This window comes from Hemiscyllium ocellatum, chromosome 33, assembly GCF_020745735.1.
Source record: "Hemiscyllium ocellatum isolate sHemOce1 chromosome 33, sHemOce1.pat.X.cur, whole genome shotgun sequence".
NCBI classification, from domain to species: domain Eukaryota; kingdom Metazoa; phylum Chordata; class Chondrichthyes; order Orectolobiformes; family Hemiscylliidae; genus Hemiscyllium; species Hemiscyllium ocellatum.
Window position 1 is genome coordinate 8,194,106 of NC_083433.1, and position 144,179 is coordinate 8,338,284.

At 43.6% G+C, this 144,179-nt stretch overlaps 3 protein-coding genes across 3 annotated transcripts in view; 1 reads left to right on the forward strand and 2 right to left on the reverse strand.

Annotated features, from left to right (window-relative positions):
- Positions 1-21,288: 21,288 nt before the first annotated feature.
- Positions 21,289-116,328, reverse strand: LOC132831198 (vesicular glutamate transporter 1-like). The gene is made up of 14 exons (XM_060849211.1): positions 116,241-116,328; positions 70,466-70,489; positions 68,365-68,395; positions 62,998-63,250; positions 61,696-61,814; positions 45,617-45,731; positions 38,390-38,477; positions 35,954-36,040; positions 30,685-30,827; positions 29,489-29,638; positions 28,266-28,398; positions 25,195-25,305; positions 24,874-25,001; positions 21,289-21,612 (listed from the first exon to the last, which is right to left on the reverse strand). The coding sequence occupies exons 1-14, from the start codon at positions 116,326-116,328 to the stop codon at positions 21,289-21,291; spliced, it is 1,794 nt and encodes a 597-aa protein (XP_060705194.1).
- Positions 116,329-125,403: 9,075 nt separating this feature from the next.
- LOC132831199 (prolactin-like) lies at positions 125,404-133,061 on the forward strand. The gene is made up of 4 exons (XM_060849212.1): positions 125,404-125,532; positions 128,965-129,072; positions 130,407-130,586; positions 132,879-133,061. The coding sequence occupies exons 1-4, from the start codon at positions 125,404-125,406 to the stop codon at positions 133,059-133,061; spliced, it is 600 nt and encodes a 199-aa protein (XP_060705195.1).
- Positions 133,062-140,483: 7,422 nt separating this feature from the next.
- The window catches only part of pih1d1 (PIH1 domain containing 1), a 22,855-nt gene continuing 19,159 nt past the window's right edge, over positions 140,484-144,179 (reverse strand). The window contains exons 10-11 of the mRNA XM_060849385.1: positions 142,152-142,295; positions 140,484-141,688 (exon numbers count right to left, since the gene is read on the reverse strand). Coding sequence (XP_060705368.1) covers positions 141,653-141,688; positions 142,152-142,295 — 180 coding nt within the window. The 3' untranslated portion in view covers positions 140,484-141,652. The remainder of the gene's footprint in view (positions 141,689-142,151; positions 142,296-144,179) is intronic.

A 144,179-nucleotide genomic window follows, 5' to 3' on the forward strand; every position in this document is an offset into this window, starting at 1 on the left:
ACTCACAAATATCGCAAATAAAGAAAAAAAATGAAGTCCTTGATTGGGGTTGTTAACCTGACCCATCAGGAAAGGATACGTCAGAGGATCTCCTCATGGATCTGCTCCTGGGCCTGTCCAAACTGGCCATAAACAGGTCCAGGCAGCGGGCCGCTATGGACGGTTGCCTGCCCCGCTTCCATGGCTATGTCCAAGCCCGGGTGTCTCTGGAGAAGGAGCACGTGGTGTCCACCAACGACCGCGAGATTTTCAGGGAGAGGAGTGCTTTATTTCCCCCTCCAACTCTATTTTGATCTAATCCCTGCCCTCCCCTTCTTTGTTTGATCACCCTGCTGGTGGAATATACATAAAGATTTCCACACTTGTTGTTCTTCACCATCTCCTCCACCTGCACACACACGACATGGGTGCTGGGGGATAAATAAGCATTACCGCTGGTTGGGTAGTAGTGTGTGGGTTAATGAAAAAAATGTAACCAGGAGATGAGAGTCTCCTCGGCGGAGGACTAACTCAGAGCTGGCTGGTCATAGCCAATGTATTGGGCACTAGTAAAGAAAAGGTGACTTGGTGATGGGGTAACAGCCTCTGTGCAGTTATTGCAGTAACTAAGGAATGGGCAATAAATGCCAGTCTTGCCAGTGACACCCACAGCCCACCCAATAGCAATACACAAAAAAAAAATCAGGTTCTAAGTGAGAGCAGCTCATGACCTTTTTGCAAACGTGGACTGGGTGTTGTGTGTCTGAGTGAATCTGGGGTAGAAATGGTACGGGTGGTGATGTGGAGGGAACTTAACGCACAATCATTTCTGCAGACATGCGTTGCCAGAATTGCGTCAGTGTTCTCGTCTCCAGCAGTGAGGAGCAGAGCCTGACCAACCATCTCTTCTCAGCTTTATAAATATATGCAAAACAAAACCCCTGTTTCTGCCGAGACAGATTTCAAAGGATATCCAAATGAACCTCTGCTGAAAGTTGTGAATGAACAATTAGTAGTTGGGAAGACTTGGATAGGAGGTTGGAACAAGATTCCCTACAGTGTGGAAACAGGCCCTTCAGCCCAACCAGTTCACACTGACTCTCTGCAGAGTAACCCACCCAGACCCATTTCCCTCTGGCTAATGCACCTAACACTATGAACAACCTACCATGGCCAAACCACATGACCTGCACATCTGTGGGAGGAAACCCACACAGGCACAGGGAGAATGTGCAAACTCCACATGGACAGTCACCCGAGGCTAGAATCGAACCTGGGAGCCTGGTGCTGTGAGGCGGCAGAGCTAACCACAGAGCCACTGAGCCACCATACCACAGGCTAACTTCAAACAGTGATGTCTACTGCAAGGTAACCATGTGTATAACGTATATAAATACATTGAAGGTCTAGTCTGAACAAAGACATATCAAAACACTTTTTTTATGAAAAGGACACATTGTGATCCCCTCCCCACCCTTCCCTGTCCTCTTCCCTCATGGATACTCCCCTTTCTCTCTTTCCTTCTAGATTATGTTGAAGAGATGATGGCAGATCTACTGAATTGTCCTGCCGGACTTGCACAATGACTGGTGAGCGAGAGAGAGGCTTTGCGTGCTTTCAGTCGAACAGAAAGCCAGCTCTCGCTTCCTCCTGTCGAGGCACAGATGGTCTTCCGTCAGCAGATTATCCTGCCAGAGCTGTCAGGGGCAGCAGGCTTGTGTCAGAGTCTGGCCTGGGGAAGTGGGAGAGGGGGTTGGAGGGTGGTTAGAGATGTGGTGGTGGGAGGCAGGGGGGTGGTGTGTTGGGAAGTGCAATGTTGACTCACGACTCTCGTGACGTCAGGGCCCAGCTGTTCCCTACCTCTCTTTAGACTCTAAGAGAATGGTAAGCCCTGTTCAAACAGAAGGGAGGCTTAAGGCAGGGCTTACACCAAAGAAAAATCAAAACGACTGACCGTTTTAAAAACGATTTCAACAACATAATTAGAACTTCGGTTACCTCAGTTTTGAGAATTTTGTATGTTTTTGTTTCAGTTTTGCTGAAAAACTATTTTCACCACTTGGCAGATCAAAGGAGACAGACCCTTCAGCCTAACTCACCCATGCTGACCTGGTTTCCTGAACTGAACTAGCCCCATTTGTCTGCAAATGGATCATGTCTCTCCAAATCTTTCCTGTTCATGTACCCGTCCAAATGCCTTTTAAATGTGAGCCATTGGGTTGCAAAGGAGCTTGAAATCCCTATTGTCACCCATACTCCACATAGAATGGACAGCATAGAAACTGGCCATTCAGCCTATCTAGTCAGTGCTGGTGCTTGTACCCTGCATGAGCCTTCTCGAACTCCACTCCCTTGTTTTAAAGTCGCAGGTGACTTTGAACCATCCATGTTAACCCTTTGCTTACTGAAAGCAGAGGTGGGTGTTATAATGTCTTTAACAATAGTGGTCATTACGATTGGCCTTGTTAAGATAATGGGACATTTCTTCAACCTGGTCAGACATGTTCTGAAGCAGGTGGGACTTGAACTTAGGCCTCCTGGCTTGGACATAGAGACACTACCCCTGTGCCACAAGAGTCCCCACAGAAATTAGGAGCATGATGAGAGGTCATTTGACCTCTCCAACCTGAGCTACTATTCAGTCGGATCATGGTTGTTCTGTCTGTGGGTTCAACTCCACTTTCCTCCTCATGTGCCCAAGTGTCTTAACTCTCTTGTGGATCAAAAATCTGTCTAACCTAACCTTGAATATATTCAATGATTGGGGAAGAGAATTTCACAGACTAATGACCTACTAGAAATAAAATGTTTCTTCTTGTCTCAGTCATAAGCGGGAGGCTCCTAATGTTTAAATGGGGTTTCCCTAGTTCTACGTTCACCCATGACACGACCCCCCTCAAGATCTTACATGTTCAATTAACGTAATGTCCCATTCTTTTCAACACTGACGAATATAGGCCCAACCTGTTCAACCTTTCCTCAGAAACTAAAATCCTTTAGCACAGGAGTCAGTCAAGTGAACCTCCTCTGAATGCAATTATGTCCGTTCTTTAGTAAGGAGATTGCAATTCTATGGGGTACTGTAGATTTAGTCTCACTAAGGTCTGTTCATCTGGAGCAGCACATTTTAAAATTCATTTGTGGGCATCACTGGTCCAACATTAATTGCCCTTCCCTACTTGTCCCTTGAGAAGGTGGTGGTGAGCTGCCTTCTTGAACTGCTGCAGTCCATGGGTTGGCTCACAGTGATGTTAGGGAGGGAATTTATAACTTCATACTCAACACCCCTTGTAATAGTTTTTTTGTTATTACTTATTCATGGGCTATAGGTGTTGCTGATGGGCCAATATTTATTGCCCATCTCTAACTATCATTACTGGAGATGGACTGTTCAGAGTCATCCACATTGCTATGGGTCTGGAGTCACGTGTAGGCCAGTCCAAGTTGGGATTATGGATTTCTAACTCTCAAACAGCACTAGTGATGAGTTTTTGTAACATCTAATAATGGTTACATTGTCACCATTAGATTATCTTTCTAATTCTAGATGTTGACTGAATTCAAATTTTGTCATCTACCATGGTGAGACTTGAACCTACATCGCTCGAATAATGGCCTAGGTTTCTGGATGCCTGGTCCTGTGGTACTGTCAATACACTGCCAACTCTCACAATGCCAACATTCACTTTCATTTATCAGCCAGAGGGCATCATTTATATATTTCTGGGATTTGAACCTTGAGAACTCTGGATGTTATTGTATAACATCCAGGGTGCAGGGTGAGAGACATCAGTTATGATTAGATTACTTACAGTGTGGAAACAGGCCTTTCGGCCCAACAAGTTTCCACAACGACCCTCCGAAGAGCAACTCACCCAGACCCATTCCACTATATTTACCCCTTCACCTAACACTACGGGCAATTTGGCACCTAACTTGCACATTTTTTTTGGACTGTGGGAGGAAACCAGAGCACCCGGAGGAAACCCACGCTGACACGGGGAGAATGTGCAAACTCCACACAGACAGTTGCCTGAGGCGGGAATTGAACCCGGATCTCTGGCGCTGTGAGCCAGCAGTGCTAACCACTGTGCCACCGTACCACCCGTGGACAGATTGGAGAAGCTGATGATGTTCTTCTCAGAGGAGATGAGGTTAAGAGGAATTATAGAATCCCTAGAACATGGGAACAGGCCAATCAGCCCATCAAGTCCGCACCAAACCTCTGAAGTGAATCCCACACAGAGCCATTCCACCTCCCATTCCTGTAACCCTGCATTTCCCATGGCTAACCCACCAAGCCTGCACATTCATGGATACTACAGACAATTTAGTGTGACCAACCCACCGAACCTGCAGATCTGTGGACTGTGGGTGGAAATCGAGGCACCCGGAGGAAACCCACACAGACACGGGGAGAATGTGCAAATTTCTTGCTTCACCTGAAGGTGGAATTGATCCTAGTTCCCTGGTGATATGAAGCAGCAGTGCTAACCACTGAGTCACCATGTGGCCCCCAATCCTGAAGCATCTTGATAGAGTAAATAAGGAGGTTACTTACTAGGCAGTTGATAACCAGAAGACACACATTTGAAATAATCAGTGAAGGAACAAGAGTGGGAGATGAGAATTTATTTTGGCACACTAAGTTGTTGTGATTTGGAATGAGCTGCCTGAAAGGGCAGTGGAATCAGATTCGATAGGGATATTGCAAATGGAATCAGATAAATACTTGAAAAGAAAGAAAAATATTCAGGGCTATGGATGGGAAGGAGTGGACAAATTGAATAGCAAGTGCTGGCAGAATTGAGCAGAAAGACACTATAATTCTAACCTTTGACTTAGTCTCTGACAGATATGTTTAAATTCTTTCATGAGGTATGGGCATCATTGGTAGGGCCAATGTTTGTTACCCATCCTTAATTGCCAAGCGACTGGATGGGGGTATTTCAGCAGGTGTTTAGGAGTCAGCCATATTGCTGTGGGTTAGGAGTCACATGACCAAGTAAAAATGGTGGATTCCACTGCCCTAAAGAGCGTTAATGAACCAATGGGTTTTCACAAAAATGAATGGTAGATTCGCAGTCACCCTTACTGAGACTGGCTTTACATTCCAGATTTTATTAATTAAATTTAAATTCCACCAGTTGTCAGAGTTGGATTCAAACCCATAGCCAGCAGAGCTAGCCCGATGCTCTAGATTATTAGCCTAGCAATATTTCCGCTTCATCACCAACTCCCTGCAAGTCTTGATTCACGATACTGACCTGTGATGGACGTGGTGTTGAAAATTTCAGATGAGTGACAAATTGAGTTTTCTAATGGAGAAGGATTACAAAGCAGGTGAATGGAGTCAGCTGCAGTACCTTTGTCCCAAACCCTGTTTCTCTGATCCTCCATCCAGTGTGACCACCTGCCCTGAAGGTCCCTAAAAGTATTATTCTGATGTTATCTTTGGTTGCCAACTCTCAGCAGGCTGGTTCCTGAGTGTTTGATCACATGACCAGTCACCCACCATCTGCCATATTCCCGCATTGGTCTGCCCTCTGTTAACTGTAACCAATACAAAAGTGATCGCAGATCGTGTTTTCACTCCCAATGGTTTAATCTTGGCCACAATCCTTTTCCCAACCGCCTCCCAAACAACATCTAAAAGACAAAATGCAAAATAAAACATCCTTTTTAATGCCCTTAATGATGTTTCTCCTATTGCTGCACAGAACAGTGGCAGGGAGATTAATACAATCATAGAGTTATACAGCAAGGAAACCGACCCTTCGGTCCAACCAGTCCATGCTGAACATAATCACAAACTAAATTAGTCCCACCTGCCTGCTCTTGGTCCATATCCCTCCAAACATTTCTTATTCATGTACTTATCCAAATGTCTTTTAAATGTTGAAACTGTATCCATAACTACCACTTTCTCTGGCAGTTCATTCCACACATGAACCACCCTCTGTGTAAAAACTTTGCCTCTCGTCCTTTTTAAATCTTTCTCCTCTCACCTTAAAAGTATGTCCCCTCGTCTTGAAATCCCCCACCATAGGGGAAAGAAATACCCGCCATTCAGCTTATCTATGCCCCTCGTGATTTTATAAATCTCTGTAAGGTCACCTGTCAACCAGTGAAAAGTCACAGCCTATCTGTATAACTCAAACCTTCAAATCTCAGCAACATTGATTAGACTAGATTACTTACAATGTGGAAACAGGCCCAACAAGTCCACACCGACCCTCTGAAGAGCAACCTACCCAGACCCATTTCCCTCTGACTAATACACCTAACACTAAGGGCAATTTAGCATGGCCAATCCACCCTAACCTGCACATCTTTGGACTGTGGGAGGAAGCCGGAGCACCCGGAGGAAGACCACGCAGACACAAGGAGAATGTGTAAACTCCACACAGACAGTTGCCTGAGGCAGGAATTGAAGCCAGATCCCTGGCACTGTGAGGCAGCACTGCTAACCACTGATCCACAGTGCCACCAATATTTTCGGAACCCTCTCCAGCTTGATAATATCCTTTTTATAACAGGGTGACCAGAACTGGACACCGTATTCCAGAAGAAGCCTCATGAACAATCTTAACATGACGTCCCAACAGCTCTACTCATAGATCTAAGCAGTGATGGCGAGCATGTTAAATGCCTTATATACTGTCCCATCTACAGAAGGTGGTGAACAGCCTTGTTGAACTGTTGCAGTCTATGTAGTGTAGGAACAACCCCAATGCTTTTAGAAAGGGAGTTCCTAGGTTTTGACTCAGCAAGGGAAGGGATGACTATAAATTTCCAAGTCAGGATGATGAGTGGTTTGGAGGGAAACTGGAAGGTGGTGGTTGCTGGATGTTGCGGTAGATTGTGGTTGGGGATAAGGGCTGTCACCAATGGTTGTCTCCTTGCTGAGTCTGAGGGTCTATCTAGTTAGTAATGGTGGAGGATCAACCACTGTTGAGTCTTCACAAGAAGAGGAACTTACCTTTATAACAAGACGCAGTTGTAACCATGCTGCTCCTTTAACAAGATCATGCAGTCCTTGGCTTGTTTTTCACAGAGTTGGTAAAAGACACAGACTCCAAAAAGTCTGGGTTTGAAGGGTTTTAGGGCCAGTTTGATTATAACTAACAGGTACTGCCTCAGGCGGAAGACTTTCAAGTTAAAAAAAAGGGAAGTGGCCAGTTCTGCCAGCACACCTTTTCCCTGCTTTGGTTTCATTTATAGCAGTAATGAGGAAAAAGTTGCTGGACCCACAGAAGCAGGTCAGGCTGGTACTCTTTCTCTGACTTTTCTTTTATAAGACCCTGTGGTTGATTTTATCTTTTGTGCCAAAGGACGTTTGTGGGGATTATTGCAAGTGTGGGGATCAGCATCATAAAGTTGCGATAATCTGTTGGGTTTTTGGAGAGGTTAAGGTACTCTGTATTCTGTTCTTGTTTGTGTTTCATTTGGTAATCTTGTAAATAAATTTTGTTTTGTCTCAAACTAAGTGTTTTAACCAGTGGCATCTCCTCTGGAATATCGCGTTACACCTGCTTAAAACAATGAGCAAAGTTAGGGTCTGGGCTACTTTCTTGAAATGTTTTGAGGGGGTCTGACCTGGTACATAACATAGTTTATTATATGATAGCAGTAGGTACAAGTCATATTGATTAGTTGATTAGTTAGGGATGGTGACATCTCTGCCTGCATTCGGATCTCAAGCTAGAGTCCTCTTTTTCCACCCACAGATTGTGTGACATAATTTAACTGGATGGAGCTTTATGTAGCTTCAACATTAACCCTTTCAGAACCATTACATTATACAGCAGGAGTATGATGGTGCATCTGCTGCCCCTGTCCCTGGGGTTGGTGGAGGTTAGAGAAGATGCTATTGATGGGATCCTGATGTATCATTTCAGAGAGTTATCCATCTAGAGCCAGATCTCCATGCCTTGGTGGTTTCAGAACTTGATGCAGATATGACTTAAAAACTGAAGTCCCAAATTTCTGGAATGGCGTGTTTGGGTGAAATCTGGGAGTGGGAATGGTGGGAAGGAATAGTGGGGGTGGAGGCTGGGGGAGAGTTGCAAAGGAGGAATCCTCTCAGCTCCGACTCATGATTTGTGTTTTAGGTGCTTGCTACTGCACTGGGTAAACTAAGGACTGCCATTTTCAAAAGGGATTTCATTGAATCTGAACAGTGTGGTTCACTTTAGGGCAGAACTGTCTAGTCCACCTGAGGCCAAGGGGAAAGTTTGTCGCCAGTTTCATAAATGATCAGACTCTGGGGTTTCCCCTTACAGATCATAAGCATGTCCTCAGCTTTGTCCTTTGACCTCCCCCCTCCATCCCCCTTCTCATGCCTATACGCTGCAGCATAGCAGCAGCAGGCCCTGTCATGGCTTCCGTCTGACTTTGCCAGGCACTGGGCTGTCAGCTCCCAACCCTTGGAAGTGCTCGGTGGCCGCTAATTGGGTATCTTTTGCTCAGTTAGCACAACTACATGGGTCTAGGAGCCAAAATTCATTTGGTCACTGGGTCCCATCCTTTTCCATCCATAACTTGTGGGGAGGTGGCCCATCAAAGCAGTCGGTGGATATTTAAATTCAATCGAGGAATCTGGTCTCAGTGATGGCATCTACAACTGCTATCATTATTTGTTGTAAGAGTCCATCTGGTTTATGAATGGGAAGGAAATCTGCTGTTCTTATCCAGCCTGGCCTGCATAAAAGGCATCTGGAAGGGTATATGAAGAGGAAGGGTTTAGAGGGGCATAGACCAAGTGCTGGCAAATGGGTCTAGATTAGGTTAGGATATCTGGTTGGCATGGATGTGTTGGATCGAAGGGTCAGTTTCCTTGCTGTACGTTTCTATAACTCTATGTCATTCTTAATGCGAGTAACTGTAAAACAGTATCGCAAACCATTCTGCTCAAGGGCAAGTAGGGACGGGCTTTATCAGTAACATCCCTTGAAATAATTAAATTAAGATCGTTCTGTTACCCTCTTGATAAGAATGGAAAAGACTTATTCCACAATTCTTTTCATTTTCTTTCACATATGGCGTATAGTTTTATTCTCCTTGAGAAGGGATGCAGTTGTATTGGAGACAGTTTTGAGGAGGTTCACTGGATTGATTCCAGAGGTGAGAGTTTTGTCAGAGGAATTGAGATTGAGGGGCTTAGGCCCATGCTGTCTAGAATTTAGAAGAATGAGAGGGGACCTAATTGGGGTATGTCAGACGCTAAAGGGGATTGACAAATTAGATATGGAGAGGAGACTTCCTCATGGGGGGCAGTCTAGAAGGAGAGGTCATAGCTTGAGAATAAAGGGGGTGCAGATTTATAACTGAGGTGGGGTGAAATTAATCCTCTCAATGGTCATGAATCTGTGGAATTCACTCACCCAGAATGTGGTGGGTGCCAGGTCATTGAGTAAATTTAATGAGGAGACAGATGTTCTATTCACCGAGCTGGGAATTTGTGTTGCAGACGTTTCGTCCCCGGTCTAGGTGACATCCTCAGTGCTTGGGAGCCTCCTGTGAAGCGCTTCTGTGACGTTTCCTCCAGCATTTGTAATGGTTTGAATCTGCCACTTCCAGTTGTCAGTTCCAGCTGCAAATGCCGGAGGAAAGATCACAGAAGCGCTTCACAGGAGGCTCCCAAGCACTGAGGATGTCATCTAGACCGGGGATGAAACGTCTGCAACACAAATTCGCAGCTCGGCGAACAGAACCACAACAATGAGCACCCGAGCTACAAATCTTCTCACAAACTTAGGAGACAGATGTTTTAATTAGTAATGGGTCATGGACTGCGGGCAGGAAAGTTGAGTTGAGATCAGCTGTGTTCAAATTCAATGAGAGGCAAAAGAAACTGCAGATGTTGGATTCCTAGGTAGACAAGCAGGGGGCTGAAGAACACAACAGGCCAGGCAGCATCAGGAGGTAGAGAAGTTCAACGTTTCAGGTGTAACCCTTCCTCAGGGTCCTGAAGAAAGGTTATACCCGAATCATTGACTTTTCTACCTCCTGATACTGCCTGGCTTGCTGTGTTCTATCAACCTCCTGCTAGCCTACCATGTTTATAGTCAATGGCAAGGCAGGTTTGAGGGACTGAGTTGCTGACTCCTGGGTTCACTGGAGACAGGTACTGCTGTCAAGGCCAGCATTCATTGTCCCTTGAGCTGAGGTAGCTTGCACCACCACACTGCAGTGGGTCTGAGTCACGTGTAGGCTGGAGACTTCCTTGCCCTAAAGGGACATTGATGAACCCGAATTGTTTTATTTACAACAACTGCTGATAATTCCAATGGTCACCGTTATTGAGACTAGCCTTATACTCCAAAGTTATTAATTGGATTTAAATCCCACCATGGGGTTTGAACCAGTGACTTCAGAGGATTCACCAGGGGGCGAACGTCAATGGCCCTCGTGACTTTAGTAGTAGACTGTGCTGTCATCATCTGTGCATCAACTCTGCGTGCTGGCTGCTCACTGCATGACAATGGATTTGAGTGTGATGACTCCCAAGGTCGAGCAGACCACTGGCGTCCGTTGGCCTGCTCGGATATCAAGATCGATCTTTCAGTTGAATTAACACAGACTTCTGTTATGCTGAGTAACCCTTCCCACCATCACTCTGTGTTATTCACTGCATCTCTGCTGCTTCAGCCCACACAAATGGTGACAACATACTGTTACCATCTGTCTCCTTGCAATGTCGCCTCACAACTTTAGATTAAAAGCAAAAGCTCAAACATGAGCAGGGAGGTTGAAAGAATGAAAAGTTATGACACGGAACAGCTCCTGACGAGTTTTGTTATGAAGCTGTTGTTTGATAATTAAGCAGAGGTTAATACGCCTGACGTTAAGACAGCTTTATTCACTGAGCAGCTGGGACAACCAGTCTGACTTTGAACTCTGAACTCTGGGCACATCCTAGAAACGCACATCAGGGACACCAGAACAGGCCCCTGTGTCCAACTCATGTTGCAGCCGCATTTGGATAGGGGGCCACCAGACATTGCTGGGATTTGATCAATAAATGATGTGGAGCTTCTCATCAATCGTCAGTGTAATAACTGCTGTCAGGGACCTCTTGGGAACCCCAGAGTCTTGACCCTCGGCCTACATCCCAGGAACAAAGAGGAATTCATCGAAATTTATTGCACTTCACAGCTTGTAATATGGGAAATTACATTAAAATGTCTTGTTGCAGGTCTAAGCCGATTGAATTATTTATTCTCCGGGCCCTCCTAAATCTTTTCTTAAGCAATTTCGCCCACTCGCTCTCTTTCCCATCCCTGTGAGAGAAAATAAATCCATGCTGCAATCAAAGTTGCGTGCATCCTTGTTCCTGGGTTCAGCTCCTGGTTTAAGAGGATTTGGCATTTTGTGGGTCAGTTAACTTAGATGGTTGGTTTGCAATGCGGAGTGACTCCAGCCAGTGCATTGGGTAAAGGAGTTGGGAGGTCATGTTGTGGCTGTACACATTCCTTTCGTGACTACCTGGTCAGGTCCACGCCCCCCCCCCTCCCATCCTGGCACCTTCCCCTGCCACCGCAGGAACTGTAAACCTGTGCCCACACCTCCTCCCTCACCTCTATCCAAGGCCCTAAAGGAGCCTTCCACATCCATCAAAGTTTTACCTGCACACCCACTAATATTTGCTCCCGATGCGGTCTCCTCTACATTGGGGAGACTGGGCGTCTCCTAGCAAAGCGCTTTAGGGAACATCTCCGAGACACCCGCACCAATCAACCACACCGCCCTGTGGCCCAACATTTCAACTCCCCCTCCCACTCTGCCGAGGACATGGAGGTCCTGGGCCTCCTTCACCACCGCTCCCTCACCACCAGACGCCTGGAGGAAGAACACCTCATCTTCCGCCTCGGAACACTTCAACCCCAGGGCAGCAATGTGGACTTCAACAGCTTCCTCATTTCCCCTTCCCCCACCTCATCCTAGTTTCAAACTTCCAGCTCAGCATTGTCCCCATGACTTGTCCGGACTTGTCCGACCTGCCTAGCTCCTTTTCCATCTATCCACTCCACCCTCTCCTCCCTGACCTATCACCTTCATCTCCTCCCCCACTCACCCATTGTACTCTATGCTACTTTCTCCCCAGCCCTTTATTCCTGATGAAGGGCTTTTGTCCGAAATGTCGATTTTGCTGCTTGTTGGATGCTGCCTGAACTGCTGTGCTCTTCCAGCACCACTGATCTAGGACATTGTTCAGACCACTTTTGGAATACTGCATTCCAATCTGGTCAAACCAGGGCAGGACTTACACACTTAATAGTAGGCTCCTGTGCGGTGTTGCCAAGCAAAGAGACCTTGGGGTGCAGGTTCGTTGTTCCTTGAAGATGGAGTCACAAGTAGACAGGGTAGTGAAGAAGATGTTTGGTACGCTTTCCTTTATTGGTCAGGGCATTGAGTGTAGGAGTTGGGAGGCCATGTTGTGGCTGTACAGGACATTGTTCAGACCACTTTTGAAATATTGCGTTCAATTCTGATCTCCCTGCTATAGAAAGGATGTTGTTAAACTTGAATGGGTTCAGGAAAGGATGTTGCCAGGGTTGGAGGGTTGGAGCTAGAGGGAGGGGCTGAATAGGCTGGAGCTGTTTTCCTTGGAGCAATGGATGCTGAGGGGTGACTTATAAAGGTTTATAAAATTGTGCGGGGCATAAATAGGGTTAATAGTTAAGGTCTTTTTCTTAGGGTGGGGGGGTCAAAAATTAGAGGGCATAGGTTTAGGTTGACAAGAAAAAGAAATAAAAGGGACCTAAGGGACAACTTTTTCACATAGAGAGTGGTGAGTGTGTGGAATGAGCTGCCAGAGGAAGTGGTGGAGGCTGGTACAATTACAACATTTAAAAGGCATCTGGATAAGTTTTTAAACAGGAAGGGGTTGGAGGGAAATAGGCCAAATGCTGACAAAATGGACTAGACTAGTTTAGGATATCTAGTCGGGCATGGATGAGTTGGAACAAAGTGTTTGGTTCCCTGCCGTACACCTCTATGACTGAAGGATTCTCCATCTCAACCTCTCCCCTCACTTCGGGGATGGTGACCCTCAGGTTAAACCACCACCAGTCATCTCAATGTCATGGTTTGGCAGGACCATGGTTACTTTACCTTTTCATTACATGTGAAAGTGGGCGTAATAACCTGTTTAATGTTGAGTCTTTTCACTGGAATGTTCTGGAACCATTGTATACCGTAGAATGACCGGATCCACGTACTCTGCGCTGATTGTTCCAACAACCTCAAAAGATTCTGTCAGAGTTTCTCATTCACTGTCAGGAAAATTCCAACCGACCCTTCTTATATTTATTCCCTTAAATAGAATTCCAATGTTTAAGCTCATTCGTGTTCAATTCCCCCCAATCAAATTCCAATGGGCCAACTCTGTTTCTCTTCTCTGCCTGTCCAGGATCCCAGCCTTTTAATGCCGGAGTCTAATATAAGCGCTTCCTTGCTTGTCTCCCATGACTCATTGATCAGATATCAAACTCAGCCAAGAACAAATTCATTGCCCTTGCTGCTGACTGAGGAAGAGAATCCCAAAGCAGAGTTACCTTTTCAGAGAAGAATTCCACTTCAACTCCTATCCTACTGGAGACCCCTCATCTACAGACTGTCCTTACCACCCGATGAAGGAGCGTTGCTCAAAAAGCTAGTGCTTCCAAATCAACCTGTCAGACTATAACCTGGTGTTGTGTGATTTTTAACTTTATGTTTGGTTTTAGACTGCCCGAAACAGGAAACACCCCCAGTCAAAACAACTCAAGGTTTTGTATGTCTCAATACGATTGCCTGTAACTCCAGGGAGTGTACGCCCAAAATCCCTCCCCCTTCAAGTCCTTTCACCCTAGGGGTCAGTTGAGCAAATTCTCTGAAGATTTGTAAAGCAGTGATATCCTTGCAGAGACCAAAAATGGTGCACAATACTCTGGATGAGGTCTCACCAAGTTGTCCTCACTGTTTCCACTTCATGAAATGGTATATACAAGTACATCACTGAATACAGGCAAGATTTGAGAGGAAAGTCTACAGTGTGTCAATGCATGAATCCTGGGAACTAACGAACACCTCTCCACACTTTTATCACTTTCCTTCTCCCCAATTTTCCAAACTTTAAAAGCCTGAAAGGAAATCACTACCCGAATATTAAGGAGTAACCAGAGAAAGAATGGGTGAAAAATATACAGGTGAAACTGAAATTTTCTTTTATCGGCGTGTGGCATCACGGGGTATTCACCTTCCCAACATTGATGCGCTGTGTCTAAATATTGTCTGGACCTTTGACTGATTTTCACAATGTGCTCTGGAGATGTTGAAGGTCAACTGATAAACAATCACGAGAAAGTAACTTATTTTTTAAATAGTTGCCTTGTGCGATATTTTTTATTCAATTTTCTTGCCAAGGTTTGTGAATAACGAAGGCGATATCGCAAACGGCTATGGGGGGGGGGGGGGGGGGGGGGTGGGGTGGGGGAGGTGGAGGGTGGGGGTGGGGTGTGATGTGTGGAAGAAGGGGGGAGTTTGGTGAGATGCGAAGCGACGTACACGGAACAATGACATTCCAGCTGAGGCCAAAATACGATGAGGAGGGGGAAGAGTAGCAGCAAACCAGCAAGCTCTGACGTCCAGGAACAGAAGGAGTCCATTCGGTCCTTTGAGCTCGTTCCAGTAGTTAATGCAGTATTCAAGTTGACTCACCATTGTTCAATTAAAACCGTTAACTGGACTAGACGTTTGCAATGTATTTGGATATGGCTTTAGGGTGGCTTTAGTTGGCAGGTTGGTTGGGTTGGTAGCTGGTGGTCTCCTCTGCTAATAAGTGGTTTGAATGCCTTTATTTTTATTGCTCTTCCCCTCCCACTGTTCCATATTGTTCTCCCGTTACATTTCCCCCTTTGTGTGTTCTCCTCCTCTGTTATTCTCAATCTTCTTCGGTGTGGGTGACTCTGATCCCCAGCATCCACAGTCCTCACTTTCTCCGAGTGGGTGTTATTCCCTTGGCTTTGATGTTTCAAGCCGCCTTTCTGGGCTCTTGTTTCTTTGGAGAATGGGAAGTTTGCTTCTCTGAGGAGCTTCTGAAAAACTCTCCTTGGTTTGTTGTGTTTTATTTGTTTCACAGGATTTGCTGGCTGGGCCAATATTCCCTCTTTAATAATGCCCTGGGTCTGGAATCACAGGTAGGCTGGATCGGGTAAGGGCTGTTGATTTATTTCGCTAAGTGAGCCTGATGGGATTTTTTTTTTCCTCTGACAATCAACAACGGTTTCATGGTTATCATTATGTTAGCTCTTAATACCAGACCTTAGTGAATTCAAATTTCACCATCTGCCATGGTGGCTTCAATTCAATGTCCCTGAACATTGGCCTGAGTCCAGTTACATTACCATTATGCTATCACCACTGCTGCTGCGTCTGCCTCTCTTACTTCCTGCTAAAGAGTTGCCTTCGGTTTTGCACTTTGAGAGAGGCCTAATGGTCTGATCTCTTGTTTCTGTGGCACTTCTGAGTGTGGGTTCGGCCATTGAGCTGGATGGATGGCATGGAGGATGGGGTGGACTTCTATTAGTATCACGTGTCATTAACCTGTCCCACTGTAGCCTCTAAGTTAGTTTGACAGCACCTTCCAAATCAGTGACCACTACCATCTTTAAAGATAAGGGTAACAGATTCATGGGAACACCACCTAAATCACACCCTCCCCGATCCTGACTTGGAAATATATTGCCGTTCCTTCACTGTCGCTGGGTCAGAAGCCTGGAGCTGCCTCCCTAATGGCGTAAGTGGGTGTCCTGAGAGCACATGGACTGCAGCGGTTCAAAAAGTAGCTCACCCCCACCGTCTCAAGAGGCAATTAGGGATGGGCATGACGGATCCTGGCCCACCCAGCAATGCACACTTTCCATGATACTATAAATGAATAGTGTGCACATTTCTGGGATACAGTGACTACACTCGCCAGTACTTCCTTAGCTATTAAACACGTTGGAATATCCTGAGGATATGAAATATTATAGAAAAAAATACCACCCCCCACCCTTTCACTCTTTGCCTGCACAATTGGAGAACAGTTAGGTTTATTCTAATTTGCTTTTGGCTGGATCTGCGACGTCTTACCCTCTACAAATGCGAAGTTACCAAAACTCTGCCCTGTCTTAACTCTGTTTTGACTTGTACTGAGTTCCATTTACTTCTCACTGACTGTGCTCACTGGCTTACATTGGCTCCAACTCAAGCAACGCTTTGATGTTGAAGATTTCTTTTTGTTCATTCACGGGATGTGGGCGTCGCTGGCTCGGCCAGCATTCAGGGCCCATTCCCAATAGCCCAGAAGGCAGTTGCGAGTCAACCACATTGCTTAGCATCTGGAGTCACACGTAGGCCAGACCAGACGAGGAGGGCAGATTTCCTTCCCTGAAGGACATTAGTGAACCCTTGCCGATCTTGTTTTCTAATCGCTTCATGGTTTCATCCCTCCCTGACTCTGTAATCTCTTCCAGCCCAAACCTGCAAGATGTCTGTCCTACTAAAATTCTAGCATCTTTGGCTTCTCCAAATTTAATTCTTCCACCTTTGGCAACTGCAGGTGCCTGGGCCCGATGCTCAGGATTCCACACTGAAACATCTCCACCTCCCGCGCCCCCCAAGACGTTTCTTCAAGCCGGCCTCTTTGACAAAGCTATTTGCACACTTGCCTACATCTCCTTCAGAGGCTCAGAATCATACTTGTTTTACAACACTCCTGTGAAGTGCCATGGGACTTCTAAATAAGTGGAAGGTGCTATATAAAAACAAGCTGTTGTTGTACGGTGGTATGGTGGGTAAATGGCTGGGACCCTCTGGTTGGTGGTCTGTTAGACACCATGACATGATGAGGGACAACATACTGAAGAGGCCATGGAAATCATTGAATTCCTACTGTATGAAACCAGGCCATTCAGCCCATTGAGTCCACACTGACACTTATCCCATTCTATCCCTGCATTTACCCATGGCTAATCCACCTAGCCTGCCCTTCTCTGGACACGATAGGGCAATTTAGCATGGCCAATTCAACTAACCTGCACATCTTTGGACTGTGGAAGGAAACCTACACAGACACAGGGAGAATGTGCAAACTCCACACAGATAGTCACCTGAGGTTGGAATCGAACCTGGGTCCCTAGTGCTGTGAGGCTGCCAGATCCCAGTTCCAATGCTGGGGGCAACACTGGGACTGCTTCACTGGATAGTCCACCGCCAGTGACATCTCGTACCTACATGGATATAGAGCACGCAGGAGATTTGAATTGTAGTCATTCAATATTACGACATCAGCCTCATAATAGATCATAGAACAGTACAGCACAGAACAGGCCCTTCAGCCCACGATGTTGTGCCGACCATTGATCCTCATGTAAGGTGAACCTAATGTATGAACCCTCAAATTTCTGTGACCATATGCATGTCCAGCAGTCTCTTAAATATCCCCAATGACCTCACTTCCACAACTGCTGTTGGCAATGCATTCCATGCTCTCACAACTCTCTGCATAAAGAACACGCCTCTGACATCCCCTCTATACTTTCCGCCAAACAGCTTAAAACTATGACCCCTTGTGTTAACAATTTCTGCCCTGGGAAAAAGTCTCTGGCTAGCAACTCTATCTATGCCTCTCATTATCTTGTACACCTCAATTAGGTCCCCTCTCCTCCTCCTTTTCTCCAATGAAAAAATTTCTGAGCTCAATCAACCTCTCTTTGTAAGATCAGCCCTCCATTCCAGGCAGCATCCTTGTAAACTTACTCTGAACCCTCTCCAAAGCATCCACATCTTTCCCATAATGTGGGAAGATGCAGAGTTCGGGAGTCGGGTATTCACAGGGAAAATGAGAGAACCAAAATGAAAAGGAACAAGCATTCACAAACACACAATCATATCCACACACTCTCAAAGTTGCTATTTGTTATAAGCATCTAATTGCAAGAGAATTTGGTCCCCAATACTGGCCCCTGGGTGCTTGGAGCTATCAGTTCAATTAGTTCCTCAAATGCCCTCCCCAGCAAAAGTGTGGGTGTACCTACACTGGACTGAAGGTCACCTCTACCTTCACACATCCCATGAAAGGTTAGCAAAGGGATCTCCTCCACAGCACAGGGCAGTCTCCTTCCCTGACCATGGCTGTGGCAGGAAGGGGGAGAAGTGATGGGACAGTGTTAAATGTGTCCACAGTGCTGCTCCTTCCAGCTCGCTGTGATTTCAAAATGGCAGCGCTGTCTGCTCAGTGAGTTTCCCAATCCTTTGAGAGGGAGAACGCGAGGTCATAATCCTGGCATTCCTTCCACAACAGAGCCGCGGAGTGTACATGGTCTGCTGTGGTTCAAGTAGAGGCAGCTCGCCAGCACTTTCTTAAGGGCAATAAAGGGTTGGCAACAAATACTGGGCGGACCCATCCCCTTTGAAGAAATGTAAATGAAATCAAAAGAGAAACCTTTGGCTTCAGCGACAATGATGGAGCAGCAAGTGTAGGCCTCGGAGTGCCCAGTTTCCCTTATTGGGTTGGGGGGGTGGGGGAGCAGGTCACACTGGAACTGAGGGAACAGAGAGGGCAAATAAACTCCACCTTAACACTTACCTTCATGTCTGGAGAGAGGGGTGTCCTCAGTCAGGAGGGGAGCAGGCAGCATTGGATGTGGATCAACTTTAATTTCTCTCCAGAGCTCAATGATTGGGGCCCAGGACAGGACTATGGAGAGGCCACTGTTCCCAGGCTTAGGGCAGGGCCTGGGTGCTTTTTAAAAATTCACCCACAGGATGTGGGCAGCATTTATTGCCCATCCCTAATTGCCCAGAGAGCGGTTAAGAGTCAACCACATTGCCATGGGCCTGGGGTCAGACCAGATAAGAATGATAGATTTCCCTCCCCAAAGGGCATTAGCAAGTGGATTTTTCCAACAATTTCATGGTGATTGTTAGACTGTTTGTTTTTAAAAAAAAAATCAAATTCAAATCCGTTATGACAGGGTTTGAGCATGGACCCCAGAACATTACCTGGATCTCAGATTCGCAGCAATCTCTCTCTCTCTCTCACTCACACACACACACACAAATTCTCTCACAAACACACAAACACATACACACACGCACGCACACACTGTCTCTCTCTCTCTCTCACACACACACACATACACTCTCTCTTCAGTCTCTCTCTCACACACAGACTCCCTCCCTCTCTCTCTCACACACACACACTTTCTCCCTCTCTCTCACACACTCTCTCCCTCTCTCCCTCTCTCTCACACACACTTTCTCCCTCTCTCTCTCACACACACAAACACACATACACACACACATGCACAGTCTCTCACACACTCTTTCTCACACACATTCTCTCTCACACACAAATACACACATTGTGTCTCTCCCTCTTACTCACACATGCTCTCTCGTCTCACATACACTCTCTCTCTCACACACTCTCTCACACACACTCACATTGACACACAGACATTCTCTCTCATACACACACACCATCTCTACACACATACATGTTCTGTCTCATACAAACACACACACTCTCACTCTCTCACACACACACACTTTCTCTTTCAGACACACACACATACACGCGCACAAACACACATACACACACATTGTCTCTCTCACACTCTCACCCACATTCTGTCTCACACACACACATACACACTCACACTCTCTCTCTCTCTTACACATGCTCTCTCTCTCTGTCTCACATACACTCTCTGTCACGCAATCTCTCACACACACTCACATTGACGCACACATTCTCTCTCATACACTCTCTCTCTCACACACACACGCACACTATCTCTCTCACGCACTCTCACACACAAACTCTCTCTCTCTCACACACCCTCTCACACACACACTCTCTCTCTTACTCACATATGCTCTCTCTCTCTGTCTCACATACACTCTCTCACATCCTCTCTCACACACATTCACATTGACACACGCACATTCTCTCATACACACTCTCTCTCTTACACACACACATTCTCTCTCATAGGCACACACACTCATACGTTCTCTCTCATAGAAACACACACACTCTCTCTCTCACATGCACACACACACTTTCTCTCAGATACACAGACACACACACACACACATTCTCTCTCTGTCTCTCTCACACACGCAGACACACACACTCTCTCTTTCTCTGTTTCCCTCTCTCTCTTACACACACACACGAGGTTCTTTGACCTTGCCTGGGATGAAAAGGTGAATTTCTCCTTTAAGCAATTGACTTGGGCCATGCCCTGTGATTCCTGCCCCTGCCCCCCTTGCCCAGCACCACACCTCCTTTTCCAATCTGTAATCCCTGTTCTCTTCCACCTCCTGCCCAAAAACAAACGAGGGGAATTTAATACAGGGGAGAAAGAGTAAGGACAGGAAGGTGTACATTATGAATCAGTGGAGGAAGTTAAACAGAATTTTCAGCTGAGAGTGGCCTGGTACATCGATAAGGAACAAATTACTCCCACCAGCAATCTTTCTCAGCTGTGCAAACACACGTACACAACACACACACACACACACGCACACGTACACACATGTACACACACACGTACACAACTCACATGCACATGTACGCAACACACACACAAACACGTACACAACACACACACATACACAACACACACACGTACACGTACACACGCACACGTACACAATACACACATGCACACACATGTACACACAAACACACACACACACGTACACAACACACACATGCACACACACACACGCACACATACACACACTTGTACACAACACACACGTACACAACACACACACGTACACAACACACACATACATGTACACAACACACACTGTCTCTCTCACACACACTCCCTCTCACACACACACTCTCTCTCTGACTCATACATGCTCTCTCTCGTACACGTACACAACCCACACACGTACACACACATGTGCATACACACACGTACACACAGACACGTGCACACAGACGCACATGTACACACATACATGTACACACACACGTACACACACGCACCTACACACGCACACGTACACACACATGTACACATATACAGAAAGACATTAGAATAGAGGGTCTTTCAAACCTTGGGATGAAAATAAGGTGAAGTTACCCTTTAAACAATTGGCTATTTATATACAATAGTGTCTACCATGCCTCCTCCACAAGCCTCAATGCCCGTCCAGTTTAGTTTGTTGAGGGGACGGGAGGTTGGTGTTATAATGGGCAAGCTGCATCTCCCCACCCCCTAAAGCCCACCCACCTCCCCCAGCCCCAGCTCAGGATAAGTCCCTGTCCTGGACGCTGCCATACATGTACGCATCCTTGCCCTGCTCCTGGACGAACTCCTCCTTCCTGTCCCACTCATTGGTCCAGCCGCCGTTGGTGATGTTGGTGGTGCCCGTGGTGCCATAGCTCCCGTAGCCGTCCTCCACCTCGGCCGCCAACTCATCCTCGTACATGAAGCCGCACTTCTCGTCACTGAGCTCCTCTGGCTCCGCCCACGGCTGCTTCTCCCCGGACGCGAAGATGCCGTAGAATATCACCCCCGCATAGTGAACCAGGGAGGCGATAAGGAACACGTACTGCCACTCCTCGCGGGTCTTTTTGTTTCACAGGCCGTGGCATCATAAAAAAAAAACACAGCGGGCTGTTAGAAGACTCCTGCAATCATGGAATCCCTACAGTGTGGAAACAAGCCCTTTGGTCCAACCCGTCCACATTGACCCTCTGAAGAGTAACCCACCCAGACCCATTCCCCTACCCTATTGCTCTACATTTACTCCTGACTAATGCACCGAACCTACACATCCCTGAACACTGTGGGCAATTCCCCATGGCCAATTCACCCTCACTTGCAAATCTTTGGACTGTGGGAGGAAACCAGAGCACCCGGTGGAAACCCATGTAGGTACAGGCAAACCGCATGATCCTGAGGCTGGGATTGAACCCATAGCCCTGCCACTGTGAGGCACGAGTGCTAACCACTAAGACACCATGCCACCCATAATCAGATGCCCAGGCCGAAGTATTAACCATATCCAACAGCAGAGGGGTTAAAACATAATCAGAGAATTCCCACAGTGTGGAAGCAGGCCATTGAGTGCATCCCAGCAGACCCTATCCCTATAACCCTGCAATTCCCCTGGCCAACCCACCTCACCCTCACATCCCCTGACACTGTGCAATTTAGCATGGCCAAAGGGCTACACGATGGTTTGGTGGTTAGCCCTGCTGCCGCCCAGCAGCAGGAACCTGGCTTCAATTTCAGCCTCGGGCGACTGTGTGTGTGGAGTTTGCACATTCTCTCCTCGTCTGCATGGCTTTCCGCTGGTTTCCTCCCACAGTCCAAAAATGTGCAGGCGGGGTGGGTTAGCCATGGGAAATGCAAGGGTAGGGTCTGGCAGGGATGCTTTTTGGAGGGTCAGTGTGGACTCGATGGCTTAAATGGGTTGCTTCCACACCGTGGGGCTTCAAGTCCACTTAACCTGCCCATGTTTGGAGTGTGGGAGGGAACCCAACATAGACACAGGGAGAATGTGCAAACTCCCCATAGACAGTTGCCCGAGAGTGGAATCGAACCCGGGTAACAACAGGACGTGTCAACAATCTGCTTTTTTTTTTGAAAGTAGCAATGGATATTGTAGACCTACAAGGGTCCTCTCACGAATGCTGGAGCTCACTTTTATAAAGATATTTTCAGAATGTGTGGGCGTTGCTGGCTGGGCCTGTCCCTAGTTGCCCTGTGCAAGATCGTGTTGCCCTGCCATCTTGAACTGGTGCAGTCAGTGTACTGTCAGGATACCCACAGAGCACCATTAAGGAGTGGGTGCCAGGACTTTGATCTGAAGGAACAGCCCCCATTCAAGATTAGATTAGGTTCACTACAGTGTGGAAACAGTCCCTTCAGCCCAACAAGTCCACACCGACCCTCCAAAGAACAACCCACCCAGACCCATTCCCCTACATTCACCTCTGACTAATGCACCTAACACTACGGGCAATTTAGCATGGCCAATTCACCTGACCTGCACATCTTTGGACTGTGGGAGGAAACCAGAGCACTCAGAGGAAACCGACACAGACACGGGGAGAACGTGCAAACTCCACACAGGCAGTCACCCAAGGCGGGAATCGAACCCGGGACCCTGGCACTGTGAGGCAGCAGTGCTAACCACTGAGACACAGTGCTGCTGCATGGCATGTGCTCACAATCGATCTTACAGAGGGAGGATGGTGTCAGCACACATCTGCTGCCCTTGTCCTTCTCGCTGGTAAAGATGATGCCCTTTTGTGGATCTAACATTGATGGTCGGTCCCGGGCTTCCTTCAGGGATTCGGGAGGCTTCGGCAGTGGGAGGGAGCTGGGAACTACAAACTCCACTAGGTTCTCCAGGCTCTATCAGCCTTCCTTGTGGGCTAGAAGAGAGCAGGAGTGCTCTCCCTGTTCTGCCAGAAAAGCTTGCAGCACTGCCTCTCTCTGCCGGTAACAGGCCACTCCAATTTGTGGGATCTGCCCTCAAGGAGTGTGAAGGCTATAACCTCCTGTTGCTGGTTTCCCCTCCCCATCCAGACTGCCCACTTATCCTGCAGTGAAGGGAGGATGGGAACACCACCATCTCCAAGGCACATACTGACTCGAGATATATCGGCCATCCCTGATTTGCCAGTGAGGAAGGGGGATAAAGTTTTTTAACTCTCTCTCTGACAAGACTGCGGTGGGGAGTGGAACACCATTACTGTACTGACTGCTGCAGTCCACCAAGAGATTCTAGCAAATTCAACGGGCCTAATGGCCTACTTCTTCTCCTGCGTCTTATGGACCTTATGTATTCAAGGCTGAGATTGACATATTTTTAATTAGTAAGGGGAGCAAAGGTTATGGGGAAATGGGAGGAAAGTGATCAAGACCAACCACAATGAGCTGAATGGGCTACTTCTCCTCATTATGATCTAAGCACCTTTCCAAGGTTGGAATATCAGAGCTGGAGGAGATCAACCAATCAACCATGATTGGTCAACATCTTGTGAATTCCCTCAGGGGCATTGTGGGTCTACCTACAGCACAAGGACTGCAGTCCATCAAGGCAGCTGCCCACCCCCACCATCTCAAGGGGCAACTAAGGACAAGCAATAAATGCTGGGCCCAGCCAGTGATGCCCATGTCCCACAAATGAATAAAGAAGTTTGCTGATGACTATTTCACATTTTTCCCCCTCTCGAGGTGTGTTGAGAATGCTTTAACTCTGAAATTACGGTCACAAACAAAAACAGAAGTCGCTGGAAAAGCTCAACAGGTCTGGCAGGATCTGTGGAGAGAAATCAGAGTGAACATTTCGGGTTGAGTGAACCTTGCTCAGATTCTCTTGATTGCTCTCCACAGATGCTGCCAGAACTGCTGAGCTTTTCCAGCAATTTCTGTTTCTGCTTCTCACTGACAGAAGAACGATGAGCAGGAGTAGGCCATCTGGCCCCTTGGGCCTACTCCACCATTCAATAAGATTGTGGCTGATCTTTTCGTGGACTCAGCTCCACTTATCCACCCTCTCACCGTAACCCTTAATTCCTTTATTTTTCAAAAAATAGCTATCTTAACTTTAAAAACATTTACTGAAGTAGCGTCAACCACTTCACTGGGCAAGGAATTCCACAGATTCACAAACTTCTGGTTGAAGAAGTCCCTTCTCAATTCAGTCCTAAATCTGCTTCCCCGAATTTTGAGGCGATACCCTCTTGTCCTAGTTTCACCTGCCAGTGGAAACATCCTCTCTATGTCTGTCGTATCTTATCACTTCCAGCATCCACAGTTCGTATGGTTTTTATTTAGTCTGGAACTATGGTAGTTTCTGCACGGATCTGCTCACCTTATGCTTTGTCATTGCTCCCACAATTAAAGGACACACCATCCCCGATAAAGTGCCCACTCCATTGGATAAACCCATTAAGATGCTGGCGTAGCGTGGCGCAATGTCCAGATGGTTAACATTGAAACCTTCAGCAGAAAAGCAAGATACAAGATGGATTCAGTTGAGTCATATCCCCATTTGTGCGGTGCTAAACTTTAAGTGAGAAAAAAACACATGCTAACATGCAACAAATACAGACGCGTTTCTGCTCATGGTTCATCCTGTCCCTAACAGTACCTGGTGAAAACGGCAGGAACTGGGGATGAGATCTTTAATCACCTGAAATTGCGAATCCACTGAAGCCAACTGCAAGGATGAGGAAAGAAATAGCCACTCCTTTTGTGTGAGAGAAGCCCACCACTAACAGAAAGGTTGCTTCCATTCCGAAACCTTCAGATGAGAAAAATAAAGCTTTACCTCAAACAAGTGAAGGTTCTATACAGCAACCTGCATTTATATAGCATCCCAAGACAAACAAAGATTCATCACAAGGTTTCATATTTCCAGCATCCACAGTATTTTGCTTCAATAATGAGACTTTAGCGGAGGTGCTCAAAATCTTAGTTAAAGAGGTGGCTTTTAAGGATCATTTTAAAAAGTGTATGGTGAGGTTTGAAGAGGAATTTCAGAGTTTAGGGGCTTACAGACCCTATTTTCACAGTTGATGGCCTGACGGTAATACCGCTGGACTGTTAGCCCAGAGACTATATTCTTAGAATATTGTACAGAGTGGGTCCTTTGCAGTTCTGAGAGAGTGTGGCCCTCATGAGGGGATTTTCCTGCTCCTCGGATGCTGCCTGACCTGCTGTGCTTTTCCAGCACCACTCTGATCTAAACGCTGGTTTCTGGCATCTGCAGTCCTAACTTTTGCCCTGTTAGCCCAGAGTCCCAGGTAATGTTCGAGGGACCCAGATTCGAATCCCGATGGGGAAATTTAAATCCAAGATAAACCTGGAATTCATGATGACCGTGAGTTGATTGTGGGGAAAAACACATCCGGTTCATTAATGTCCTTGAGGGAAGGAAACTGCCTTAGTTACCTGGTCTGGCCTACATGGGACTCCAGACCCATAGCAATGTGGTTGACTCTTAACTCCCTCTGGACAATACATGCTGGTCTAGCCAGTAGCACCCACATCCCATGAATGAATTAAAGTTATCATCACAAAGAGTTGGGTGCACCTGTCAGGCATTAATCTTAGTTACAGGTCTTCCATCCTGCCTTCTGGAGTCCCACCCTGGTTACTAACAATTGATGACAAAATATCTTCCTTAATTTATTAAAGTGGAATGTTTAAGTGGGTTAAAGACACCACTGTATCATTAGTTTTTTGAGAAAACCGAAAATATTGCCTTTATTTGGTGAAAGATTGCACGATGCTGTCATGCAGAGGGACGTGGGTGTCCTTATGCATAAACCACAAAAAAATTATGAAGGGAAATGGAACTTCATTGTGAGAGGGATGGAGTTTAAAAAAAGGAGGTCATGCTGCAGAGTTGAGAGAGTGGTGCTGGAAATGCACAGCAGGTCAGGCAGCATCTGAGGAGCAGAAGAATCAACGTTTCGGGCATAAGCCCTTCATCAGGAATGGCCTGAGCAGGAATTCATGATGAAGGGCTTATGCCTGAAATGTTGATTCTCCTGCTCCTCGGATGCTGTCTGACCTGCTGTGCTTTTCCAGCCCCACACTCTCGACTCTGATCTCCAGCATCTGCAGTCCTCACTTTCTCCTAGGTTATGCGGCAGCTGTACAGGGTGCTGGTGAGGCCACACCTGGAGTACCGTGGGCAGTTTTGGTCTCCTTACTTGAGAAAGGGTGTACTGATGCTCGAAGGGGTGCAGAGGAGGTTCATGAGATTGATTCTGGAGTTGAGAGGGTTGGCTTACAAGGAGAGATTGGGATTAGAAGAATGAGGGGGTAATCTTACAGAAACATGTAAAATTGCGAAGGAAATAGATAAGATAGAAGCAGGGAGGTTGTTTCCACTAGTGGGTGAGCTATGGGGCAAGGCCTCAAAATAAGAGGGAGCAGATTTAGGACTGAGCTCAGGAGGAACTTCTTCACCTAAAAGGGTTGGGAATCTGTGGAATTCCCTGCCCAGTGAAGCAGTTGAGGCTTCCTCTTTGAATATTTTTAAGGCAAAGGTAGATAGGTTTTTGAACAGTAAAAGAATTAAGGGTGATGGTGGGTAAGTGGAGCTGAGTCCACAGAAAGATCAGCCATGATCTTATTGAATGGCAGAACAGGCTCGACGGGCCTGATGGCCTACTCCTGCTCCTAGTTCTGACATTCTTCTGCAGAGTCTTTAATGACTGTAGGACATTCTGAAGGATTTTACAGCCAACAGAATCTTTCTGCAGTGTGGTACCTGTGGCAAAGTGGGAAATGAGTTGTCAGCCATTTTCGATTTGATCTTGGAGACTGAGGTTTGTTGCTTCGGACGGCCATTTTGTGTTCTCTCTGCTCCTCGCCAGCAGCTTCAGGTTCCTCCAGGAACCTTGCAGCTTGAACTGTCTGGTTCTGTTGCGAAGAATGACTTAAAGCAAGCTGCTTCGGCTTATCCATCCATCTCTGTAACTAACTACAGTCTGTAAGGGGAGCGTAGGCATCTCTCTCTCTCTCTCTCTCTGTTAGGGAGAGGCAAGTGGTTACAGCTTGATGGGCATCAAGACCTGCAATTCTTTGACCACCCGCCATTAATGTGTTACAAGAATGGGCTGTTTAATTATCAGTCTACTGGAGCCAATGTCGTGAATACTTGCCCAGCAACCTGGAACTCCTGGCTCTCAGGGAGGGACACTACCCACTGCACCACAAGGTCTGTCTAATGCGAATGATGAAAGAAAGGGAGAGTGGGGGCTACAATTTGCAATCATGGCACTAGCTATTCCAGAAGTGTAATTCTTTCTCAGGCTGAATTTAATAGAGGGATATCAATTCATCAACAACCACTTGCATTTATATAGCACCTTAACGTAGTTAAACATCCCAAGATATTTTGCAAGGAGTATTATCAGAAAGAAATGTAGGAATGATGGACCTCAATATAATTAAACATCCCAAGATGTTTGGCAAAGGGTATGATCAGAGAGGAATGTGGGGATGATGGACAAATATCACTTTGTGATAGGGGCTGCAGTAGTTTGGATGAGTTTAAATATTCGGAGGCTGCAATCAGGCCAGCTGGAATTATTTGAACAGTCTGGTCTAGGGCGGGTTAAGGTATGGAGGAGGACATAGAATATTGGGCACATAAGCAGTCACTCATGCATAACCAAGAGTCACTAATGCAGTTGATGGCTGTGACGGAGAGCAACATATTGTTTGGCCTGCCTTGCAGAAACTTACCTCCACAGTTCATCATCTTCCTGACGTTGGTGGTGGACATGATTTTCTTGGCTCGGAGGTAGTCCGCTAACTGCCCACCAATGGGCACGACAATTGTCATGACGAGATGGGGGAGAGCAGACAACAGGCCGACCTGTGTTGAGAGAGAGTTCAACACAAAGTTAACAATCTGAAATGAGAACACCCACTTGCTGAACAGGGAAACGTGCTGTTTTGTACTCTCTGGGTTTCATCAGGACAAATGCAAGAATGCCAAATTTCAAACCATCACAACAAATCATACCACAAGAGAAAAGAACGCTGATTGGTTAGCCTCAGCCCATCTTGCCAATCAATCAACATCACTTTTTTCCAAAAGTCCAAATTGTTGCAAGGCTCTGAAATTTGGCGTTCTTGCATCTGTCCTGACAAGTGCAAGTCGGAAAGCTTCAGTAACATGTCTCTCTGTTCAGAAATCGTCAAATCTGAAATGCAACGGGATCACGTGTTGCTGATTCTCTGAGCAGCTTTTCATACAGGCTGGAGTAGAAATTCCTCTCAGGCATTGAATGAACAAAATGGCTTCAGCTCCCCAATGTGCCTCTCTCACCCCAGGCCTCATTTCAACTCCACTACTCCCACTTCCTGGCAGATTATTCCCCAGCAGAGCTGACTCTGTGGTCCAGTGATCTCCCATCATAAAGAACTGACAACACAGAAGCAGGCCATTCGGCCCATTTGCTCCATTCTGATATTTATATTTCATGTGAACCTCCTCCCATTCCTCTTTATCCCACCCTATTGACCTATCCTTTCATTCCTTTCTGCCTCATGTGTTTAGGTAGTTTCCCCTTAAGTGCATCCATGTGGCTTGACCCTGTCATATAACGTCAATTCCACATTCTCACTATTCCCTGAGTAAACACGTTTCTCCTGAATATGCTGTTGGACTTGGTGACCATCTTACACTTAATGGTTCCAAGTTCTCATTTATCCCACAAATGGAATAATCTTCTCGAAGCTACTGTGTCAAATCCTTACATAATCTTAAAGACATCTCTCAGGTCTTTGCTTTTCTAAAGTCTGGTCTTGTTAAGTCTGTTTGTGGAGCAGGTCAGGTCCTTTCCTGACCCCACCCTGCCCTCTCAACAGTGAAGAGGGTGCACTTTTAAAGAAAACTGTAGAGAAATCCAATTTTTTTTTTCAAACCGCGAATATTTACATGAAAAGAACATGTTTGGTACCTTGCTGATCTCGAACCCAAACACCTCCTCAAAGTAGGCCGGCTGGCTGATCAACAGCAAGTAGAAAGTCCAACTGCGGCAGAAGTTGGCCACGACTATAGCGTAGACAGGCATCGATGTGAAAAACTTACGCCAGGGCGCCTTGAATTTCTGTCCAGGTAACACAACAAATCAAAGCATGGGATCAATATTTCTCATACCTCGAAATAAACCCACGCCTCTCGCATCGAGGGCAATCCTTCAGGCTGCAACGAATTCGGTACAAAGTTAAAAATCACACAACACCAGGTTATAGTCTAACAAGTTTATTTGAAAGCACTAGCTTTCAGAGCGCTACTCCTTCATCAGGTGGCTGTTCATCAGCGCTCCGAAAGCTAGTGCTTTCAGATAAACTTGTTGGACTATAATCTGATGTTGTGTGATTTTCAACTTTGTACACCCCAGTCCAACACCAGCATCTCCAAATCATGAATCCTGTAAATTCTTTATTTCATTATTTCATGGGACATGGGCATCATTGGCAAGTTCAGACTTTATTGCCAGTCCCTAATCGCTGGTTCGGCCATTTCAGAGTATGGTTAAAGCCTGTCTGGAGTGACTGTTAATCTCGAAGAGGTAAGGATGCCTGCTTTCCCTCTCTCAAGGACACTCATGAACCAGATGTTTGCAAATCTACTCATGAACAGGCTCCAGCATGGAACCCGCTCACTACCCAGGGGACTGCCTGTGTAGCACTTTTCACACCCACTGGATATCTCAGTGGCAGCTAGGTAGTGCAGTCACTGTTGCAGTATAAGAAATTTAGCAGCCAATTTACACACAGGAAGGTCCCAGAAACAACAGTCTGTTTGTGTGAATACTGACCGAGGGGTGAATGTTGGCTAAGATAGTTCTTGAAGACCTTGTCAACTTCAAAAGCCTTAGCTTCCCGCCCAAACCACAGTGCCTCTGACAGCATGGCTCTTCCTCAGTGCTCTGTGGGAGAATCAGCTTTGATATTTTGTGCTGCATTCCTGGAGTCCGATTTGAACCTGGAACTCTTGTGTCCCAGAGACAAAGCTGCACTGGAGCTGACAGTGGGGAGAGGCAATGGGGTTTGGGGGTGTTGGGGTGAAGATTGACACCCACATTGACACGATATCTTGGACTTTCGGTTTCTCCCCATTATTAACAGGTGAAGAAAAGTGCCCACTCACCACAAGAGGGTTCATTAGGTTGGCGCCCTCTCCAATAGATTCCTCTATGTAGGTCTTCTCTTCCTCAGTAATGGTTGGGTGTTTAGCTGGACTCTCATAAGACACCAGCAGCCAGAAAATGTACCACACCATGCCGAAACTCCCTGTGAAAAAGAATTAAGTGAACATATTTTCGAATTCCAAAACTTTCCTCTTCCCTCATCTAGTTTGGGCAGGTAAACTCTCGAGCAGGGTTGGCTGGGAACTAGACACACCTTTGTTATTGGGACTAAGGGGGCTGGTATCAAGGAATTACCCATTTCCATCCTTACTCAATGTCCACAAAGGCAGAATGGGCAGTTGAAAACCACAGGGGTGGTGACTTCACTGAATGTCTCCTCCCACCCCCTACCTGCCCCTGCCTCACCACTCACTTAATTCAGGGGTATTCAGCAGTAAGACGTACCAACAATTCCACTGACTCATATTCTCGCCTTCGGTACTCCTTCTCCCCACCTCTCCAACCTCCTTCAGCCCCATAACACAGCTTCGGTCACATCATTTGATTCCTAAACTTTAAAAATAATCGCACGGTAAACTCAAAACGCTGGAGTGTCGCTGGGAATATTTCTTGGCTGTCTTACATTTTTTTTTGTAATTCACCCTGGGATATGGGCCTCGCTGATTGGTCTAGCATCAGTTGCCCATCCCTAATTACCCTTGAGAAGGGAGCTGCGTTCTTGAACAGCTGCAATCCACTAGGTACAGGGATACCCACAATGCCGTTAGGCAGGGAGTTCTCGGACTTTGGTCCGATGGCACTGAAGGAATGGTGATATATTTCCAAGTCAGGATGGTGAGTGCTTGGAGGGTATCTGCAGGCTGGTGATATCCCCAAGTATTTGCCGCCCTTGTCTTCTAGATGGTAGTTTGGAAGGGTGAGAAACCACTGATAAATTGTACTTGGCATGTGACTGCAGTGCTGCATTAAAATATAGCACCTTGAATACATATTCATATCTCAAATAACATGATATAATACCATGGCTCCTCTAGTTCTGGCCACTTGAGAATCTCCGATTGTAATGGTCCCATTATTAGTTGCTGCGCTCAAAGTTTGGGAGAAGATTTGTAGCTCGGGTGCTTGTTGTTGTGGTTCTGTTGGCCGAGCTGGGAGTATTTGTTGCAAATGTTTCATCCCCTTTCAGGCTCCCAAGCACTGAGGATGTCATCTAGAAAGGGGACGAAATGTTTGCAACAAAAACTCCCAGCTCGGCCAACAGAACCACAACAATAGTTGCTGTGCGTTCAGATGCTGGGACCTGAGCTCTGAAACTCCCTTCCTCAACCTCAGATCCTCTCTCCCTCTCTCTCTTTCACTGAAGCCAGGAGCCACACGACACCAGGTTGTAGTAGAACAGGTTTATTGGAAATCACAAGCTTTCGGAGCGCTGCTCCTTTGTCAGGTGAAGTGTTAGCCTTTCATATTTCACCTGATGAGGGAGCGTCCCTCTGAAAACTTGTGATTACAAATAAACCTGTTTGACTACAGCTGGTGTCGTGTGACTCCTGACTTCGGATTTTAACCAGCCCAGTCCGACACTAGTCTTTTCTCACAGTTGACACCCTTTAAAACATAGCTCCTTGAGAAAAAAAATGTTTTGTTAACAAGCCATGTCAATTATCATTTTATAATACCCCTGTGAACTGGCTTAGGATGAAAATGGATAAAGCTTATTTTCCTTGAACAATGTGCACTTTCTGTGCACAGGAGCTGTCACAGAGACACACACACGCCAAAGGGAACAGATGGAGTGAATCATTCCCTCTGACTGTGCATGTGCTGTTCTTGTACAGGAGTTGACACTGAGGCAAACACATAGGCAATATAGTACCAAGTGGGAGTGAATCATTCCCTGTTACTCTGAATGTACCATTGTTTTCTGAACCGCAACTCTATCACAAGTATACTTATCAATCCAACTTGAAAGTTGACCCTAATACGAATATTACCATTGGGTTGGCAGAACTCCAATAATTCTGAATGATTGTTAGTCATAAAACAAGAAAACGTTAACATTTCTAGATAAAGTAAAGGTAAAGTCAGGGTAGTGACAGGGTAGATAAACTACAGTATTTCCACTGCTTGGAGAGTTTAGAACTAGGGGGCTTAGTCGAAGAGTTAGGGCCAGACCGTTCACAAGAGATGTTAGGAAGCACATCTACACACAAAGGGTTGGAGAGGCTTGCTACTCACTTCCACAAATGGCAGTGGATGTTGGATCAGTCATTGATTTTAAATCTGAGCTGGACAGGCTTTTGTTAAGCAAAGGTATGAAGAGATTAGGGCCGAAGGCAGGTATATGGAGTTAGGCACAGATCAGCCATGATCTCATTCAATGGTGGGACAGGCTCGAGGGGCTGAATGGCCTCCTCCTGTTCCTATGGTCCTAAAGTCACCATGGTCCCATCAGGCTGCTCTCTCATTAGAGAGAGACTGGTGATGAGTTTAATCTGAAGGTCACCATGTCTCAGGTGAAAGGCAAGGTTGAGATGGTGAAACTGTCATGGTAATCTGAGTTAATTGACCCCTGTAACATCTCTGTGGTAATTGAACACACTGCTACTTTAGTTCCTTCTGTCACTTTTCTGTATGGTGGCTCAGCGGTTAGCACTGCTGCCTCACAGCACCAGACAATAGACATTAAATGCAGGAGTAGGCCATTCTGTCCTTTGACCCTGCACCACCATTCAATGTGATCATGGCTGATCATCCTTAATCAGTATCCTGTTCCTGCCTTATCTCCATAACCCTTGATTCCACTATCTTTGAGAGCTCTATCTAACTCTTTCTTAAATGAATCCAGAGACTGGGCCCCCACTGCCCTCTGGGGCAGAGCATTCCACACAGCCACCACTCTCTGGGTGAAGAAATTTCTCCTCATCTCTGTCCTAAATGGTCTACCCTATATTTTTAAGCTGTGTCCTCTGGTTTGGCACTCACCCATCAGCGGAAACATGTTTCCTGCCTCCAGAGTGTCCAATCCTTTAATAATCTTATATGTCTCAATCAGATCCCCTCTCAGTCTTCTAAACTCAAGGGTATACAAGCCCAGTCACTCCAGTCTTTCAGCGTAAGGTAGTCCTGCCATTCCAGGAATTGACCTCGTGAACCTACGCTGCACTCCCTCAATAGCCAGAATGTCTTTCCTCAAATTTGGAGACCAGAACTGCACACAGTACTCCAGGTGTGGTCTCACCAGGGCCCTGTAAAGCTGCAGAAGAACCTCTATGCTTCTATACTCAATTCCTCTTGTTATGAAGGCCATCATGCTATTAGCTTTCTTCACTGCCTGCTGTACCTGCATGCTTACCTTCATTGATTGGTGCACAAGAACACCCAGATTTCTTCGTACTGCCCCTTTACCTAACTTGATTCCATTTAAGCAGTAATCTGCCTTCCTGTTCTTGCCACCAAAGTGGACAACCATACATTTATCCACATTAAACTGCATCTGCCATGCATCTGCCCACTCACCTAACCTGTCCAGGTCACCCTGTAATCTCCTAACATCCTCCTCACATTTCACCCTGCCACCCAGCTTTGTATCATCAGCAAATTTGCTAATGTTATTACTAATACCATCTTCTATATCATTAACATATATTGTCAAAAGCTGCGGTCCCAGCACTGATCCCTGCTGTACCCCACTGGTCACTGCCTGCCATTCCGAAATGGAGCCGTATATCACTACTCTTTGCTTCCTATCAGCCAACCAACTTTCAATCCAAGTTAGTACTTTGCCCCCAATACCATGCGCCATAATTTTGCTGACTAACCTCCTATGTGGGACTTTATCAAAAGCTTTCTGAAAGTCCGGGTACACTACATCTACTGGATCTCCCTCGTCCATCTTCAGAGTTACATCCTCAAAAAATTCCAGAAGATTAGTCAAGCATGATTTCCCCTTCATAAATCCATGCTGACTCTGACCTATCCTGTTACAACTATCCAGATGTGTCGTAATTTCATCCTTTATAATAGACTCCAGCATCTTTTCCACAACTGAGGGCAGACTAACTGGTCTATAATTTCTCTCTCCCACCTTTCTTAAAAAGTGGTACAACATTAGCCACCCTCCAATCCGCAGGAACTGATCCCAAATCTATCGAACTCTGGAAAATAATCACCAACGCATAAACAATTTCTCGAGCCACTTCCTTCAGTACCCTGGGATGTAGACCATCAGGCCCCGGGGACTTATCAACCTTTAGACCTAACAGTCTCTCCAACACCAAATCCTGGCAAATATAAATTCCCTTAAGTTCAGGTCCTTCAGCCACTGTTACCTCTGGGAGATTGCTTGTGTCTTCCCCAGTGAACACAGATCTGAAGTAACAATTCAATTCTTCTGCCATTTCTTTGTTCCCCATAACATATTCCCCTGTTTCTGTCTTCAAGGGCCCAAATTTAGTCTTAACCATTTTTTTGCCTTTCACATACCTAAAAACGCTTTTACTATCCTCCTCTATATTTTTGGCCAGTTTACTTTCGCACCTCATTTTTCTCTCTGTGTATTTCCTTCGTAGTAATCCTCTGTTGTTCTTTAAAAGCTTCCCAGTTCTCCGTTTTCCCACTTATCTTTGCTATGTTATACTTTTCTCTTTTAACTTGATATTTTTCTTAACTTCCCTTGTCAGCCACGGCCACCCATGCCTCCTACTGGGATCTTTCTACCTTTTTGGAATGAACTGATCCTGCATCTTCTGCATTATACACAGAAATATCTGCCATTGTTCCTCCACTGTCATCCCTGCTAAGGTATTGCACCATTGAACTTTGGCCAGCTCCTCCCTCATAGCTCCATAGTTCCCTTTATTCAACAGAAATACTGTCACTTCCGGGACCCGGGTTCGATTCCACTCTTAGGCGACCGTCTATGGAGTTTGCACATTCTCCCCGTGTCTGTGTGGGTTTCCTCTGGGTGTTCCGGTTTCCTTCCACAGTCCAGGGACGTACAGATTAGGGTGGATTAGTCGTGCTAAATTGCCCATAGTATCCAGGCATGTGCAGGTTAGGTGTATTATCCATGGAAAATGTAAGTTACAGTGATAGGGTGGGGAGGATGGGGTGCTCATTGGAGGGGTCATGCGGACTTGATGGACCGAATGGTCTGCTTCCATACTTTAGGGATTTTATGATTCTATGGTCATGAATGCATGCCACCTCCTTCTATTACTGTTACAGTTAACCCTTTCTCTAACATACTCATGATAATACAATCCATACCATAGACATAGAAGACTGAAGACCACCCTGAGTACTGGACAAGGATCCCTGCCAGAGGCATTGCTATCACTGCCCCTGCATAGGAACCTGCAAAAGAAAGAGTGCACATTACCAAAGTGCTACTGAAATGGGATATTCTTAAATAGCAGAACATGAGCAATGGCTGGAGATCATTCAGCCCCTGAAACATTTTCCAACATTCAATTACATTTGGTTGAATCTTATCAGAAACCGACTAAGTCTCAGTTTTGGTGAGAGTTCTTCATGCTATCTTCCCAAACACACCTCCTTACCTGTGCACCACACTCTTATGCCTTCTTGCATTCTCCCTGGATGTTCGGATGGGCACCATCCAGGATTCCTGGTACCAGCACCATCCTTAATGCCAACTGGATACCCCATCAATTGCTGGCAGCCTGCAGTAGTTCAATTTATTTGTCCTGGACATATCGGGCAGAGGGTATTTGGCATTTTGCTTTGAGGGCAGGGAATTGTAGGTCCTGCTGGACAAGATGTGGCATGTAGCCATTGCCCACAGAGTGTGTCCTGAGATGTTTGTGAGTGACGGAGGGTCAGAAAGGTGAGCTGGAGACACCCGGCACACACTCTGACTTTCATGTTGGGAATAGTTGTCATCTAGTTTCTACCTGGAGGGTGGGGGAATGGGAAACTCCACATCAAGGAGTATGTAATAACGAGGATGTTAATGCATTCGAATAGCTATCTCACCACCCACGAGCAAGAATCTTATCTTACGGTTCAATATTTGGTGGGGACTTTAAGCTCTTGACGTGGGAAGCTCCTCGTTGCTGATTTCACACCATTCTCCCAACGTTCTGGTCCATACTCCCGTTGTTCAGGGGCTGGAAAGATTCCACTCATGATGGCTGATCTTTCCCTCACCTCCATTTGGCCAACTTTGCCACATACCCATTGATGCTGAAAACCCACGAACATCTATCTCTCTCTCTGCCAGGTCACCAAATTTGGTTGAAGACCTGCCTGGAGGTTTTATTATCTCTCCACTCCCACCCACTGTCAACATCTCCTCTACCTAGTCCTGTCATTGATCTCTCAAAGTGTGTATTGTCACCAAGATCCAGTTCAGTTGGAAAAGGTAAATATGACAACCAGTTAAAGGTCACTGGGTTTATTTTGCTCTTCCCCAATATTTATGCATTTAATAGATGAAAGAGTTCATGGAAATCAAAATAAATCTATCATCTAACTTAATGGCTTCTGAGTTTTGCCAGTTGTAAATGTGCCTTGGAGATTAAGGGCCAGATTATTTTTATGATGTTGAAAAAGGGACAAAAGACTCCAGACAGACCATCTCTGATCATCCTCAAAATAGTGCCATGAGGAATCATGCTACTTCAAGGGGGGGATGGACTGGAAGAGGAGGGGATTCTTACTTCAACTGTGCAAAGTGCTGGTGAGACCACATCTGGAGTATTGAGAGCAGTTTTGGTCCCTTATTTAAGGAAAGATATAATTAAGTTGGAGGCCGTACAGTGAAAGTTTATTAGGAAGATCCTCGGTATGGAAGGATTGAATTATGATCAAAGGTTAACTAGGTTAGCTCTCTACTCACTGGAGTTTAGAAGAATGAGAGGTGATTGAAACATGTTGAATTCTTTCAGGGCTTGACAGGGTAAGTACTGAAAGGATGTTTCTCCTCATGTGAGAGGCTAGAATAGCAAGCATAGTTTCAGAATACGGGAATGCCAATGACTGAGATGAGGAGGAATTTCTACCTCTTAGAGGGTTGTGAGTCTTTGGGACCCCTGGCCACAGAGAGTTGTGGGGGAGTAGAGTCCCTGTGTATATTTAAGGCTAACATAGATAGATTCTTCATCAATAGGGGAACCAAGGATTACAGGCAAAGGGCAAGATATTGGACATGAGAAGTGTCAGTTTTCTACTTTAAAGGACGTTAGTGAATCAATAGTTTTTTCCTACATTCACAATGATTTCACTAGACTTTTAATTCCAGATATTTATTGAATTATAAATCCCACCAGTTGTCATGGCAGGATTCAAACCAACCTGGATCACCTGGAACATTAACTGGGTCTCGGATCCACAGTTCAGCGGTCATTTCACTAGGCCGTCACCTGGCAGTGGACAAAGGAAAGGCTGATGCCCATCCCTTAACAGGAGCAGAGATTGACCCAAAGGGTTAAAGGACGTAAGGGTACCATAGAGAGTTTGGAATGCTTTCTTACTCCACTATGAGCCAACTGTGTAAAGTCTACGTGACGGCTTTAGAGTTTGGAACTGTGCACACGCTTAGTCTGGAATGAGTGCACATGCGTAGTTGTCCACAGTTGCCAGTGTCAGCACAAACACTGCCTTCATAAAACGCAGGTCAGGCCTCTGCCTGACCACCCTATGAAACAGTCTATTGTTTAAAGGTCTAAAAGGATCGATTACCACAGAAGGAGGTGGTAGCAAGCCGGCTTCGCTCCAAGGGAGGTGCCCATTTGCTCCAAATTCCATGGCACGCCGGATATGTAACCCCCTGCAGGCAACAGAACACAAGAAAACATCATGTTATTGGGTCTGCCCTTGCCAGAGACAATTAAAAGTGAATTCATTGTCTCACAGATGATCCTGCCACAGAAAGTGAGAGGCGAGGTCATTTTTTTTTAATTGATGATTGTCCAATATGTGTGATATAATTTACATGTTCATCACCCATTTCCCTGGAGGGTCTGGTTTATAGAATCAAGGAAGCTTACAGCATAAGGAGGCCATTCAGCCCATCATGCACGTCCCAGTTCTTTGAAAGTCCTGTTCAATGAGATTTATTTTATTTACTTGTGGGACACGGGCATCACTGGCTGGGACAACATTTGTTGCCCTGTTCTATCCCAATAGCCTTGCACTTTTTTCTCTTATTTGGTACTGATCTAAGTCTCTGTTGAAGATGACTCTTGAAGCTCCCAGTATGATTGTTTTGATTTGCGTATTTCAAATCATAATAACTCACTGTGTTAAAGGAAAGATATCCCCTTTTTTCCCTTTGGCCAATTATCTCAAATCTGTGCCTTTTGGTCATTGACCGACCTGGCATTGAAAATAGCTTCCCTATTTACTTGATCAAATTCCCTGGAGCTGCTCTTATTAAATCTCACCTGAAACCTGTGGCTACCAAGGTCAGGTCAGAGGCTAAGAAAATTGCAGTGAGTAACTCACCTCCTGACCCACCCCAAAAACCTGTCCACTATCTACAAGACACAAGTCAGGATTGCCATGGAATACTACCCACGTGACTGGACGGGTGCAGTTCCAACAACACTCAAGCAGCTTGACACCATCCAGGACAAAGCAGCCTGCTTGATTGCCATCACATTCTCAAACATCCAGTCCTTCCTCCACCAATGCTCAGTAGCAGCACTGGGTACTGTCTACAAGAAGCACTGCAAAAATTTACCAAAGATCCTTCAACAGCACCTTCCAAACCCATGACTATTACCATGTAGAAGGACACGTGTAGCAGATACATGGTAACACCACCAAATTCTACCATCCTAACTTGGAAATATATCGCTGGGTCAAAATAGAGTCAGAGAGTCAGAGAGATGTACAGCACGAAGCATGCCATTCGGTCCAACTTGTTCATGCCGACCAGATATTGGAACCCAATCTAGACTAATCTACCAGCAACTGGCCCATATCCCTGCAACCCTTCCTATTCATATACCCATCCAAATTCCTTTTAAATAATGCAATTGTAGTAACCTCCACCACTTCCATTGGCAGCTCATTCCATACAAGTACCACCCTTTGCATGAAAAAGTTACCACTTTGGTCTCTTTTAAATTTTTCCCCTCTCAACCTTAACCTATGCCCTTTAGTTCTGGCCTCCCCCACCCCAGGGAAAAGACTTTGTCAATTTACCCTATCCACGCCCCTCATAATTTTATAAACCTCTATAAGGTCACCCCTCAGCCTCCAACGCTCCAGGGAAAACAGCCCCAGCCTGTTCAGCCTCTCCCTATAGCTCAAATCTTCCAACCCTGGCACCATCGTTGTAAATCTTTTCTGAGCCCTTTCAAGTTTCATTACATCTTTCAGATAAGAAGGAGACCAGAATTGCTCAGAATGTTCCAAAAGTGGCCCAACCAAACTCCTGTACAGCCGCAACATGACCTCCCAACTCCTGTACTCAATACTCTGACCAATAAAGGAAAGCATACCAAACGCCTTCTTCACTATTCCATCTACCTGCGACTCTACTTTCAAGGAGCTATGTACCTGCACTCCAAGGTCTCTTTGTTCAGCAACAGTCCCTCAGACCTTACCATTAAGTGTATAAGTCCTGCTAAGGTTTGCTTTCCCAAAATGCAGCATCTCGCATTTATCTAAATCAGACTCCATCTACCACTCCTCAGCCCATTAGTCCATCTGATCAAGTTCCCATTGTAATCAGAGATATTCTTCTTCGCTGTCTACTACACCTCTAATTTTGGTGTCATCTGCAAACTTACTAACTATACCTCTTATGCTCACATCCAAATCATTTATATAAATGATGAAAAATAGTTGACCCAGCACCGATCCTTGTGGCACTCCACTGGTCACAGGCCTCTCATCTGAAAAACAACCCTCCACCACCACCCTCTGTCTTCTACCTTTGACCCAGTTCTGTATCCAAATAGCTAGTTCTTCCTGTATTCCGTGTGATCTAATATTGCTAATCAGTCTCCCATGGGGAACCTTGTCGAACGCCTTGCTGAAGTTCATATAGATCACGTCTACCAATTTGCCCTCCTCAATCCTCTTTATTACTTCTTCAAAAAACTCAATCAAGTTTGTGAGACATGATTTCCCATGCACAAAGCCATGTTGACTATCCCCAATCAGTCCTTGCTTTTCCAAATACATGTACATCCTGTCCCTCAGGATTCCCTCCAACAACTTACCCACCACTGACGTCAGGCTCGCTGGTCTATAGTTCCCTAGCTTGTCCTTACCGCCTTTCGTAAATAATGGCACCCCGTTAGCCAACCTCCAGTCTTCCAGCACCTCACCTGTGACTATCCATGATACAGATATCCCAGCAAGAGGCCCAGCAATCACTTCTCTAGCTTCCCACAGAGTTCTCGGGTACACCTGATCAGGTCCTGGGGATTTATCCACTTTTATGCATTTCACGACATACAGCACTTCCTCCTCTGTAATATGGACATTTTTCAAGATGTCACCATCTATTTCTTTACATTCTATATCCTCCATGTCCTTTTCCATAGTAAATAGTGATGCAAAATACTTGTTTAGTATCTTCCCCATTTCTTGCAGCTTCACACAAAGGCAGTCTTTCTAATCTTTGAGGAGCCCTATTCTCTTCCTAGATACTCTTTTGTCCTTAATATATTTGTAAAACCCTTTGGATTCTTCTTAACTCTTTGTCAAACCTCTCTCATGTCCCTTTTTGCCGTCCTCATTTCCCTCTTCAGTATACTCTTACTGCCTTTATACTTTTCTAAGGATTCACTTGATCTATCCTGTCTATACCTGACATATGCTTCCATCTTTTTCTTAACAAAACCCTCAATTTCTTTAGTCATCCAACATTCCCAACACCTACCAGCCTTCCCTTTCACCCTAACAGGAATATACTTTCTCTGGATTCTTGTTATCTCATTTCTGAAGGCTTCCCATTTTCCAGCCGTCCCTTTACCTGCGAACATCTGCCTCCAATCAGTTTTCGAAAGTTCTTGCCTAATGCCGTCAAAATTAGCCTTTCTCCAATTTAGAATTTCAACTTTTAGATCTGGTTTATCCTTTTCCATTACTATTCTAAAGCTAACAGAATTATAGTCATTGGCCCCAAAGTGTTTCCCCACTGACACCTCAGTCACCTGCCCTGCCTTATTTCCCAAGAGTAAGTCAAGTTTTGCACCTTCTCTAGTAGGTACATCCACATACTGAATCAGAAAATTGTCTTGTATACACTTAACAAATTCCTCTCCATCTAAACACTTAACACAATGGCAGTCCCAGTCTATGTTCAGAAAGTTAAAATCCTCTACCATAACCACCCTATTATTCTTCCAGATAACTGAAATCTCTTGACAAATTTGTTCTCAGTTTCCCTCTGACTATTAGGGGCTCTATAATACAATCCCAATAAGGTGATCATATCTTTCTTATTTCTCAGTTCCACCCAACTAACTTCCCTGGATGTATTTCCGGGAATATCCTCCCTCAGCTCAGCTGTGATACTATCCCTTATCAAAAATGTCACTCCCCCTCCTCTCTTAGCTCTCTTTCTATCCTTCCTGTAGCATTTGTATCCTGGAACATTAAGCTGCCAGTCCTGCCCATCCTTGAGCCATGTTTCTGTAATTGCTATGATATCCCAGTCCCATATTCCTAACCAGGTCCTGAGTTTATCTGCCTTCCTGTTAGGCCTCTTGCACTTAAATAAATGCAGTTTAATTTATCAGTCCTACCTCGTTCTCTGCTTTGTCCCTGCCTGATCCTTCTTTTCTCAACTGTACTAGCCTCAGATTGATCTCTTTTCTCATGATTTCCCTGGATCCTACCACAAACCACGCCCACTTACTCGTTTAAATCCTCCCGAGCAACTCTGGCAAATCTTCCTGCCAGTACATTAGTCCCCTTCCAATTCAGGTGCAATCCTTCTTGTACAGGTCACTTCTAGTCCAGAAGAGATTCTGATTCCAATGATCCAAAAATGTGGATCCTTCTCCCATACACCAGTTCCTTAGCGACGCATTCATCTGCTTTATCGTCCTGGTTTTGCTCTCACTAGCTCGTAGCAACGGGAGTAATTACTACCCTCGAGGGCCTCCTTTTTAAATTCCTGCCTTAATCTGTATATTCTCCCTCCAGAATCTCATATTTTTCCTTTCCTATGTCGTTGGTTCCAATGTGTACAATCCCGGAATTCTCTCCCTCATGGCATTGTGGGGTCTACTTACAATACACGGACTGCAGGGGGTTGAGAAGGCAGCTCATCACCACCTTCTCAAGGGCAACCAGGTGTAAATATTAAATGCTGACTACGCGACGTATGCCCATGTTCCACGATTGAATTTACAAATTTCAAAGGGGCGTATTCCAGCCCCTCCTGTCTTTTTACATGGCTCAAAATCTCTCATCCCTGATGCCATTCTGGAATATCCCATCTGCACCCTGTCCAATATCTTGCCTCAGCATAAGGCCCATGTCCCTGATGAGGGATGAGGCATACCTATCAATTTCCTCATCCAGTTACTGTTCTGTGTGTTACAGTGTGGACAGTAGATGCTGGCAGTCTATTTAATTCTTGAAGCCATCACAGGCCTGACCTCGCGCTCTCAGGCAAGAATCATCTCATAGTGTTGACCAAGGAAGGGAACCCTGACTGAGATTTCGGCTGCTTGTCACTCAACTCAGCTCAAGTTGGAGATAAAATGCAAAATCAATATGTTTGTCTGAGAACAAAAAACAAATTAATGATACAGAACAGGTCCACCCTAGCGTGTATGTTCCCCTTGAGCTTCCTCCCACTCTGCTGCCCTCATTTCATCCTGCCAGCCTAACCTCTTATTCCTTTCTTTATCATGAGATGGTGGTATAATGATAATGACTGATCATGGGTTCAAATCCCACCTTGGCAACCAGTAGAATGTGAATTCAACTCATGAATATAAAGCTCATCTTTGTGATGGTGATAGTGACAGCACTGGTTGTGAAAATGCACCTGGCTTGCTGATGCCCTTTGGGGTAGGAAATTTGCCCTCCTTATCTGGTTTGGCCTACATTCCAGTCTATGCCCACAGTGATGTCCTTCACTCTTAACTGTCCTCTGCCATTCGTAAGAGCAGACATTGGCCATTCAGCCCATCACATGGCAGATCTGAGTGGCCTCAACTCCATTTTCCTGCTTTTGCTCCATAACCCTTGATTTCCTTACATCTTAAAATTCTGTCTATCTCAGCTTTGAACATACTCAATGACCCAGACTCAACAGCCTTCTGTGGAAAGAGTCCTGAAGATTTATTATCCTCTGACAGAATAAATTTCTCCTCGAGGGACTAGTCAGCTGCTTGTTTTTGATTGGTGCAGACCCAATGGGCCAAGAGCCTTTTTCAGTGATAGAGACCCCTATGTTTCTATCTCATAAATGGACGAGCCCCTATTCTGAGATTATATCCTCTGGGTCCTGGACTCTCCCTCAAAGGAAAGCATCCTTTCTGCATCTGCTGTGTCAGGTCCCCTTAAAATTTTGTACGTTTCAATAAGGTTGCCTCTCATTCTTCTAGAATCCAATGAGTACAGGCCCAAACTTCTCAACCTCTCCTCAAAAACAGTCCTCAGTTCCAACCAAATTGGAATGGGTGACAAATACTGGTCTTGTGAACAGCGCCTTGACCCCATGAAAGAATTAGATGAGTGTCTATCCAACTTTCCTTTAAATACATCTTCACTGCTCACCTCACCTACTACAGCAAGCTCCACACTCTCACCACTCAGTTACTCCTGAATTCTTTGCAAAACAACTATAGAACTGCAGATGCTAGAAATCAGAATCAAAAACAGAAATTGATGGAAAAACTCAGCAGGTCTGGGAGAATCCGTAGAGATAATAGGTTTCTCTCCACATGCTGGGTTTTTCGAGCAATTTCTGTTTTGCTCCTGAATTTTTTAATGGGTACGTTTAGATTAGATTCTTAACAGTGTGGAAACAGGCCCTTCGGCCCAACCTGTCCACATCAACACTCCAAACAGTAACACTCAGACCCATTTCCCTCTGACCAATGCACCTAACACTATGGGCAATTTAGCATGTCCAATTCACCTGACCTGCACATCCTTTGGACTGTGGGAGGAAACTGGAGCACCCAGAGGAAACCCACGCAGACATAGGGAGAATATGCAAATTTCACACAAACAGTCGCCCGAGGCTAGAATTGAACCTGGGTCCCTGGCGCTGTGAGGCAGCAGTGCTAACCACAGAGCCACCCTAAGTAGGTGACTTTATGATTTGAGTTTTCAATTTGATTTGATTTATTATTGTCACATGCACCTAGGAACAGTGAAAAGTTTTGTTTTGTGTGCAATACAGGCAGATCATACCATACAAAGTGCATTGGAATAATCGAACAGAGTGAGGAATATAATGTTATGGCTGCAGAGAAGGTACACAGAGAGTGAGGCCAATATTAAATTTGAAATTTGTGGGGTCCATTCAGAAGTCTGATAATAGTGGGGAAGAAGCTTTTCTTGAATCTGCTGGTATGTGTCTTTAAGCTTTTGTATTTTCTGCCCAATGGATTGGAAGAGATTATAATTGGGGTGGGAGGGGTCTTTGATGATGTTGGCTGCCTTCCCGATGCAGTGGGAATTGGAGATGCAGTCAATGGATGGAGGGTTGGCTTGCGGGGCTGTGTTTGCCACTTTCTGTAGTTTCTTGGGGCCCATAATTTGAGGCAACCTCAGAAACTGAAGCATCTTCTCCCGGTTATTTATCAATTTCAAGTTCTCTGTTCTCAAATACAGACTAATCCTGGACCAGTGGTTGTGGAGCTTCTAGGAATGGAGCTGGAGGCTCATTCAGAAAAGTGAGGTTGTTAGAGAGAAGTGAGATTCAGAGAAGTGAATGGTTTCTCTCGTGCTTTATTGAGGATCATTTAGTCCACTCACCTCGACCAGTCCTTGGAGAATCCTGATTAATATAACACAGCTGAAATGGATTCTGGCTGCTGAGGGTATCAACATGTTCAGTGAAGATGTCGCCACGATCGCCCAGCCAAACACTCTGTCAAGAAAAAGAAAGAAATGTTGATTCAGACCAACTTTAAGAAAAGAAGTTGGTCCTCCTCAGAAGCCATTCCTGATGCAGTGACCAAGAAAACATGTGCAAAACAGCTTCAGCCAATAAATGCAGAAAAGATATTACACTGAGTGCAAGAGCCAGAATGTGACGTTGCAGCTTTATAAGACTTTGGTTAGGCCGCACTTCGAGTACTGCATTCAATTCTGGTCACCATTTTAGAAGAAGGATATGGAGCCTTTGGGAGGATGCGGAGCAGATTTACCAGGCCACTGCCTGGATTAGAGGGTATGAGCTATAAGGAGAGGCTGGACAAACTGAGGCTGTCTTCTCTGGAGCAGCAGAGGCTGAAGAGAGACCTGATAGAAGTCTGTAAAATTACGAGAAGTATAGATGGGGTTGACAGTCAGAATCATTTTCCAGAGTTGAAATGTTTAATAGTAGAGGACATGCATTTAAGGTAAGAGGGGGAAAGTTCAAAGGAGATGTGAAGGGCAAGTTTTTTACACACAGAGTGGTAGGAGCTGGAATGCGCTGCTAGGGCTAGTGGTGAAGGCTGTTTAAATGGCTTTTAGATAAGCAATGAATGGAGGGATATGGACTATGGGCAGACAGAAGGGATTAATTCAATTTAGCATCATGGTTGGCACAACATCATGGGCCAAAGGCTTTGTTCCCATGCTGTACTGTTATGTTCAAATGAAAGTACAGTGGAACACCATCTCTCCCAGTGTGCAATGGGAGAGACAGGCTCAATTTTTATATTAAGGACTGCGACTTAAACCAACAACTCATCTAAAGGGCAAAGGTGACAGCTACTGATCAGTGATTGATGGCCTGTGCAGCTGGGACATCTTGGCATTAATGTACCTGATGAGTTTACCATGGTATTTGTGACTAACTGGGAGTAACCCTCTCCATCATGGACAGGCTGAATTATTAGAATCAGTCAATGTTCCCAGTGCTGCCTATCGAATGCTCCTGATATTTAGGGGAGGTCCCTATTATTTGCTGCTGATTAACATGTAGGCAGCGTAAATCACTGAATTAGATAGTGACAGAGGCACTGAAGAAAGCAGCCTGGAGAGGGGGTGGGTGTTGAGCAGATGGGCAGCAGCAGACGTGTTAACTTCTTTGCCTAAGTTAATGACATACATGTTAACTATTTCTTGACCATTTCTGGGTAGAAACTGGAAGTTTACTGAAGCAAAGTAAAGAGATATAACTTCACTTAACATGCTGCGTTGTACCTGACTTAAGAATGTTTGATGGGGGCAATATAATAGGAGCTCTACTATTTATCTAACCCATCCTGTACTAAAATAACTCCCGATGTGGAGATGCTGGTGTTCGACTGGGGTGTACAAAGTTAAAAATCACACAACACCAGGTTATAGTCCAACAGGTTTAATTGGAAGCACACTAGCTTTCGGAGCGACGCTCTTTCATCACCTGATGAAGGAGCATCGCTCCAAAAGCTAGTGTGCTTCCAATTAAACCTGTCGGACTATAACCTGGTGTTGTGTGATTTTTAACTAAAATGACTCCAGAGAGGACAACATCCGGTCACCAAATTACCCTTTATTTACACATATATAATACATGACACTGACCCAGCTTGCTCAGAGCTGACTCCTAGAGTAAACAGAACCCCTGATATCCCTGTTTATATCTGTCAGCCAGGGCTCCCTGAGCCCTCGAATTTCCTTTACACTGTCTCATCAAAGGAAAGGTAATAATTGAAATGAAGTCAGCCAAGTGTACCAGATTAATAGTCCCAGTCATGGAACTCATATTCTATGACGTCCACCTAGCTGACCTCATTCCAATTACTAATTGGAATTATCCAATTTCCTGATGAAGGGCTCTGGCCCGAAACGTCGAATTTCCTGTTCCTTGGATGCTGCCTGACCTGCTGTGCTTTAACCAGCAACACATTTTCAGCTCATTCCAATTACTACCCTTTCTTGGGAGTTTTGATGAGACAGTGTAGAAAAAAGTTCCTTTTGTATCTGATGTGAACAAGAGTAATAATTAAGATTATAATTTCAAGGAGCAAACAAATTCCGACTTAGAACTTTAAGACTGTAAGCTACTTAAAGAACACAAACTACACAGCAGCAGCAATTATTGCTTAATTAACTGAAGGTAAATAGTTATTAACCACCGTAGCAGAAAACTGCCTTCGCAGTTACAACTTGGGTGTGAGTCATTGGTTCCTTATAAAAGTGGAGAGGTTTTGCTATTGCACAGACATTGTTGAGGACTGAGTTTGATAAGGTATGATTGTTAACTTGGGAATTTGGTGCAGAGAAGAAAGAAGATAATTTTTAAAAATTTTTTTAAAAATCTTTAATTAGGTGGACAGGCAGGTAATTGTTTAGAGAGATTTTAACATTTTACCACTCTAAACATGGGCAGTATTTTAAATTGGTATTAGGAAAATATGAACATTGCATTAAATTTATAGCTTAACTGATTAAACAATCTGATAAAACCACAAACAACAATTGAGTGATATTTCTAAATTCGAAACCTGATTAATTACTTTCTATATAATACAAATGGTAAGGCTGGTGATGTGTTGCAGCTGTAGCATGTAGATGCTGGCAGAGACTCAAGTGAGTCTCTGTAAGTATCTGCAGCTCAAGGAACAGCAGTGTGAGTTGATTAGCTGGACTCTATATTTTGGATACTGTGACACATTAGAGAGAGATGTGTTACCAGGAGGCACTCACACATTTTAGTGTAGGTGTTATAGATTTGGTCAGAGTAAGGGTATCCAAAATGATTGAATAAGTAGCAATTTAAGAGGCAAAGTGACCAAGGCTAAATTCTAAGTATTCAAAAGTATTTGACATTTTGGAAGATCAGAAAGAAAGGAAAAGGAGGCGTGTTGGTTCTATTAATGAAGAACAAGGTCAATACAATCATGAGAAATGTTTTTGCTTCAGAGACTCAACTTTGGACAGAGATAAGAAATAGCAAAAGAGAAAGGCCCATACCAAAAGACACTTAGAATGCTTTATAGGCATTCCGATGGTAGCTAAACTGTAGGACAAAGAATAAATAGGACATAGGAGGGATCTGGAAGAAAGATGTTAAAGTAACCATTGGAGATTTTATTATATACAAAGATTGGACAAATTAAACCACCAAAGTAGCTAGAGATGAGTTCATGAGCATAGTTGATATAGTTTCTTACAACAATGCATTCTGGAACCGGGGAGCAGTATATTCTAGACCTTATTACAACTACTATTGCCATGTAGTCTTCCCTCTGTCAGTGAGAAATGTCTGTATTTTATACAGCTGAAAATGTGTTGCTGGTCAAAGCACAGCAGGCCAGGCAGCATTTCAGGAATAGAGAATTCGACGTTTCGAGCATAAGCCCTTCATCAGGACACTCAACCCTAGGGCTAGGGACAGAAATCATGTGCCCTGATTAGAGGCGAGGTGGGATTAATTAATGACCCTACAGTAAAGGTCCCTCGCATTAAGAGTGATTGTAACATTTCACAGTTAGTTTGAGGGCAAGAAATCTGGATCTGAAACTACTGCCTTTAACTGAAATACAAGCAACTACAAGGATAGGAAGACATTTGAGTATGTAGTTGGATGAAGTGGAATGGGAAAGCAAGGTTAAATGGTAGGACAGTGGAGAAACAGCGTTAGGCATCAACTGATGTTTCATAACCTAAAAGGATATAGTCCATTGAGGAAAATAGATGCTAGGAGAAGGATAGCTAACCAATGTATTTAAGGATAACAGCAAATTGAAAGAAAAGATATTAAAAAATGCACAGATTAAATATAGCCCAAGAGATGAAGGACAATTTAAGAGACCAGAAAAGGACAAATTAATAAAAGAGAGAAACTGGATTATGGGAGAAAACTAGCATGTAATAAAAAGACATATATTTCATACTTAATGGATGAGTAAAAGTAAAGGTTCCCAAACTGTATAATTTGTTACTGCTTTAGCAATGTTTTTCTGGTGCAGTGAGTAAATAAGGTTAGAGAAATCTGTAGATGTTATTGCATTGCATTTTTAAAGGACAATTGATAAGGTAATATATGAAAAGCTTCTGCCCATGATGTTCCCTAGCCTACACATCCCTGAACATTATGGACTACTTAGCACAATCATTCACATCTTTGGAGTGTGGGAGGAAACCTGTGCAGACACAGGGAGAATGTGCCAACTCAACACAGACGGTTGCCCAAGGCAGGAATCGAAACCAGGACCCTGGTGCTGTGAGGCAGCAATGCTAACCCCCAAGCCACCGTGCCGTGATGTATCAGATGGGTAGAGGATTGGCTCACCAACAGGAAAGAGATTCAAGATAAATGGGTAATTTTTTAGCATCACAAACCAAACTAGTGGAGTGTCACAGGGATTATGCTGGACCTCAATAACTTGTGGCCTATATTAATTACTCGGATGAAGTGATTGACTATATTTTGCTGATCATACAGAGAGGTAAGGATAGCAGGTTGTGTGGAGGATACAGAGTGTGCAAAGGGATTTAGAGAACACAAGACAATGAGATACACCAGAACTTGATAACCAGGGGTTGGATCTTTCGGGGACCTGCTAAATTATTGTCAAGTACCTGGGCCAGTAACACAATTAGGAAACATAATTTCTGTCCCTAGTGTCTCAGGAAGAAAAGTTGAGCTGATCTGGTCTTTATTCACTAGAATTAACTGGGGGTTAATCCTTATGAGAACTGGTCTTATTGGAACATATAAATTCTGAGGGGCCTCAGCAGGGTGGATGCTGAGAGGATGTTTCAACTTGTGGGAGAATTGAAAACCAGGGACACAGTTTAAGAATAAGTTATCTTATGTTTAAAACAGAGATGAGGAAAAATTTCTTCAGAGAGTCATTATTCCTTGGTATTCCTCATAACAGAGAGGAATGGAGCTGGATCATTGAATATAACCAAGATAGAGCATTCTTCTGGTGCAGTAGTAATGTCCAGATCTCTGGACTATGAGGTCCAGGTTCAAGACCCACCTACTCCAGGGATGTGTAATCATATCTCTGAACAGGTTGGTTTGAAAATGCCTGTAACCAAGACAAGTAGTTGAGCAATGGGAGGACAGGCAGGAAATTGAAGCTAAGAGAAGACTCAACAGACTTCGAAATCTAATAATCTTATCAATCGTCATATTGATTACAGATGGCAGGCATAGACTGATCGTTGAGCAGGCCTCAAGATGGAGATGCATCATGGGAAGATAAATGAGGTCTAGGGCTCTAGGTGGTCACTGTGCCCAGGTGGGGGTGAGGGAGGCTGTTTTCACGTCAGGGGTGAGGAAGGGGGAATAAGGGACACTGTGCCCAGGTTGGGGTGGGGGTGATGAAGGACACTGTGTCCAGGTTGGGATGGAGGTGAGGGACACTGTGCCCAGGTGAGGGGGTTGAGGGACACTGTTGCCAGGGGGAGTGGCAGTTGTGAGGCACACTGTGCCCAGGTGCGGGGTGGGGGATGAGGGTCACTACCCAGGTTGGGGGTGATTATGGACACTTTGCTGGGGGTGGTGTGAGGGACACTGTGCCCAGGTACGGGGTGGGGGATGAGGGACACTTCCTACATTGGGAGGGGTGAGATGAGGGACACATGTGCCCAGGTTGGGGGGGGGGGAGGAGAAATGAGAGACTTTGCCCAGGTTGGGGAAGGGCTGGTGAGGGACACTGTGTTCAGGTGAGGGGGTCGGTGAGGGACACTGAGCCCAGGTTCAGAGTGGGGGGTGGTGAGGGATACTCTGTTCAGTTTGAGGGGGCATGAGGGGGGTCACTGTGCCCATGTTGGGGAGGTTGATGAGGGACACTGTGTTCAGTTGGGAGAGGGGTGAGGGACAATATGCCCAGGTGGGTGCAGAGCCACTGTATTCAGATTAGTTTGGATGTCACAGTGCTCAGATGGAGGCGGGGCTATTATGCCTAAGGAGTGGGTGGGGCTACTGAGCTCAGCTAGGAGTGGGTGGGGCCATTGAGCTCAGGTAGGAGGGAGCGGTGTCATTGAACCTCGGAGTTGAGGGAGGGCTCTATACTGACCTGGGGTTAGGGTTTGGAACCCAGACTCAGGACTGTGGTTGATGAGCCACCCCCAGGTTTGAGTATGTAAAATTCAGAACCTTCCTCCTGGCGATGGGAATGTTACGCGGTGATATAATTGTTGTTTTTTTGAGCTGATATCAACATTGAGAAGCTATTCCTACTTGCACATGAAGTGATTTAAATTTTTAAAAACGTGTTGAAACAAATATTTCAGTGAGTCAGTGATCAATTTATGGACCATCTTCCTTCGAGAGACGGTGAAAGCAATTAGTATTGATTCATTCAAATATAAATTGGATTTCTTCAGAAAGAAAAGCATTTTAGAGTCCAGTTTATGAATAATTTGAGAGCTGATATATGTGGAGTGGAGCTTTGGAAAGAACAGCAGATTTTGAATCCATTGTTCCCAACGTTCTCCCCTACTGGGGGTATTCCTCACCTTATGTCTGTGCTTGTGATAGACTCTGTATCGAACCCCGTGCTGTATCTCTCATGAGGTTGATTGATGGGTCAGTATAGAGGGAGCTTAACTCAGTATCTAACTTTGTGCTGAACCTGTCCTAAGAGTGTTTGATGGAGACAGTGTAGAGACAGATTTACTCTTTATCCTACCCCTTCCTGAGAGCGTTCGATGGGGACAATGTAGTAGGAGCCTTACTCTGCATCCAACTCTGAGCTGTTCCTGTCCTGAGAGTGTTTGATGGGAACAATGTAGATGGAGCTTTAATTAGTATCTAACCCCGTGCTGAACCTGTCCTGAAAGTGTTTGATGGGGACAGTGTAGAAGCAATTTTATTCAGTACCTAATCCTATACTGAGTTTGTTTAATGGGGGATAGTGTAGAAGGAGCTTTACTCTGTATCTAACCCCATACCATCCCTCTCCTGGGAGTGTCTGTGGAGTCAGTGTAGAGGAAGCTTTACACTATATCTGATCCTATGCTGTAGCTGTCCTGAAAGCGTTTGATGGGGATAACATAGAAGGAGCCTTACTCAGTATCGAACCCTGTGCTGTACTGAATACGTTTGATAAAATAGTAAAAATAGCTTGATTCTGTTTGCAACCTGCATTGTAATTGAGATTGAAAAGATTAATGAGACAATGTACGTAGTTTGTCATGGAAGTGAAGTTCAAAACAGACTATCAAATGTCCAGTACTTCCTCATCAAGAGAGGATTAGAAAACCATCCCTTGGTACTTTGGTGCTTTAGTTGATGGCTGTTCCCTGCTCAAAGTGGAAATAGTTACAGAGTAAAGCCCACTTAAATTTATCAAAGTAATGGAGAGACCTCCTGAATCTGGATTTTAATTGGTCCCCAAGAGTCAGAAAATCATTTGTGAATTGCTTTGTAATTCTGGCTTAGCTGCAGGCAGTGTAAAGGATAGCACTAATTACCAACCCATCTGCATCACAGACACCACGTCACAGGCTTGGGATGAATGTCTCTTCAGTTCATGGTTTGGAATAAACGGAGAAGCCAGGCTGTTTTTGCAGGGCACCTAATTCTGCTTTGATCCCTGGAATTATTCATCTTATCAAAAGAAAAACGGAAAGAGATCCAACAGTCTTTATTCTCATCAGGGCAGATGGGCTGTTCATAGCAAAGCATCACTGCTCCCTCTCAGCTGTAGGACCACACAGCTGCCCAGAGGTTCATGCATGATGAGGAGCTGCATTGACTTCATTGCTGCACTTGGACCTCCGAGATAAAACAAGGGGGTACATTGGTCAGCATCTTCCAAACCCATAATCTCTCCAATCTGGAAGGGCAGTGGCAGCATATACATGGGGGTCAGCAGCAGTTGCAAGGTTTCCCCTCGAAATGACACTCACCCTCCCTGACTTGGAATTAAATCGGTGTTCCTTCACTTAATCTGAGCTATCAACATCCTTTCTCCCCCAGCACTCTACACGCCACACTCCACACACATCCTCCTAACCCCAAACCAGAGCATAAATGCTGCACACTTCACGTTAACTAGAGTCACCTAGACTCAAAGTGTTAGCTTGCTCTCTCTCCATGGATGCTGCCTGACCCACTGTGATCTCCAGTATTTTTTTTGTTTTCAGTACAGATTCCAGCATCTGCAGCAATTTGCCCCCTCTCTGTCACTGCACCAAAATCCTGGAGTTCGCTGACCAACAGCAATGTCTGATAATGATTTTTGAGAAGATTTGAAGCTCAGGTTGATAATAAGTATGTAACTTAACTCGCTGAGCTGGAAGGTTTGTTTTCAGATGTTGCATCACCATGACTGGGTGACATCATCAGGAGAGTCTCCAGTGAAGTTGTGTGGTATGTCCCCCCCTCTCTATTTATAGGTCTTGGTTTCTTAAGGTAGGCTGTGTGCCCTTGTGGTGGCACAGTAGCTCAGTGGTTAGCACTACTGCCCCACAGTACCAGGGACCTGGGTTCAATTCCAGCCTCAGTTGACTGTGTGGAGTTTGCATGTTCTCCCTGTGTCTGTGAGAGTTTCTTCTGGGTGCTCCATTTTTCTCCCACACTACAAAGATGTGCAGGCTAGGTGGGTTAGCCATGGTAAATGTAGTTGGAAGGATTGGATTAGATTAGATTCCCTACAGTATGGAAACAGGCCCGTTGGCCCAACAAGTCCATGCCAACCCTCCAAACAGTCACCCACCCAGACCCATTCTCCTTCCCTGTATTTACCCCTGACTAAAGCACCTAACACTATGGGTAATTTAGCATGGCCAATTCACCCTAACCTGCACATCTTTGGATTGCAGGATGAAACTGGAGCACCCAGAGGAAACCCACACAGACCTGGGGAGAATGTGCAAACTCCACACAGACAATCGCCCGAGGTAGGGTAGAGGAGTGGGTCTGGGTAGGATGCTCTATGGAGGGTCAGGATGGACTTGATGGGCATAATGGCCTGCTTCGGTACTGCAGGCATTCTATGATACTATACCACACAGATTGCAGTCGTTCAAGTCAACACCTTCTCAAGTGCAATTAGGAATGGGTAACAAAGGATGTTGACCTTTGGCACCTCCGTCCCATGGATAAATAAGTAAAAATCTGCCATAACTTTGCATTATCACCAGCCCCTTCTCCAAAAGCCTTTCTGTAAGTCACTCAAGATTATAATTTTTATTTTCACTTTCTTTTATCCCAGTTTGTTCCTCATGATCCCCAATATGCATATTTTATTTTAACTCAAGACTAAATGAGTTCTCTATGGTAAACTGGTTGAGCAGTTACACAATTGGATAAAAAAAAGGGTTGAGTGGTAATTTGAATGAGGATCTAAAATGTTGACAGGGAGAAGTTGTTCCCAATTGTTGGAGATTGTGAGGGTACAGATTTAAGGCAGTTGGCAGAAGACAACGACAACTCGAGGAGTAACTTTTTCACGTGGCAACTGGTTGGAATCTAGAATGAATACATTGTAGAGGAGGCGGGGCCGACTGATTATTATCTGAAACAGAAGACTGTACAGGATTGCAGGGAAAAGGCAGAGGAATGACACTTTTGCTCCCTGCACCTTTGCACATGGACATAATGTGTTGAATGGTCACAGCACAGAAGGAGAGCACTCTATAATTTTGTGAGATGTTCTAAAAGGGGATCGAACTAAAAGCAGCTCATTATTACCAAATCAATTTGCATGTTTATTGTGATATTAAAATTACTAGTAACCTTTCCTGTACCTTCTACCAGCTTCTGAGGTCCACTTTCAGCCTTTTCTAAGGGAGAGTGCATTAAAGTTGGATAAAATATCAAAATGTTGCTGAGGATATTTATCTCTTTTCTCACTGGAGTGTAGGAGGTTGACAGGTGACCTTACAGAGGTTTATAAAATAATGAGGGGTATAGATAAGGTGAATGGCAAGTGTCTTTTCCATAGGATGGGAGATTTCAACACTAGGGGGCATATTTTTTAAGGCGAGGGGAGAAAGATTTTAAAAATACACGAGGGGCAAATCTTTTATGCAAATAGTGGTTCATGTGCAGAATGAACTTCTCGAAGAAGTGGGTACAGTGACAATGTTTAAGAAAACACTTGGATAAGTATATGAAGTGGGAAGGTTTGGCGGGATATGGATCAGGAGCAGGCAGGTGAGACTGCTTTTGGAATTATGTTTGGCATGATGTTTGGACTGAAGGGTCTCTTTCCTTGCTGTATGGCTCTATGGAAATAAACTAGCATTTCCTTGCCCTCGATTATATTCTTTTAACAGATATTTCTCATGAGGATTGAGTGGCTGCTATGCAAAATAAAAGAGAGTTGTATTAAAAAAATTCCTGGACTTTCCCTCACAGCCAATAAAGTGTAAAGATAGAGATCAATGATATATAGAGATGATTGTGATAAGCAGGACGTCACTGTGACATTAGTTGTCATGTGTTGGTATTCTATGAAAAGGCTGGTCCTTGACAATTCAGGTCATGCTACTCTGTAGCCTTCCCATGATGTACAATGTTGTTAATAGATTGTTAATAGTGTCATAGAGTTATAGAGATGTACAGCATGGAAACAAACCCTTTGGTCCAACTTATCCATGCCGATCAGATATCCCAACTCAATCTAGTTCCACCTGCCAACAGCCGGCCCATATCCCTCCAAACCCTTCCTTAGTAGATGTTGTTCAACAGTAACCTGGAAATCTGAACTGAGTCTGTAGGAAGACCCAATGAACCAACCTAAGAACATGTTATAACATGAAGTATTTTGGAAAAGTAATCATAATGAGGACACATGGCAACCAATTTGCACACAGCAAACTCTGTTAAAGGAATGCCCCACAGCCCAAAGATGTGGAGGTTACGTGGATTGACCATGCTAAATTGCCCATTAATGTTGAGGAATATGCAGGTTAGATGGATTGGTCACTGTAAATATGGGGTTGCAGGGATATGATGAGTCTGGGTGGGATGCCCGTTGGAGAATTGGTACAGACTTGATGGGCCAAACTGCCTCTATCTGCACTGTAGGGAATATATGAACCTGTGAATGTGATAATGACCAGGTAAACTTCTGTTTTTAATGTACATTGGTGGAGGAATAAATATTGACCATAACATTGTGGTTGGTGCCACAACATCTTTGTATGTCTACCTCAGAGGGGGAGTAGGACTTTGATGATTTAATGTCTCATCTGAAAGATAAGCCCTGCAGCAGTCTATCAAAACTACAAAGGGCATGCCTGCTTAGGTATTTGCCTGCGAGCCTCAGAAATGGGAATTGAATTGACATTATCTGGCTCAGAGATGACACTGTTATTCATTGAGCCACAGCTAACACTATGATGCATTTCCCCACAAATGCACTAGTGATGGGAACTCTTCTGAAATTGAGATTCAGGATAGGGGCAGCACAGAGAGATTCAGGAAGTGGATGGGATTCTGCGAGGAGCTGGAATGCTCTTTGTTGACGTGGCAGCAGCATCCAGTTCATAGCGAAAGGAAAATCATCAGACAGTCTGAAAGGCTGGCAGCTCGGTACGCTCCATGCCTGGGCAAGGAGCCAATCCCTTGGTACCACGCTTCCAACTCTGTTAATTAATCTTACCATGAGTTGCTCTGCAGGTCATTGCATCAGCAGAAAATGGAACATTAAATCATTCATTCAATGCGCAATTCCATCTCTCTAAGGGAAAGAGGGCTGAAAATTATCCCGACATTTGCATTTGCAGAGATTTTGCTGATGCCACTGTACTTTTGCCAATGCCAAAATGACCTATATCTCGTGTTTTTATGGTGCTGATTTACCTCACCACGACTTTGCTTTTTTCTTGCCCTTCTGTTCTACTTTGAGCACTGACTCTTGCCAAGTAACAGGTGCCCTGGCATCACTCTAGAACTTTGCCCATTATTCATGAGCATATGGTAAATGCTGGTGGCAGACCATTCAACCATAACAGCTCCTTGGCTGAGTCCCATTGTGTTACAGCCAATGTCATACAATTCACAGGTAAAGGCTGTTGTATCAGAATCAGGGGGCATTTACACATGACTGGGGAATGGTGTGGGGCTTGGTGAGTGGGACGTGAGTTTTCGGAGTATTAGAAAACCACCTTGGAAAGATCATAAGCCAACCACAAAATCCAAAATGTTTTGGGTCTTTAGCTGAAGTGGGAAAACTAGGGGATGTTTTGTCCTCACACAGTTGAGGTTGGGGGACACAGATTTCAGGTTCTGGGGTAAGTGATAGAAGGGGAAATGTGAAGAGGAGATCCTTTTCGCAGCGAGTGGCAATGGTCTAGAACTTGCTGCCCAGAGAGTTCGGTGGAAGTGTGAAGTGATCAATGATTTCAAAAGGAAATTGGATGGGCACTTGAGGGGGATAAACATTCTCCAGGGGTGATGATGGCCTAGTGATGTTATCACTAGCTTATTAATTCAAAGACCCTGGCCATGTTCTAGGGACCCAGGTTTGAATTCTGCCACGGCAGATGGTGGAATTTAAATTTAATAAACATCTGGAATTAGGAGTCTGATGATGTCCTTGAAAAGTATTGTTGAATGTCAGAAAAACCCGTCTGGTTCACTGATATCCTTTTGAGAAGGAATCTGTCTTCCTTATCTGGTCTGGCCTAAACATGACTCCAGACCACAGCGTTGTGATTGACACTGAAGTGCCCTCTGGATAATTAGGAATGGGCAATAAATGTTGGCCTGGCCAGTGACAGCCACATCCCAAAAATGGTGGGACGCCTGTGAAGGAACTCATAATGAAAGCCAGCCAATTAAAAAACCTGGCCAGCTTTGTTAATTCCTTGTATTTACTCCTTAACTGTGTTTGTCTGGATGTCTGTTGTTTGTGTGAATGGGGACTGAAAACACATGTTTTGGATTTAAAGCATGGACACAAATAAAAATCCTGGTTGTTTATTTTTGCCCCTGCTAAAGTTATTGGGTATTTAATAAATAGTTACGAGTTTCAGTTGAGATACACAACTAGTGTCTGGAATTCATTATGTCCAAAGTCTGGGATTGTTTATTCAAAAGTCTGGTTAGGGACCATTTGAGTAATTGTTGGGGTTCTTCGACAGTTTAATTTTACTATGTTACAAATACAAAAGTAGAAAGGCTGCATTAGTTTGACTGCTTGTCTCCATGTCAGAACAGATCCTATGCTTCCTCATTGGGTGACTGGGATTGTTTATTATGGGTAAATACAGGTTGGATTTAAAGCTCTGCGGAAAGCAGGGTTGGGAAAGAAGGTCTATGCTCAATTTATTTTCCATCAACTGTTTTAATGCCATTCTTCATGCACCCATCACCCATTTCAGAGATGCCTGACAAATAGTATTGATCATCTTCACAAGGGCTAGTCTTTTGTTTATTTCTCCATAACTTACAGTCTTGAGCTTTCCCGTTCAGTTGCTTGTAAGAACCTTCCATTTTCGATTTCAGGCTGTTTAATGTAATACCATTCTATTGAAAAACATATGAATGAGGAACAGGAGTAGGGCACTGAAACCCTCGAGCCTACTCATCTATTCAATGAGATCATGGCTGATTTGAATATTCCAGCATCCTACCTACCCCACCTTTTAGCACCCCCCACCTTCCACTTGCTAATCAATAATCTATCTACTTCCACCTTGAACATAGTCAAAAACTCTCATTCCCCTGCTTTTTGAGGAAGAGTGTTCCAAAGACTTGTGGTCCTCTGAGAAAAACATTCTCCTAACTCTATCTTAAATGGGTGACCCCTTACTTTTAAACTTAGTTCTAGATTCTCTCACAAGGGGAAATATTATTTCCACATCCACCCTCTCAAGTTGTCTTTTAACAAGGCCTAGACATTAAAATTGGTTCCAGCAAGTCTGGAATAGATGCTATGTTCAAGCAAATGGATCTTATGTGTTTCAATCCGTTGTTTCTTCTAAATTTCTGTGGATACAAGCCCAGTCTAGTCTCTTTCTCACTGAGTCATACAGCACAAGAACAGACCTTTTGGTTCCACTAATCCATGGTGACCATAGTCCCAAACTAAACTAGCTCCACCCACCTGCTCCTGGCCCATATCCCTACAAACCTTTCCAATTCATTATCTAAGCGTCTTTTAAACAGTGTAGCTGTGCCCGCATCTACCACTTACTTAGAAAGTTCATTCCACATTTGAACTGTGTAAAAGATTTGTCCCTCGGGTGTTTTTAAATTGCTCTCCTCTCACCTTAAAAACATGCCTCCAAATCTTGAAATCCATTCTCCTTCCATTTTTCCTCAACTACTTCTTTCAGCAAGCTCTCATACCTCAGATGATGGTCAATCCAACCTTGTTGCTATTTCTTGATGATATTTACCGCGGATCATCCCATCTCCACCATTCTGAGATCTTTTCTATTCGTCTTGTGCTCTCTCCCACTGATCCACTACACCCTACCCCAGGGCCACATTTCACCAGAGCTCGTTTTGTTGACACAATAAGACACTTAAAATTACAGTCCTTGATAATTTTTTTCTTGCAATCCCTTCTCATTCCAGTAATATGTTTATTTTCCTACTTAGAGATGATGATCATAAGAAATAAGAATGAGAAGGCCATTCAGCCCTTTGATTCTGCTCATCATTCAATAGGATCATGGCTGATCCAACATTCCTCATACCTGCTTTACTGCCCTCTCCCCGAAATTCTTGATTCTCCGACCGATCAAGAATCTATCTCCCTCGCCTTAAATATGTACAAGGACTCTCCCCCCACAGCCCTCTGTGGCAACGACTTCCAAAGATTCACACCCTCTCAGAGAAGAAATTCCTCCTCATCTCAGTCTTAAATCAGAGCTCCTTTAATTGGAGACTATACCCTGTGGTCTGAAATGTCCTCTCAGCACTTTTCCTGTCAAGACCCTTAAGAATCCAATAGGTTTCAATGAGATCAGCTGTTATTCTTCTAAACTCTACAAAGAAAAGCCCTGATTTGTTCAATCTTTGCTCAGAACATCATCCCTTGATATTAGGGATCATACGAGTGAACCTTCTCTGAATTGTCTCCAAAGGAATAATATTTTTCCAAAGAATGCTTTCTTTACCATGACTATTCCAGCTCTTTATAACAATAATCAGATTCTGCCAAAACGTTTCCTTTTCCCTTTTCATCTCTCAAAATCAGAAAGGTTTCTGATCTCTCTCGTTTTCCAACAATGAGTCAAGAGGTGGTTGTGTAGTGGTAATATTTCTGGGTTAGTAATCCCAGAGCATAGTAATGCTCTGGGATCATGGATTAGAATCTTTAAACTCAGTTAATAGGACTGGGAATTGAATAGTCATCATGTCAGCCATTGTCTATTGTTGTTAAAAACCCATCGGATTCACTAATCTCATTTCAAGAAAGGATTTTGCCACCCTTACCTGGTCTGACCCACATGGGACTCCAGACTGAGTCCTGACTCTATTCAGTGGTGTTTAAAAGATGTGAGGTGATCACATTGAAACATAGAGGATCTTAAGGTGCAAAAATTGTGAGGCTGCTTCCCTTCACCAGAGAGTCTACAACCAGGGGGATAGTGCCAGAATAAAGGGGTACCAATTTGCTGTCCTCTGAAGTTACTCAGGGAAGGGTAATTAGAGTTAGGTAGCTAATCCCAGCCTTGCCAGTGATACTTACATCCCTTATAGATTCATGGAGTCACAGAGATGTACAGCATGTAAACAGACCCTTCGGTCCAACTTGTCCATGCTGACCAGATATCCTAAATAAATCCATTTTCATTAGCCAGCATGTGGCCCATATCTTTCTAAACCCTTCCTATTCATATAACCATTCAGATGCCTTTTAAATGTTGCAATTGTACAATAAAGCATTTTTCTTCAAACATCATAGCTTATATATTTTGCATGTCAATTTGTAGTTTGCAAGTTTTCACCACTTCTATTGATCCAATTTTTTGGAAGCGTTCCCTACCTGTTGGCAGCAAATTTCTGGGATATGTAGCCTCCTGGAATTTGCGTAACAATATACCCCCAGAAGAAGGATCCGTGAATCATTCCCACCGTCTCCGGATCCCAGTTAAATCTAGCTTTCTGGAAAAGAAAGGAAATGGATAGATTGTTATTATACATCCTTCTTCAATCAATGCACTGCATAAAATAAATACTTTCTCCATCTATTCCTCTGATTCCTTTGTCAGTCACCTTTATTGACAGGCTCTTAATTTAAGTAACACCCTTTACTCCTTTTATTTAATCTGTTATGCAAAGGCTTTAACACCCTACAGCAACTTTGTGGTGATGCCACAAAGTTACACATCACTGGGTATAAATACTACAGTGTGGGGTGAGTTAGAACACACTACACCAGGTTGGATTAGAAATTTATGTATTGAGAGCACTCGGGCACAAACGCATGAAGAAGAAAGAATAGTTGAGGGGTATGGATAAAGTGAAGAGCCAAGGTCTTTTTCCTAGGGAGTCCAAAACTAGGTGGCATAGGCTTAAGGTGAGAGGGGAAAGATTTAAAAGGGACCTTAGGGGCAACTTTTTCACACAGAGGGTGGTGCATGTATGGAATGAGCTGCCAGAGGAAGTGGTGGAGGCTGGTACAATTGCAACATTTAAGAGGCATTTGGATGGGTATATGAATAGGAAGGGTTTGGAGGAATATGGGCCAAGTGTTGGTTAATGGGACTAGATTAGGTTAGGATATCTGTTTGGCATGGAAGAATTGGACTGAAGGGTCTGTTTCCCTGCTATACATCACTATGACTCTATGATTCTGAGTGTGGCATACATACCACAACAATAGACAATAGAAAATAGACAATAGACAATAGGTGCAGGAGTAGGCCATTCAGCCCTTCGAGCCTGCACCATCATTCAACATGATCATGGCTGATCATTCCTAATCAGTATCCTCTTCCTGCCTTATCTCCATAACCCTTGATTCCACTATCTTTGAGAGCTCTATCCAACTCCTTCTTAAATGAATCCAGAGACTGAGCCTCCACTGCCCTCTGGTATTGTGATATTGTGTGGAGTGTTTTTAGCTAAGGTCAAGACACTCTATAAACACAACTGTTATTGTTACTGCTGCCATCTCTTTTCTGGTTCTAGTAAAGACAAAATCCTACAGATGCTAGAAATCTGAAACAAATGTAGAGAATGCTGGAGAAACTCAGCAGGTCTGGCAGCATCTGTGGAGAGAGAGCGAAACAGAGTTGGTGTTTCAAGTGCAGGCATGACCCTTCTTCAGAGTTCTTCCTCCTACCTCCATGATGAGTTTCCCGTTGCTGTAGACTGTGTTGTTGTTGACCATGCTTACGATGGCAACCCCCAGATTACAGCGGATCCCAAAGGAGATGCAGAAGCCCAGGCCACTCATTATGGCGATGACATAGCGCTTTGGCAGCCCGAAGCACGTGCAGTCCACAATGGGCTGCCTTTTCTCTGCCACTCCGATCGCTCGACCATCTTCAGTCAACTCGATCGTCTCTCCGACATTCTGCCGCTTCTCTAGGATTCTGTGTTGTCAAAAGGAAAAACAGGGGAGTTAGCATCCTAGGAAAAATTGGAACAGGAACATTACAGGTACAGAAGGAATCTTCAATGATTCTCCTGGGAACAAAGAGATCCGGAGAGCTCATGTGCATAAATCTTTGAAGGTCAGTAAAGTTCTTTAACAAAAATAAACAACGCTGCGAAAAGAAAAGTACACTGACAAAACTTTGCATCTTGCATGCATCAGGACAGATGCAAGAATACCAAATTTCAAAGGGACGAACATTTATTTTGAAATTTGACATTCTTGCTTCAATCCTGATGAGTGGAAGATGAAAAGCTCGGTCAGCATGTCTTTTGTTTTTTAACAAAGTTCACAATACCAAGCTGTCCAATGACAAGGAATTCAGAGAAAGGTTTTCTTTAGAAAGGAAAAAGAACTATCTAGAAGGTAAGTGGAAGCTCAGTTGTCTGTCGGAGAGAACAAGTCAATGACATCAAAGAAACTGTAAGCTGAGCAATCTCCATAGCACTTTAGGCTAAGGGGAAGTCCGGAGTGGCTTAACAGACATTAACAGAAAAATTCCAGAAATGGCAGACTGTGGAAGAAGAGCTCCAGGGTGGCACGGTGGCTCAGTGGTTAACACTGCTACCTCACAGTGTCAGGGACCTGGGTTCGATCCAACTCTCGGGCAATTGAATGTGTGGAGTTTGCACATTCTCTCCATGTCTGCGTGGGTTTCCTTTGGGTTCTCTGCTTTCCTCTCAGAGCCCAAGGATGTACAGCTCAGGTGGATTGACCATAGGAAATTGTCCCATAGTGTCCAGGGATGGATAGGTTAGGTGAATTAGCCATGGGAAATGCAAGGTTATGGAGATGGGGTGGGATGCTCTTTGGATGGTTGGTGTGACCTGATGGGCTGAATGGCCTGCTTCTGAACTGTAGGGATTCTGTTCTATGAGGTGAAAGTGAGGTTTGCAGATGCTGGAGATTAGAGTCGAGACTGTGGTGTTGGAAAAGCACAGCAGGTCAGGCAGCATCCGAGAAGCAGGAGAATCGATGTTTTGGACAAAAGCCCTTCTTCATGAATTCCTGATCAGGCCATTCCTGATGAAGGGCTTTTGTCCGAAATGTGGTTTCTCCTGCTTTTTGGATGCTGCCTGACCTGCTGTGTTTTTCCAGCACCACACTCTCAATTCTATTCTATGAGCCCACGTTAAGAAATAAGTGACCTTTGTTAGCAATTTGTTTAAGGATCCCATGAAAGAGACATTAACATAGGAAGGCAGTATTGACTGCATATAGAGATTTGCTGGAAAACCAGCAAGTGTAGCCATAATCACTGAACAAGAAACCTCAAAGTGGAAATCAGTGACCCTTCTCTGACATTCCCAAATTTGTAGGATTGAGGGTAAAAAGATTGCATTTTTATTTCTGATATTTGTAATAAAAACAGTTTCAAATACGTATAATATCATTTGTTTTTTCTTTGTTTCTGTACAATTAATTTGGATGTTCTTTTGCTAAAAGTACATGATCAATCTCTTGTGAATAGATGAGTGACTGACCACAACAGTAAGCCAACTGCAAAAATAAACTGCAAAAATCTGGCATCTGATTTATCCAGTATTCCCTACGTGTGCAATTCTGGTCTCCTTCCTATCGGAATGATGTTGTGAAACTTGAAAGGGTTCAGAAAAGATTTACAAGGACGTTGCCAGGGTTGGAGGATTTGAGCTATATGGAGAGGCTGAACAGGCTGGGGCTGTTTTCTCTGGAGCGTCGGAGGCCAAGAGATGACCTTATAGAGGTTTACAAAATTACGAGGGGCATGGATCGGCTAAATAGGCAAAGTCTTTTCCTTGGGGTCGGTGAGTCCAGAACTAGAGGGTATAGGTTTAGGGCGAGAAGGGAAATATATAAAAGAGACCTACGAGGAAACTTTTTCACGCAGAGGGTGGTACGTGTATGGAATAAGCTGCCAGAGAAAGTGGTGGAGGCTGGTACAATTGCAAATTTAAGAGGCATTTGGATGGGTAAATGAATAGGAAGAGTTTGGAGGGATATGGGCCAGGTGCCGGCAGGTGGGACTAGATTGGGTTGGGATATCCGGTCGGCATGGACGGGTTGGACTGAAGGCTCTGTTTCTGTGCAGTACATCCCTATGACTCTAATTTATGAAAGACTGTCTCATTTTTGCGATTCCTAGCTCTGGTCTCCACTAGGAATGGAAACATCTATTTCTCAGCCTTCGATAATTTTAAAGGCCTCGCCTAATAGATTCCCCCATTGCCCCCTGATGTATCTTTTCCACAGGCCGCTGGGAATTGGAGTCAGTTTTCTCCTAAGGTGTTTGCAATGTACAACAGTGCCAGGATTGTGTAGCAGATGAAGGCAAACAAAGCCCATTTTTAAGTGCCATTAACATCATGAAAATAACTAGTTTCAACTGATCTTTGAATAGATGTTATTTGTGACAAGAATAATCAATTGTGATAAAAGCAAGACTACTCTACAAAGACTTGCCAGGCTTTAATCAGGATTAAGGATGGATCAAGGCTTCCATGAAACTGCAGATAAAAATAGCTATGCTAAATGCTTGTAGCACATCCCACGTAATCGTTAATTCAGCAACTCTATCTAAATAAAAGCAACTGAACACTCCTGCTGACAATTTAATTTCTAGATGATCAGGCTGCCTCTCAACACCAGTTGGAAATGAATCGATTACATTGTGCTGCAGAAACCTGTCGTTAAGTCCAGAATGTTTGCAGTCAAAGACTTTGCCTTGATTGGAAATCCTTGTATGTTTGATGTGATGGTAAAAGCTTTAGTCCATCAGAAATCTATGCATTGAGTGAGATAAAATGCTTTGTGTGCAGAAAATGATCAGTGAGTTACTACCCAGCACCAATGGTGATTATGAGTTAGAAAGGTTGTAATGGAAGGACTTGGCTTGGTTGCTAAGAATTCCTCAGTTTGAGAGAATTGGTACACTGGAATTTAACACTGTGTGTGAATAGGAAGGGGTTTTAGTCCATTGGAATACAGAAGTGTGAGTGAATGGGAAGTGGTTTGGTCCATTAGAAATCAATCAATATGGGGGAATGGAAAGGGGTTGAGTCTAGTGGGATGTGATAATGTGGGTGAATTGGAAGGGGTTCCTGACAGAAGTTTATAAAATAATGAGGGGTACAGATAGGGTTAATTGTAGGTGTCTTTTCCCGAGAATGGGGGATTTCAAGACTTGGTGGCACGTTTTTAAGGTGAGGCGGGAGAGACTTAAATAAGATATGAGGGGCTAGTATTTGACACAGAAGTTGGTTCATGTGTGGAATGACCTTCCTGAGGAAGTGGTGGATGCAGTGACAGTTGCAGTGTTATAAAGACATTTGGATAAGGACATGATTAGGAAAGGTTTGAATGGATACAAGCCAGAAGCAGGCATGTGGCACTAGTTTAGTTTGGGATTATGTCTGGAATGGACTGGTTGGACCAAAGGGTCTGTTTCCATGTTTATATTAGATTAGATTACTTACAGTGTGGAAACAGGCCCTTCGGCCCAACAAGTCCACACCGACCCGCCGAAGCATATACCACCCAGACCCATACTCCTACATTTACCCCTTCACCTAACACTACGGGCAATTTAGCATGGCCAATTCACCTAACCTGCGCATTTTTGGATTGTGGGAGGAAACCGGAGCACCCGGAGGAAACCCACGCAGACATGAGGAGAATGAGCAAACTCCACACAGAGAGTCACCTGAGGCGGAAATTGAACGCGGGTCTCTGGCGCTGTGAGGCAGCAGTGCTGTGTTGTATGACTCTATGACTCTATTGGAATGTGATAATGTGGGTGGAACAGGAAAGGATTTGACATTTTGGATTGTAATAGTGAGAGTGAATGGGAAGGGGTTTGGTCTAGTGAATGTAAAGATAAAGTCACCCTACTCTTACCAGATCATAGGGCTTTTCTCTCATTAGGCAGAGAGACGATTGGCGGTATTTAGCCTGAGGGTGACCATACTTCCTACAACAGGAGACGTTAAGAAGAAGAGTCCTTCACAATAACCTCAGATGGTGTAGAAGTTGAACCCACACTGTTGGCATCCCTTCACATTGTGAACCAGATGTCCAGCTAACTGAGCTATATGGCTAGGAAGGGTGTTTGTCTATTGGATTGTAATAGTGGGGACGAATGAGAAGGGCCTTGAGTTATTGGAATCTAATAGTGTTGATGAATGGGAAGGGGATAGGGGCCATTGGAATGTAGTCCTGTGAGTGAATAGGAAAGGACTCTGCTCAATTTGAATGTAATGCAGTCAGTAATCGGAAAGGAATTTGTGGTACAAATGGAGGAACATATTCTCAAAGGCGTATCCCATGTAAACCATATTGGATAGACATGTATCTTCAATTATGGAGCTTCCTCTAGATCATAACAACACTGTAGCTTGAACATTTGGCAGAATGAACACAATAATGAGGATTTTAAAAATCAAACTTGGGTAGTTAATTCTTAACCATGTCACACACCATTGGAGCAAATATGAGGTCCAAGTTCGCCAGGTTTGAACAAGCAGCTTTGCTAAGTGAATCCTCTAGCCATGTTAGGAGCAACGTCCTTTGCACAATTCAGATGTCTGTTTTGAAAATGAGAAAGCAGGGAAAGGCAGAGTTCATGAAACACTGAACGAAGCTTTTGTGAGTTTAATACACATTACTCACATTACTGCCGCTAAGCATCAGTGGTGAAGGGACTATATGTTGAAACTGGTGGATGTGGTGCCAATCAAGTGGGCCCTTTGTGCTGTGTGGTGTCAAACCCCTTCAATGCTGTTGGAACTATACTTGGGGAGTGGCAGGTGGGGAATATCCCATCACACTGCTGACTTGTGCTTACACCCCCACGGCTTCAAATATCTGATTTCCTGAACTGTTCAATGCAGAATACACACACACACACACACACACACACACACACACACACCTCAGAATCTATTCCCAGATGAAAACCTTTTATACACATATGCAAACATCTATACACCTATACAAACTCAACCTACTGAAGTCAGATGGCATGGATGCAGTTGGATGTTGAAAGATTTTAGATATAACATTAGGCAGATAAACTTCCACACATGATCCAGTTTCCCAAACAACTAGGAATAATCATGCAGTCATACAGCACAGGCCATTTGGCCCATTGGGCTTGTGCTATCTGTTAGATGGTGTTATCCAGTTAGTCACAATCCCCTGCTACAGGATCATGTTGAATCCTTGAGGGTCTAAGTACACACTTGGATGCCTGGAACATTTAAAGATTGCCTCTCCAACCAGCACTGAATAAATTATTCATGCATGAATTCGCCACATGGTGTGGAATCAGAGCAAAAGCTGCCAGTGGAAGGATTTAGAATAAATGCAGGGTACTGAGCTATAACCTTCTGCTTTCCTCCAGGTAATGCAGTTTGCAGGGGAACTGCAAGGAATAGCACATCTGACCTCACCAGCATCAGTGATGAGAAGTCAAACCACAAAGAATAATAGGAAGACAATAAGTTCCTAGAGTTTGTTCAATGGCTAATCTGCACAACTCCACCAATTGGACTTGGTTCATTATCCTTTAATACCCTTGCCTACCTCTTGTTTTCCAGCTATGGAGGGGATGTGGGCATTGATGTCAAGGTTGGCATTTACCGCCCTTCCTTAGATGCCTTTGAACTATTAGTTTTCTTGACCATTTCAGATGGCAGTTAAGAGTCAAACTCATTGCTGCGGGTCCAGAGTCGCATTTAGGTAAGGATAGACCAGGTAAAGACAACAGATTTCCTTCCCTGAAGGACATTGATGAACCAGATGGGTCTTACATGATTAGATTAGCTTTTAATTCCAGAATTCTTTAGCTGAATTCAAATTTAACCAGCTGCAATGGTGGGATATAACCATAAGATATAGGAGCAGAATGAGGCTATTCAGCCCAATGAGTCTGTCCCACCATTCAATTGTGGCTGATATGTTTCCCAACCCCCTCTCTTGCTTTTTCACTGTAACCTGATCCCCTTACCAATTCCTGATGAAGGGCTTATGCCCGAAACATCGAATTTCCTGTTCCTTGGATGCTGCCTGACCTGCTGCGCTTTTCCAGCAACACATTTTCAGCTCCTTACCAATCTATCAATCTCTGTCTTTCACACACTCAGTGACTTGGCCTCCATGGCCTTTTGCGGCAATGAGTTCCACAGAGTCACCAACCTATGGCTGAAGAAATTCCTCCTCAGCTCAGAATCTGTGTACCCAGAACATTAACCTCCATTCCTCCAAAATGAGTAGACATTGCTGGCGAAACTGGCAGCATCCGTTAGCAGAGTTAGCTTTCCCTGATGAAGGGCTTATGCCCGAAACATCGACTCCCTCCTGCTCCTCGGATGCTGCCTGACCTGCTGTGTTTTTCCAGCACTCTCAACTCTGATCTGCAGCATCTGCAGTCCTCACTTTCGCCAAGAGTTAGTGTTGCAGTCCAACGACTCTACATCTGTGCTTGTTCCAGATCTCAACCATCTGCGGTTCTTGGTTTCATTCTGGATTACTCAGCCAGTGACAATACCACAATGGCACTCACCTCCAACAAAATCTGTTGAACTCAGCTTTGAAATTTTCAGCTGACCCCCGGATTCAACAGCTTTATTCGGGAGAGACGATAAGTCTTCTTGAGCCAACTTTGGATTGTTGACCTTCTGAAGCAACGCTCCCTTCCAGCACAAAGCTTCAGTCCTTTGTTTCAAACCAGTGGCTGACTGATGAGAACATTAGGACATTGCCCAGGTTGGGATTAAATCTGATGTTTTAATTTGAAAAGGCCCATTTGTTTAATTGTTGTAAATGGGAATTAAAAAAGTTGGCTTGGTTGACAAGAAAGGGTCTGTTCACTTTCCATTTGGCCATGGGAAGGTAGGACATGGTGATGATATCATGTGGGATATCAAACAGCAGGAATCTGGGGTAAGGGGTTTGGAGGGCTACGATGGAACCTCTAACAGAATGCCTAAGCTGTGTTGGCAAATGCAGAAGTTGCTGGAGAAACTCAGCAGATATAGCGACACCTTTGGAGAGAAAGCATTGTTCACAGTTCGGGTCCAGCGACCTTTCTTCAAATCTGGCGATCTCACAGGAGGAACAGCTAGGAAGGGAAGTTCTTCATGTCCCAATGATGAGTGAGAAGATTATCCATTTCCTTTCATCCCCTCAAAGGAGAAAGCTCAGTCCTGCCTGACAGCTGGGATTGTGTCAGCGATTTCCCCACTCCAGCCCCACTGCAGTTCAATTGCTGTTGGACCCCAACAATTCATATAGTTCCTACAAGCTTCTCATCAGTGAAGGCGAGATGGCAATTCAAGTAGGAACAGTGAAGTGACTCTTAATGTTCCATTCCAAAGGACTCCCCCCTTATGCTCCATTACAGCTGGGCATGTAGGGTGGCACAGTGGCTCAGTGGTTATCACTGCTGCCTCACAGCGTCAGGGACCTGGATTCGATTCCAGCCTCAGGCGACTGTGTAGAATTTGTACATTCTCCCCATATCTGTGTGGGTTTCCTCTGGGTCCCCCAATTTCCTCCCACAATCCAAAGATGTGCAAGTTAGGTGAATTGTCCATGCTCAATTGCCTACAGTGTCCAGGGATGTGTAGGTTAGGTGCTTTAGTCAGGGATAAATGTAGAGTAATAGGGTAGGAGAATAGGTGTGGGTGGGTTACTCTTCAGAGGGTCTTGTTGGGCTAAATGGCCTGCTTCTACATTCTAGGGATTCAATATCTATTCTATATAAATGTTGGGGTTAAGCCCCATTCTATCTCTATGGTATCTGCTTTGACAGCTCAGGTAAGGTTCTTGGATGATCATGTTGCAAAGATAAGGCTGGAAAGTTTTCCTAACATGAGTCCATCAAACAGTCATCAGTTTTGAGACATGCTTTCGGGTGTGAAATATCAGTCATTCAAGTTCCACCCTGACGATTTATCCCAGATTCCTCCCCTCCCTTTCTCGACATCTGTGCTACCATTTCTGGGATACGCTACACTATAAACCCATTGATCCACACAGCTACTTTGACTCTACATCCTCACATACTGCTCCCTGTAAAGACTCTATTCCATTCCCCCAGTTCCTCTATCCTTGTCGCATCTATTCCGATGTGCCAACTTCAACAAGTGGGCTTGAAATAGAAACATGGAAACATAGAATGTTACCGCATAGTCCAGGCCCTTCGGCCCTCGATGTTGCACTGACCTGTGAAATTAATCTGATGCCCATCTAACCTACACCATTCCATTATTATCCATATGTATGTCCAATGCTCATTTAAATGCCCTTAACATTGGCGAATCTACTACTGTTACAGGCAGGCTGTTCTACACCTCGACTACTCTCTGACTAAAGAAACTATCCCTGATATCTGTCCTAAATCTATCACCTCTCAATTTGAAGCTGTGTCCCCTCATGTTAGCCTTCACCATCTGAGGAAAAAGGGTCTCACTCTCCACCCCATCTAACCCTCTGATTATCTTATACGTCTTTATTAAGTCACCTCTCAACCTTCTTCTCTCCAACGAAAACAGCCTCAGTTCCATCAGCCTTTCTTCATAAAGCCTTCCCTCCATACCAGGCAACATCCTAGTAAATCTCCTCTGAACCCTTTCCAAAGCTTCCACCTCCTTCCTAAATTGCGGTGACCAGAACTGCATGCAATACTCCAGGTGCGGCCTTACCAGTGTCTTGTACAGCTGAAGCATGACCTTGTGGCTCCGAAACTCAATCCCCCTACCAATAAACACCAACATTCCCATATGCCTTCTTAACAACCCTATCAACCTGGGTGGCAACTTTCAGGGATTTATGCACCTGGACACCGAGATCTCTCTGTTCCTCCACACTGCCAAGAATTTTATCATGAGCCCAGTATTCTGCATTCTTGTTACTTCTTCCAAAGTGAACTACCTCACATTTTTCTGCATTAATCTCCATTTGCCACTTCTCAGCCCAGCTCTACATCTTATCTATGTCCCTCTGTAACCCACAACATCCTTAAGCACATCCACAACTCTGCCTACTTTAGCGTCATCTGCAAATTTACTAACCCATTCTTCTATGTCCAGATCCAGATCATTTATAAAAATGACAAACAGCAGTGGCCCCAGAACAGATCCTTGCAGCCACCGCTGGTAACTGAGCTCCAGGATGAACATTTCCAATTAACCACCACCCTCTGTCTTTTTTCAGCTAGTCAATTTCTGATCCAAACTGCTAAATCACCTTCAATCCTGAAACTCCGTATTTTGTGCTATAACCTACCATGTGGAACCTTATCAAATACCTTACTGAAGTCCATATACACCACATCAACCACTTTACCTTCATCCACCTGTTTTGTCACCTTCTCAAAGAACTCAATAAGTTTGGTGAGGCATGATCTACCCTTCACAAAACCATCATGACTATCCCTAACCAAATTATTCCTTTTCAGATTATTATAAATCCTATCTCCTATAACCTTTTCCAACACACTACCCACAACCGAAATAAGGCTCACTGGCCTATAATTATCAGGGTTGTCCCGATTCCCCCTTCTTAAACAAGGGAACAACATTTACTATCCTCCAGTCTTCTGGCACTACTCCTGTCAACAATGATGACATAAAGATCGAAGCCAAAGGCTCTGCAATCTCCTCCCTGGCTTCCCAGAGAATCTGAGGATAAATCCCATCCAGGGGTCTTACCTATTTTCAGATCTTCCAAAATTGCTAAAAGCTCCTCCTTGTCAACCTCAATCCCATCAAACCTTGGAGCCTGTATTTTCATATTCTCACTAACATTGCCCTTTTCCAATGTGAATACTGACATTAAGTGTTTCCCCTATGTCCTCAGATTCCACACACAACTTTCCACAACTGTCTTTGATTGGCCCTAATTTTACTCTAGTCATTCGTTTATTCCTGACATACTTATAGAAGGTCTTAGGGTTTTCCTTGATCCCTATCAGCCAACAACTTCTCATGTCCCCTCCTGGCTCTTCTGAGCTCTCTCTTTAGATCTTTTCTGGTTAACTTATACCTCACAAGTCCCCTGATTGAGCCTTCACACCTCATCCTCACATAATCTTTCTTCTTCCTCTTGACAGGAGTTTCAACTTCTTTAATAAACCATGGCTCCCTCTCTCGCCAACTACCTCCCTAACTGATAGGTGTATACTTATCAAGCACCCACAATAGCTGTTCCTTGAATAAGTTCCACATTTCATTGTGTCAAATTTCAAATGTCTACCTTCTTCCTCAACCAAAGATTGGCCACCACTATGATTGACAGGTCAGGGCCCTCAGCCATGTCTGACCCACCCTCTCTCCTCCCACCCACAGCAATGATAGGTTCTTCCTTCCCATTCCAACAGCATCCACATTCAAATGATCATTAACTGCTATGTTGTTACTAGCCTCATAAAAGAGAGTCTATTGTTGATTGCAACAAAGCAAACAAGCCATTATGCTCCAATACAAAGAAGCAATAGATCATACACTCCAATACAGGGCAATAGTAGGATCTACATTCCAATTCAGATCAGTAATAAATCTTACAATCCAGTACAGGACTGTTATAGACCAATTGGATTGGTCACTGTCTTTGTGCAAGAAACTGTAGGGGTGTGCCGTTGTCTTCTGGGCAGGATGACTGCCTGGGAGACTACTCCTCACTTACCATCAGGTTTGTAGACTGACAATCAGCCACGTGGCTACATTCCAAATGTGCCTCCCATGGCCAACAAGCCCTGGTGTATGTGGGACTCGAATTCAGAGCTTGTAACCTGAAGGTAAGGACACCATCACGGAACCTCAAGACCTCGTCTCTGGTTATACTCCATGATTGAACCAGCCTTTACTCGTTACACTTGCACCCTGAGGACTGATATGCACATTTCACTATCGAGCATGAGGACAGCACATCGCTGATGACTCAGTGGCTAGCACTGTGGCCTCACAGAGCCAGGGACCCAGGTTCGATTCCAGCCTTAAGTGACTGCCTGTGTGGAGTTTGCACATTCTCCCCGTGTGCATAGGTTTCCACTGGGTGCTCCGGTTTCCTCCCACAGTCCAAAGATGTCCAGATTAGATGAATTGGCCATGCTAAATTGCCCATATTGTCCAGGGAGGTGCAGGCTGGGTGGGTTAGCTATAGTAAATTTGGGGTTATGGGTAGGGGTTGGATCTGGGTGGGATGGTCTTTGGAGCGTTGGTGCAGACTTGATTGGCTGAATGGCTTCTCCTGCACTGTAGGGATTTAATAATACTAATTCTAACTTTGATCTCTACATCCTTGCGATGCACAATACACAAGGATACATACAAGAGCTATGAGAATAACAACATAGAGACAGCTAAATACATTTAACTCTCCTCATTTCCTTCAAGCAATTTCCTGATTGTAGTCACACAGACTTCTTAGACCCCATGGTTTCACCTGCTTCACAAATCCTCTGGATCATTTTCCTGCTATAAATACCAGCCTGAGACATAGATGGATGAATTTTACTTGTTCCATCAACGTATTCACCTTAACAAAATTTCTTTGCCTTAAACCTACTTACTCAATCTAAAGTTAAAAATCACACAACACCAGGTTATAGTCCAACAGGTTTAATTGGAAGCACACTAGCTTTCGGAGCGACGCTCCTTCATCAGGTGATAGTGGAGGGCTCGATCATAACACAGAATTTATAGCAAAAATTAACAGTGTGATGTAACTGAAATTATACATTGAAAAATTGGTTGTCTGTTAAGCCTTTAATTCTAACAGATAGCCCTCCACTATCACCTGATGAAGGAACGTCACTCTGAAAGCTAGTGTGCTTCCAAATAAACCTGTTGGACTATAACCTGGTGTTGTGTGATTTTTAACTTTGTACACCCCAGTCCAACACCGGCATCTCCAAATCATGACTACTCAGTCTAACTATTTCTCTAACTCATTGTGACCAGTCTGGGAAAAATGGGTGTGCAATTAATGTGAATTCTCATATCCCACAATCTCCAATGATTCTTAGAATCACTGGTCACAGTGCACTTTGTGATGGTCCTCTGTGTAAGTACTTCACCCAGTGTCGCTCCCCAGGCTTTTCCCTGTACTCCGACAAATTTCTCCTTTTCAGCTAATAGCAAAGCAAATGTATTAATATTCTTCACTTTTGTCAGTCTGGTATCCCTCAGAAGAACCACTTCATCATGGACTGTCTCAGCAACTATTCCTATTCTGGTTGATCACCTTCCTTTCCTGGGTCTACCCTACCCTGAACTATAAAACTGTGCTACTGTTCTCACTTACAGATATAACCTCAGCTCTTCACAGCCAGCTAGATTCACCAAGGGAGACATGCCCCCTGGTTTATCCTCCCATAGTCCAATCTTGCTTCGCTGCATTAAACAAACACAGCTTGTGATTTTTTTTAACCTCCCCCACTCTCCTCATTGTACTGAAGCATTTCTGCTCATGACCTCTTTTGAGTTCTTACTCGCCAGGTTGGCAGTCTATTAATTCCGAGAACTTCTCCTGACTTCTAACAGCACAAAGAGTTCCAATTGCTAACGATCCCTTACTGAGTCTCTGACACAGAATCAGTGTAGATTAGGGACCCACGCTACAGCAAAGCTAACTTCAACACTCTTAACATGGAAGCTTCTGTGATCCCTCTTTCACATCTTCACTGACTGCCTTGGAATTCCTCTTCAGTGACTCCTAAATTGATCTGACTGACCTATCACAAGCCTTGAAAAAGCCCCTCCCCTAATTGCTGGGCAGAATTTAGATTAGAGTAGAGCTGGAAAAGCACAGCAGGTTGGGCAGCTTTCCAAGGAGCAGGAAATCAACGTTTTGGGCAAAAGTCCTCCATCAGGAATGAATCATTCATTCCTGATCAAGGGCTTTTGCCTGAAACATCGATTTTCCTGCTCCTCGGATGCTGCCTGACCTATTGTGTTTTTCCAGCACCACTCTAATCTGACTCTGATTTCCAGCATTTGCAGTAATCACTTTTGCCTTGCTGGGCAGAATTGAATGTTACAATTGAATGACATTTAAAACAGTTTAAGGATCTACTTTGAAAGCCATGCTTGAACCTGTCTCCTTCCGTTTATCCTTTCTGTCCAGAATTAAATGGATAACATATATTTGGTCATTTTAGCCTGTTCGGTAGCATGGACAATGACCACCCTTGTTTTTGAACGCACTATCAAAATTCACCGAAATCGCACTGATGGAGGATCTGATTGTAAATATTCAAATCAATTTGCTCAGACATATTTCCAAACCAGGTAGGATTTGAACCCAGGCCTCTATCCCAAAGGTAGGGTTACTACCACTATGCCTCAAGGGCACATGCACTGCTTTGCTAATTGAACTAGTTCTTATCAGAACAATGAACTCCTTCCAGCTCACCTGACCACTAGGATCAAAAGTTGTGCAAGCCTTCTCAACTCTGTCTGTGAGATGATTAATTTCCACACCATTTTTTGATTCAAACTTATTGAAACTTGAGACTCCATTTCTGCAGCTCCTTCTTCCAAATAGTGATTGTTGTCGCAGTAGACTTGTTGCAGGCTCAAATCATCAGTTGAAGAGTTCAATTCGAACGCTGGGTTCCAACTTCAGGATACGTTGATCTGATTGTTAGCAAAGTTGTTACAAGGAGTGGGGAGGCTTTGATGTAATGTTAAGGTCACTGCCCGAGTAATCCAGAGCTCCGGGATCATGTTTTAGGATCTTGTATCATGGTGGTAGTGTCCTAATATTGGATTTTGACCAGTGACGTGGAATTTCTTAGGTGGTCAATCACACCCGCTAGCTAGCGAATCCCCACGAACGACCTTTGGGTTAAAACTTCCAGGTTCACATCCCACCTGCCACGGCAATATGTCATAACAAGCCCAAGCAGAATGATTCACAACAAAACACCTGGCACGAGGATGCAACTTTCGTGTGTACGGTCTCCCAAATCCACAATTATTGCTTTACTTAATCTCTACACTTCAACAATGCACTGCTCCATTCAGTGCGGTAAAACTATCCTTTGCTCAATAGATATCACACACATACTTGTCGTCAAATTTCTGACAAAATCTCAGATCAATTTCTTGGTCTCATTTCCGATCCATATAGATCCCCAGGGAGTATCAAATAATCCCCTTAAACGTCAGGTGAATTTTCAATACAAAAGGTGTTGTTCAGTGATTCTGAAAGGGAATTAATCTGACACCAGAAAACACAAAAGGACCGTAGCTGCCAGTGGAATTCAGTTCTTTGTATTTCAGATGAATACAACCTGAGGCATTATCAATGTCAGCTTGTGTCAGCTTTCCATAACTTTGAAGGAAGTTTGAGAATTAAAACTTCCATCAGCTAAAGAGCCGAATGATTACTTTTGCAAAAGCCAGAATGATGTGGATGCTCTGGGGAGGGTACGGAAATGGTTTACCAGGATGTTGCCTGGTACAGGGGAGAAAGGTTGGACAGACTGGGCTTGTTTTCATTGGAATGCAGGAGGTGGGGGTGGGGGATCGACCTTATAGAAGTTTGTAAGGTTGTGAATGGCATGGAGAGAGTGGAAAGTGAGGCTTTTTCCCAGGGCGGAGGGGTCCATTACTAGAAGACACAGGTTCAAGGTGCGGCGCGGGGGGATGTTTAAAAGAGACGTGTGAGGCACATTTTTCACACAAAGGGTGGTGTGTGCCTGTAACGCACTGTCAGAGGAGCTGGTAGAAGCAGACACAATAACAGCATTCAAGAAGCACCTGAACGAATACATGACTAGGAAGGGAATAGAAGGATATAGATCTTGTAAGTGAAGATAGTTTTAGTATGGAAGGGCAAAGTGTGTCAGCACAGCCTTGATGAGCCAAAGGGCCTGTTCTTGGGTTGTAATGTTCTTTATTCTTTGTGCATCTAAAACAGAGGAATCATTAGAAAATGTAGTGGCTAATCACTTATTGAAACAATTCTGCAGTGCTAACCAACCACATGACATCTTCAGAACTTTATCATACACACAGCGATAAGAATTCCCTCCTTCCTTTCAGCACTGGTCATTCATTCCAGAACCATTAGGGTAATAGAACAACCAAAGGCATCTCCAGTCATTGATTCCTTAGTTTTGGGAAGATATTCCTGGGGATGAGGGCCTTCAGGTCAGATAAACAGAAGAAAGGAAGTATAAAGACAGAATGTGCTGGAGAAACTCAGCAGGTCTGGCTGCATCTGTGGAGAGAGAAACAGAGTTAACATTTCGAGTTTGATGTAATTCTTCTCTCGAACCAAAAGGGGCTGGATGGTCATTTGTTTTATGCTGTTGACAGAGGGGAAGGAGAAGTGAGTGGAGCTTATTGTGAGGGTGCCTGGAGTAAACAACAAGGAGAATCCTAATGGTGGTGAAGGAGTGATAGAGATGTAAATGTAAAGTGGGTGTAAATGAAGGCATAAAAGGAGGAAAATTAGTCCACTTTTCAGAGAGCAAGCTTAACAAGATACAAACAAAACGTGGCCAGAGAAAAATTGAGGAAGGTATGATAAGTGGAGTGTAGAGCTCTGAAGTTGTGGAACTCAATATTGTGTCCTAGAGACTGTGAAGTGGGAAATGGTTGTAGAATAATGTAGTGATCATGCCATTGGACTGCAGGCTAATGCTCTTTGGATGTGGTGAAATTTGAATTCATTTTCAAAAAAGCAACTGCAATAGAAATGGTGACCTTCTAGCACCATTGATTGTCATTAAAAAGCAATTTGATTCAGTAGTGTCCATTAAGGAAAGAGATTTTCCAAAATGGCCTACATATAACTCCAAGGCGGTGTAGTTGAATCTTAACTGCCCCTTTGGCATATAAAAATGAACAGTAAATGCTGGCCCACACTTCTGACACCCACATTCAACAAATGAATAAAACAAAAAATTGGGATTTTCCTCCAGGGAGATGAGAAGGCTGAGAGGAGGTTTGATTGAGGTGTTTAAAATCATGAGAGGTCTAGGGCAGGGTATTTAGTGAGGAAAATCTCCCAAAAGTGAGTGTGTGAGGCCCCTTTTGGTCATGGCTGACCATGCGTTGCATCCATGTTGTTCTAGTTTCCTGCCTCCCTGAAGCAATGTTGCTTGTGACTGAACAGACCAAGGCTGGAGTGACACTCTTGGTCCCACAGGTCACATCTGTATGTGGTGGTTGATCTCCCAAAAGTAAAATGGCCAAAACTTGGGTGGTAACCATTGTTGAAGTGAGTCATAAAAGAGCCAGAAAGGTGGGAATCCCAGAGGATGGAGTCCATTCTCAAAGTCAAAATGTCCTTCCCAGGCACCATACCTTCAGAATGATACATTTGCCATGGAGGGACTATAACACGTGATGCCTGCACTTCAGGGGTTCAGGTTTGTACAAATTAAGCCTGTCTTCACTAGAATTTAGAAGGTTAAGGGGTGATATGATTGAAAGCTTCAATAGACAATAGACAATAGGTGCAGGAGTAGGCCATTCAGCCCTTCGAGCCTGCACCAGCATTCAATATGATCATGGCTGATCATTCCTAATTAGTATCCTCTTCCTACCTTATCTCCATAACCCTTGATTCCACTATCCTTGAGAGCTCTATCCAACTCTTTCTTAAATGAATCCAGAGACTGGGCCTCCACTGCCCTCTGGGGCAGAGCATTCCACACAGCCACCACTCTCTGGGTGAAGAAGTTTCTCCTCATCTCTGTCCTAAATGGTCTATCCTGTATTTTTAAGCTGTGTCCTCTGGTTCGGCACTCACCCATCAGTGGAAACATGTTTCCTGCTGCCAGAGTGTCCAATCCTTTCATAATCTTATATGTCTCAATCAGATCCCTCTCAGTCTTCTAAACTCAAGGGTATACAAGCCCAGTCACTCCAGTCTTTCAGTGTAAGGTAATCAAGATAATAAGTTAAGGTTGATAAAGATAAACAACTTCTAGTGGTAGGAGATTCTAGAACTATGGAACATAGTCTAAAGATTAGGACCAGATCATTCAGGAGAGATACTAGGAAGTACAGAAGGGCAATAGAAGTCTGGAATTCTTTTCCATGAATGGCAATGGATGTGAGATCAGTTGTTAATTTTAAATCTGAGATGGATGATGTTTTGTTAAGCAAAGATTTTAAGGGATATGAGCCAAAGGCAGGTATATGGAGTCAAGCCAGAGATCAGCCAGGATCTCATTGCATGGCAGCACAGGCTTGAGGGGCTGAATGGCCTTCTACTGTTCCTATCTATCTCTCCAACACCACTTTGATTTCGTTCCTCCCTCTTTTCTGACTCTTCCTCTATTTCTGTTGTTGTGGTACTGAGCTTGTAACTAGTTAGGTGGGGGAAATAAAACCAAAGAGCCAGAGGTGACATGAGGATGCATTTTATTCTGCAGAAAGTAGTGAAGATCTGGAATGCATTGCCTGAGAGTGTGGTGGGGCATTTTCAATGATGGCTTTCAAAAAGCAATTGGATAATGTGCTGAAATGGTCATGCTTACAGGACTACAGAGAAAGGCGCGGGAATGGAACTAATTTATGTCCTTCACAGAGAGCTAGTATGAACCAAGTGGGCTGAGTGATCTCCTCATGCTGTACCCATTCTATGGAGTGTTGGGCTAGTGCTATACGCCAGTGCTTACAGTATAACATTGGGGTACCACCCTTAGTGGTAGGATATCCCACCTTTTAGAACCACAGGCCAAGTTATTTGACTAGCACATTGTCTAATCCCAAGAAGGCAAGAGCATCATGGGTTGGATGGAGGCCTGTGATGAAGTGTCATTGGTGCCAGACAAAGTCAGCCTGGGTTTTCTTGAGCGCTGAAATTTATCAGACACCCTAAGGAGGAGAGCAATGGGGAGGTGGGGAGACTCTTTTCGAGGTCAGATGGAGGGAATTACAAAGTTGGGGGAGAGATGAAGAAGGGGACAAGGTGCAAAGGAGGGAAGGCACAGTGTGGAGGGAGAGAGGGACAAGGTGGAGGGGAGAGAGGGACAAGGTGGAGGGGAAAGGGAGGCAAAGTTGATGGGTGGAGATGAACAAAGCGAAGGGGTGTAGCGAAATAATGTACAAGGGAAAGAAGGGCAAAGTGGAGGGGAGTGAGGGACAAAATGGAGGAGGGTGAGGGGCAAAATGGAGGGTGGAGAGTGACAACAAGGTGGGAGAGACACAAGGAGGAGGAGACCCCAGAGGGAGATACAGGGGAGTGTACAGGAGAGGAAGAGGCATTGTAGGGGAATGCACAAGGGGGATACACAAGACTGGCGGTGGGAGGAGGGTTTATTCTTTGAGGAGTGGGTTGCCATGGATGGCATCTCCCAAACATCCTTCCTGTCCGTTCATCAATTTTGGTGAAAATAAACAAATTCTTGCTCTGCCTGAGCATATTATGGTACACTGGGCATTAAGTATCTCAATAAGGTCTAAAGATGGGCAGCTTAGTGGGCACTTTACATACCCCACACCCCTCTATATTGTGGAGAATGGGTCCGAGCTGGGATGGTCTTACACCATATCATGTGTTCCTCTCTCTCAATAGTATTCCGTAACTGCAAACACCTAGCCTGTGATTTCTGGTCCCGTGTCTGAAAGTGATAATTTTTGTACAAGTGTTGTCGCTTTTCTCCATAACTCAGCTGTTGTGGCTCGCTGTCAATGCTTGGTGTTATTTGCTGCCTTCTCTCATACGTGCAGGCATCCCTCCCCATCCACAGTCTTCAGATTAAATTTCAAACAAATCGCTAGAACTTGGAAATATTTCTTGATCGCCCTGGGGATCTCTTTAAATTGTGACTCTTGAAGGACTAATCTCACTCTTGAATTCAATGTGTGAGAAACGCCTCCTCAAAACATCTCCAACGACGTGAAAAATAGACGCCTGGCTCAGGAAGGTGTTATCAGGAGTCACATGACACTAAGTTATAGACCAACAGGTTTATTTGAAATCACAAACTTTCAGAGCACTGCTCCCTTGTCGGGCAAAGTCTTCATCTGATGAAGGAGCGTCACTCCGAAAGCCTGAGACTTCAAATAAAGCAGTTGGATTATAACCTGGAATTGTGTGACTTTTGACTTTAAGGTTGATTATAACCTGGAATTGTGTGACTTTTGATTTTGCCTATCCCTGTCCAACACTGGCACCTCCACACAGGGAAATGTTGGACAGCTTTCTTCTTCTCTTTTTTTTATTTTATTAAACAAATTACAAAACAGTTTACAATAAACATTTACAGCTGTACAAGAGACAGCAATTTTACAAGGGAGAGGAGCAGCAAAGCTAGGCCCCAAACCCTACCATTCAACCATTTTACAGAGAATGAGGACAAACCTCAAATCCCAGTTCCACATTTAACAAGACAGTGACAATGACATTTGTACATTAAACAAAACTGTTACATACAGAAGTGCAGACAATACAGACCCAGCAAGCCCCCACCCCTCCCACCTTCCGACCACTCTAAGGCAGCCCGCCCCTACCCACCTTCCAGTTCTCAGTCCATCCTGTGCCCCTTCCAGTTCTCGATCCGCCCTCACACACCTTTCGACCACCTCTAGGACAGCCCGCCCCGGTACCCGCCCGGGGTGACAGCGGTTTGGACGGCCTACCCACCTTCCGGCTTCACTAACCACCCTCGGCACCTTTCGACCACCTCTGGGGCAGCCCGCCCCGGTACCTGCCCGGGGTGACAGCGCTGAGGATGGCTACCCGCCTTCAGGCTCTCGGTCTGACCCTACGTACCATTGGGCTCTCACACACCCTGTTGTGCCTCCGACTAGTGGGCTATCCTAGCACACCTTTCGACCACCTCTAGGGCAAGCTTTCTTCTTCTCAGTCATATTGTCTCTCTAACCATTGGATCAGGTCTTTAACGAGCCAACACACTTCACAATCTCAGGGCAAATTCATGAGTCTGTATCAAGCTCATATTATGCAAGCTACTTTGTCCTTTCAGGTCTCTCTCTTCACCATTCCAGAATAAGTATCATGTACATTGATTTCCTCATAAATCTTACGCTAATTCTGCTTTGAACTCTACATTTTATTTCCAATGCACTTACACAGTAGTGCATTAAAGCTGTGGACAATTGACATGAGAATAAGGCAAGAGAAACAGCAAATCTCTTAACTCTTCTCAAACTCTGCCAGTCAATCATGGTCTATACCATTCAGTTTAGCTTTGTCACCTCAATCCCTTTGGATAAATTAATTACTCTGTGCACAAATGAATTAATCAACATCTTCCAGATTTTTCAAAACACAGATGAATGAATTTCATATACTGTATTCTATCCAGCCTCTTAATCTCAAGAAAACAGTCTTGCTTTAAGCCTGCTTATGTAATGCACCCTATTTTTAGCAGAAATCTCATTTAATTCATTGTGTCCTAATGACACAAACAGATCAAGACATTGCAGTACTGTGAATTTGCAATTCCACTCTAATAACAGGAAGGAATATGATCTAGACTCCAGTACATAACAGAACAATTCAGAATGGGGTTAGAAGGTTTGCATACAAATACGGGTTGATAATTGCAATGCAGAATAGCAATAATATACTTTACACTCCAATATAACACAGAAATGCAGTCAAGTCTTAATTACAAGAAAGTGCTACAGCCGACACTTCAGTAAAGAACTATGTTGGGAGTTACAGTCTAATACAGGTAATTATTAGACTCTATAGACAAATAAATACAGTAATGGAGATTAAAGACTCCAGTTATAGAAAAACATAGTGGTCTACATGCACAAAAGGAGAACATATTCTAATATATTACATCACGAAAATACTGCAACACGAAGAGTACAAAACTGCAATTGGCAAAAGTGCTGAACATCAGGAGTCCACTTAGCCTAACTGCTCTTCACATCAAAGCAGTACTTGACCGAGTATAGTATCAAGGAGCCTTAGCTAAATTAGAGTCAATTGTTATCACTGGTTAGAGCCACCCTTAGCAGAAAGAAAAACAGCTGGAAATCAATGGTCTCAGTTCCTGGTATCTCTGCAGGAGTTCCTCATGGTAGTGATCTATACCGAACCATCATGAAGTCAGAAGTCACAAAAATCACAGAAGGTTGCACAATAGTCAGCACTACTAGCTTTTGTCAGATGTTAAAGCAGGTCTGTTTGTGGTAAGAGTTGGACAACATTCCATCTTGGGCTTAGCAGAGACAAGTAACATTCATATCACAAGTGCCAGGCAATGACTATCTCTAACAAGACAGAATCTAACCATCTCCCCTTGCTGTTCCATAACCTTTTAAACTCTGAATTCCATCACCTTAAACAGACTGAAGTTTATTGTTGGAGGTCAGAGGCCAGCAATTCTGCCTTCCCTGTGCTTGCCCAAAAACCACACAGTCAGAAACATGAGGGAATATTCTCCACCTCCCTGGATGGTGCAGACCTAACAACACTCAAAAGCTCACAGTATTTAGGACAAAGCAGTCAACTTGACTCGCACCATATCCACCACCTTGAGCATTCACTCCCTCCATCACTGATGCACTGTAGTAGCAATGTGGACCATTCGCAAGATACACTCCAGCAATTAACAATGGCATCTGAATGCATGACCTCTATCATCTTAGAAGGACAAGTGCAACAGATTCATGGCACCACCAACAGCTGCAAGTTTCCCTTCGGAGCACACAAACTCATGACTTGGAACCATGTTACCACTCCTGTCACTGGGTCAAAATCCTTTACAACAGGACTGCTGGCATATCTATATCGCATTGACTCCGGTAGTTCAAGATGACAGCTCATTTTCATATTATCAAGGATGATTAGGAATGAGCAATGAATACTGACATGTTCAGTGATGTCAACATTCCATGAATGATTAATAAAAATAAAAGATGTATCGAGGGGAACTAGAACTACCAATGGAATTTGACTTTACTTACTGTTAATGAAATGAGGCTAGAATCCAACTGTTCACAAGACATAACCAAGATGCAAAGTCATTGTTCTCGTGAACCAAATTATTATGCACTTAACGTACACATAAATAAACAAATCCTGGATAAAGTGTGCACAGGAATAATGTGAAAGGTTATTTTCAAAAGGTGAGTTAATACGTCATAAGTTAGTTTGCTCCAACTGCCCCTCAATAACTTTAGTTCAGTTTCAGCCAATTTTACTTTGAAAGCTAGAATCTATATGATGGATACAAATACCCATTTACATCAGGGCAACTATCATATTAGAAAGCCAATTACAATGCAAGCATACCCCAAAAATCTTGTTGATTAATTGGGTTGTGGCAAAAATAGTTACTGAATTGTATAATTAAAATCTTGTGCACTGATTAATTTTTGATGAATTCTCAATATGTGCACCAAAAAATTTCTGTAGTTTATCATCCCTGTAATTGTATTATGTGCAAATAAATTGCATAATTAATTTTAACCTGAACACTTTTTTTTGTCAATATGCTGTGTTGTCCTTTAGAGTAGTTAGCAAAGCATTTTGCATAGCTTTAGTAAAAAGGCAACCATTAACCCTTTGACTCCCTATAACTATCACTGGATTTGATTCTGTGGTAGACAATTTGATTGGACAGTGTTATAGACATACACAGCAGAACATGTGGTGCCAAATATCGAAACCTTCTACTATCATGGACAACTTGATGGACATTATCAATTCTATAAAAGTAATTAAAAACTTTATTTTTCATTATCTTTAATTAAATGCCTTCAATGATCCCTGTAAGTGCTGACCTATTCATTTATACTTATATCAAAGTTCCATAAATGCCACAAGTTCCCTACTTCCATGAAGCAATCAATTTCAGTGGGGGCCTGTTCTGCTTTGAAAATGCCATAAAGAGATGGAAATATGGTGCACATAGGATTGGAATATTAGGTGTTGTGCTGCCATTTCCATTTGCACATTATCCTCTTCTTGGGCAGTGTGGGAGTATAAGTTAACTCCGCATCCTAAATAAATTTAGATTCATATGAGACTAGATTCTCTTACAGAATCTGAATATTTGTCAAGAAGTTGAAACTTTTGGCATTGTCAAACTCTTTAAAATTAATTAAACAATAAAAATTAATTAAACTCTTTCAGTTCTGAGAGCTAACTCATGATGGTTTAACCTGAGGGTCACCACACCTGGGCAAGGGGAGAGATTCAGAAGGAGAGTCCTTCATAGCAACCACAAGTAGTGTGAGATTTGAACCCATACTGTTGGCTTCACAGATCAGTCAATCATTTGAGCTAACAGACCCCCAGCAGCTATTTAGCTCAATAGGAGGGATAAGTGACAAATTACTTGCCCAACAGGAAAAAAAGACAATTTCAGTATTGAGACTGATGGACCCACACATTGGGGAACTGTTTTGGACAATTATCTCTCAGTGTATGCTTTAACATCCCTTTAAATAGAAATGATATTGCATTTAATTCCATAATGGAGTCATGTATTTGCGTGAAATATATGATCATTAATGTCTAATAGTCTGCTGGCAGCACTTTGTATACAATTGTCTCCTTTGGCCTTATGTGTACATATCTATCGCCATATCTTTGTTTAAATTCATAACACATTTGTTGGGTTGAAATCAGGAACTCTGTCTGACAGCATCATCAATTTATCTTCATCTGCAGCAGTTCAGGTAGAAGACAGCCATCAATATTTCCAATTACTGTGGGTACTTTTGGGTTTATAGATGGTCATACGGCATTGAGGGAACATTAGCTACCATAACTTTATCAAGAACATCTAGGGTTGAACAATAAATGCCAATCTTAATGATATCCAGACTCTGGAAAGTGATGAACTAGGATCTACACGGAATCACAACAATTTAGATTGCAAGTACAGTAATGTATTATGAAGACAAATGGAATGCAGGACATTGTTGCAAGGGGGATGGAGGGTGGGGTGAAGTATGAAAATGGAGGCATCCTACTACAACTGTAGAGAGCATTGGTGATGCAGCATCTTAAGTATGGTGCACAGTTTCAATCTCATAAGGTAAAAGGAAAATACTTGCTTTAGAAATCATTCAGTAATGATTCTCTTCTGAAATGAAGGGGTATACATTATAATGAAAGGTTGAGAAGTTTGGGCTTACAATGATTAGTGTTTGGAAGAATGAAGAGTAATTTTATTAAAACATATAAAATCCTGAGGGATTTTGATAGAGTAGATGTTATGAGTATTTTTTTTCCATTGGGGGAAATCTATAACTAGGGGACACAGTTTACAAATAAGGTACTTCTCATTTAAGGTGGAAATGAGGTCAAATTTCTTCTCCCAGATTTATGTCATACATTGGGTGAAACAATGGCACTGTGGTTAGCACTGCTATCTCCCATCAGCAGGGACTTGGGTTCATTTCCAACTTTGGGCACTGTCTGTGTGGAGTTTGCATTTTTTTCCCTATGAATGCATGGGTTTCTGCTGCATGCTCTGGTTTCCAGAGTCCAAAGATGGGCTGGTTAAGTGGATTGGCTATTCTAAAATTGCCCCATAGTGTCCAGGGAAGTGCGGGCTAGATGGGTTGACAATGGTTAATGCAGGGTTATAGGGACAGGATAGGTGTGGATGCGGTTCTCTTTAGTGCAGGCTTGATAAGCCAAATACCTTTTGTTTTAGAAGGTCGTTGGTCTACCCAGGGAGCAATGGATTGAAGATATTGAGGCTGAGTTAGACAGATTTTTGATTGCTGAGGGAGTCAAGAGTTATGGAGGTGACACAGATAGAAAAATGCAATTAATACAAAATAAAATCAGCTGTGATGCTATTAGTGATGGAGCAGGATCATTGGGCTGAATGCTATTTAATAAAATGTTATTCTATTAAAAATGAAGGGGAGGAGTCCCAGTTAACAGTCAACTCTCACCCAACATCATTAAAACAAATTACCTGGTCATTGTATATAGATATTGATGAGATATTGCTCGATTTCCTACACTTAAAGAAAATGCTGCGTGATTGGCTGTAGAGTGCATTAGAAGGTCCTGTGATGGAGGAAGATGCTACATAAATGTAATCTCATTCTTCCATTCAGAATCGCAAGTGTTCCCATTGTGATTAGCAAAATTAGAGAGATAGTTGTCAATGTTAAATGGCTCCTGAAGAAAGATATATATATATATTCCTGAATAGATTTCCCTTGGGCTCTGATCTGAACCTGGGCAAAGCAAGAATCCACCATTTAAAAAAAAATCCTTTCCTGGAATATTAACATTATTGACAAATCCACTTGTATTATTGTCTGCCTCTTGGTTGCCCTCGAGAAGGCTGTGATGAACTGCCTTGCTGAACTATTATAGTTCCTGTGGTGTTGGTACCCCGTAGTGCTGTTAACTAGGGAGTTGCAGTACCTTTACTTAGTGAAAATTGAAAAATTGACCACTGGACTCAACCATAGTTTTCATTTAATTATTAATAGGGCCAGTTTATTTGCTTCGATATTAACATATATACTCTATAATATATACATATATAACTATAATAGGGCATCACGGTGGCTCAGTGGCTAGCACTGCTGCCTCACAGTACCAGGGTCGCAGGTTTGATTCCAGCCTCAGGCAGACTGTCTGTGTGGAGTTTGCACATTCTCCCCGTGTCTGCGTGGGTTTCCTCTGGGTGCTTCGGTTTCCTCTCACAGTCCAAAGATGTGCAGGTCAGGTGGATTGGTCACACTAAATTGCCCATAGTGTTAGGTGCATTAGTCAGAAGGAAATGGGTCTGGGTGGGTTACTCTTTGGAGGGTCAGTATGCACTTGTTGGGCTGAAGGGTCTGGTTCCACACTGTAGGTTTTCTGCAAAATAACTCCCATATACCAAAGAAATAGGTTGGGTTTGTTTTCCTTGATTGACAGGCAGGAGCTGGAAGAACACAGCAAGCCAACAGTCAATGTTTCTTCAGGGGAGATCAGGTTGAGGTACACACAATTAAAAGAGACATAGACAGATTGTGAGAATCTTTTCTCCATGGCAGATGTGTCTAAGATCAGAAGGCATAGGTTTCAAGGCAAGGAGCAAGTGAGTTAAAGGAGATCTGAGAAAAAAATAAACACTCATGAATATGGAACATGCTGCCTGAGGAGGGTGTAGGAGCAGGTACTCTTGCAATGGATGAGCACTTATAATGCCAGGGCTTAATAGGGTATGTACCCAGAGCAGGTAAATGGGATTAATATAGTTTGCTGAGGGAATCAAGAGTTATGGGGATGACACAAAGAGAAAAAATGTAACTAATACTACCATCAAATCAACCGTGATGCTATTAGTGATGGAGCAGGGTCATTGGGCTGAATGCTATTTAATAAAGTTCTATTGCTGTTTGTTGGTCAGTATAGACATGATGGGTGAAGTGCCTGTTTCCATGCTGCATGACTATATGCATAAAATATTGACTCCTAAAAAGTCACTCTAATGGTCGATTTTCACATTTGCTTTTCTTGGCTGTGCGCGTGTGACAAAAGTTAAATCGTTCTCTCGGCATGGAGAAGGATTACAGCCAGGAATCCAATTGTAGGGTTTGACAGATTACATCTGTACTCTTTTACTGGTCAAGGTCGGGAATCTATTTGAAAACGTTAGGTACTTGACAAATGAAGGATGCCCTGAGATGGATCACCAAAAAGGTTTGAGCTGGTCCAAGATTGACGCTGTGAATTCGGGACATCAAGGGCTCAACCACATAGCCTGGTAATCGGCTCTCTCCCTGTCCTTCCCCCACCCCCACCTCCTAGACTTGGTCATGTGAATAGTCATCTTGTCCCGGTACCATGAATAATTCAACAATCTATTCATCAAGGATAATCCGCGCCATCAACGATAAATATGACTTTGGAATTAAATATTATGCTGAGCTTTGATCTTCAACAGAAGAAGTGTCATTAGATCGAAACATTAACGTTGTTTTCTCTCTCCACAGATGCTGTCAGACTTGCTGAGTTCCTCCAGCAATTTCTGTTGTTTCAATATTACATTGGGCTATAGGGCGCCCAGTTCGATAAATATGTACCTTGTACATGGTCTGTTTATCTGAATGGACTGATATATATTTCTTCCCATTAAAAGGCGCCAGTTTCTGTCAAAATCCCAGACCCAGGTCTGGGCACAGAGGGGAACAGGGAAGGATAAATAAGTGATGTATTCTGCCTTTCAAATCTCATTGGAACACATAGACAACTCACAGCTCTGACTTATACACAAACACGTCCAATAATTCAACTTGATTATATGGAAATGAAATCTGTCCAGCCCATAACAGATCGATAACATTAATTATTAACGATTGTCATTAATATTCGCTGAACTTTGTCCAATTTACAATATTCTTATGAGACCACTGACAATTTAATTAAGTTTTGCAGACTTCAAAGAATTATTTTATTCAGCCTTGATATCGAATCTTATTTACCCATCTTTGCCAGGGATATTTCACGTGGAATTTAGGAAGCAAATGTTGAAGGAATATTTCAGGGTCGCCCAGGCGTCAATTTTCGTTCGAATTTCAGGAAGGCGGAATTCCTGGGGTCCTGGCAACGAACAAACCTAGGCTTTATGATGGGCCACTGTTCAGGGAATTACCTTTACCCCCAGAAAGATCACCTCCCCGAGTCTCCCAAACCCACGAGCCCAGGTCTAACGAAATTTGGAAAGTAGAAATTTAGCGAACGGCGCTCAGCTTGCAAATGAACAGAACCAGTTCTGTTCTGCAATTTCCGCTGCAATTGAGGGGATTCCCCATTTGAGAACAGCAAAAGGCGACGGGAAAATTCAGTATTTTATTTCTGTCAAATAATTTAAGTATGCTAAATAATTTAAGCACTCCCACTGGCGCCTGTTAAACACTGAAGCGGCCAATCCCCCTCAGGTTTCCTTCCAAATCAATTTAATTCTAGTTGGAAATTAAAATCCTCTTCTTCTGTACGAAATGGGGTGCTGTAAAACTTTCTGGAGCCGGTTCCGAAATGTTTTAATGCAACAAAGAGGCGCTAGATATGGGGTCGTTCTGTCTCGAAAGCCAGCACTCCCCCAGCGCGCTGAAATATTAATAACCGATCATTTATACATGAACGAGGACTGTTCAGCCACTGATGGGATTTGAGAGATGGGAACAATATACACAGACACTCAGAAAATCGTAGCTTCAATGCATATTTATTCAGAGTTCGCTCGCTGCTTTGATCAGGAGCAATTTCAAATGTGTTCCCCCTTCCAAAAGTACAATTTGAAAAAAAACTCAACCCCGTGTCTAACCCATGAGTCGGATTAAATCTATGATGTAGTTTTAAGACTATCACAGTAATCACCCTCTGTCCATCATAAGTATATCCCATCCTGCTGGACATATAGGTGAAGATTAATCAAAGCAGAAATGGCTTTGTACAAATTCTCCTTTAAAAATCTATTTTGTCTGTGTGTGTGTAATTGTACAGAGCTGAAATACACAGAGGGGTGCAGAATGCGTTTTATTATCATCAGCTGGAGACAATCCACACAACACGAATTTCAGTGATGTCAGCAAGGGGATTAAAAAAAAGAGGAGCAAATTACTGCAGATTCTGGAATCCAGCATTTTTTTGTTTTCAACAAAATAATTGGAAATCGCTTCAAATAACTGCATACTTAAACGGAGTGGACCAAAGGGTTTGAAACAATTTTTGATCATTCAACCAAAATCAGACCTTTAAATTCCAACGAACCACAAACTCATGTTCATTTTACAATGAAGGAAGGCAAATAAATATTTGGAAGGAAGCATGTTATGGTTTAATCGCTCCCACCTTCGCCCAGTACCGACTAATTCAGAGATAATCAATGTGAAGACAGCACAGAGTCAATAAAACCTTTTGTTGAGTTGCTTGTGAAATGATTGCAAAGTGATACGGATTAAATCCGAATGTCTGCGACCCGGCGCCTGGACAGAGTCCCCTGCACTGCATTCTCCTTCACTCTGATATAAAGTACACTGCGGGTAAATTCTTCCCGTCCAGTCATCGCAAGGCCCAGTTTGACTTTGTGGAAGAGACGACGTGCCCTTGCTGATTGGTCAAGGAGACATCTGTCGTCTTTTTAAAACCATTTTGGGAGGCGCGTTTGATTTCGGAAACCGTGTTTAGTAATTTGGAAAGGTGCAGATTGGGAAGGTGATAAAATATCCAGTACACTGGCGGATGCGCTTATAATGAAGTGCAAAACTATTAACGGAGAGCCGCGTGTTCGAAAACAAAATGCAGGAATTAGTGCGGCATTTATATTTGCATTTAACTTCAGATGTTGCATTTACTTCTGGTTTCCAATTCTAATCCGCATCATCACAAACGCACCGTGTAACGAATATTTATTTTAAAAATCTAATCGAACGAATGCCGAGGATTATATCTGTTTTATATTTTTAAAGAGTCTTCAATGAAATACATTGGTAGGGAAAGCTCGGGTCCATGCAAAACGTTTCTCGGAGGATTTTTTCTGTCGCTTAAGATAATATGGAAACAATAAAGACACGGGATACAAAGACAATACCCGAGAACTTTAATTAGAAGCACATTTTATCACTTCATTTCAAACAGTGAAAAAAAAAGGGAGCCCCAAAAGCCTTGAATGAAAAAAAACCTCACAGGAGCGGCTATGCAACGAACAATCATTTTTGATTAATATTTATATCCAACGATTTGCAAAGATTTTTAAGAGGGGTTAGGAGCAAACTCACCTGTGTAGTTTCCCCAAGGTGTCCCCTGCTAATTTCTTCAATTGTTCTTTCCTTATCTCCATTACTCCGAGCAATAACGTTAACCAGCGATGTTACACTAAGCGGAGCACCTTAAAACAATCCCAATTCGAATCATCACGGAGCTGAAAGCCGGCTGCTCTAGTACAATTACTCCCAAGAAGTTTGAGAAAAGTGACTTTTTTTTCGCCAGTGTCCTTGGCGTTATCTATTGATTTATGTCAGCGGAGAAATAGCGCGCCCCGTGGAGCAGATTGTAAAATAGAAACATGTTTCTCTTCCTGCAGACTACATGTGATCAAGCCACATTTGATTGATCCATAATATCACGGATCAGCCGGTGGTGGGGGAAAGCTGTCCAACCCTTGCACCCCCCAAGTGTATGGAATGTTGCATTAGAGTTGGGGAGCGTCTTGAGATTGAAGAGTGGCCCAGCTGAGTAATTCAGCACCGAAACTGCTGGACAGCTCACAGCGCGTATTTCAGCACCATGGCCAGCTCACGCCCTTGCCTCGCCCTCTCCCACCTTCTGAAACTTTTCAGACAGCGGGTAAATACGTAATTCCAGAGTCTGGGCTGAGCCTGAAACTTCATGGCGTTTGTCAAGGGTTTGCTGTGTTTTGCCATCGCTCATCGCTTTAGTTGGCGAACGCAGCTTCTCATTGGGTGCCCGCCCTGGCAATCACTGAGAGCTGGCTGGATTGGCTTCCGAAAGTGGATGCTATGGTAACCAACTGAGATTTGATCATCTTAACTGCTGGGAACATATGGTCACACAATACAGGCTGGTGGTGTGAAGCAATGCACCTATCTCTGTATCTAGACACAAAGAATGTTTCTGCTCCGGGCAGTGTCCACGGTCTGGGGCCTTAAATATAAGACCGTCGTTGATAAATCCAGTTATGAATTCAGGAGAAACCTCTTTAGCCAAAGAGTGGTAAAAATATAGCATTCGCTTCTCCAGGGTGTGGTTGAAATAAATTTCCGAGAGCTATTTAAACAGATGCTAAATAAAATATGAGGGAAGAATGAAGGAATAAAAGAAAATGTTGATAATGTGAAATGAGCTAGGGTGAAGTGTGGACGAGCATAAACATTGGCATTGATTTATTGGATTGAGTGTTCTCTTTTTATGCTGTTAATTCTTGGCAATTCTGTATTCATCAAATTATCCATCCATCCATCCAACTATTTTTGATAGGTACTACCCCAATTCAAGATTTAAGTATCTTGGTTTCCAAAGCATTCCAAATAAAATGTTCATATAGTGTAAGGACATCATTCTTGGACTATTGAGTACAACAATCCAGAATTCCCTCATGTCGGTAGTGGCTCAGTTGATATTGCTTTTCCTTCTGAATATAAAGGCTCCCTGTTTCAGCTCCACTCAGCAAAAAGATCAACATTCCATTGCCAATATTGAATGAATGCTGTGCTATTAGAGGTGTCATCTTTTGACTGTGATGAAGCCCCAAAATGTTCTCTCAAGTTACAGCTCACTATTCTACACAGACCACTCAAGGTTTTGAACACCTTTATTAAATTCCCACTGAGCCCTCCAACGTAAACAGGCCTAACCTCGCTAACCGATCTTCATAACTGAAGACCCTCTTCTCTAGAATCATTCACGTGAATGTTTTCTGTGGTATCTCCAATTTTTAACACTTTTATAAACCTGTCCATCCATTGGAAAGATTTGTGCACATGATGAAAGGTTATGAATCTGAAATACCAACTCTTCTTATCTTACTAACAATGTTGGTTAACGCTAGAATATTTCCAACATTTTAAGTCTGGAAGTAAAAGGTTCTATTTCACAAAGGAATGAGGAAGAGTTCCAAGATGCTCTAGCCGATATTTAGCTTATAATTTAAAAAATCATAAAACAAGATAATCTGTTTATTATCATATTGATGTAGGAACTTGATGTGAGCATGTTGTTGTTGTGATTCTTAATTTATAACATTGACGATACTTCAAAAGTACTTCATTGACTGTGGAGCACATTGGAATGTCCAGTTGTCATGACACAACCTGTAAATCCAAGTACTTCATTCTCCTTCTTATAAGAGAATCAAATATCATCAATTTTTGTTCTGAAGTGAATTCATTGTTGATAAATGTTTCTCTGGATTGTAATGAATATTCAATGCACAATAACTCCCAGATAGACTCTGATTTTTCATGTGAAATTTAAAAGTTATGATGGAATCTGCTTCCACATATCCTAAAGTTTGCAGACCATAGCATGCTGGATTCGAAATAATCTCCTTATCTCTTTCTTGGTTCTTTTGCAAACTTTATCAATTAATTTAAATTCCACCATCTGCCACAGTGGGATTTGAAACCACTTTCCCAGATCGTTACACCTGAATTTCTAGCCCACATTGCATTGCCACAATCTCCATCAAATTCGGGGTGAGGGACTTAGCTTATGAGGAGGGAATAGGCTCAGCCTACATTCTCCAGAATTTTGAGGAATAAGAAAGTCTTATTGACAGATACAAAAATTCTTAAAGGGCTAGCCAGGGCACATATAAGGAAGATATTTCACTGATTGGCGAGATCCAGAAGTGGTGCAAGCAAGCAAGCAACGAGAATAGGCTGTCCAACCTCTGGGATCCTCTTCACCATTTAATAAGATTAAGGTTGATCTGATTATAACATCAAATCTGCATTCCTGTCTATCCCTGATAACCTTTTACCCCACTGGCGTACAAAACAATCTATCCAGCTTTGTCTTAAAAAGATTCAAAGACTTTGTTTCCACCACATTTTCAGGAAGACATTTCTAACTCTCTGAAAGAAAAAAACAGCGTAACCTCTGATTTTTAAGCCCTAATTTTGGATTCTCCCATGAAGGAAAACATCCTTTCAACAACTACTATGTTAAGAACCCTCAGTAATTTATGTATTTCAATCAAGTCACTTGTTACTCTTCTAGACTCCTGTAGATGTGTATCTAGTCTGTCAAACTTGCCTCATAAGACAGCCCACCTATTCTAGATGTTTGGGGGTAAATAAAATAATGAAGATGCTAGAAATCAGAAATAAAAACAAAAAAACTCAGCTGGTCTGGCAGCATCTCTAGACAGAAAGCAGAGCTTCAAGTCCAGTTATCCTTCTTCAGAATACAGTTCTAAATTAGTTGGCAAACATTATCTGCTTCAAATGCATTTGCGTCCTTCCCTAAATATGGTGACCAATATTCTACACAGTGATCCAGATGCGGTCTCATCATATAATAGAATATCTACAGTGTGGAAGCAGGCTATTTGGCACACTGATACTTCGAAGACCATGCCTCCCACACCCACCCCTCACAGTTTCCCTGTAACATTGCATTCCCATGGCTAACCCATCTAACCTCTTCATCCCTGGACACAACAGACAATTTAGCATGGCCAATCACTTAACCCGCACATAGAGTGATAGAGATGTACAACACGGAAACAGACCCTTCGGTCCAACTCATCCATGCCGACTAGGTATTCCAACCCAATCTAGTCCCACCTGTCAGCACTTAGCCCATATCCCTCCAAACCCTTCCTATTCAAAGATCCATCCAAATGCCTTTTAAATGTTGCATTTGTACCAGCCTCCACCACTTCCTCTGGCAGCTCACTCCATACACGTACCACCCTCTGAGTGAAAAAGTTGCACCTTAGGTCTCTTTTATATCTTTCCCCTCTCACCCTAAACCTATGCCCTCTAGTTCTGGACTCCCTCATCCTTGGGAAGAGACTTTATCTATTTATCCTATCCATGCCCCTCATGATTTTGTAAACCTCTATAAGGTCACCCCTCAGCCTCCGGTGCTCCGTGGAAGGCAGTCCCAGCCTGTTCAGCCTCTCTCTATAGCTCAGATCCTCTGAACCTGGCAACATCCTTGTAAATCTTTTCTGAACCCTTTCAAGTTTCACAACATCTTTCCAATAGGAAGGAGACCAGAATTGCATGCAATATTCCAACAGCAGCCTAACCAATTTTCTGTACAGCCGCAACATTACCTCCCAACTCCTGTACTCAGTGCTCTGACCAATAAAAGAAAGCATATCAAATGCCTTCTTCACTATCCTATTTACATGCGACTCCACTTTCAAGGAGCTATGAACCTGTACTCCAAGGTGTCTTTGTTCAGCAACACACTCTAGGACCTTACCATTAAGTGTATAAGTCCTGCTAAGATTTGCTTTCTCAAAATGCAGTGCCTCACGTTTATCTGAATTAAACTCCATTTCTCAATCCATTGGCCCATCTGGTCAAGATCCCTTTATAATCTGAGGTAACCTTCTTCGCTGTCCACTAGACCTCAAATTTTAGTGTCATCTGCAAACTTACTAACTATACCTCATGGTCACATCCAAATAATTTATATAAATGACGAAAAGTCTTTGGACTGTGGGAAGAAACCAGAGCATCTGGAGGAAACCCAGGCAGATACAGGGAGAATGTACAAGTTTCACAGATAGTTGCTTGAGGGTGGAATCAAACCCAAGACGCTGGTGCTGTGATTCACCAATGGCCTGTTTAAGTGAAGTACATTCTTCTTATCTTTGTATTGAATTCCCCTTACAATAAACAATAGCATTCTATTAATTTATCTGATGGATTGTTGTACTTTATGTGATTCATGAACTAGGACACCCAGATCACTCTGCATGTTAGAGCTCTGCAACCTCTGCCCATGCTGATATGGTGTGGTGATGCCAGTGTTGGACTAGGATGGACAAAGTCAGAAGTCACATGACACCAGGTTTACTTAAAATAACAAGCTTTTGGAGTGCTTCTCCTTTGTCAGGTGAAGTGGAAGTCGACACACAGACACAGAATATATAAGACCATAAGACCTAACAGAAATTAAGCCATTCAGCCGATCAAGTCTGCTCTGCCATGCAATCATGGCTGATAAGTTTCTCAACCCTATTCTCCCACTTTCTCCCCATAACCCTCGATCTCCTTGATACTCAAGAACCTATTTATCTCCGTCTTAAATATGCTCAGTGACCTGACCTCCACAGCCTTCTGTGGTAATGAATTCCATACATTCCCCACTCTCTGGATGAAGAAGTTTCTCCTTATCTCTTCTAAAAGATCTTCCCTTTACTCTAAGGCTATGCCCTCGGGTCGAAGTCTCTCCTACCAATGGAAACATCTTCCCAACATCTACTCTCTCCAGGCCATTCAGTATTTTGTATGTTTCAATGAGATGCCTTTCATCCTTATAAACTCCATCGAGTATAAACCCAAAGTCCTCAAACGTTCCTCATATGTTAAGCTTTCCATTTCTGGGGCCATCCTTGTGAACCTCCACTGAACATACTCCAGGGTCAGTACATCCTTCCTGAGATACGGATCCCAAAACTACAAACAATAATCCAAATGTGGTCTGACCAGAGCCTTATAGAGCCTCAGATGTACTTCCTGGCTTTTATAATCTTAAATCCTCTCAAAATAAATGCCATCATTGCATTTGCCTTCCTAAGTGCTGACTCAATCTGTAAGTTTACCTTGAGAGAATCCTGGACTAGAACTCCCAAGTCTCTTTGCGCTTAAGACTTCTGAAGTTTCTCTCCATTTAGGAAGTTGCCCATGTCTCTATTCTTCCCACCAATGTGCATGACCTCACATTTTCCCACATTGTACTCCATTCAGCTGTAATAGCATTATCTCTGATTCTATCTTCTCTTTCTCAAATTGCTGAGTAAATTCAATATACGCTCCACTTCACCTGATGAAGGAGCAGCGCTCAGAAAGCTCGTGATTTTAAATAAACCTGTTGGACTATAACCTGGTGTTGTGTGTGACATCATGCAAATATGGTTCTTTTTTATTCTTCCTGCCAAAGATTCAACAATTTAGGATCAACAATAATATAAATAACAATAACTTTTTCATGAATTTATTAATAGTATAGGTGCACAATCCTTTATCCGAAATGCTCGGAATCAGCTGGTCTTCGGAATTCAGAATTTTCCACATTTTAGAATAAGTGGCTATTTGATGGTGAGGTTTTTAAAAAATCTTTCCAAAGAACAGAATTACCGTGAGTAAAACGGGCCCTTAAACAAAATTGTGGCCTGTCAATACTGGGCCACGCCCTCACAAGCCGCATCTGAGTGACATGCATGGAGTGGGTGTCGACCTGGATTAACTGTTTACACGCCAAACAACCTTGTTAATGAGAAAAAAAAACTTCGAATTTTGGAGCTTTTCAGATTTCAGGATTTTTGATAAAGGGTTGTCTACCTGTAGAATAATTTCTTTGTCCAGAGTGTTATGAGATCGTTTACCCGAGAGGGCTTACTATGCTCAGATATTGAATATGTTCAAAACAGTGATTGATACATTTTTGGATGATGTGATATAGGGATGTTGCAAAACATTGGATGCTGAGTAGAACATCATTCATAACTACATTGATTGGTACAACAAACTATTATGACTGAATGGTCTTCATATTCTGCATTTCTTACATCCCTATGAGGAAATAAGACTTTGTGTGTGTTTGTGTGTGTCCGTGTGTGTATGTCTGTGTGCATGTGCACGTGCATACACGTGCGTCTTTCAGACGTTTCAATGTGCAGCTTTCCAGATAGTTGGGAAGTTAAAATAATGAAAAGCATCTTTATAAGTTTGTAATGATGGCAGTGTCTGTCTGAGGTTGTAACCATGGGTTACCACAACAGCCTTGTTTTTTGCTACTTTCAGATTTAAATATATTCCTGGCAACACAAACTATAGGACTGCAAATTGCATAACTTATTAATCAAACGGGCATGGACTATTTGGTATTCATATATATTTATTGTTTTGTGGGATAGTTAGATAGATAGATAAATAGAGATAGAGATTATGAGAAGCATCAATGCATGAATATTTATAGAATAAAACGAAGATTCTGAGAAATCAATTGATTTGTTGGTTTCTTTTGCATTATTCAGCGTTGTCTCCTTTGTGTTATTTATCCAGGAGTGGGAATGATTGTTCATTGGCTAGTCGGTCTTACCTCACTGAGTGCTCCAAATATTTTAATAATAGATGGGAGAATAAATGGATGTGGTAAAGTGCTTCCAATATTAAAAATACATGACAGCAGGACCCATCCCATGATGCTGTGAGATTTTAGGCTCTTACTATATTTGGTCAGAGTGCTCTGCGAGCTCCATCTCACCAAGCCCAGTTAGCAGAGGATGTGCTTCAACAGGAACAGAGCATTTCTGGAGCCTTGAACAGCACAGTGATACAACGCAAAGGAAAGGCGAGGTGACAGCAGCAGTGAAGGTGCACAGAAAGACAGCTGCTCACCAGCAGCTTGTGCTACCTACCTGGCTACATGCTCTGCCTCATGGCTCCAATGCAACAAAGGTGCTGCAAATTCACATTGCACACATGTCAGGAAGCAAACATGAGCAGCCTGATATTGTACACGCAGTGCAGCCATGGACATAAATGGACCTTTCCAACTTTTCCCACTCCTTTACTGATAACCGCCTGCTCACCTCTCCAACTGCCTCCTTCTTTGGCTGGGTATTGGTATTCAGTTTGGTCACTACTGTGAAACATATTTCATTAGGGGCTGCTGTTGCTATTCAGCTCAACAAGTCCAAGCCAGGCTTTCGGATTCACACCAGCAACCTCTCCGTTTTCCCCAACACAACAAACCCACCAATCGTCCATCCACATTTTTCCTTTGTGTACTTACAGCTTAAAGACATTGATGTTATCTTAGTTATTCATTTGTGGGATATGAATGTCACTGGCTAGGCCCAGCATTTATTACCCACCAATAATCACCCAGAGGAAAGTTATTAATGTGTAGGCCAGGCCAGGTTAGGATGGCAGATTTCCTTCCCTGCAGGACATTAGTGAGCCAGATGGGTTTTTTATTCACCAAGCAACAGTGGTTATATGGTCACCATTAGGCCAGTTTTTTTTAATTCCAGATTTTTATTGAATTCAAGTGTAACCAACTGCCATGGTGGGATTCTAGCGTTGATGTAAAGTTCTGGATTGCTAGTCCAGTGACATACCCACAGCACCATTACCTCCCCTGTTTGTCTCAACCACTCCATGTGTTATTAAAGTTCCAAATTCTGATTACTCTCTGGAGAAAGTTGCTACAGAATTGAAAACATCAACTTTTGAGGTGGAACAGTGGTGTAAGTGGTAATATCATGGGGATAATATCTAATCCTGGTTTGATGATCTGGTAACTCATGTTCAGATTTCCCTCTCCATGGCAATTGAACACATTAAACTCAATGAATGAAGAACTCTTGGAAACAAATATCCCATCTTTGTAATGGTGACCATGAAATTGTTGCCAGAAATTAGATTAGAAATTAATCGCGTTCAACATGTCGTTTAGGCAGGGCTTGGGTCAAAGGTTGGAGGGGCTACATCAGGATCCAATAACCAGGTGAAGAGCTGGGGGTACAGGTCAAGGGAAACAAAGGGACCCATGGTTTCTGTCACTACCACTACCTTTAGGGAGGGACATCTACCTCCCTTTCCTGGTCTGGCCTATATGTGACTCCACACCCGCCGCAACGTGGTCGTATTAAATTACTGAAGTGAGTTTCAACACTGTACATTCACCGAGCACTTTGTGGTGTGTCAACCTAGTGCCACACTTCAGTAGTGTCAATGGGCTGGTCAACCTTGGTGAGCATCGTAACCGATCCTGGTCCTGTTCTGTCTAAAAGGAAACCATTGCAGATGGATTGAAGTATAGTTGTCAGTGAGGATCTGTTGTCTCTTTGTGTGTGCTATCGATCTCACACAAACCACAGTGAATCTGGCAGTGATCACCTAAGTGATGGGAGCCCAGAGATCAAACTAAGAATGCCCCCTTGCCTAAGATAGTCAGGTATTAGAATGCTTTAATCTGTAAAGTTGAAAAGCAAGGACGCTGGAAGAGGAAGGAAGAAGACAGGCTTTAGGAATGAATATGTTACAATGTAGTGAGCAGATATGATGGAGAGGGAAAGAGGCACAAAGAATTAAAGGCAATGAAGGGTTAGAGGTCAAGGGGCTGATGAGTTGTCAAATGGAATATTCTCAGCCTTATACAGTCACTCCTGGGAAATCATCACCACGTAATCTAATCAAGATGATCAGATAACCAAATTAAACAATGAGAAGAGCTCAGGCAGTTTATAACAGGCGTCTGTGAGATTATTGCTGTTGTATTTTTCCTTTGTCAATTCCTCATCCCTCCTGCCTGATCTGGCTGAAACGACAGTGCTGCACTGTGCTTCCAGAAATGGACAGGAAGAATGCACTTGCATTGGAGATAGTTTAGAAGGATTCACTGGGCCGTTCCTGGGGCAGACGGTCTTGTATTATGTTGTAAAGTTGTGCAGGTTGACCTTCTATTCAATGGAGGTTAGGAGAATGACAAGTGATCTCATTGAAACATAAACGATTCTGAGGAGGAATTTGACAAGGAGGACACTGAGAAGTTGTTTCCCATTGTGGGGGATGTCCAGAACATTTTGAAGGTAAGGATGACCAATATCACCGTGAAGGTTTTTTTTATCTGAGAACATCATTACCCTTTAGAAGTCTCTCACTGGAGATTAGTGGCAGTTGGGTCACTGGATATATTCAAAGCTGAGTAAGAACGATTTTTAATCTACAAGGGAGATAAGGGTTACGGGGGTGGGCAGGAAAGTGGAGGTAAAGCTGCAATCAGATCAGCCATGAACTTATTGAATAACAGAGCTGCATTGAGGAGCCAAATGGCCTACACTAGCCCCGAGCTTGGATGTTCCCATTTACACCTTAATGAGAACAGACCTTGTTTTTTCCCATTTGCCACCTTACTAAATTATATTGCGGCCAGAATTCACCAACTGCAAGGTCCCTTGACCCACCTGAGCTCATGCATTTACTGTGCTGTTTTAAAAGAAATTTATTCTTGGGTTGTTAGTATCACTGACAAGTTCAGCCATTGCTGCCTGTCCCTAACCGTGCTTGAAGATAGCAGGAAGCCTTCTTTATGCACTACTGTGCGGTGACAATATGCCCACAGTGTGCTAGGCTGGTTAATGATGACAGTATTGCAGCTTGCTAGGCCAGTTCAGAAGGCAGCAAAGAGCAAACTACATTGGTGCTATTGGGGCATAAAAGACAAGGTTGGAATGGCAGTTTTTCATCCCTCATTGGCGAGTGAAGCAGTTGGGTTTTTATAATAATACAACATCCACTTTTCATAATATTGGCGTCACAATCTTGGAATCCTGCCTGATGGCTCTGTGTGTGTAGCAACATCATATGGACTGCAAGAAGGTGGCCAATGCAGGGACAATGCAGCAAAGCCTACATCACAAAAATAAGACTGAACTGTTTTACTCAAATATCTATGGTGAGATCTGAGCTGTTTATTTTGACTTCTTTTATGAATCACAATGGATGCACTGCACTCCCTTCCGGAAACCTGAAATCTGAAGCCCTTCATGCTTTCCCCTATGTTAGCCCATGTAATATATACCATTAGGACTGGGGTTCTTTTAGAATGTGAGAACATAAGAGCTAGACCAGAAGTAGGCCATTCAGCCCCTCGAGCCTGCTCTGTCATTTAATACAATCGTGGCTGATCTCATCTTGCCTCATTACCACTTCCCTGCCCTGCTCTCCATAAGCCTTTAACTCATTACTAATTAAACATTTCTACACTTTCCCTTAAATCTATCCAGTGCCTTGGCATCCAGAGCACTCTGTGATTTCCACCGATTCATGACCCTCTGAGAGAAATAATTTCTCCTCATTTCTGTATTAAATTTGCAGCCCCTTATCCTAAAACAATGGCCAATCATTCTCGAACACCCCACGAGGGGAAAGTTCAATGTCTGCTGTGTCAATCCCCTTTACCATCTTATATACCTCAATTAACTCTGTTCTCATGCTTCTAAGCACTAATGAGTATAGACCTAAACTGTTCAATCTCTCTTTGTAAGACAACCTTTTCATCTCTGCACTTAACCCAGGGAACTGCGACAAAGGCAATTAAATTCTTCGGTCAGATATCTTCATGTTTATAGCTATTTCAATGGCAATAATATCACAGATTTACACACCCAAGTGCAGGTTATATGCTTACTTATGATACTGTACATTACATGCACATCGCTGTCTGAGTGAAAAACACCACTCTGACCCCATGACACACAGAGAGTGACTGAAGGTGAGATGGATTCATGGAATCCCTGTTGTGCGGAAGCAGGCCATTCAGCCCTTTGAGTACACACTGACCACCCAAAGAGCATCCCACACAGACCCCCCCACTCCCTCCTGCTACCCTATCCCTGTAACTCTGAATATCCCATCGCTAATCCACCTGACCCACACATGCCTGCACATTATGGGCAATTCAGTATTGGCCAATCTATCCTGACCTGCACATCTTTGGACTGTGTGAGGAAACCGGAGCACCTGGAGGAAGTCCAAGCCGACATGGGGAAAATGCGCAAACTCCAAACAGACAGTCACCGCAGGGTGGAATCAAACCTGGGTCCCTGGTGCAGTGAGGCAGCAGCGCTAACCACTGAGGCCCACCATTTATACCAGAACATTACATGTTACCATGTCATGTAACTGTCCTAAAGGTACAGGCCAGTCTGGTCTGGAATCTGTAATACAATGCAACGTTCAAGAAAATGCCAAAGGAAAACAATCAAGATCCAGACCGATCAATAGGGGAAGAAAAAGGTCTTGTTAGTTATTGACTCTGATTTATATGACAGCTTTCTGTCTTTTCTAAAGGTTTCTCCACCCTAGAAAGGGACAGACACAGCCCTAACTTGAAAAACAATAATAAATCAGTGTTTACCACACAAAATGGTAACCTGCCCCAAACATCCATATTCTCTGGGAATAGAACGATTTACAACCATTTAATACTGGTCACAAAATCTCAGTGTATCGTGCAAAATTATACAGGGTGTGTGCAGAATGGATGTTCCCTCTCACTAGGGGAGGGGCTTTCAGAACTAGGCCTTACCGCATCAAAATAAGCAGCAAACCATTTAGGACTGAGATGAAATGGAATTTATTCACTCAGTGGATGGTGAACGTTTGTAATTCTCTATCCCTGAGGGCTGCGGAAGCTCTATTATTGAATATACACATGACAGAGATCAATAGATTTCTGGATATTTAAATATACTATAGGCATGCCACAATGGCTCAGTGGTTAGTATTGCTGCCTCACAGGGCCAGGGATCCAGGTTCCATTCCAGCCTAGGCAACTGTCTGTGTGGAGTTTGCACATTCTCCCCGTGTCTGCATGGGTTTCCTCCGGGTGCTCTGGTATCATTCCACAGTCCAACAATGTGGAGGTTAGGTGGATTGGCCATGCTAAATGTGCCCTTGGTGCAGGGCTGTGCAAGTTAGATAGGTTCGCCATAGGAAATGCAGGGTTATGCGGTGGGGGTCTTGGTTGGGATGCTATTCAGAGGGTTGGTTTGGACTCGATGGGCTGAATGGACTGCTCCCACACTGTGGGGATTCTATGACATGGGAATCATGCTCAAAAATTGTTTTGAGATAGACCGCTCTGGTCAGCAAGCTTGAAGGGTAAAATAAACCGACTCCTGCTCCTATATCCAATGTTGCTAACCTAGTTTACTCCTTTCATAACTGGTGATCACGAGTAAACTAGGTCCCTGCTGACTTGAAGGAATTCAGTTTGTGTAAACATGATCCAGCCATGCAACCTTCATAATCTCAGAGTCTTAGAGTCTTGGAGTCACACAGCACAGAACTAGACCCTTCGGTCCAACTCGTCCACGCCTACCAAGTTTCCCAAACTAACCTAACCCCATTTCCCTGCGTTTAGCCCATATCCCTCAAAACCTTTCCTATTCATTTACCTGTCCAAATGTCTTTTAAGTGTAACTGCACCTGCATCTACGACTTCCTCTGGCAGTTCATTCCACATACGAACCACCCTCTGTGTAAAAATGTTGTCCCTCAGGTCTTTTTTAAAATCTTTCCCCTCTCACCTTAAACCTTTGCCCTCTAGTTTTGGGAAAATTACCTTAGCTATCCACCCTATTCATTCCCCTCGTGATTTTATAAACCTCTGTAAGGTCATCCCTCAGCCTCCTACACTGCAGACGAAGAGGGTCCCAGCCTATTCAGTCTCCCCTGTAACTCAAACTCTCCAAGCTGGGCAGTATATTACCAATCCTTCAGTGTTGAAAATGTGTTGCAGGTTAAAGCGCAGCCCTCCTGATGAAGGGCTTTTGCCCGAAACGTCGAATTTCCTGTTCCTTGGATGCTGCCTGACCTGCTGCGCTTTAACCAGCAACACATTTTCAGCTCTGACCTCCAGCATCTGCAGACCTCACTTTTTACTCAATCCTTCAGAGTCACTGGGTCAAAATCCTTGAACTCTGTCCCCAAGGGCCTGGACTCCAAATTTGAAATGCAACGTGTTACATTTGTGTAGCACCGCTAATGTTGAAAAATATCTCGAGGTATATTACTTGGTCAAAATGGATGTCACTCCAATGAAAGGATGAAGGGGAGGATGGGAAACGGAGAGGATTAGGGATGGATTTCCAATGTTTAGGATCAAGAAGCAAGAGGTGATAAGATTGCACCGAACAAATTGAGGGGATGGGCTTGGCTAACGTCCCCTTGTTTTAGCAACATTTTGGATTGAACTTTCAAATTCTCGATTCCCTGCTTCTGCAGCATTTACCACCTCACACTCCGACAAAGCAGTTTCAGCTCAATTTCTAACGCATCAAAATTAAAATCTGCGCCCCAATTATAAAGCTGTAAAGCATTCACATTTCACTGTTCTCCCTTTTAGCCTAAATCAAGTTGGTAAGATGTAAAATGCTTATTTATATTACAGCTGCAGGAATGACTTCACAATTCACAAGGGAACTGTGTCAGTGATTCTCACCAGACATGTATAAATAGATTTATCACACCAGTTATTACACTCTCTATTCATACCTGAATGGTGGAGCAAAATTAATTAAGCGTTACAAAACCAGTGGGGAGCCAAAATCAAATTTAGAGAGAGTGCAACAAAGGTTCACCAGGATAGTTCCTCCGATGAGGAATTGGGGGGGGTGGGGGTGGGGGAGTTTGCCTTATGAGGAGAGATTGAGCAGCAAAAGCCTCAATTCCCCTGGAGGTTAGAAGATTGAGAAGCAATCTAATAGGGCTTTGGAGGGATGAACATGAAAGAACACAGTGTCACAGACTCACATTATGGAGTTGGTCACTCAGGGCTGAGAGGAAGCGCTATGTCTTTACTGAAAGAATTGTGTATCTGTAGAATTCTCAACTCCAGAGAGCTGTGAATGCTCAGTTACTGAGTATCTTCCACACAGAGATCAATAGTTTGGTTAATAAGTTTGGGAGAAGATTTGTAGCTCGGGTGCTCGTTGTTGTGGTTCTGTTCGCTGAGCGGGGAATTTGTGTTGCAGACGTCCCCTGTCTAGGTGACATCCTCAGTGCTTGGGAGCCTCCTGTGAAGCGCTTCTGTGATCTTTCCTCCGGCATTTGTAGTGGTTTGTATCTGCCACTTCCGGTTGTCAGTTCCAGCTGTCCGCTGCAGTGGTCGGTATATTGGGTCCAGGTCGATGTGTTTATTGCTTGAATCTGTGGATGAGTGCAAAACCAACGTAGTGTACAAAATCCCATGCAAGGACTGCACAAAACACTACATAGGACAAACAGGAAGACAGCTAATGATCCGCATCCATGAACACCAACTAGCCACGAAACAACATGACCAGCTATCCTTAGTAGCCACCACACACTGATGACAAGCAACATGAATTCGACTGGGACAACCCTACTATTATAGGGCAAGCCAAACAGAGAACAGCCAGGGAATTCCTAGAGGCATGGCACTCATCCACAGATTCAATCAATAAGCACATCGACCTGGACCCAATATACCGACCACTGCAGCGGACAGCTGGAACTGACAACTGGAAATGGCAGATTCAAACCACTACAAATGCCGGAGGAAAGATCACAGAAGCACTTCACAGGAGGCTCCCAAGCACTGAGGATGTCACCTAGACAGGGGACGAAACATCTGCAACACAAATTCCCAGCTCGGCAAACAGAACCACAACAGTTTGGTTAATGTAAAGCCCCTGGATGGAGATATCTATGAATTACATAAGCAATGGGTCAGAATGGAACATTCAGCCCTTTAAACCTGCTGTGGCATATTTTGGAGTGATGGTTGTACTTTAATTTGAAATCTATTTTCCTGCATTATCCTCACACCCCTTATCCTCCATTAGTATCAAATAATCTCTCAAAGTCTGTTAGCAAGTTTTGAGAAGATTTGTAGCTCAGGTTGAGGTTCTGGGTGCAAGTTTGCTCACTGAGCTGGAAGGTTCATTTTCAGACGTTTCGTCACCATACTAGGTAACATAATCAGTGAGCCTCCGGATGAAGCACTGCTGGCATGGCCCGCTTTCCATTTATGTGTTTCGGTTTACTTGGGTTGGTGATATCATTTCCTGTGGTGATGTCATTTCCATTGGTGATGTCATTTCCTGATCTTTTTCTCAGGGGGTGGTAAATGGGAGCCAAGTCAATGTGTTTGTTGATAGAGTTCCAGTTGGAATGCCAAGCTTCTAGGAATTCTGGTGGGTGTCTCTGCTTGGCTTGTCCCTGAACAGGCAGGCCTCAATTCTGCCTCAGGGCCCATTGTACTCACTGTGAGTCAGCTGTTTGGTAAGCCTTTTCAAGTTTCACCATCAAACTGTCACTTATTCCGAAAATCGAAAAATTGCGAATTCTAAAATCCATGCTGGCCCCGAAGGTTTCGGATAAAGGATTGTGTATCATCTGCGAACTTAGTTTTCTTGCTTTGCAGTCCTGATGAGTACAAGTCAGAACGCTTCGGCTTCATGTCTCCTTTTAGCAATGTCACCACTGAGCAAATATTTGCACACATAGACCTGCCAGGATGTCTATTCACTCAAAAGAGGAATCCAAATTCTGGCCTCATTGATAGCATTCTGTAGGTATGCCCCAGGCGTTATGTGTGACCTTTGGGAGGTGTGTAAGGGCAAAACAGTGGGAAGAAGCCAAATGAGACTGTCATCTGGGTCTAAAATATTTGAGAAGAGATTCGGGAACAGCCCGATTTGGGACTGGGGGATACTTGTGTATAACGTCTGACCCAATGTGTTTTTACTCAGCAACCAGTCATTCTGTACTTGACCTGGGAGTGATCACTGCAGATGTCTGCACTGGAGAGAACTGGAATACAACATTCAGTCCTGGACATTGGGCCTCATGACAGATATATTGGTTGAACTGGTAGAGCATAGATTCACCAGAATCTGAGAATAGGCTACATTGACTACCCTTGTTTTTCCTTGAGTATAAGTTACTTTTTGAAGGAGATTTACTTGATTGATACCACGAATGAAGGATTTTAGATCAGAGAGATCAAGCTTATTCGCCTAGGAGCAGAGAAGATTAGGAAGTGACCTTATTGAGGTGTTCAAAATTGTGAACATATTTTGACAGCCTAAAGAAGGATAGTCTGTTTCCACTAGTTAACAAGTCAGTAACTAAGAGTCACAATTTCAAGATTGTCAACAAGAGAACTAGGAGTGAGAAGAGGAGAGACTTCTTCACTCAGAGAGTTGTTAGGATTTGGAATGCACTGCCTGGGAAAGTGATGGATTCCGTAAGAGGTTTCAACAGAGAGCTGGATATATATCCCAAAGGATTGAAGTCAAAGGGTTATGGAGATGGGGCTGGAGAGTGGGACTAGCTGGGTGACTCCTTTGGGAGCCAGTACAGACACGATGGGCTGAATGGCCTCCTTCTCTCCAGTAGAATTCTATGGTTCCAATGAATGAATGAATGAATGAATGAATGAGTGAGTGAGTGAATAAATGGCTGGTTTTAATGAAGGAATGAATTATTTTACTGTCACGTGCATTTTAGCAAGGAAACAGCAAAATACACTGACACCATGATCCAACGCCATTTCGAATAGTTTTCCGAATAATAAAAAAAGAAAGATATCACGGAAAGAGTGTCTGTTGGTCCTGAGCCAGCTTATCATCAATGACATCTGTGTTACCATCCCTCCTCCCCAGCATCACCACCATCTACACCAGACCCAACCAACACTGAAATCGCCCCTCCTCAGGCGCCATCTCTCGTTGCCTAGGCAACTCTCCTCCGCCACCAGCTCACTGCTGCCTGCGTCAAACCCACCGACATCAGAATCACATCTCTTGCCTCATTGATGTCGCTGTGGTGCCCTTTGGCCACTGCTTCGCCAGCGCTGGACGCAACCAACAGGGAAGTCACCCTTCCTCAGGCGCCACCTCTTGCTGTGGGGCCTATCTCACCAAGATACCTCTGCTGATTCCGATGCCAAGCCTGGGTTTGAGCTGGAATTGTCAGGAGGGGGTCACTTGAGTTGGCGCTGGGCCCATTCACGGCTAATGTTGTCTGAGCTCAGGACAAGAGGTCAGTAAAGGAAGGGGAGAAGAAAAGGCCAAGGAAGGGAAGAAAACTGGTCAGAGCAGATGAGCCACACTCAGGAGTCCCGCTCCATTGCCACCTGGATGCCAATTGTATTTTTCTTTCCTTTACCCCCCCCCCACACTACTGCCTAACTGCAGTAGTGCTCATATTTTCCCCAGCACCCATGTTGTGCAAGTGTGAGACACAGTGAAAGACACAAGGTGCACAAATCTTTATTCAATTTCCACCACCAGGAAGAAAGGAAACACCCGAGTGGCCAGTGACAAGCAGTGCCCTTCACATCAAAGGGCAATGCTGCATGATCAATGGATGCCAAATCTATTCAGAGATGTACTAATTAAGGTGTGCAAGGGGACTAAAGGACATTAGAGAGACTGTACATTCTGTAGGGGTGGAATCCAGAACCTGGGGGCATAGTTGTGAAGTTACAGGGAAGGAGTTCAGGGGTAACACAGGGAGTGTAAAATGGGTGGATTTGACAGAAGAGGGGGTGGTGTCAGCAGAAATGTAGGACCATTTCCCCCAAAAGAGGCTGTTGAAGGCTATGGTTTCTTTGAAACTTTCAATGGTAAGCTTGAGACCATTTTGGCAGCTAAAGGGATTCAGAACCAAAGTGGACTTAAGCCGTAGATCAGCATTGGTCTAACTGAAAGACAGCACAGTCTCAAGGGGCTGAACTGCCTCCTCCTGTTGCCATGAGTAGTCTATTTCACCCTGACAAGTGCCAGGGAGCTCAAACATTAGTGACTGTGAGTTCCCAGCCCATCTGTGTCTGTGGCACAGTGGCTCGTTGAGGTGGGGGCATGATGGCTCAATGGTTAGTACTCCTGCCTCACAATGTCAGGGAACTGGGTTTGATTCCAGCCTCAGGCGACTGTCTGTGTGGAGTTTGCACATTCTCCTCGTGGCTGTGTGGGTTTCCCCCAGGTCCTCTGGTTTCCTTGCACAATCCAAAGTTGTGTTGGTTTGGGGAACTAGCCATGCTAAATTGCCCGTAGTGTCCAGGGATGTGTAGGTCAGGTTCATTAGTCTGGGGTGAATGTAGAGTAGTAGGGAATGAGTCTGGTTGGGTTACTCTTCAGAGGGTTGGTGTGGACTCTTTGGGCCGAAAGGCCTGTTTCCACGCTGTAGGTATTCTATGATTCATATACCCATTCACATGCCTCTGAGGGAAATACAAAAATGCGTAATCATTGTCCAGGAGGTCAATACTATCTCCCTCCCCACCACTCCACAGTCACTGCTATTACTGTTGTGTCTGTGGGCAGCAAACGCTAATGCAGATGGGCGCACCAGGAGACAGCTCTGACGTTTTGGTGCCTGCCTCAGCAACTCTCCTGCATTGAAGGTCACTGCAGGATGTTGGGATGTCTTGCTGGGAGATGGACAAGCATATTTTCTCTCTGTAAAGCTGAAAGACTCTGCACTCAGTTTCCCCTGAGACTCTCAAAATAGAATTGGGAAGATCTGATTTCGCATTGCTGCCATATGGTATCACGTTTCCCCGCGCCCCCCCCCCCCCCCCCTCCCCCCCCGAACCACATTGCTTTTCGTTCTTCCCTTCATTCCCCAAGAACCACTTCATGTTTTTCTGCCTGATCTTTGTTGAGACATGTGAGCCTGTGCAAAAAAAAATCCTAAAAGCTTGCAGTGTTACCGTCTTAATGAGATCTCTGGTAAGTGATACACTGTCTTAACATGAGCTTTAATGGATGTGGCAGTGTTTATAGAGGAAATTGGTTTAATGGGACTGGTTTATTTTACAAATCACACTGGGTTGTGTGAGGAGGTCATGTAAGGCTGGGTTAAAATCCACTTTCAATAAAAAGCAAATATTTCTCTTCACTTCCATTATCAAAGAAAATTTTGCCAAAAACACTATTTGGAGAGTCACAGTGAACACTGAGTTAAAAAATTAAACTGAATTACATCCATATCCACTGGCATGGGATAGAAGGATTTTGACAAATAGAAAAATGCTTTCAGGCTCCATATCCCAACCTACCTTCTTGACTCTCCCCTCAATTGTTTCCTAACCACAATTATGCCATCTGCTTCAATGTTTTTTTTTTCACAGACTTATATTCATTTATTGAATTAGGGAGCAGAAGGCTTTCAGAGATTTACAAGACTTTTATTGTAAATCTATAATTTAGCACAAACACCAGTGTCCACATTTCCCTGCCCAGAAGCCATCTCCACCACTGAAGAAGAATAGCTCTTCCTTCACCTGCATGTTTCCCTCCAAGCCTCTCACCATTCCAGCTTGGAATTATATCCAAATTTTCTCAGCACTCTCTTTGAATCAACATCCCAGGATTCCTGTCCAGTCAACACTGTGGGTGTTCCTACACCCCACGGAATACAGTAGTTCAAGATGGTGACTCACCACCACACTCACAAGAGCCACTAGTAATGGACAACCAATTGCTTACCAGAACACTAACCTCATCCACACACACACACACAGACACATGTTCATATCCACAAACACAGACACATACTGATACACATTCACAGTAACACATTCATACACACAGACACAGGCATAACACATGCACACACACAAACCCACAGACAGTGATATATTCTCTCACACACACACACATCCACATTACACACAGACACAATCCAGACACACACAAAGACCAAAGGCAGTGAAATGATTCTATACAATGGGCTCCATGTGGTACATTTCTGAGTCTCAGTAAAATTTAGTTTTCTTGCTCATAGTGCCACCTAGTGTCATAAGCGTAAGATGCACCTCAGCACAGTCATTGAGTCAACGCCAGAAAGCTACTGAGTCCCCACAGGACTCTTTTGGTGCAGTGGTAGTTTCCCTACCTTTGGCCCAGGTATTAATCCCACCTGCTCCAAACGTATGTAATAACTTCTCTGAACAGGTTGATTTCAAAGTATCTACTAGATCCTAAAAGTCTTTAATTCTTTTCTTAAACACAAAGCTTTTCCATTGCTGTCTAGTGATTGTGATGCAGAGTTTAGGGCAACTGAAGGTACGGTTACTGAAATAACTCCACAGACAATGATAACCCGTCACCCTTTATTGACAGATACATAGTACTTGTCACTGACCCAGCTCCCTCAGAGCTAGCTCTGAGAGAGCAGATCCCCTGACACTCTTGTTTCTTCACTTTTTAAACTTTTTTTTAGCTGAACCTCTGACCCTCCAGCTTATTTATTTATTTATTTATTGTTTATTCTATTTATTTTACCCCCACACTACAACCTAACTGCGGTAGTGCTTATTTTTCCCCAGCACCTATGTTGTGTGTGTGCAGGTGTGAGACACAGTGAGAGACACAAGGTGCACAAATTTTTATTCAAATTTCCACCACCAGGAAGAAAGGAAACACCGAAGTGGCCTGTGACAAGCAGTGCCCTTCACATCAAAGGGGAAAAGACTCTTGTTTCATTTTTTTTCCTGTTTATTTTTTTTTCTTTTTCTCCGCTGTTTATTTATTTATATATTTTATCTTTTTTTATTTCCCTACACTATCGCCTAACTGCGGTAATGCTTATTTTTTCCCCAGCACCCATGTTGTGTGTGTGCAGGTGTGAGACACAGAGAGAGACACAAGGTGCACAAATCTTTATTTAATTCCCACCACCAGGAAGATAGGAAACACCCGAGTGGCCAGTGACAAGCAGTGCCCTTCACATCAAAGGGCAATGCTGTGTGAGACTCTTGTTTCTTATCTGTCAGCCAGGGCTCCCTGTTGGACCAAATTAACAGCTCCAAATCAGGGAACCCATACTCTATGAGGTCCACCTGGCTGACCTTGTTACAGCCATTGCAGTTACCTTTGGTAGACTGAAGGTCTGGGGTACATCAGAGCTTAGAGTTGAAGAAACACAGAGTTCCCAAAGCATTGTAGGGCTGGAGATTACGGAGATAGTGAAAGGGAGGGCTGGAGGGGAGAGGTGGGGGACGCAATGATTGGGTGTGAACGTGAATGAGAAATTTAGTCTTGTAAAACCGCAACACCACTTTACCGCAGCATTGGACAATGTTTGAAAGTCACTCCCTGATAGCTATCTGGAACACTGAGTCAGTGAGCTGTAGGCCTTCACTGACCATACCTCTTGTCTCAGCCCTATGAATGTGGAGATTTGAATCAAAGAATCAGAGAAACCCTACAGAACAGAGGCCATTCAGGCCATCGAATCTGTACCAACCCTCTGAAAAGCATCCCACCCAACCCAGCACACTCCCGCTCCCATCCCCACATTAACCATAATTAACATACCTAGCCCGCACCACCTTGGACACTATGGTGCAATTTAGCTCGGCCAATCCACCTAACCTGCACATTTTTGGACTGTTGCAGGAAACCAGAGTACCTGAAGGAAACCCAGGCAGACACAAGGAGAACATATTCAATTTGCCAATTGAAATATCATATATTGCTTCATGGTAACAAACAAGATTCAATTGTTTTGTTTTATAAACCCCTTTCCTCAGCTGGGATGGGCAGATGCTGATCTTTCAAGGAATCAAGGATTAGAAAATGGAGATGGATCCCAAGATCGTTTATGAACGTATCGAATGGCAAAGCAGGCTCGATGGGCCGAATGGTCTTATTGTGCTCCTATTTCTTGCATTTTACTTCACCCTGAATGCTGAGACAGGTTAGGCATCAAAGAATCTGACCATAGAGGAGGAGGCCATTCTTAATTCCAGCCCAATGCTTCTTCCCCATGTCCTGGCAGAATGGCTAAATTCGAATTTATGTCGCATTGCCATTTGGAAGTTCCATTAGAATCTGCCTCCTCCATCCTTTTCAGGTAGTGAGTTCCAGGCAATAACCCTCTAAGTATATAAAAAACTCTTAATTTCTCAACTTGTACACTTCTCAAGTATATTAAAGCCAATGCTTCTATTTACCAAGCGAGTCACCAGAGGGGACAGTTTCTACCGACATCTTCAATCAAACCATTTCCCCTGAAATCTACTTGGTTCGAAGGGATACAATGGCAGAATCTTTCTGCATCACTGAAGTCGGAGAAAATAAGCAGCGTCTGCTACCAGTGACCGACCGTTTAATCAAGTGAAGTCACTATCGTCCCAGAAAACCACCGGGCTGCTGTCAAATTAGAAAGAGATGACTGATGGGGGTTTAACCTAAGGGTCACCATGCCTCAGGTGAGGAGAGAGGCTGAGAAGGCAGGATCTTCATGGCAACATCAGCAGTTAAAGGGTTACAATGATTGACAGAAGAACCAACAGTAACATGAGGGAAAACATTCTTTCCAGAACTCAGGGTTAGGATTTGAAATAAAACAATGCACTATGAACCCTGGAAATCTGAAATAAAATGAGTGGTGCTGGAAAATCTCAATACGTCAGGCAGCGTTGGTGGGCAGGGAAATGGAGATTAGATTAGATTAGATTACTTACAGTGTGGAAACAGGCCCTTTGGCCCAACAAGTCCACACCGACCCGTTGAAGCGCAACCCACCCAAACCCCTACATTTACCCCTTACCTAACACTACGGGCAATTTAGCATGGCCAATTCACCTGACCCGCACATCTTTGGACTGTGGGGGGAAACCGGAGCACCCGGAGGAAACCCACGCAGACACGGGGAGAACGTGCAAACTCCACACAGTCATGGAGTTGCTGCGTTAAGGTGAATCTGATCTGCAGAAAAACAATACTTGATTCAAAGCAAATGATGCTGACTATTTCCAGCACTTACTGGCTTTCTTCAGGATTTTGGAGCTCCCCTTGCAGTTAGGATGGTGCCAATAGAATTCAATATTGGCTTTCAAGAGGATTGGATACATGGTTGATGAGAAAGAAACTACAGGGATATAAGGCAGGGAGTGGGACTGGCTTCACTGCTCATAGCACGTGCTAGTCCAGAGGTAAATGGCCTCCATCTGTGCTGCTTATGTTTGTGGGAATGGGGAATTTTATGGGGAGAGAGCAGGAACAGGGGTCTGAGTTGGATGATCAGCCATGATCATATTGAATGGTGGAACAGACTCGAAGAAGCTAATGGCCTACTTTTGCTCCTATTTTTTATGTTTTTATGGTTCTATAAAAAGTCCTTAATTTCTGGTATCATCCCACTAGACTCCCTTATACTGTAACCAAAACCTTGACATCTCTCTGAAGTCCAGAATTGTATGCAATCGCTCCTGCTGAGGTGGCTCAGTGGTCAGCACTACTACCTCACAGTGCCTAGGACCCAGGCTCGATTCCAGCCTTGGGTTACTGTCTATGTGGAGTTTGCACATTCTTCCTATGTCTGCGTGGGTTTCCTCTGGGTGCTCCGGTTTCCTTCCACAATCCAAAGGTGAATTGGCCGTGCTACATTATCCATAGTGTCCAGGGATATGTAGATTAGGTGCCTCATTCAGGGGAAATGTTGAGGAATGGGTCTGGGTGGGATACTCTTTTAGTGGGTCGGTGTGGACTTGTTGGGCCTTATTATGGCCTGTTTCCACTCTCTAGGGATTCTATGAGATCGAACCAAAGAGTTGGAACAAGTTTCTTTGTTCTGGATTCAATGCTCTTGTTAACAAGGCCAAGTTGTTTTTTTTCTTTCTAGCTATGGTCAGGGACAAAATAGTCAGGTTCTCTTCCTAACAAATAATGAAATAGCCTATTTCAACAAAGTTAAAAATCACACAACACCAGGTTATAGTCCAACAGGTTTATTTGGAAGCACTAGCTTTCGGAGCGCTGCTCCTTTATCAGGTAGTTCATCAGCAGCGTTCCAAAAGCTAGTGCTTCCAAATAAACCTGGACTATAACCTGGTGTTGTGTGATTTTTAACATTATACACCCCAGTCCAACACCGACATCTCTAAATCATGACTATTTCAGATAAAACACACTTAAACAAAGATTAACAAATAATTTAAACTGTGCAAGTATATCCAGGTACTTTTTCAACAAATAACACATAATTTTCAAGACTGTGAAAACATACAACTCTGGAGATGTTATTTCAAAAGTACGTTGGTCAAATTAGAGTTAAAGTGATACCCATCCATGGATTCCATTTACATTTCCCGTTGCCATTGAAAAGCCACCAACATCAAAGACCCCGCCCACCCCGGAAATGCTCTGTTCCAATCTCTTCAGAAGATACAGAAGCTTGAACACATGCACCCGCTGTTATTAGACTGATGAATGGACTTCTCTAACTTCAAATAATATTGATCTTGTTTTGTGCACCTCCTGTGCAGTGTAAACTTGCATGCCTTGCTCTGCCTCAGCAGCCGATGATCCTTATGTCCTTGTTTGCTATGATCTGCTCGCAAAACAGAACTTTTCACTGTACTTAGGTACATGTGACAACAGTAAACCAAAATCAAAAGAAATGAACAGTGGCACAGTGGTCAGCACTGTTGCCTCACAGTGCCAGAGACCCGGGTTCAATTCCCGCCTCAGGGTGTGTGGAGTTTGCACATTCTCCCCGTGTCTGCGTGGGTTTCCTCCCACAATCCAATAAGTGCAGGTCAGGTGAATTGGCCTTGCTAAACTGCCTGGAGTGTTAGGTGAAGGGGTAAATATAGGGGAATGGGTCTGGGTGGGTTGCTCTTCAGAGGATTGGTGTGGACTTGTTGGGCCGAAGGGCCTGTTTCCACACTATAAGTAATCTAATCAAATGTGGGTCTGAAGTCAAAACCACTTTGCTCAAAAGCCATTGATTGGTATTGGGTTTCTTTAATTCATTCATGGGCATGGGTGTTGCTGGCTGGCTTAGCATTTGTTGCCCGTCCCAAGTTGGCCTTGAGAGGGTGATCTCCTTAGCATCTTCCTGGATCTGCTTTCGCTGGCTGAATGTGGTGGTAGGTTTGACAGTCTCCTTTAACAGCTCTTGGACCGCAGCAATGATGCTTACATAAAAGCAGAACGTGCAGGAGGGACCTAGCAGGTTAATGCTTAGAGGAACAGAGTTAATGCTTAGAGTGGTACTGTGGCTCAGTGGTTAGCACTGCTGCCTCACAGTGGCAGAAACCTGGGTTTGATTCCCACCTCTGGCAACTGTCTGTGTGGAGTTTGCATATTCTCCCCGTGTCTGCGTGGGGTTTCCTCTGGTTTCCTCCCACACTCCAAAGATGTGCGGCTCAAGTGAATTGGCCATAGCTAAATTGCCCATAGTGTTAGGTGTATTGGTCTGGGTGGGTTACTCTTTAGTGGGTTGGTGTGGACTTGTTGGGCTGATGGGCCCGTTTCCATACTGTAGGGAATCTAATCCCGTCCTATGATTCTTTGAGTCATACAGTGTGGAAATAGATCCTTCAATCCAACCAGTCCACGCTGACCATGTTCCCAAACTAAACTAGTCCCACCTGCCTGTGCTTGGCGCATATCCCTCCAAACCATCCTTATTCATGAACTTATCCAAATGTCTTTTCATCTTTGAAACGGCTGGGTCAGCTGGGAAGCCTATGTGTTATAGTTGGAGATGGATGGGATCAGATAACTGCATCCTACATAGGTGTATTTTGCTGATGTTCATTACTTCAACTCACAGTAGACTGACAAAGAAAACAGTTGGCATCTGAGGAACTGAAGCCTCCAGGAAATGGGGGAGTGGGGAAAGAAAACTGAAAGGATGCAGCTCCATAACCTGTTCACTGTCAGTGGTGACGCAACTGATAGCATTCCTGCTTCTGAATCAGAAGGTTATATTTTTGACTTTCACCCCAGTACTTGAACATCAATATCATGTTGACACTGCTGTACAGAGTGAGTGTTGTGCTCTCAGAGATGCTGTATTTCCGATGGGACTTTAAACTGCAGTAGGTCGGAAAGATCCTATAACATCAGTTCATAAAACAACATAGGATGTCACAGTCAATATTTACCCCTTGACCAGTGTTGCTGAACCTAATATTTACGCCACTGTTTGTCAGTACTTGCTGTGTGCAGATTGGCTGCTGTGCTACAACACTTTTAAATGTACTTCAAGCAACGCCCCATGGCCATGAAAGGTACTATACAAATGCAGGTTTTTCTTCCTATTGCACAAAGATGGACAAGATGGCCTATTGGCCATTTATCAGCTAGCATCAGTTATGATTCATTAGCTCTGTCTATATGCGTAGATAGTGAGTTCTACGTAGTGAGAACACATAGGCACCATGGAACTGATTGCTAAATTAAAACACGATAAATAATCTTTGTTATGACAGCTCCTCAGGATTTCTTCAAATTCCAGGTAAGGACAGTCAGACCAATGAATGTCAAATGAATCACAGACCGATGTGATTACCTGAGGGTGCACAAAGCATGAATATTCCGATAGCTTCTCAAATGTCACCAGTCACACTGGTACAGACTAGTTCTACTGAAAGGTCATTAACTCCTCACTCTTTGATGTTAACATTGCCCTTATCAGATTCTGCTTGTAAACTTACAATTGGTCACACATGTTTTCTTGGTGGAGAAAGAAATATATTTGTAATAAGAAGCTCTGTTCACAATGGTGTCTTTATTTTTCTGTCTCACCACAAAGTTAAAAAAAAAACATGAGTGATTTAGGAAGGAAGAAGACAATTCGGCCCTCTTAGAGAGAAAAAAGGAAACTCAGACAGGGGCCCTCTTGTGGTACAGTGGCAGTGTCTCCACTCCTGCACCAGGAGGCCTGGGGTCAAGTCTTACCTGCTCCAGAAGTGTGTAGTAATACGAGTGACCTTATAGAAGTTTTTAAAATAATGATGGGTAAAGGAAGAGTTAAAGGTGGTTGTGTTTTCCCTAGGATGGGGAAGTCTACAGGGCACAATTTTAAGGTGAGAAGAGAGAGATGTTAAAATGATGGGACGGGCAAATTTTTTTACTTCATGTGTGGAATGAAGTTCCAGAGGAAGTGGTTGACGTGGGCACAATTACAGCATTTAAAAGACATTTGGAAACTTACATGGATAGGAAAGTTGGGACTGTTTATGTTCGGCATTGACTGGTTGGACCAAAGGGTCTATTTCCGCGCTATATGACTCTATGACTGTATAACGCGTTGATTAAAAAAACCTCAGGGGCCCTCTTGTGACACAGTGGTAGTGTTCCTACCACTGGAACAGGAGGCCTAGGCTCAAGTCCCACCTGCTGCATCTGTAAGAACATCTCTGAACAGGTTAATTAGAAACACAGGCTAATTAAAAAAGAATATGATTATTGACTGTTAACTCTGTTTCTGTCTTCACAGATAATGCCAGACTTACAGTCATTGAATCCCTAAAGTATGGAATCAGGCAATTCGGCCCAAAAAGACCATATCAACCCTCTAAAGAACACCCATCCTCAGATCCTATCCCTATAAACCTACATTTCTCATGGCTAATCCACCCTAACCAGCATACCGTTGGACTGTGGGAGAAAATCAGAACACTTGGAGGAAACCCACAGACACAAGGAGAATGTGCAAACTCCATACAGATTTGAAGCCAGCTCCTACGATGCTGTGAGGCAGCAGTGCTAACCACTGAGCTACTCTGTATTGTCCAACATTTGCAGCATTTACTGTTTTTATTTCATCAGTGCAGACCTGATTGTACCAGTGGTATCTGTATATGAGAGTGAATTGGACCTCACACTCCCTCCATGGTTGTTCAGGTACAGTCTCTCCAAGATGCCCTTGATTATTATTGTCTTCTCTATGTACTCTGTTTTAAAGGTGTGGGAGATGTTCCATGGTCATTTGTTCACCCAATTTGCGAGGTTCTGTAGAAAGGTTATTCTCTGTGCACTTCAATCTCTTTAGATCTTCAATCTTCCCCATCAGCATGAGACTTTCAAAATCATGATATTACGTGTTCAAGAAACATCAATTGTCCTTTTCTTATGTTGCTAAGTAGAGTCCCTTTAGTTTCTTAATTGGCCACATGACTTCTAAAACATACTCATTAAACCCCCCAAGTTTTCCAAATACCTTAATATTTACAAAGTGTAGGAACTTTCCCAATTTTGAATGGCTGCTTTCTGCTAACAAGCTCGGATATTGGTGTGAGGTGGAAAAACTAAGTGGGACTTCAGAACAAAGCCTGTGCACCAACTACAAGGCAGCAAGACAACATTGAGGCTTGGCGGACATGTAATGAGGAACATGTCTGCCGCACAATTTGCCAACCCATGCAGGCACGATGGACCGAATGGCCTCCTTTGGCAGTGTAACAACTCTGTGATTCCTAAAATGATAATTCCCAACAAGAGAATCTAAACTTCAATGACAATATCATTTCCACCCCCTGCCATCGACATCCCAGGGGTTACTGTTCACCAGAAATGGAACTGGACCAGCTGTATAAAGAACCACCGCTGCTGGAAATCAGAAACCAAAACTGAAATTGCTGGAAAAGCTCAGCAGGTCTGGCAGCATCTATGGAGAGAAATCAGAGTTAAAGTTTTGGGTCCAGTGACCCTTCCTCAGAACTGATGGTGACTAGGAAAAAGTAGAAAAAACATAAAAAACACTCTTTCCTAGCTGCGACCAGTTCTATGGGAGGGTCACTGGACAGAAACATTGACAGCTGTATAAATACTATGGCTGCAAGAGCAGGACTGTGGCTATGGATCCTGCAGGGAGTAACTTAGCTCCTGACTCTGATGTCTGTAATAAGAGGGGATCTCAATGAAATATACTCCTGAATGGGGACTTGACAGGGTGGACACTGAGAGCATTTTTCCTCTTCTCAAAGAGACGAGAACCAGGGGAAATGGTCTCCTGTTGAAGATGGAGATGTTGGAGATGGAGATTGTGGCTCCAACAATATACAAGAAGATCTACATCAACTGGGACAAAGGAACCCACCCTGCCCACCTCCTTCAACATTTATTCCTTCCACCTCTGACTCTCAATAACAGCAGAGTGTACCATCTATAAGGTACACTGCGGCAACTCATCAAGGCTCCTTTGACAGCATGTTCTACATCTGTGATTTTTAATATTATAGTCTAGCTCCAGACTAACAGGTGCTAAGCCAACATCCAGTGATGATTTGACAGTAGTTACTGGGCTGTTGTTCCCTGTGTCAATGCAACTTGAACTAAAGCTTTTCCCGGTTTTTTTTATCTTAAGCGTTAATGGTAACTTCCTTTAATTTGCAGCGAGCTGATGCCCATTCCTTCAGCCTGTGCTGGCCTTTCAATGGATTGAAAAGGTAAGTCACAGGGCCAGAAATGTTTGGATCACTGGCCGAATGGAATTTGGATATAATCACTGTGCCTCAGGGACCCAGGTTTGATTCCATCTTGACTGTCTGTGTGGAGTTTGCACATTCTCCCTGTGTCTGTGTGGTTTTCTAGGTTCCTCCAACAGTCCATAGAAGTGCAGATTAGGTGGATTGGCCATGCTAAATGTGACCTTGCCTGTGATACCTACATCCTGTGAAAGAATAAAGCATGAATAAAGAGGAAGAACAAAACTGTACACCAACTATTTGTCATTCTTTTAAGTAAGGTTTCCTCTAATGACATTAGAGACAGGTTTTGACGGAATTGAGTAGGGAAAAAACTGCTAAATATGAATGAGTTAATTGTGCCATGAAAGGTGCTAACTGGATATTCATCAGTTGACGGACTATATGCCGGGACGTACTTAATGAATGTTATTATAACCAGGTTATAAATTGCTCCAAATGCTTTGGTAAGTCAAAAGACAAGTTGAGGACTTGCTTCTCACTGTTTAAACCAACATCAAATGGCAATGATCATCTCTCAATTTTATGCTCACAGTTCTCTTAAAGGTAAGGTCCTTCATTCACTTACTTTTGAAACTGACCTTCTGTGCCCATCAAGGTAAGGGATGCTAGTGTTGGGCAATGGAATGCATTTTATCCGAGAACTCAGTGTTGACATCCAGGGGATTGAGAATGGAACATGTACCATGGGGATAATCACAAACATTTGATAGGTTTCCACACACGGGGATTTTTATAGAATAGAATCCTCACAGTGTGAAAGCAGGTCATTCAGCCTGAGTCCACACCAATTCTCCAAAGATCGTCCCACCCAGAACCACCCCCATACCCTATCCCTGCAACCCTGCATTTCCCACCCAGACTGCACGTCCCTGGATACTATGGGGCAATTTAGCGTGGTCAATCCACCTGACCTGCATATCTTTGGACAGTGGGAGGAAAACGGAGGATCCAGAGGAAACCCACACAGACACGGGGAGAATGTGCAAACTCCACACAGGCAGTGGTCTGAGGGTGGGATTGAATCCGGATTGTAGGTGCTGTGAGACAGTAATAATAACCAATGAGTCATAAACAGAAACTGTGCAATGGTGCTTTGTTAAATTCCCAAGAGGCACTTATTTAGTTTTCTGCCTTTCTCTAATTTACTACCCAATGTTTTCAAATGCAATGACACATATTGGGGTATGATATCTCAGGAGCCAGCTGATCCACCAACCAGTGTACCCCGACCAAGTGGCTGCATCCCATTGTGAGCTTATACCATGAACATCCACAGGGGGCACTGCCTGCTGGTTATCAACACTTAGTCCCACACCAGCTCACTCTCCACAAATACAAGCAAAATACAGCAGGTTCTGGAAATCTGAAATAGAAACAGAATGTTCTGGAAATATTCCGCAGATTTGGCAATATCTGTGGAGAGAGAAACAGAATTTTGAGTTGAATGTGAGTTTAGAAAGAAAAAAGTTTTTAAAAAAATTCTTTCATGAAATGCAGACAACAGCGGCAGGGCCAGGATTTGTGGTCCATCCCTAATTGTTCTTGAACAGATTGGCTTGTTCATCCACTTCACAGGCAGTTAACAGTCAACCAGATAGCTGGGGGCCTGGAGTCACATATAGTTCCAGACCAGGTCAGGACAGCAGATTCCCTTCTCCAAATGGCACTAGTGAGTGGGACGGGATCTTAGCAGCAATTAATGAGGGTTTCTGATGGCCATTGTTGAGACTCCCTTTTGATTCTAGATTTTTGTTCATTAAATTTAAATTCCATGATGGGATTTGAACCCGTGACCGCAGAGCATTAATCTGGGCCTTTGGATGTCCAGACATTCCTGCTTTCTCTAAGATGGCCGAAAGAATACAAACAGGAATCCAGTCAGAGAGAATGTCTTCAAACAGATGTTTCTTTAAGAGAGTCAGTAGTGAATTATAGACACTACAGATGCTGGAAATCTTAAACAAATACAGAAAGTTGTGGAAAGAGCTGAATTTTGAAAGAAGGTTGAGAGTTCTCCTTTCTCCACTTGGGTCACTTTCTATTTTGATCTTTTCTCTTATGCAACTGGGGAGGTGTTGGAGTAGTGGTATCATTGCTGGACTGCTAACCCAGAAACATAAGTAGGAACCTGGGTTCAAATCCTGCAATGGAAATTTGGATTCAATATTTTAAAAAATCTGGAATTAAGAGTCTAATAATGACCATGAATCCATTGCCAATTGTTGAGGAAAAAAACAATCGGGTTCACTAATGCCTTTTAGGGAAGAAAACTACTGACCTTACCTAGCCTACATGTAATTCCAGATCCATCACAATGTGGTTGACTTTTAACTGCCCTCCTGGTAATTAGAGATGGGCAATAAATGCTGGCCCAGCCAGTGACACCTTGTCTTGTGAATGAATGAAAAACAAGGGCTAGGGCCCAATGGACGAAAAGAGGATAAAGGACAGCAAGCCGGAGTTAAAATGCAGGTTGCTTTCTCTACCTGCCATCGCCTGAGCCCAGCAAAGTCATTATAGACATTAGAATCACCAATACAATCTTGTTTGAGATCATCCTGGAATGTGGATGGAACCTGGGACTGTACACTTCTGCCATAAATGCATTTAGCGTTTCATGCACTTGTAACCATCACTTCTCCTCTAGATTTACTTTCTCTGCTTGTGTTGGTGTTTGGCGTTCTGTCCAAGGCGAGCGTGATTATGGCTACTCCCATTTGTGCCAACGAGGGTGGTGAATGCCGGACAATATCTGTAAGTGAATTGTTTCACCGTGCTGGTGAGATCTCCCACCAGATCCATGCGCTCTCCACGGAAGCGTACAATGAATTTGTGAGTATAATTATGTTGAACTCCAGTAGCTCTGAAAAGTCAACCCAATAACTTTATAAATGGAATAAAAGCAAAATACCATGGATACTTGAAACCTGGAACAAACCCAGAGAATGCTGGAAAACTCAGCAGATCTGGCAGTCTCTGTGGAGACAGATAGAGAATTAATGCTTTGAGTATGGTATGACTGAAGAAGAGTCATTCTGTACCTGAAACATTAACTCTGTTTCTCTCTCCACAGATGTTGCCAGACCTGCTGAGCTTCTCCAGCGCTCTCTGTCTTTGTTACTGTAAGAGACAGTAAGATACTTGGGGGAAAAGCCATAGCCATGATCTTATTGAAACATACACTATTCTGACATGGTGAATACTGAGAGGGTATTTTCCCATTTGGGGGGGGGGGGGGGGGGAGTTGGAGTCTAGAACTAGCGCACACAATTTAAAAATTAGAGCCTTCCCTTTAAGATTAAGACTTGGTGAATTATTTTCTCTCAGAGGCTGTGAAATTTTCTTTCTCAGAAAGGTGTGGAAACTGGATCATTTAACATATTCAAAGCAAGGTTATTAATCAACCAGGATGTTGCGAGTTTAGGGAGGTGTGCAGACAGGAAAGTGAACACAACCACATCAGCCATGATCTTGTTGAATGGCAAAGCAGGCTCAAAGGCCGAATGGCCTTCTCCTGCCACAAATTCTTGTGTATATTCATGGAGTCAAGGGATCAGACGAACTTCCTTCAAAACTCTAAAACATCTGAGACGATGAATAGCAAATTATTATTTGTGCAGGTTGTTACTTTGGCATCAGATGCATTGAGGATTAATATTGGTAATTATTTAATGCAAGGCTGGATGAATGCAGATCCACCGGATTTAGAGGCCAAATGCTGGCAAATGGGATAAGATTAATTTAGGATATCTGGTCGGCATGGATGAGTTGGAGAGAAGGGTATGTTTCTGTGTTGTACAATGCTATGACTCTATCTGCCATGATCATATTGAATGATAGAGCAGGCTTGAAGGGCTGAATGGCTTATGCTTGCTCCTACATTCTATGTTTAGAAGAAGAAGAAACAATCTTTTATTGAAACATAAAAAATCTTGTGGAAGTTTGCCAGAGTAGGTGCTGATGGTTGAAAAGAATCGATCATGAAATTCAGGGGCAAGTTTTTATTTTCTCTCCTGGCTGACTCTGTTCTGCTTCGTTCAGTTCAGTTCAAAGGAAACCAATCACTGCAGCAGTAATGTGATTTTCTTGCTAGTTTGTGAAGTTTTCAAGCCAAGAAAGTTAGGACAAAAATCTTCAGGTTAGACCTGAAATTGAAAAGGTTAGATCTTTAGACGCAAGTGGGACTAGTTTGATTTGGCAACATGGTCTGCGTAGACTAATTGGACTGAAGGATCTGTTTCCATGCTGTATGACTCCAGGACTCTATGACTTTGGAAAGATTTTATGGTACCAGATTTGGGGAGGAGTTGTAAAATAATCTCTACAGTTCAACAAGAGAAACTGGAAAACACAGTTAATTAGAAACTTAAATAGTTGAGATCGGGGTACAATTTGAGACTGAATATCTGTAATAGACAGTGTTGGGAAACTTTGTTTTAATGTTTGTGCTAAGATCTTTCTAACTGTAATACATGAATAGCAGGGTTTATTTCTTTGCTTCCTTTTGTATAATAAACTTGTGTTCTGTTGTTAAAGAAGATCTGCAGCCACATATGAATATTTTCAGTGACAATCACTAATAAAACAAACAAAAAAATAAACATGGGATCTATCAAGTCAGATTTTATTCTGGAATCTGACTTGTCATCAGCTGGGACCACAATACTTCTCCCATGAGGGGAGAACTGAACAAAACTGAAAATAAAACTAATGACTTGATTAATTCACATTGCTGATCATAAACTCAGAAGTATAAACTTCTAATTCCATTATCACTCCAGAGGTCTCCCAAGCTCTTAATTGCAGTCACACATCTTTCTTGAACTGGTGCATTTAGGCCACTGTTCCAGAATGACTTTCTGATCTTGTGAAAAAAAAATAGCCTTCACAGCATTCACCCACATGCAACGGGTTTTAATTAAACAATTCAATTACTAAAAATAATAATATTATATAGTTATGCACCTTTCATTACAGAACCTAGATCTGGGTGGCAAAAGCACTGTTAAGACAGAGATGAGGAGAACTTTCTTCTCTCAGCAGGGGCATTAGTCTTGGAATTATCTTCCACAGAGAGAACTGTCAACTAGATTGTTGAATATTAGCGAGTTTTGAGAAGATTTGTAGCTCAGGTTGAGGTTCTGGATGTAAGTTTGCTCGCTGAGCTAGAAGGTTCATTTTCAGATGTTTCGTCACCATACTGGGGAACATCATCAGTGAGCCTTCGGACGAAGCACTGCTAGGGTTTCCTGCTTTCTATTTACAGTAGCGCCTCGACATACGAACGACCCCATTCACGAACAAATCGGTTTATGAACAGGATTGAACGTAAAATTTTGCTTCAACGTACGTACGAAATTCAAGGTACGAACAAATGGAGTGAAGTGCAGGCTTTTGTTGAGAGGCATCACCCTAACAAAACTGTAACCAACAGAGCAGTGAACATTTTAAATGACAATGTGATGTCCCATTTTTGGAAAATTCTGCAACAAAGCAAAAAACATGTTTCCCTGGATCGTTTTCTTGTGGCATCACCAACCTCCAAGAGACAAAAAAGAGAAAAGACTCCGGAAATATCCGAACAATGGAAAAATTGATTCAGCTTGCGAACTTTTTGGTTCGCGAACCAGGTCCCGGAACGGATTAAGTTCGTAAGTCGAGGCATTACTGTATATGTTTGGGTTTCCTTGGGTTGGTGATGTCATTTCCTGTGGTGATGTCATTCCCTATGGTGATGTCATCACCAACCCAAGGAAATTCAAACATATAAATAGAAAGCAGGAAACACCAGCAGTGCTTCGTCCAGAGGCTCACTGATGATGTTACCTAGTATGGTGATGAAACGTCTGAAAATGAACCTTCCAGCTCAGTGAGTAAACTTACATCCAGATTTTTGAATATATTCTGAGTTAACCTTTGGAGTGATAACAGAGTGTAGGGTTTTGGGGGATTAAACAGGAAAGTTAAGCTATCGCCACAACTAAATCATTTAGTCATGAACCTCAAGATTCATGGCAGAGGTGGTAAATAAAAGGATAAGCTCTTTCAGTTATATCTTTTTATTCTTAAACTATTCAAAATAACATCAGATTGTGGTAACAGTTGAAGCATTTCTCTGTATTTTACTGTACTATTCACTGTAAAATGCAAGTGACAATTAATCATTCAATTCAATTCATTTATGATAATATTCAGCAGGACAGCAGGCTCTGGGCAGAACTGACTGACTCTGGCTCCTATTTGATTATGTTCTTCCTTTCACAGAACCAGCATTTTATTCAAGGTCAACATCTTAACTTCAGCATTATCAATAGCTGCCACACCTCCTCTATAGTGACCCCTCAGAACAAGGAAGATGCATTACGTACACCTGTAAGTATTTCTAATGGAACAATGAGAGAAACCCTGCAAAATTTCCGCATGCATCTGAATTTTGGACAAAATCTTAGCTCCTTATTAACTAGTGAGGAGAGGCAGGTAAATACTCCCCAAAAACAAGACCACAAGAAACAGGAACGGGAGGAGACCATTCAGCCCCTCAAGCCTGCACTGCCATTCAATAGAATCATGGCTGATTTAACATTCCTCACGTTCACTTTCCACTGTGTTTTCCTGTAACCCTTGATTTGCCGATTAATCAAGATGACATGACCTCTCATTTGGAGAGAAGAACAGAAACTGAAACCAGGCTCATACCTAGCTACCTGGGTTCAATTTTGCACTTGACATTGTCTGTGATTTGAATTCTCTCTGTGTCCTAGCACTTTATATGGTCAGTGATGAGTTGCCATGGTTGCAAGAGGGTGAGAATGAACTTCTTCTCAAATGCCATCAATGCAGTTTCCTTGGCCGATACACTCGGGGCTATGGTTTTCTGTTTGGCTGGTGAGGGGTCTGGGCACTGAAATGATGGGCAAAGGAACTAATTCTCCTGGTCCACTTCAGCAGCCCACATACAGATAATCCCTTCTGCTTCTTGGTTCACATTGACCCTCCACAGAACATCTCTCCTAGATCCACCTACCCCTGTAACCCTGCATTCACCATGGCCAATCTGCCTAATCGTCACATCCCTGAACACTACAATTTTTTGGAAGCACAGTCAATCCACCAAACCTGCACATCTTTGAAAACTGGAGCACCTGGCAGACAAGAGGGGAATGTGCAAACTCCACACAGTCACCCAAAACTGGAATCAAAGCAAGGCTCCTGGCTCTGTGAGGCAGCAGTGCTAATCACAGTGCCAATGTGCACACCCTTGGTATTCTCTCATTTCTGCAAACACCTACATATGTTTGTATGTGCTTTTTCCTCCTACCCCTTCCCTGTGGCATTGGACAGTGCTGAGGGAAATGCTGAACATCATTAACTAACCCAATGGACCATTCCATCCTGCGATATCTCTTCAGCTCTTCTTCAAAATTATGCCATAAGATCTTTTAGGTCCACCTGGCACAGCTCTGTACAGTTTCATGTGCCATCTTGAAAGGCAGCACTTGCAACAGTGCAGCACTCCTTCAGCACTGCACTGGGAGTGTCAGCCGAGGTTGAGTGGCTATATGCCATAACCGTACAAGGGTACACTTGGACACACATTACCCACTGCATCTTAAGGACTGAGGACAAATGAGGAAAAATCAGGACTAAGGATTAAAAAAAACATTTAAAATGAAACAAGAAATCATTTGCAATGTGTTCAACTCTAGCACAAACGTCTGCTGAGCCTTGTTATTGCTATTCTACGCTCCTGGCAAGATCCTCTACAGTATGTGATCTCTGAATTCAGTGCCACCCATGGGAATACCAGCTCTATACTGAGTAAATCAGTGAAGATTGTCAAACAAATGAAGCGACTCGCCAAAGGATTGAATAAGATAAGTGAGCAGGTACTGTCATACTATTGTGGGGCAAGTAAACTACAGTACCTTTCGTAAACCCAGGACTTCTCAAAGTCTGCCACAGCCTGTTAAGCACTTGTATTTAAAGTGTTGTAATGTAAAATGCACAATAGCCAAGAATTGCTCAGAAATCTCCCATAAATAGCAAGTGATAATGACCAGACAATCTTTTAGTTTTCTTTACTGTTAGATATGAGGGATCAACATTAGCCAGGGAGGTCTCCCTTGGCCTTCTTTAAAATAATGGCATCAGATTTATTAGCGGTGGTTGGCACTGCTGCCTCACAGCACCACGGACCCAGGTTTGATTCCACCCTCGAGTAACTGTCAGTTTGCACATTCTTCCTGCGTGGGCTTCCTCTGGGTGCTCTAGCTTCCTCCCACAGTCCAAAGATGTGCAGCTTAGGGTGGATTGCCCATGCTAAGTTGCGCTGTAGTGTTCAGGGATGTGCAGGCTAGGTGAATTAGCCATGGGAAATGTAGGGTTACAAGGATAGGGTAGAGTAGGGGTTGGGTTTGGGTGGGACACTCTTCAGAGGGTTGGTGTGGACTCAATGGGCCGAATAGCCTCCATCCACACTGTAGGGATTCTATGATTCGATGGGGGACAGAACACTCCCTCAGTACGGTACTGGGATTTTCCTACTCAAGCTTCTTAAGTGGGACTTGAGCCTATAACCTAGAGACAAGATCGCAACTCCAACTGATCTGCCGTAGAGGGGACAATGGCCAATAGGATTAGTTTTGGGTTGCTGTGGCAAAGAGCTAGCACTGGGTTGATGGCCTCAATGCCTTCTTTCTGTATTGTAAAGGTTCAAGTTCTGTATTTGAACAAGACCAGCATCTATTGTCTGATCCCAAATTACCTTGAACTGAGTGGCTGATGTTGAAATGGCCGTGTATCTATTTCAGAGGGCAGTTAAGAGTCAACCACATTGCTATTTGCTTGGAGTCATGTGTAGGCCAGACCAGGTAAATGTGAAAGATTTTCTCTATTAAAGTGATCAAGATGGACTTTTATAATAATTGATGGTCACTAACTTTGAGACTAGTGTTACTTTCTAGATTTATGAATTGAATTTAAATTTCATGAGCTACCTTTATGTGGATTCAACTCCATATTTCATCTGAACTCTGGAGAACTAGGCTACTGGATTTAACTTAAAACTGTTGCCATTCCATTGTTATATAAATGATCAGTTAGAAGGACTCATAACCCCATAAAATGGAATGTTTTGTCATGCTATTTTTTCCCATTCTGGTCTTGATCCACGATCACTTGTCAGAGTTCCACACATGATGACGTAGACAGTGACCAGCAGAAGGTCATTTGACAACTGATGGGAGTGGGAGTCTGCCTGACCTTGCTCTAATTCCAGTTGCAGAATCTCCTTAAGGCTTCAATACCATGCTCTTAACGTAGTGTAACATCACAGTGCACATCACAGGAGTCCCATTCAGACAAAATCTGACAGTGCAGTGTGCAGATAAGAAGGAACATTGGCCAAAAGCCCAATCAGAGAAAGATTTTAAGGTTTGATTTGAAGAGGGGATGAGGTGTCGGGAGTGAATTCTGGAATTTGGGGGCCTCATCTGCTGCAGGGGCGACAGGCAGGGCAATAGAAATAAAGTGAGGTGCAAGCATTCACAATTAGAGGAATAGAGAGATCTTGGACGTTTGCAGGGCTGGAGGAGATCACAGGGAAAGGAAAGGGACATGCTTGGGACAGATTTGAAATCAAAATGTGACTGCTAAAAAGGAGCATTGCTGGACCAGGAATAGGTGAGGTTAGCAAGCAAACATAAAGGAATGATAGCTGCAAATGTGTTGCTGGTCAAAGCACAGCAGGTTAGGCAGCATCTCAGGAATAGAGAATTCGACGTTTCGAGCATAAGCCCTTCATCAGGAATGATGAAGGGCTTATGCTCGAAACGTCGAATTCTCTATTCCTGAGATTCTGCCTAACCTGCTGTGCTTTGACCAGCAACACATTTGCAGCTGTGATCTCCAGCATCTGCAGACCTCATTTTTTACATAAAGGAATGATAGTCCCACTCTCATGAGAGAGCAATGACTAGGGGTGAATTTAATCCAAGGATCACCATGCCTCAGGTGTGGGTAGAGGTTGAGAAGGCAGGACAGGACTTCATGATGACCTCAGGAATTGAACTTATGCTTGTTGGCATTACTAGCCAGTCACCCAGTCAACTGAGCTAAGCAGGCATAAGAATGATCGCCAGTGCGTATTTATCAGCAAATATTTCTCATTTGTGTTTCAGGTTGGACAGCACAGTGGAGCCATTGAGCAGACTGTGCCATGGGAACAGCCTTTAGATGAAGATGGAGACTCACTCATATCGCAACTGTACAATCTCCTGCACTGCTTCAGGCGAGACACAAATAAAATTGACACTTACCTTAAACTGCTGAAATGTAGATTCACCCAGAAATTGAAATGCTGAAAGGTCACTCTCTGATCAGTGTTATAATTCTCATCTAAATGTTCACAGTTCAAGTAAATTTAGCAGCTCTTAATTGAAAATTGATAGATAGTCATGCAACTAACCAGTCCATAATCCCAAATTAAATCAATCCCACCTGCCTGCTCCTGGTTCATATCCTCCAACTCTTTCCTATTCATATGCTTATCCAAATGCCTTTTAAACGTAATTGCGCCTACATCTACTACTTCCTCAGGAAGTTCATTCCACACTTGAACCACCCAGGTCTTTTTTAATTCTCTCTCCTCCCACCTTAAAAATGTGCCCCCTAGACTTGAAATCTCCTACCCAAGGTAAAAGACACCTACCAGTATAGAGGCATAAAGTCATGGAGATGTACAGCACGAAAACAGACCTTTCGGTCCAACTTGTCCATGCCGACCAGATATCCCAACCCAATCTAGACCCACCTGCCAGCAGTTGGCCCATATCCCTCCAGACAGCACTTTATAAACTTCTTTAAGGCCACTACTCAACCTCCTACACTCCAGTGAAAGAGGTCCCAGCCTTTCTTTATAACTCAAAACCTCCATAACCAGCAACATTCTGGTAAATATCTTGTGAATCTTGTCCAGCTTAATAATAACCTCCCTATAATTGGGCAACCAGAACCGGACACAGTACTCCAGAAGAGGCCTCACCAATGTCCTGTACAATGTCAACATGACATTCCCAACTCCTATACTCAAAGATCAGAGCAGGGAAGGCAAGCATGTTAAATTCCTTTTGAACACCTGGTCTTTATTGATAACCTAAAAATAGTTGTGTTTCTTTTTCTTTTTCCACACATTCTTCTCTACAAAAAGCTTAAGAGATAGCTTCTTTCAATAAATCAGAAGTTATGTTTGATAGTCAGTCATTATGCCCTAGACTTTCACTCAAGACACTCAGCATAGTAGTAACAATCGAATTTCTGGCACATTGATGCTATTTTGTTACATCACCCCATCACTAGTTGTTCAGATTGATGATTCCATCCCATTGTTGGTTTTAGAAATCTGGACATTTGTTTGGCTTCACAACTTGTCCTCGTACTCACCCTTGGGTTCAAACCTCTCCTCTTTCTAACTTATAGATTGTTAATCCCTCTTGTATTTTTATCTAAGAAGCAACAAGAAGCATAACATTTCTTTGTGCCAGGAAGTTAAACCATTCTCAGACCATGACAAAGCTACTATCTGTTGGCTTCTCATTCAAAGAATCAATATCTTGATCCATGGTTGTACTCAATCAAGGTGAACCTTATGTAAGGAGATCAAATCTGTACACAATACTCCCAACGTGGTCCCAACAAGGCCCATTTGCGCTTGCTTTTCAATCTCTGAGATTAGTGTATAGACACCGAAAACCATCCACGTAACAGTACTCCTCAGTCTCGTCATCAAAAAAGTCAACTGCTTTTGTATTTTTGTGTTAATAACTTCACACTACATTCCAAAAGCCACGTTCCTGCCCACTTGTTTAACTTGCGTCACTTTTTTGCATCCTCCTCACAGTTCACATTCCATTTAGCTTCGGACTGTCAGCGAACTTTGCTCCATCTCGCTCAGTCTGTATATCCAGGTCCCTGATACAGACTGCGAATAGCTGAAGCTCAACACTGTTCTTCTAGTACCTCTTGTTGGGTGAGATACAGCCAGAAGTTCTGACCAATTGGTGGCAACGTTGAAGTTGAACATCCTGATTGTAGAATTTTGGTGCAGATTCCTGTCCAGATTGCTCACAGATCTCAAGAAAAGGAATTTATGGAATGTCTATGAGATGGATTTTTGGAGCAACTTGTGGTAGAACCTACTAGGGAGCAGGCAATTTTGGATTTGGTGGAATTTAATGAGGCACACTTGATTAGAGAGCTTAATGTGAAGGAACTCTTAAGATAGAGTGATCACAATTAGATAGAATTCACCCTGCAGCTTGAGGGGGAGAAGCAGAGGTATACTGCATGCATTTAAGTACAAAAATGTTTGAAAATGACTTAATTGTTGATCGATTCATAATTAACTGATAGAAAGACACCAACTATGTTCAAAAATTGAAAATATTGGGAAACATTCATTAGGTCAGGCATAGTCAACGTATCAGTTTGACAACTTTGTATCAAATCAGTACATGTTTGAGATGAAGCTTGAATCAAATGTAATGGTATTACAATTACAAAGGTAAGTACGAAGACATGAGGGAACAGCTGGCCAGAGTTGACTGGAAGGAAGGCTTAGTAGGGAAGACAGAGGTGCAGTAATATTATGGGTTCCCAAGGAAATTCCAAGGCACAGTAGAAATTCATCTCAAGGAAGAAGAAACATGTTAAGGAGAGGGTGAAGCAACCATGGCTAACAACAGAAGTCAGGGATAGTATAGAAGCAAAGGAAAAGCATTCAATGTGATGACAATTACATTGATGAAATGAATACGAGAGCAGGATTATATTGCTGAAGTTGTATAGGCTTTGGAAAGACTGCAGTCGAAATGATCGCAGGGATGAAGGACTTGTCATATGAGGAGCGGTTGAGGACTCTGGGTCAGTATTCGATGCAGTTTAACAGATGAGGGAGGGATCTCATTGAAACATACAAAATAATGAGAGGCCTGCATGGAGTGGATATGGAGATGTTTCCACAAGTAGGAGAGATTAGGACTTGAGGGCACCGCCTCAGAGTGAGGAATAAACCTTTAGAACTGCAATGAGGAGGACTTTCTTCATCCAGGTGGTGAATCTGTAGAACATATTGCCATAGAGGGCTGTAGAGACCAAGTCATTGAGTGTAATTAAGACTCGATGTTAAGCTCTTGATTAGTAAATGGTTCAAGGGTTACAGACAGGAAAATGGGGTTGAGAAGCAGATCAGCCACGATTGAATGGCGAAGCAGACATGATGGGCCAAATGGCCTAAATCTGCTCCTATATCTTATGGTTTCACCAATCTGACTTGGAAATATTGCTGTTTCTTCAGTGTCAGTGGGTTAAAATCATTAAAACCGCTCCGCCCAAACAGCATTGTAGGCGATGCTACACTGTGTGAACTGTGGCAGTTCAAGAAGGCAGCTCACCACCACCTTCTACAGGGCAAGTCAGAATGGGAAATAAATGCTCCCCATATAGTGACACGCAGATCCTGTGAATGAATAAATGAAAAACTTTTCCCAGGATCTGCAACAGATTAGCCTACTATTCTGTCAGAGGAAAGGCCAGCTCACAATAGAATACATGACTAAAGACATTATACAAGTTTTGAGAAAATTTGTAGCTTAGGTTTAGGTTCTGGATGCAAGTTTGCTTGCTGAGCTCAAAGGTTCATTTCGCAACATTTCATCACCATACTAGGTGACATCATCAGTGAACTTCCGGTGAAGAACTGGCATTACTGACCCGCTTTCTATTTATGTGTTTCAGTTTCCTTAGTGAAGATGTCATTTCCTGTTCTTTTTCTAAGCAGGTGGTAAATGGGGTCCAAGTCAATGTGTTTTTTGATGGAGTTCCGATTGGAATGTCACACTTCTAGAAATTATTGTGCAGTGAAATGTTCAGATAGGTTGTCAAAGGGGTAAGTAGCATTTGAGAGGCACAGGAGAGATATAGGGAGAGAATTCCAAAAATGAAGGTTTTGAAAGCTCAATGCACAATCACCAATGTTGGCAGGATTCATGTTTCCACTAAATAAGGGTTAGAGTTGGTGGGAAGAGAATTCCATACTCCTCATGATTCTCACTGAGGAAAATTTCTCCTCACCTGTGGCTTATAAAGAATATAACCTATTCTAAATTATTTTCCTCCAGTTTTAGTTGACCCATGAATTTGGATTCTACCAGATGCCATGGTGGGATCTGAATTCATGCTTCTACAGTTTTAGTCTGGGTATATGGATTGCCAGCTCAGTGTGAGCATCACTACACCAGATCACTCACACAGATATCTTTTAGTCTACCACTATATTCAGCGCAATAGTATTTCCAAGAAGTCCTATACTCTTCAATGAAAGGGCACATGTGTAAAGCCCATATTCAGGTATAACTGAAAAAGTCTGTATAGAAAACAGAAAAACATTAAGGTAGGGAGTTAACTGCAACTCGACTGTCACTGCAGTTTCCACATTTACATTTTTCATGTCTCAAAAAAAATTCAGTGTTAAATTTCCAAAGTAACTGCCTTAATAGCACCACGTGTGGGCCAAGAACAGCAAATATACTCCCTTCAGTTTTCCCTCCTCCACCTCCCCCTGATCTGTCGGCTTCTCCTTTGATTTCATTCAGTTGCCCAGAATAGTTACCTTCTATAGTTTTTTCTCCCTCAAAGGGAGCTTATCAATCAGACTATCCCAGTGCTGGTGGTTCCACTGTTAAATCTATTTTTCCAAGTTTCCCTGATTTCATCATAGTATTCCAGCCCCTTCTTACCCCACACTGAATATGCCTCCAGGCTAAAATCCAGACCAAGTTGTGACTGATTCACAGCTATTACGTTATTCTGTAACGTGCTCATGTTGGAGAATACCTAGACTGAAACAATTTTACTGACATTATGCCTGTGATCTTTATAGCAAATGTTGCTTATAGTTTTTCATTTATCTTTGTACATGAAGAAAATGCAAATAAAAGATGCAAAAAGCTGTAACTTCACTCATATTATCAAATCTACCTTCCAGAGATATACGCATTTAAACTGTAGCATGCAGTATGTCAAACTTCTAAGTCAAAGGTTGTAGGTTCAAACACAGAGATTAGGCTGATACTGCACTACAATAAAGAGTGTGGGCCACATGAGAGGTGAGCATAGGAACAGAGGAGACCTTTCAGTCTCTTGACCCTGTTCCATCATTCAATAACATCATGGCTGATCTGTGGCATAACTCCATTTACCTGCCTTTGACCTTAAAACCTTTGCTTAATAAAACAAAAACTTGATTTGAAGAGGTTAAATCAAGGCCTGGGAGACAGTGAGGACATGGCAAAGTGAGGACTGCAGATGCTGGAGATCAGACTCTAGATTAGAGTGGTGCTGGAAAAGCACAGCAGGTCAGGCAGCATCCGAGGAGCAGGAAAATCGACGTTACGGACAAAAGCCCTTCCTCAGGAATACAGGCAGGGAGCCACCTGCAGATGCTGGAGACCAGAGTAAAAGTGTAGTGCTGGAAAAGCACAGGCCGGTCAGGCAGCATCGGAGGAGCAGGAGAGTCGACGTTTCGAGCATCAGCTCTTTATCTTTCTGATGAAGAGCTGATGCTCAAAATGTCAACTCTCCTGCTTCTCAGGTACTGCCTGACTGGCTGTGCTTTTCCAGCACCACACGTTTTTGACTTAAATCATGGCTGGCCTACTTGAGGGGGTTAAAATGATTCTAAAACACAGGGAATTCTGCTGTCTAAGCCAACATTTTCCCTTCAACAATTACTGCCAAGATTTGCTTTGAACCAACTATTTGAGCCAACAGTACTACAAACCTACGAAAGCCATTCCTAGCAGGTCAAGGTCTATTCTTACTCACTCGAGAGGAAATTTTGGCCCGTTTCTTTCCTCTCTTTTCAGGTTATGAAGAAACCGAGCAACAAACCATATATGCAAACCTCCTCCCACACCTGAATTGGCATGACTCTGAGGGGCAGAGCTCCTTCAATTAACGCGTGACACCTGATGCTGTTTAATCATAACTGTTACAGCACAAGAGGCTGCCATTCAGGCTCTCACGTCTGTATGGGCTCTCCGTGCTTTGTGCTGTTCTCCCACCTTCACCCTCTAACCCTACAGGTTGCTTCCCTTCAATCAAGTCCAATTGCTCTTGATTGAAAATGGTGGAGATCACAGCTGGTCAGACAGCGTCCATGGAAAGAAAGCTGGCTTGCTCTCTCTCCATGGATGCTGCCTGACCCACTGTGATCTCCAGCACTTTTGTGTTTTCAGTGCCGATTCCAGGATCTGCAGTAATTTGCTCCTCCCCTTGGTTGAAGCTGCCTCCACCAGTCTTGGGTAGTGCATTCAAGACCTTGACCAGCCCGAATATCTGAATCGCTCCCTCAAAACTAGATATTGTGAAGGTATGAGATAGGCCTAGTTACAAGGAGGTCTGGTTTGATTTCAGTTGTTTAATTGGTTTTTCTATCATCCAATTCATAGGCACATGCATTATGTCCTCTGCCTCCATTCTTCCCATCAACCTCTCTCAATTACCAATAAGATCCCCTTTGCATTAAAACATTGCAATAACTAATACAATCAGTTCTCAATATACACTTAATGGAAGGTGCTGGGGAGTGTTGCTGAACAAAGAGACCTTGGAGTGCAGGCTCATAGTTCCTTGAAAAGTAGTCACAGGTAGATGGGATAGTGAAGAAGGCGTTGGGTATGCTTTCCTTCATTGGTCAGAGCATTGAGTACAGGAGTTGGGAAGTCATGCTGCAGCTGTACAGGACTTTGGTTCGGCCACTTTTGGAATATTGCGTGCAATTCTGGCCTCCTTCCTATTGGAAGGATGCTGTGAAACCTGAAAGGTTCAGAAAGGATTTACAAGGATGTTGCCAGGGTTGGAGGATTTGAGCTACAGGGAGAGACTGAATAGGCTGGAGTTGTTTGCCTTGCAGCATTGGAGGCTGAGGGGTGACCTTATAGAGGTTTATAAAATCATGAGGGGCATGGATAGGATAAATAAACAAGGTTTTTTTCCCTAGGGTGGGTGAGTCCATAACTAGAGTGGCACAGTGGCTCAATGGTTAGCACTACTGCCTCACAGCACCAGGGACCAGGATGTTATTCCAGCCTTGTCTGTGTGGAGTGTATTCTCCCCATAATCCAAAGATGTGCAGGTTAGATGAATTGACCATGCTAAATTGCCCATAGTGTTCAGAGTGTGTAGGTTTGGTGCATTAGTTCAGGGTAAATGTAGAGTAATAGATTTGGGGAATGGGTGTGGGTAGGTTACTCTTCAGAGGGTCAGTATGGACTTTGTTGGGCCAAATGGCTTGTATCCACAGTGTAAGGATTCCACGATCTAGAGGGCATAGGCTTAGGGTGAAAGGGGAAAGATATAAAAGTGACCTAAGGGGCAACTGTGTGTGTATGGAATGAGCTGCAGAGGAACTGGTGGAGGCTGGTACAATTACACATTTAAAAGGCATCTGGATGGGTATATGAATAGGAAGGGTTTGGAGGGATATGAGCCAATTGCTGGCAAATGGGATTAGATTAGGTTAGGTTAGGATATCTGGTCGGAATGGACATTTGGACCAAAGGGTCTGTTTCTGTGCTGTATGACTCTTTGACTATGAATGAAAGCTGCGGCAACTGAAAGCAGCGCTCAGTTAAGCAAGACTACATTCTTATTGACTCTATGCATCATTTAGAAAACAATTTTACTGACATCAAATAAATGCAGGACAGAAATAAAACCTGATAGAATGATGGGCAACCAACAACTTGCTTTATTTGAAAAGGCCTTAAGGAACTGCCTCACAATTTCACTCCTGTATTAGAAGATTTTCATGAATTGTCAATTCAAAGCAGGTCCTGAAATGTTATTTCTAAGCTGTGGAATGGGCATTAATAACCAGATGAAAAATGTGAATGCTTTAAATCCAAAATAATAACATAAAACATAGGTCTGTTCGTGTCTGCAGAGCTTAGGTTTTAATGGGACTTTCAGGCTGGACCGAAGGGTCTGTTTCTGTGTTGTATGATTCTGACTCGATGAATCTGGCAGAGGGTGGTTCTCAAGCTCTTTCTTCCTCCGCTCGGCTGTTTGCAATAAAAAACTGGCATCCACGCTTGTAATCATTATCCAGTGTATGTTGCTGCAAAGACTACCAGAATGGGGGAGGAGGACAGTGTTGCTGTGATGGACACCAATATCAAACAGCTTGACAACGTTCACCATTACATTTAATACATATGAAGAATGGCGACTTAGAGATGCAGTCGCATCTAGATGATATAACTGAATGATATACCTAAACTCCACAGGCTCCAGTGGTTTAAGGTGGCAGCTCACCATCTCCTTCTCAAGGGCAATTAGGGACAGCCATAAACGTTAGCCAACCCCTTAATGAATATTAAAGATGTAATTTAGAGGGTTCCAGAATTCAAAACCGGCCATGACAATTCAATAAAAACCTGGAATAAAAAAGCTATTGAGAGTAACCGAAAGTAAAGGGAGGGAACATGTCATCCTTATTTACAATGGCCTCTCCGACTCCAAATCCACTGTGGCTAATCTCTTAACTGCGCTCTGAACTGGGTAAGCTGCTCAGGTGAACTCCGGATTGTGGTTCACCACCATTTCAAGGGCAATGAGCAATGAATAAACGCTGCCCCTGACAGTGACACGGTCAGCCTGTGAACAAATATCAAATATCAAAAAACCTTTGGGTGAGATACCAGACAGTACAGAATTTCAATTGTTTTTCAGCTTCATTCACCTGGACGAGAAAGTGAAAAGCAAATTCATAGTGAATGCCACGTAAAGTGACATCACAAATATGCAGTGCTGACCACCAGCATGCTGGGAATGCACAGGAGTTCCTCTTATCCAGTTTCTGCGAGTAATGATCATCCTGGAAGCAACTGTGGTCTTATGCTGGCTGCACCGGCATCGTTATAGTCAGAACCTGCCAGGAAACAATGCAGAAACTGATTTTTCTCGGATTTTGGAAAAGACACTGGCTTCCTTCTGATGGCACCTTTTTACCCCCACGTATTCTGCCACCTTTTGCACAAAACTCTTTTGCCGCATTATCAAACAAACGCCTCCTGTTTAGAAATTCACAGCTCATCTGCACTTGTACACATACAGCACTGGATAAAGAGGGACAATTCGCTTTGGTCTGATATGATATGGTAGGGTTACCTTTGCGCTAGTATCTGTACCTGTATAATAAAAATAAGGTAAAACCAAACAATTCTAACCATATTCAATTCTGAACACTTATTGCCAATGTCATCTTGTGTATGTGTACATTGTTTAAAAAACAAAAATATTTTCACAATAGCTTTTAAGTTTCTCATGCCGATCACAGGCTATGGGTATCAGAAGGAGCAACGAGCTGCCTGAACATTTAAATTTATCCTTACCCTGGTTTTCCTGTTGAACTGCGAGCCACTTTTCTCCTGAACAATGTTAAATGGGATGTAAATATCTAAGTGATAAAGGTCTGGCCGTGCCCACAACACAATCCGGTCTTCTCCAAGGTCGAGCAGTAATGATGCCGCTGACTCCTGTGGCAGACAGGGAACAGAACCTGTAATGCAAGAATCGAACTGCGTAACAGGAGGCTACTCGGCCCATCAAATCTGCATCTGCTCTATCAGAACAGTCATCCTTATCGTGCAAGTTTGCAATTCTTTTCCCACATTCGGCAATAATCCCCAAGCCAACCTGCAAATTTATTCAATTTCCCTTGGAAAAATTGCTATTGAATCTGTTTCCATCATCGTAACAGACAGCTCATTCCAAATCTGAACCATTTTTTACCTAATAAAGTTTTGTACTTGCCTCCTCTTTGCTCGGAAATCTGGGCCCTTTGGTTAACTTTCCTTCCGCACTGGAAAGTTAGTATCTGACTTCTTTATAACTTGGAAAGCCTGCTAACAATACCTTCCTTCTCTACCATTTTCTGTCAGAATACCTGCAGTATTGTTCACCGCTGGTCAGCATGGAGGCAGGTGTTGAATCTACCCCAACTGGAAAAGGGATCAAAAACCCTGTTGTTTGGCACTGATCTGATTCACACCTCCACCCAAGGAGTCAGAGTCGCTGTGGGAAAAATACAGTCTAGAGCCAAGGATACTGATGGGGGAAGATTACAATCTCTGTCCCTCACATAACTCACCAGGAAACTCTCCTATTTTTAACCTATCTGCCACTTGCAGGTGTTGGAAGAATTGGCAAGTTGATACACTCCCTGCTTTGCTGCATTATGATCACACCTGCCTTGACCCATCAAGTCCTGGAGTGAAACTTGAACCTGGAGCACGACCTGAACCTAGAACTTCTGGCTCAGAGACAGGGACATTACCCACTACCACAAATGAGCTTATAGATATACTGGCATGCACTATCTATATGATTCACTGCAGAAATTTAACAGCAATTTTAACAGCATTAGCAGGACAAAAGCAAGAGATACATCAGAATACCAGCACCTACAAGTTCCCCTCCAAGCCATTCACCATCCCGACTTCACTGTTGCTGAGTCAAAGTTCTGGAATTCCCCATTGGCTTTGTGGGATAACCAACAGAATGTGGACTGCAGTCATTAAAGAAGTCAGCTCACCACCACCATTTTTAGGACAATTAGGGATGGCCAATAAATGCTGACCCAGCTAATGATGTCCATGTCCCAGACATGAATTAAGAATTGGGTTCAGGTTCTGCCCTGAAGAGATAAGCTTCGTATACTGAACGATGGTTTCATGCGCATCAATGACCTCCAATCATTTAGAGGGTCTTTTGTCACATGGAAACCTAAACCATTAGTATAGGCAAACTTCTGAGAGTGGAGGGTACCAGAAACAAGCCAATGCTGTCTCCACCAGGCATTCACATTCACTCTTATTAGCAGGGGTAATGGGGATTACAAAAGAACCTGACTGAACTCAGAAAGGCTGACCGGAACGGAGACTAATTTTATTCGAACCATGACACCTCTGACAAAACAATACTCCCCGAGCACTCCACTGGACCGAGAGCTTTGATCAATTCCAGCCCTGGAACCTATAGCTTCTGACATAGAGATAAGACAAAGTAAAAGAGAAGTAAACATGAACAACAATCAAACACAAGCATTCCTGCTTCCTCAGCAGAATTTCGGAGTGGCATTGTGGCTCAGTGGTTAGCAATGCTGCCTCACAGTGCCAGGGACCCGGGTTCAATTTCTGCCTTGGGTGACTGCCTGTGTGGAGTTTGCACATTTTCTCCCAGTGTCTGCATGAGTTTCCTCCGGGTGCTCTGGTTTCCTCCCACAATCCAATGATGTGCAGCTCAGGTGAATTGGCCATGCTAAATTGCCCAGAGTGTTAGGTGCATTAGTCAGAGGTAAATACAGGTTAGGGAACGGGTCTGGATGGGTTACATTTCGGAGGGTCAGTGTGGACTTGTTG

Excerpts from the sequence above, each read along its gene's own strand:
- LOC132831198 (XM_060849211.1), bottom strand. The coding sequence starts at position 116,328 with ATGTATCCAATCCTCTTGAAAGCCAATATTGAATTCTATTGGCACCAT. Across the intron at positions 38,478-45,616 it reads TTCTCCAAGGACTGGTCGAG|GGGGTTACATATCCGGCGTG; the intron begins GTGAGTGGACTA and ends TGTTGCCTGCAG. Across the intron at positions 21,613-24,873 it reads GAGCAATGACAAAGCATAAG|ACCCGCGAGGAGTGGCAGTA; the intron begins GTGAGCAGATCC and ends TGAAACAAAAAG.
- LOC132831199 (XM_060849212.1), top strand. The coding sequence starts at position 125,404 with ATGGCTACTCCCATTTGTGCCAACGAGGGTGGTGAATGCCGGACAATA. Across the intron at positions 129,073-130,406 it reads AAGATGCATTACGTACACCT|CACAAACGTCTGCTGAGCCT; the intron begins GTAAGTATTTCT and ends GTTCAACTCTAG. Across the intron at positions 130,587-132,878 it reads TGAATAAGATAAGTGAGCAG|GTTGGACAGCACAGTGGAGC; the intron begins GTACTGTCATAC and ends TTTGTGTTTCAG.